At 39.0% G+C, this 144,179-nt stretch overlaps 7 protein-coding genes across 11 annotated transcripts; 4 read left to right on the forward strand and 3 right to left on the reverse strand.

The window, feature by feature from the left end:
* Nucleotides 1-236: 236 nt before the first annotated feature.
* On the reverse strand, nt 237-4,280 carry higd1a (HIG1 hypoxia inducible domain family, member 1A). 3 transcript variants are annotated; one of them, XM_072364364.1, is made up of 5 exons: nt 4,156-4,280; nt 3,595-3,672; nt 3,281-3,415; nt 2,306-2,426; nt 237-760 (listed from the first exon to the last, which is right to left on the reverse strand). In XM_072364364.1, exons 2-4 carry the CDS (start codon nt 3,665-3,667, stop codon nt 2,353-2,355), a joined length of 282 nt encoding a protein of 93 aa, XP_072220465.1. In that variant the 5' UTR covers nt 3,668-3,672; nt 4,156-4,280; the 3' UTR covers nt 237-760; nt 2,306-2,352. The 3 variants fall into 3 exon arrangements, with proteins under 3 accessions (XP_072220465.1, XP_072220464.1, XP_072220466.1); XM_072364363.1 differs by lacking the exon at nt 237-760 and having other exon boundaries at nt 2,113-2,426; XM_072364365.1 differs by lacking the exons at nt 237-760; nt 4,156-4,280 and adding an exon at nt 4,057-4,147 and having other exon boundaries at nt 2,113-2,426.
* A 4,832-nt stretch (nt 4,281-9,112) lies between these two features.
* On the forward strand, nt 9,113-11,239 carry LOC140268981 (7-alpha-hydroxycholest-4-en-3-one 12-alpha-hydroxylase-like). Its single transcript, XM_072363990.1, has one exon. It carries the CDS (start codon nt 9,156-9,158, stop codon nt 10,683-10,685), a length of 1,530 nt encoding a protein of 509 aa, XP_072220091.1. The 5' UTR covers nt 9,113-9,155; the 3' UTR covers nt 10,686-11,239.
* Nucleotides 11,240-16,805: 5,566 nt separating this feature from the next.
* gjc2 (gap junction protein gamma 2) lies at nt 16,806-30,057 on the forward strand. The gene is made up of 2 exons (XM_072364616.1): nt 16,806-16,905; nt 27,730-30,057. The coding sequence occupies exon 2, from the start codon at nt 27,759-27,761 to the stop codon at nt 29,016-29,018; it is 1,260 nt and encodes a 419-aa protein (XP_072220717.1). The 5' UTR covers nt 16,806-16,905; nt 27,730-27,758; the 3' UTR covers nt 29,019-30,057.
* A 3,613-nt stretch (nt 30,058-33,670) lies between these two features.
* Nucleotides 33,671-36,108, forward strand: iba57 (iron-sulfur cluster assembly factor IBA57). Its single transcript, XM_072364617.1, has 3 exons — nt 33,671-34,148; nt 35,031-35,380; nt 35,521-36,108. The coding sequence occupies exons 1-3, from the start codon at nt 33,805-33,807 to the stop codon at nt 35,910-35,912; spliced, it is 1,086 nt and encodes a 361-aa protein (XP_072220718.1). The 5' UTR covers nt 33,671-33,804; the 3' UTR covers nt 35,913-36,108.
* Nucleotides 36,109-36,156: 48 nt separating this feature from the next.
* jmjd4 (jumonji domain containing 4) lies at nt 36,157-38,783 on the reverse strand. Its single transcript, XM_072364612.1, has 6 exons — nt 38,148-38,783; nt 37,895-38,060; nt 37,507-37,632; nt 37,132-37,399; nt 36,795-36,941; nt 36,157-36,689 (listed from the first exon to the last, which is right to left on the reverse strand). Exons 1-6 carry the CDS (start codon nt 38,398-38,400, stop codon nt 36,354-36,356), a joined length of 1,296 nt encoding a protein of 431 aa, XP_072220713.1. The 5' UTR covers nt 38,401-38,783; the 3' UTR covers nt 36,157-36,353.
* A 49-nt stretch (nt 38,784-38,832) lies between these two features.
* snap47 (synaptosome associated protein 47) lies at nt 38,833-82,306 on the forward strand. 3 transcript variants are annotated; one of them, XM_072364615.1, is made up of 6 exons: nt 38,833-39,086; nt 39,204-39,725; nt 39,859-40,361; nt 40,620-40,750; nt 44,396-44,554; nt 82,294-82,306. In XM_072364615.1, the coding sequence occupies exons 2-5, from the start codon at nt 39,229-39,231 to the stop codon at nt 44,540-44,542; spliced, it is 1,278 nt and encodes a 425-aa protein (XP_072220716.1). In that variant the 5' UTR covers nt 38,833-39,086; nt 39,204-39,228; the 3' UTR covers nt 44,543-44,554; nt 82,294-82,306. The 3 variants fall into 3 exon arrangements, with proteins under 3 accessions (XP_072220716.1, XP_072220714.1, XP_072220715.1); XM_072364613.1 differs by lacking the exon at nt 82,294-82,306 and having other exon boundaries at nt 44,396-45,941; XM_072364614.1 differs by lacking the exon at nt 82,294-82,306 and having other exon boundaries at nt 38,833-39,082; nt 44,396-45,941.
* Nucleotides 82,307-120,535: 38,229 nt separating this feature from the next.
* wnt9a (wingless-type MMTV integration site family, member 9A) lies at nt 120,536-140,934 on the reverse strand. The gene is made up of 4 exons (XM_072363598.1): nt 140,783-140,934; nt 127,683-127,942; nt 127,317-127,579; nt 120,536-124,846 (listed from the first exon to the last, which is right to left on the reverse strand). Exons 1-4 carry the CDS (start codon nt 140,872-140,874, stop codon nt 124,346-124,348), a joined length of 1,116 nt encoding a protein of 371 aa, XP_072219699.1. The 5' UTR covers nt 140,875-140,934; the 3' UTR covers nt 120,536-124,345.
* Between the last annotated feature and the right edge of the window lie 3,245 nt (nt 140,935-144,179).

The following is a 144,179-nucleotide window of genomic DNA, read 5'->3' on the forward strand; positions in this document are numbered from 1 at the left end:
CATGTCAGTTTTGTTGTAATTACTTGTAAAAATATGTTTTACACTCCACAAAACGGAAAAAAATCCCCCCATTACTATATTCTGTAAATCAGTTTACATGTGACAGCAAAACAATGAGCAACAACTACCGTACACATGTTGGGCTGTCTGACATTGGTGGTTATTTTTAACCCATTGAAACCTGAGGCTCTGTTAAATAAAATAAAAAAAGAGAGAAACTGTGACTGTTTTCAAAAACCCTTTATTTCTCAAATTCTGAACACTTGAGATACCTGAAATACATACCATTTGAGAAGTTAAACCTTTGGCTTTAACTGCAAACTACTGTCTTTGCCTCCGTGTTCGTCAATATCTTGAAAATGCTGAACCAGACCCGGAGAATATTCTAAGCATTATGATCAGCGCACATCCATCTCGGTACAGAAGTGATAATGTGACTGCTGGTATTCTATTTAGAAGAAAATAAAGACTTACTTACAGGGTTAATGAAAGGTATACACAACAAAATAGCAGTTTTTTTTGTATGTGTTTGCTGTGTCTTGTAATATTGGTCAAAAGCAAGAGGGTCAACTCAATGGTAGTTTCCTGTATGTGGGGGTAGAAAATGGATGGATGTTATGGATTTAATGATAAGGAACCTGGTGTTAGCACTGTTGCCTCACAGCAAGAGGGTTCTGGGTTTGAACCCCATGTTTGCATGTTCTCCTGTGTATGCGTGGGTTCTCTCCAGGTACTCCTCCCACTGTCCGGCTTCCTCCCACTGTCCAAAAACATGCATATTAGGTTAATTGGCCCTAGGAGTGGAGCTCCAGTATGTGTCATGTTCACGCTCAAAGTCCATTAAATTGATTTTTATTGTGCTCCAATTTTTGGTTGTAAACCTAGATACACACCCAATGTGTTTTTTTTTTTTTAATCACAGAACATCCGTCCCGTACAAGGTGTAAATAGATGTTGCACAAGTCTTACCGAATATACCAGACACTTAATGTTGCCAAATGACCGCTCAAATTCACAGAACTTTAAAAAAATAAAAATAAATCACTCTCTGATCGAATATCAGGAGCATGTTGCTACCTTAAATGATGCGTTTCAGAAAAACGTCTTTGAAAAACCACAGCATTTTTATACATAAGTAACAGCTGAGCAGTTTTATGGGATGGGAGTGGAGAGGCAGCTTTAAATGATCTGAAATGGTTAAAATATCTCATTGTTTCATTGTTGTTTTAGCTGCCATAAGCACACGTAACAGCCTGGTATCTGTGATTGCAAAGGTAAACATTATGTTGCAAAAGGAAATGACCAGTGCACACACATTTAAGAGAATTCAAATTGTGTACACAAGAACATTTCAGGATGACTTCCCAAAAGAGACTTTAAGAAGTGGCATGACTCAGCTTTATGAACAAGTCATCTCATTAAGCATTTGACTGGGCAGGTTATATGACATTTGAGAGGTGTTTCTCAGTCTGTTTGGTTCCTGTCTCTTGAAAATCAGACCACCACCAACAAAATACTGACGACACAATGAAACCTCTTGAAAAATAAAGAGACTAGTCCAAAACATTTATTGTAACATTATAATTCAGGATTGAGATAAATAAAATATTTGTTTCACTTAATTTCATGTAATTTATTTTATCATATAATGGATATTGAATAAAATGACCCATTTGATTTCCTAAAAAAACTAAGGTTTTTTTCCTACTTTGATGTGATAGTTTTCTCTTTGCAGCGGGATACTATAATCTGCTCTGTTGAGTCACGCTTTTCTTTATAAATGATGTGAAAGTTCAGACACCATCCTCGAGGTTCCCCAAATACATTGGGATACCCTTCTTACCAAAAGAAAATTGTCTCAGGTGCAAAAGGGTTTCTGTTCACTGAATAAAATAATGCATCTTGTATTTGATAATAAAAAAATGACATGAAATAGAAGTGTCAGGCTGCCTGTCATTGGTGTCATTTTAAAGTCCATGCTGAGCCTTGTCATACAAAATGTCAAAAATATGATGCGCTACACGTTGTGCAATTTTCTTTTACATTTCACTCAGAAATCATCTGTAAAGCCCCCTTTCCAGACAACAGACATCCACCAGCTGGCTTCCCAAACAGTGTATCGAGAATTTAATTTAACAGATGGGCTCAATACACCTTCTGAATACAGATATGACAGCATACCTCGTGTACTTTATAGAAGAAGGAAGTGTCATCATTTAGCTATGACTACAGTGTATGGGCTCATCTGAAGAAATGTGTGTGCGTACAAAAAATACAACATGTGTAAAACAAACGTTCTACACACCTGAGGCAATATCAAGGGACACAAAATGTTAGTGCGAGAGACTTTGTTCACTTCTTTTGCAGTGCTTTTTGTTCTTCATTGGGCTTCACAATGTAGTCTTTGTACATTGAATACAGGACACCTACGAAAAAAAGACCACAGAAAAAGTCTGAGTTACAAAATGACCAACACAGCTTAAAAAAAATGAAAAACAACACTCTTGACAAACACAGAATTCATAATCAGAGGCGCTGCAGTTGGCCTTTTTTCACTACAGCACCGTGAGGATCATATTGAGGCCAATTTTCAGGCCGGAGGACTTCATGGGCTCAGCCCTGATTGGTAATCTCTAAACTACAGCTACTTTTTCCAAACAAGCCACTTTTCATGGATTCTTGGAGCACTAGTCTTCTTTAATATAGTGTCTACAAGGTGAAGTCTTCCATCAGGGCAAACATCCATCCTGTCCATTTTCTATACCCGCTTAATCCAACTCCTGGTCGCGGGGGAGCTGGAGCCTATCTCAGCTATCATTGGGTGAGAGGCGGGGTACACAATGCTAGGTCACAGGGCCGCACAGAGACAAAAGAGACAAACAACCATCCACGCTCACACTCACTCCCAAGGACAATTTAGAGTCACCAATTAACCGAACATGCATGTTTTCGGGCGGTTGGAGGAAGCCAGAGTACCTGGAGAGAACCCACGCATACACGGGGAAAACATGCAAAACTGCACACAGTCAGGGCGACGGTGCTAAGAGGGCTAACACATGGGAAACAGAATTGATTGCTGTTGTGGTTTTAAGCACGCTTAGATTTGACGTCCTGGCAGAAGTTTCCATTATCGCCTGATCTTGTGTCGTCTACCCCTCACTGGAAAAGTGGAGATACCGAACACTCATGCCACCTCACATCTACTCCATGCAGTGGTAAAGATGCTTTACCACTACTAGTACTAACTAGCACCAGAAACGTGATCATGTGTACTACATACCAACAGTCATGGCTCCAACGACAAAGCCCTGGGCGGCTACACGCATATGGATCAGATGCACTGACATTTTTGTGTCACCCCGATGTTTCATTCTCAGCAGTCTGTACCCGACAATGGCAAAGAATCCAGCCATGCCTATAGGGAGCGAGACAAAAAACATACTCTATCAACTTAAAAGACTAAAATGTGAGAAAAATTACAAGAAACAAAAGAAGGAAAACAAATAATTCAGTTATTAACCTAGTAACTTTTAAGTTTGCCACAGTTTACCTTGTTCGTGTTCCTATGAACAATTAGGAAAGATTTGTACTCACCCAGAGGGACAAATGGATTCTCCTTGGCTTTTCGCATGAACTTTGACTCATTTTCTTCATTGTAAGACGACATCTCGACTAAAAAGGAACAGTAAGACATTCAGTGTTATTGTTATTGTTCGAACTCAGTGTTCCCCAGTTAATGTGGATACAAATCTATATGAAAAAAGAAAAAAAAATCATTCGCAAAGTCAATTGCTGGAAATCTTTCAGTTCTGCCCTATAAAAATGTTCATGAACAGTCTTTAGAGTCATCCATCCTATACTGGTCTATAACACATTATTTAGCCAAAGGTGACATATGAAGGGCAGAGAGTCGACACATCTTTTTAGGCCTACCGTTTTATAACCACACATACAGCCCAACATAACACAAAGGAAGCAATATTCAATCGTAACATTCCACTTATAATACGGTCTGTTGAAACGGGTTCAAATTCCTGTTCGAGGCCAAAAGCTCACTGAGAATAAAAGAAAGTACAACAGTCGAGAGCGTGGATTAGCAGCTGTTGCTTGATAAAGCCTCGGTTTCAGCATGTGTGAGGTTGAAGAGGTTCTTACCGTTGTGAGAACCGTGTTTCTGTTTGTATCCCTCGCGAAGCAAACCGTTGTTTGATGTTTTCAGAGTCTTCCAAAACACAGTTCGCACGAATGAAGGAAGTAAGAAGCCGGCTAGCACGATGATATAATATATCAACTCACTGCGCAGGTCTGATATCAGTCGTGTGTGTTGCGTTCAAAATAACCGGGAAAAATGACGTTTGCAGTCTCGTTCGTGCTAAATCTTTGACATTGCAAGCTGCTTTTTGGGCTAAATTATTTCAGTAACACTAAGAATCCATTGTGAAAAGACAAACCTCCAAGTGAGTGATCATAAGCGGTAGGTTTAGCTCGATAAGGGGGGGAGGATGGGGCACAAAAGTGGGGTTTTTTTGGGGACAACTGCATGATTGATTTATATGGATGCATATCAAAATATGAAGCCCTAACCAAGTTGTGTCAACTAACTGATCATGTTTTTACAATGTCAGTTTTGCTGGTAAACAGTTCTAAAAGAAAAGGCAGTTCTAAGAGCACAAATAAAGATTGTGAAGTCTGACGATACATTTGTTCAACTGTTTTTGTCCCCCTCAGATTGAGATTGTAATAATTCCTAGGCGTTGTGAACGCAACATTGGTTACATACGTAGATGGCCTGTGACGGTGAAACTGATTAGATATATTATTCCCAGCGTCTTTACTGGTTAAAGGGGAAAAGTCCAGTTCTTCTCGCGACCTAGTCCACTCTGTCTCTAACTATATGTTAGTCTTCGCTGTCGTGCGATCCTTTCGTAGGCTATATCCTCCTGTTGCAAAGTGGTAGGCGGCCTACAGTTCGTCTCTCTCGTGTTTAAACGAAGGTGGGGAAAACAACGAAGTGAATATCTTGCCTTACTCGTTAGTCTCTGGGATGACGTAAGATTGTACCAACATCGCACGGGCGGACGTTGCTTCTGCCACGCAACAATATTGATAGTAGTATTACGACTATTAATAATCGTAATGATAATATTCATATTATAGTATAATCTTCGTAGTTGTAATAGGGAAGTAATTCTATTCCATAAACATGAAAAGAATAATCATCAATTATTGTCCCATTAAAAATAAAGCAAGCTATCATTAGAAAGACAGTTGCAGCAACAGTCTGTTCGTCAGTTTTTAATGGATCATGCAAATAAAAGAACAGATTTAAGAATTTTAAGCAGTTTATGTATGAATATTAACTTAAATATCTTGCATTTCTCGCAACTATGCCACCTACAAATTGACTGCATGGCATGGGTGGTGGTGCTGGGCCTGGGCCCTGGTGTCTGGGAGCTGCCTGTGCCCTGCCTGTGCCTGGGGGGTCTGGGTTGCCCTGGGCACGCCACAGTATGGGTGGGTTGGTGCAGGTCCTGGTGCTGGGCTGGTTGCTCTGGGACCTCCGATGTGTCCGCAGGTTGTTTTTTAATTTGTTTTAGGTTGTTGGCGCGTGCGGTGGGGTGGGTCAGTGCTTTTCCCCTGTTGGGGGCAGCATGGGTGGGCCTGGGTGATGGTGGGTCTCAGGTCCGGAGCTTTTCTCCCCCGGTCTATATCCCATACCCCTCTCCCTTCTGGCTCTGTACACTTATACACTCATAACTAAGTACTGTTATCATGTAGGACCTGTGTCATGTGTATTGCATGTTCATGCACACACACACATTCATCTGCCCAGCAGCACGCTCGCTAAGCAGTTGATGTATTATCCTGTGGTTTGAGGTCATCTATATTCACAGTTGTGTTGTATGCGATTGCCGCTACTTGTGCTTGTTTTTGTTTGTTTGTGTGTTTGTTTTTTCTCTGCTTGTCTGCTTTCAGGTGCTCCTGGTGGCGCCAAGGCTGGATTCCACACAGAGGCCGTGCATTGTCTTCTGTTTTGTTTTTACAGATGTAGCAGCTGGTTGTCTGGTTTTTCTTTCTATTTTTTGTCCTGTTTCTTCTTCTTTGCTCTTCCTCTTTCCCTGTCCCCCGGTCCGGTTCGGCACTATTACATGTTAAATATTGTAACAAAAATAAATAGATAAGCAGTTGATGGGCATCAAGGGGAGCTTTACATTCATAAAGCTTCCCTTGGCAAAGCAAATCTGTTTGACATGAAAGGTATTCAGATTACAATTCTGCTGCCATAATGCTGGACAGGACAAGGGAAAAAAACAAACAAAAAAAAACACAAATAGACTGCAAAACAACTTGAGATGCCAGCTCTCACCCAGAGTTTGCTTGAAGCCCCTTGCAACCATTGACATTATAGAGGTGGAAGGCATGGAAGGTGTTATTTGTATCACTTTTTGCACATAACTGAACCTACATCACCAATGTGACATAGCCAAATGGAAACACCTTAACAAGTTTCAGTCTCATTCAAAGATTTTTTTTTTTTACTGCATTTATGGAATTACACTCCTAAACTTAAGCAGCAGAATAACTCTTTTGTTTTCTTGATGCAGTGACTGCAGCTTGTCATGTTTTCTTCTATGACAGCTTCTGCGCTGTCTTCATCCTTCTTAACAACAGACATCAAAACCAGCCTTGAAGCCTTAATGAGCCTGTGGCATTTCCTTTATGCAATTATGGGCTCAGCATCCACTGATCATGCACCAGACCCTGATGAACACTGTAGATTAAAGCAGTGATAGAAAAAGAAAAAAATGAGGGTGTGAAATCAAGTGCTGCTTACTTCTCAGACAACAAAAGAACACGATCAAACTCCCCCATTTTTCTTTCAATTTCAATTTTGTTGTGTAGTGTAACAGCGTAGTGTCCCATGTTTTGAAGTTGGTTTTTTAAACTTTTCACACAGTCTGTTTGATTTGTCTCGCAATTGTTGAGGTGATATTGAAAATGATCAGTTGGAATAAGATTTCAAACTAAACTATTGCAGGTTTTCCAACTTTTGTAAGGGATTTCGTAAGAAAAAGGCACAGTACAACCTTATTCTAAGGGAACTGGTGATCAGTTCTGAACATTACTGTCATGATGGGTGATGAGAACAAAGTGCTCCACTTAGAGGTGAGTTTGTGAATAAACAGTAAGGTGAAACTGAGCAGCTGAAGAAAGCCGAATTAAAATTTTGCACAATTGACACAAAGTCAGTTAATTAGAGCCATCATTGCTAAAGAATATTTTATTCTAATATCAATAGTTTGTGTATTCAATGGAAGACTATCTGTCCTCATCCATTATGTTATGCTAAACAAAAAGATCTCAGTGGTAAACAACATTCATGCAACATTCATTCATGTTAGCTAAACACAAAAAGTCCATCCATTATCCATTTGGGGACTTTTGGTCAGATTTTGCTTTGGGGCCACACTTTGCATCATGAATACTGAATGATAACTAAATATCTCCAACCTCATATTTACAAGTGTGAAAACACAAAAGATTTTTCATGTGAAGAATTGATGCAAAGTCAGTGAATCTAAAGGCCATGATTTGAGATCACATTTGGTAATTTGAGGGTGTCCCTATAATGATTGACAAACTCTGAATATTTAGCTGTTCTTCTCTTTTGAGTGGGAATTATTTGCATATACAATGTAGCATAAAATGGCACCCCTGTATTAAAAAAGTTAATTTGGATATTTACCTTAAACAAAAGTCCAGTTCTGTTGCTTGTCTAAATGGCATTCTCTTGGGTACACTTGTTTCATTCAACTGAAAGCTCAGCCTACAAACTTGACCTTTGCTAAACACGTTGGAGTCAGTTGCCACAGCTGACAATTAGTATCCAGTAGGTGGCACTAATTGTCCACTGATGAAGCAGCACTTAACGGAAAGACTGAATGTTTATTGTGTTGATTTGCTAACAAAATTACTCTTGACAAAAACTTGTGAGACATTTTTTTAAAATTGCTTGTTTAGCATTAAAACATATATTAAGGACAATCTATGTCTGTGCATATTCCAACTCTCATCCAGGTTTGAAACAATTTGGCCTGTTGGGGTTTGTACAACCTTGTAAACAGACAATAAGAAGCTCAGAAAAACACGCCTCCTCCTTTGAAGTAACAGATAGTCCTGTTAATATTGATCTAAAAGTATATATCTATAAGTCATCGTGAAACCCTAGTATAGACTTTGCCTTGATTCTTCAACTTTTATGCAAACTAAATAATAATCCACATTTTGAAAATTCAAACAATGTAGTGGAAAGCAGTAAAAAAGAGAAAATGCAGTTGTTTCACTGATGCATTTAAGTTCATGGTCATCAAGATAACATTAAATGCATATCTCTTTGTGAAAGCCCTATCAGTAAGGACAGCCAACGTTAGCAAGCTCAGTTTCACAATTGTGCATAAATATTTAATCTCTGTAAGAGGACTGCAGTGGTTATAGGTCAAGGTCAAGCTTTACCAAAGAAGGCTTTTTTTCCCTTCTACTCTTTTCTAGTAGCCATAACACACGTTTATTGCTTATCAGTATGAACACGGGATAATGTCATTGTTTTAATCTATTTTGTCAATAAAAATGACACTTTATGATGTCAAACTCTAAAAGAAGTAAGACAGATGTAAGAATAACGTAGTTCCACATTAAAAGAACACAGTCTATCATTATAAAGGCTCAGGAGGACTTTTCTGACAGTAATTAACCTGAACTGATCGTTCAGTTTTACATACAGTTTGCTATCCAGATTTAATAAGTGAATTTGATTTCCCCAAATGATGATGTCTGTAAACTTACCTCCCTGATGATTAATGGTGTTTCTCAACTGTTTACATGATCAGTTGCTTATCCTTCCATACAACTATGAAAAGGCCTGTGTGTTTTTGCTGTTTGTTTAAAAAATCAGCATTTTCTTACTATTACGTTTTAAAATTCCAAATAAAGGGGCCTGAATAAAGTTGACATTTTGCTGTTTCAGTGGAAGCAGTGAGCATGCAGTTCCGGGAAAACTGAGATCTACTCAGTGGAGGGTGGAGCTAAAGTCTCTTTATCCTGCAGAATGTGGACTTAAACTCCAAATTACTCTGAGGCTGCGTAAGGAATCAGTTATGGGGCTGCTGCTGCCGATCCTTCTTGGGTTTTTTGTTGCTCTGTTTGGAGGGCTGTATATTCTTGGGGTTTTTCGACAGCGGCGACCAGGTGAACCCCCCTTGGATAAAGGTCTCATTCCTTGGTTGGGTAATGTCCTAGAATTTCGAAGAAACACATTGAAGTTCTTAGAGAGGATGAAGCAAAAACATGGTGATGTTTTCACGGTACAGATAGCAGGATTTTATATCACATTCCTTCAGGATCCTCTGTCTTTTGGGTCATTTGTTAAAGAGAGTCGAGAAAAACTGGACTTCAACAACTTTGCTGCACAGCTGGTCCAGAGAGTGTTTGGTTACAAAGCTGTTGAAGGAGACCACCAAATTCTCCATAATTCTAGTAACAAGCACTTGAAGGGAGAAGGCCTGGAAGTAATGACACAAGCCATGATGAGTAATTTGCAGAACCTGATGTTGCACAGTATTGGCTCAGATCAAAGGACCTGGAAGGAAGATGGACTGTTCATGTACAGCTACAATATTGTTTTCAGAGCTGGCTATTTAGCCTTATTCGGTAATGTGCCACACAAGTCAGAGGGAAGTGAGGAGAAAGCCAAAGAGAAGGACAGATCTGAATCAGCTGCTTTATTTGATGAATTTCATAAATATGACCAACTCTTTCCAAACCTGGCATATGGAGTCCTCTTTCCAAAGGAAAAGAGAGAAGCTGACAGGTTACAGGATTTCTTTTGGGATGCTCTGTCAATGCAGAACATGAAGGCCAAGGACAACATCAGTCGCTGGGTATGGGACATGCAACAGGCCAAGGAGGAGATGGGTATGAACGAGACAATGATCAACAAGTACATGTTTGTGCTTCTTTGGGCCTCTCAGGGTAACACGGGGCCTTCTTCATTTTGGCTGCTCCTCTTCCTCTTGAAACACCCCGAGGCCATGTCAGCTGTGAGGGAAGAGGTAGATAAAGTTCTGAGAGAGTCTGGGCAGGAGGTCCAACGCGGGGGCCCCTTAATCGATCTGACCCGTGAAATGCTGATGAAAACACCGGTCCTGGACAGCACCGTGGAGGAGACCCTCCGACTTACCGCTGCACCCCTCCTCACCAGGGCAGTGCTTCAGGATATGACCCTCAAGATGGCTGATGGTCGTGAATACTTCATTCGCAAAGGGGACAGAATGGCAATTTTCCCTTACAATGCTGTTCATCTTGACCCAGAGATCCACCCTGATCCTCATTCATTTAAATATGACCGTTTTCTGAACCCAGACGGCAGCAAAAAAACTGATTTTTACAAAGGAGGGAAGAAGGTGAAGTACTATAACATGCCCTGGGGTGCAGGAGTCTCCATGTGCCCTGGACGATTCTTTGCCACCAATGAGCTGAAACAGTATGTTTTCCTCATGTTGGTCTATTTTGACTTTGAGCTGATGAATCCTGACGAGAAGATACCGGAAATTGACTGCAAGCGATGGGGCTTTGGATCGATGCAGCCAACCAGGGATGTTCAGTTTCGATACAGACTCAGATATTAAACCGCTCAAACCACAACATCCTGATTTTTGTAATCTCTGTGAGGTTTTTATTTGATTTATGGCACAATGGAATGTTTTTATTGTTATGCTAGTGACTGAGCACACACCAGTATTTTCTAGATCGCAAAACATTATCAAAATGATAATTATTTTTCTCTGATATATCACATACAATCTCTTCTGCTTGCAAATTCCAGACCAGAGGATAGTATCGATGTCAATGATAATTTTGATAGGATTTCCATGAGAAAATGCAGTTTGACAGTGATGACTGTAAATATTGTGACTTCTTTTGGAAAGTTGTTTTTCTTTTTGTTTCCAACTGATTTCCAACACGCAGTTGTTCATGTTCACTTGTTCTATGCTACATTGTGAAATGTGTCAACAAGTTTTGCAACATTAATTGATAAAGATTTGCACGATAGTTAGGCATAGAACTTCATAGAAAAGCCAACAACAGAGTTCAAACTCAAATGTGTCTTTTGCAATCAGATTTGATCAATTGCTGAGTTGTTGTTTCTTTTCTTTGAAATAAACTTTTGCTGGTTTTGGAATGGTTTCGAATTTGTTGAAAAAGGAGAGAAAATGGACTGGATTTATTATTCTATGAAAACATTTTCTGATACTTTGCTGTGGTAAAATTGTATGACATTTTCAAATACTTGTCCCATTTGCTAAGTTAACACAACCCCTCTCTTCATCTACTCAGTTTGCCCAGTTGTGTTTGCTTCTCTGTTTTCTGGAAATTGGTAGAAGCGGAGAACAAGTTAGAGTGCAGAGGTTCACTTTGAAACTGGGGCATAGGTTATTTAAGTGGTGTCTAGGTTTTTAGTTGATTTAGTCCCAATAATTAATTTTGTTTGTTTTTTCCTTTCCTTTTGTGTGTTTCTTACTTTTTACCATTGTGTGAATGTCAAGTAATAAAAAGTTCAATCTCTGGAATTTCAACTTCTCCATGTACTATCTTTAAAGTACATTTACAACATTAACTTAGTTGCAAAAAAACCTTTATTATGCACCAATTTGTCAATTTAATTAGAAACAATGTTCTTCTACTTTTTCAACATCACTACTGTAGCTGTGCGATATCTATAACTCAGATGGGAATCTTTTTGTAGCTTCTTTGTCATGCATTTAGCTTTTGTTCTATAACTGAAGACACATGCGCTTAGATAGTTTTAGCAGACTGAGTTCATTGGGAGGTCAAGGTTAGATTTGACTCAGCCCTATATCAACAAATAGCTTCTAGCTTTTTTGTAAGTGTCTTTGCATTAGTGGATATATGTTAAGTTTTTCCAACTTGCAATCAAATTTTTATTTGGCAAAAATCACAATCAATCTCTCTCACACGCACACATACACATTCAAACATGGCAGGTTCAATAGAAGACGTGGACACATAGTGCACTGTCCTTGACCGATAATCAGCCCATGACACATTTGCAAGGTAACAGTTTAATAACCCATGTCTGGTCGGGGAGTGAAAGGTTTCTCCGCTCTGATGAATTAGATTATGTATATACATATATTTATAGCAACAAGGTTGCTGGATTCAATCAAAAAAAGTTTTGTGTGTTAAACTGAGGAGCAAAGGTCACTTTGATTGTGAACCTTATCTCCAAACGATTCTGTTGCAGCACGAAGAATCAGTCATTTGGCTGCAACTGGTTATCCTTCTTGGTCTCTGTTGTGATGGCTGTATCATTGTACGGGTTTCAGTGAGCAAGGAAACTCCTTTGGATTCATTCCTTGGCTTTGCCTTGTCTTAAAATCTCACAGGGGCCTGCATGTCATTTTCATATATCATACTACACGTTCCATTCCTCAGTTCTTTAGGCTACATAACACTACATAGAAAATTGAAAAATTTAATTCAGTATTCACTAGTGCAGTGCAATTATAGAACTTTTTTTCCCACTTAATATATCTCCTTGTCCTTTTACAGTGTTGATCCAGTCAAACAAGGCTGAATGTGTCTAATTTTGTTTGAAAAGTAATTTCCTGGCCCAGATACTGATACTAAAGCATTTAGTCATTCAGAGAGCTGCCCCTTTTATTGTAAAGTCCAAACTCCTTTCAAAGTCAACATTAGAGAAAGTGGAGTCTTGAACTATGCTGACTAAACAAGCTGATTTAAAGTGGATTTAAACATTAACAGTGATCAGCTGCTTTTGGAAGACACATTAAAGGAAAGGAAATAAAAAATCCATGCGCACATCTGCTTGCAAGATGTTGTACTTATGCTTCATTTCTATTATCTGCAACTGTTTAAAAACAACCCATTGTTCAAAGGCACTACAGGATCTAAACAGGGCTGTTTACGCAACATGGACAGATTGAATTCCACTGATAAAATGCTTTTCCAAAGAGGAACATGTGGGACCTCTGTAGAAAGAAGCTGTGGAAGATTTATGAAAACAATGATATACAATTACACACAAGGGCCTTGTAGGCAGAGAAATCCAAAAAATAAATACAGCTGGAATATACTGAAGGACTGGGTTTTTCCATCAATAGATTGTCTTTTTTCTCCCTGATGGCACAGGTATATTCCTTGATGATATTGTCAGCAGCTCTAATTGTTTAAGAGGGTTTCAAGAAGCGTGAGGCATGATTTTTAGACATGGATTAGTCACCAATATAATAATCTATTAAGGACACATGTGGCTCAGCTGTAAAAAAGCAATTTTCTGGCAAGGAACCTCCCTTGAAGATATGGGGAAACGTTTCGTCACCTGAGAGTGTTTTATTATCTATTTCCTGGGATCTCTGCTCCAACTGCTGGCCCAAGAACCTGGTCTAAAAGAAGTGAATGACAATGAGTAAATTTAAAGATTTCATTTTTAAAATCTGTTCCTGATACTTATTCTTAATTGTTACCTGTATAACTAGTTTACCTTGTTGTGCTGGCATTCAATTTCTTTTCATTTTGTCTGCACACTGTGAGAAGCCTTCACTCATCTTACCTTCACTCAATTTACGAATATAGTTTTCACACTTAAATTAAGTGTTTTGAACTTATCCTAATGATCTTAAAGCATTATACTATTAGATGAATGAGATTCTTTGGACTAGCACTGCTCGCAACAGAAAAAATGACAAATGTTTACTCTTTCTGTGGCGAACCTCATTTAAGTTCTGCTGGGTTTAACCATTCAGTAGTTTACATAGATATCTTTTGTGTATCTGTGTCTCAGGAAATAAAGACAAATGCAATGTGAAAGCAGTTTCCTTTTTAAATGTATTAATGGCTGTGTTGTTTTTTTTATCAACTTACTTATACATTACTTTGAAATCCCAATTTGTATGATCAGAGCTCTCAGTCTGTTTACTTTGACCGTGATGATTAAGGAGCTGAATGTCACAAAATCACCTCCACCCCCATTATGTCACGGTCTACCTCATTTCTCCAAAGTCAACTCACCTGTTTTCTTAAGAAGGAGAGTTGTTCGTAAATAGCATCAAGTCATTGTACTTTGGTGTAAAATAAAAACATTGCTGCAGGCTTTGGACAAAAAAGGAACAGTAAATCATATGGATTTTATTTATTCATTCATTCAAATATATAAATATCCCTTTCACTTTCACTTTAAGTCATATGTGGATTTTCAGTATTTCATTTTCGGTTTTCAAACAAATTTCCAAATAAAATTCCAACAAGAACAGTCATACCTCTAACCTTGAAATTTCCACACATTTGTGAAAACATGAGAGTGAGCAGATGCTCGAATGGTGGAATGACTGCTCCAGATGGTGACATGGAGGCTTGGGATTGATTTAATATCGATCATTGGCGCAGTCTGTTGGTTTCCTTAGCTAGGATATTGTTTTTGAATTGGCTCTACATGAATTAATTGGATTATTTTTAAATTAATTCATTGGATTTCATAGGATTATGATTACAATGAATTGAACTATATTATTTAAGTGCCTTGAGATGACATTTGTTGTAATTTGGCACTATATAAATAAAACTGAATTGAATTGACTTGAATTAATATATCCCATTTCTACCAACCTAACATGTGTAATGGACAATTTTAGTTAGCTTTGTCTCTTAGAATGTTTAATTCACTTGTGAGACTTGGTCTTCTATTCTCAGGCACAAGATGTTCCAGTAATTCATTTATTTTATTCATTGTGCATTCTGTTTTGCACACTCCAGAAACCAGAAAGCAGAGGACGTTATGTTCTCTTGGTCCAGTTGGTCCTGTCCAGAGTCCAGAATAAACATGTAAAAGCTGCAATTAGCTGTTATGCTGCAAACAAGTGGAACAAACTGCCAGACATTGTCTCCATTTCACCAAATGTAGACATTTTTAAATCCAGGTTAAAAACATTTATATGTGTCTATACATGAAATCTGCACGTTATCTTTTAATTTATCTAGACTGTTGCTAATCATTCTATTTAATTTCAATTATTTTATTTGTTTCTTTTTATATTCTTTTATATATTCTTAATGCTTCTTCCACTCCATTTAAACATTTTATGCATGAAATATAAACTTGACATGACTTTTTATGTTACGTTTATGCTAAATGCATAAGATACAGGGACACGCCTGTTCTTGTACCACTTAGTAGGTCATTCCGCCATCGTGGAACGAGACATGAAAAGAGTCTGGATTGTCTTGAACGTGATGTAGACGACAATCTTTTGATGACCGTAGTGACCGAATTGTGACATAAGTCTTTGCAAGAGCATTCAAGAAGATGAGAGTCGTTCCATTTAGTACTTTGTGGGCTAACATCAGTGTCTTGAATTTGATGCGGGTGGCTTAGGGTAGCCATGTGGAGCTCAATGAACAGAGGGTCTTTGGGTCAAAGAGGTTGTTTTGTGAAAGTTATTATGTGACTTGCTTAAAGACTGCCCTTTCAATGGTCTTAGGCAGAAACAGGAGGAGAGAGACCGGCCGGTAGTTTTCCACTTGAGTCGGAGGATTTCTTGAGCAGCGGTGTAACAGGAGCTTGCTTGAATGTGGTAGGAAAAGTTAGCTTGCACAGTGTGATATACAGACACATTTCCTTTTCCTTCTCCTGTGTTTGGATACAATAAGACATGCACTGAAATTGTCTGAAAAGTCAGAGCTACACTCTGACACAGATGCTCTGTGTTGAAGTCCTGCTCTTACTTGTTCAAGAACTATTCAATAAACCTGCCTGAGTGCTTTCCACCTTAACAGTGCTTAGATACTCATTTTTTCCACCACACATGTAAGGAAGTGTGTGTTCATAGCTTTGTCATGTACATTAATGTGTATGGACTTGTACAGAATCCGGAAAAATAATGCATCATTCAAATAAGGCATTTGAGTTTGAAGTTGTTTTAGTGTATTTCTGCCAGGCTGACTTCAAAGCACAGACCTCTAATCACAATTTTTCTTGAAAAGCAAAAATTTCACACTAGTCCAAGGATTTCCAGGAATGGAATAACCAGCTACAGATATTGTGGGAAATTCGTTACTGAATATAAGATTTAATAAATGAAATTAATAGAATTTAAGCTGGTTTGACTGGTGATTATGCCCTCCTTTGCTTAATGTGGGCTATTTGTTTGCTACTTGAAATAAAGTAAATATTTTATTCTATTTTTTGCTGGTTTTGTGTTTTTTGTCAAGACCTCATGAGTTATTGTCTTACATAATCATTGTTCAGACAAATGTACACTAAAGATGCTAAATTAAAAAACTGTAAAGGGCAATAATATTTTATAATCATCAAAAGTTTGTCAAGCTGGAGCAAAGCAGGTAACTATGTTGAGGGAAACAGAGCATCAATAACAACCTTTGTTATAAGACATTCTTCAACACAAGCATCAATGGAACACACCAAAGTGTGTAGCAAGCAGAAATGCACTGAATAGTAGACAAATCTCTGGAAAAAGCTATGATTGAAATAATGATAGCTGGTGATGCTATACGATGCTGCTAATTTCTGGGTGAATGAAAGTGGTTGTAGTGAGAGTCACCCTGAATTAGAAAGATAAACAGTCGGTGATCATAGCTGGACAAGCTGTGGAACAATGGGGCCTTTGGCAGGGTGGTGGTTTCCTGAGTGTGCTGCCTGTACTTGGTGGTGAGGGGTTTGAGGAAAAACGATCCATTGTCTCTGTCATCCTGCAACTGAGCTGGAGCAGTGAAACAATGCCTCTGGATGCCTGCCCGGGATGCTCTACCATAAAGCTCAGAGAAAGTTCCCTGGTTTAGCCACATGGACAGGTAGGTGCAGCTTTTCATTGTCCCATTTTTCCCTGTGCTGAAGTGAATATTATGTTGGAAGCTCTGATTACATACATTTTCAGCATAAAATCTGAACATTTGAGTTTAGTTACATATAAAAAGTAGTTCTTCCTGTGTTCATCCTAAAGAAAGAGTTAAAGTAGAACCTCAAAGGGTGTAGATCACAGTGAGTTGTTAGACAGAAAAGCATTTTATAGAAGACTGAAGTTGACATATTGTTTTGGTCTTACTGACATGTAAATATTGCAATGTAGTAGATTTCTGTTGAAATTCTGAACCGTAACACAGTGGAGTGATAAATTACAATATCATCACGATAAATTGTACAGCATTAACTACACTACACCCTTATACTTAGAATCACTCAAATACATCAATTACAGTACTTCTATCTTAAGTTTTGTGCAGCCTTGAAGTCTGGTAAAAAGTTCTTTGTATTTGTTTGAGGAAAAGTTACCTTCAAATGCTCAGTATCAAGATTGTTATCACACACAGTCACAGACAGGTAATTTGCACTCTGAGTGAGACTATGTCTAAAAGACAAACATTTCCAAAATGTTTGCAACAGCTTTTGATGAGTTGTGTTAATTGAGTTCATGATTCCCAACTGGTGGCATAAAAAAAAAACTTGAAAATCTTTTTAAAAAGTCGCTAAGGTGTTATGTAGTCTGTGGAAGTGCAAAAGTCTTTACCAGGTATCCACACATGCGAAAGTCTGGATGTACAACATAGCTGGTGAAGCTTGAAGGCCTTATATCCAATGACTACTCAAAGTTTGGGGATTCTTCTGTCATCAGTAGTGGAGGTCTCCATTGGCCTACCTGTCCCTTTGCGATTAGACAGCTCACCAGTGCGTTCTTTCTTCCTAATGATATTCCAGAGTCAGACAGTTGATTTTGGTAATCCTAAGATTTAACCTATGTTTTCCAATGGTTTTATTCTTGTTTTACAGCCTCATAATATCTTCCTAGACTTTCATTGGCACAGCTTCTCTTTTCATGTTGAACAACAGCAACTACAGACAAGAAATTGTAGGAACAAGTCTAAGTAAGTTCTCTCTGCACTAATGAGGCAACGGAATGTGCCTCAGTGATCACAAACACATGGGACGCCAAATGTCCCAAACATCACGGTGCCCTGACACCAGAGGGGGCTATGTATAAAAATGTGTTGTCATTTCTACATGGTGGAAATGAAATGTATGAAAATTACTTTAAATTAAAATCTGGAATGTGCACTTTAATCACATCTGAATCGTTTGATTAAGAATATATTACTTTGTCCCAAAGATTATGGAGGGCACTGCACTTGTTTGAATCTAGCCAGTTATTTTTCAAGAGGAAGATTTGACATAAATTTAGTGGAAGGAATTTCTTCCCATGACTATTTTAAGCAATGTTGAAGTTTTTTTTATCAACTTTGGCTCCTCGGTGTTTCAGTTTGCCGATGCCTGACCTCTACTGATGTAGAGAGGGACAGCTGGAAAGAAGATATATGTATCTTAAATTTTTTTATGATGTTGTGTTTTTAAATGTTTTAATTTTGTTGAGTCTGGCAACAAAATTACTGTAAGTGCATTAATTGAAACAAATGCAAGTGCCTTTCATTCGAACTTTGTCTTTCCGAAATACAAATATTTTAGCCATTAAGACTTCATTTGTCTTTGGCTCTGAGTCTGACGCAGCCTCCAGTGCTGGGCTAGCTTAACTGTGTGACCTAAGCTGATAGGCAGGAACTCACAAAGCCGGGATAAGATCATTCTCATGTGAAATAGGTGTTACGAAATGTTCCCTTACGAAAAATGTATGCCTTCCTTCATGCTTAGTTGTGTATGGCTAACATGTTGCATGTCGTTTGTGGTTTTGTGTCGCTTTTGAAGAGTAACCTACAGTAGAAGTCGCTTGTTTCAAAGACAATCACATCAGTCTTGAAACTAAATTCGTGGCAGAGCAATCAGAGCAGAAGGCTTGGGAAATACAATGTTAAAACGATGTGCTTTTTCAGGAGTGATGACTCCTGCAGGCCTCCTCAGCCATGCTCCATCTGCCCACCTTTACAGGCATGGCCATTTAAGACAATGCATCAAACAAAGACTATTGCCCTGCTACTGTATGGCAAATAGAGATTAAGGTGCAACACTTTGATTTAGTTAATCCACAAAATATCAACAGATTACACCACCTGATTCTCACTGATCAATAATTCTAATGAACTTGAAAGTTAATATTTTGCTTAGCAAGTGACATTTTCTTATCACCTAATTTCGGAGCCAAACCTTAAGTAATGTATGTATCAACTAGTCTACTATACATTATAGGCATGTACACACTTTTGACCTGAGCTTTTTGTACAAGTGTACTCAAAGACAGGGAATATATCGCTGTTAGAGGCGGTCCTGCAGAGTTGCTGTCAGCATTATCAGTGTCTTGAGTTCACTGAACTGGAATAGGGCAACAGCACAACGGCATCTATGAGGAAGGAGGAGCAGCAATAATGCATCTCTGATAGTTGAAATGGCCTTGACAACGTCTCCTTTGGCCTCGCCTGAACTCACTCAAGACAAGATCCTTCCAAAGATTAAAGCCCAACAGCTCCACAACCAAGTGGTACCATTTTGTGTGCTGTTTTTAGCTGCCCTGAAGTTAAAAAAAAACAAACATCAGCAGCTTAATAAAATAAATAAATAAATCCCCCCCAAAAAATATAAAAATTGATATCAACTGAATGCAATTTTATTTATGTAAGATGAAATGTAATTATTGGATGTTTAGTTTGCTTATTTATGTAAATGCTTAATCCTGCTTTTAAATTATTATTTATATGATATACTGTAGCAGGAAAGTTCACTCCAATGTACATTCCAAATGTAACCCTGGGATTATGGAGTTAAGTCTTCAATATTGTTTATCAAATGACATTTACTTTAAATCACTTTATTGGAGTCTATTATAGTAATTCGGCTTCAGTGTTGTTTTGTTCAGTCTTAAAAATCTGGCAAAGGGTCATTTTAAGTATTTCTATTCAATGTTACCTACACAGCTGACAATAACAGGTTTATTATCATTTATTCTGTCTACATCAATGCCAAGTCTAGACAGGTCATTCACCTGTTTGTGAGACCGCCTCTGTAAGTCGAACATTTCCCAAATTCTGTGAAAGTTCTAAATGAGTTTGTGTTAGTTTGGTACGTTACCGCCATCTAGTGGCTGAAACTTGTAATCAGAAAGATAAAGTGCATGAAAAGATAAATAATTCATATGTTCAGAGGTAAACAATAATCTCATTGGAACATAATCAGTTGTAATTAATTAATTCGTTCATTCACAAAATACCAAGTACATACATCATCATACTATCACTTAACAATAAATGCAATGACCTTGAAGGTTAATATTTTGCTCAGCAGATTGCCTTTTCTTATTGCCTCAGCCATTTAAAGCCAAACTTTCAATCTCATGAGTCAACAAGTCCACTACACAATACGGCCATATGCACAGTTTTGATCTAAGCTTTTTGTGTTCGTCAAAGATAGGGAGCCTTGCTGTTATCAGAGGAGGTCCTGCAGGGTTGCTATCAGCGTTATCTGTGTCTTGAGTTCATTAAGTTAGAGAAGGGCAACAGCACTAAGGCATCTATTAGGAAGGAGGAGCAGCAATAATACATCTCCGATAGTCCAAATGACCCTCTCTAAGTCCGCTGGTCCTTTGGCCTTGCCTCAACTCGGTCAATGATGTGGACTGTTAAGACAAGCTCATGTCAAAGATTAAAGCCCTGTAGCCACACAAGCAAAGCGTTGCTATTTTGTTTTTATGGATGGGTGTGTGGGAGCTGGCTTTAGCTGCCCCGATGTAAAACTTAAGCACCCTTTATTTGTACAATACATGTTTGTTATTAAACAGTTAAGAATTACCTCACACTCCAAACTTTTACATAAAATAATCCAACTGTCTCACAAATGAAAACTGGTAAAATTGCTTAGTAAGATATGGATAGGCCTCAGGTTAGGTCTAAGTGAGAATGATCAAATTTAGCAGATTACTCACACCATCAAGTTTTAATCACATTTATCCCCATCAAAATGTATTTCTAATACTGTATTTCTGCAAGTTGCTTTCCCCAGATGAAGGATACACAGAGCCCTGGCTGAGGAAAGTTGTTGGCATCCACCTCAAGGCTTTTCATCTCAGTCGCTTCAGTGGAGTCCAGCCTTAGTAAAACTGGCATGGGACGCACTCAGCCCTGGGGTAGGAGAGGAGAGGCTTAGAAACTGGGAGAAAAATGAACAAATGCGATAGGACTGCCACCACTCTCAGGCTGCCTGTGGGATAGCCCCTCGCGGCTTGTTGAGGGTAGTTTAATGATAGTGGAGGGAGAGGATAACAGAGGAGTCCAAGCATTAAGTTGCATGATTTTTCTCTGGTGTCTTGTGTCACTCTTCTCCGAGGGGGAGGGTGGCACATCCAAGTCACATGGTGGACCTTGATATGTTACATAAACAGACCTCCACAGCCCCCAGTCTGCTCACATCAACTTTGTTCAGTGAAGACATGTGGACAAAACTCTAGTCATGACATTGGTGGTGGCCAAGGAGAGTTGTTGAGATGTTTACTCTGCTGTGTTGCATCTCTTCACCTCAAAGCTATCAGAGACCTCTCCAGGGCATATCTGTCTGGACACAAAATAATGCATCTATTCACAATATTACAACATAAATTCACAGGCTATACATTTAGGAAATGGTTTCGTATTAACTTGCACCAAATAAATTTAGTATTGTTTAAAGATTTTTTTTTGTGAATACATGAAATTAGTCAGTGTGTTCATTATTAACTGCCATGTTTTGCAATTAAAATGTTATTTGTATCCATTGAAAAAAAGTCAATTCAATGATTAATATAACCTTTATGAATATTCAACAGTCTTTTGACTGTCATACAATGCCAGTCCTTGTAACAACAGCAATGTCAAATTATGTCTTACAGGGGAATACTGTAATATTTTCCTGGCTGTGGGCTGTCCAATCAATATTTATCAACGCAAACAACAGTTTCCCAAAGCTAAAATAGCCTGAGTAGTCCGAGGACAAAGGGACAGTGAATTTATAGTTGCTGGGTTGAATCTAAAGTTTTTGCACATAAGCTTTTGTTTGAAATGTTTTTGTTGAAATCAAAATATGTTAATACGCATGTTTCAGGAATTAAAAAAATAATGAATAACTTCACAATTTCCCCATTGCTTCAGTTTATCATTATTAATGCCACTCTATTATAATTTCACTAATAGATAGTTTTATTATTTCATTTATGCATAGTTAAAATTAAATGCAGAGAATTGTGTTTTTTAGGAGGTACTCAAAGAGAAGATCTTGTGAGCTCAAAGCTTCTGAAAGGTTCCTCTGAAAATGTGACATCAGGACATTGTAAACTAATGTTACTTAAAGACTATCGACATATGAACTGCTGTTATCTAGAAAACACGCAGCTGCATACATTACATTATTAGGATAAGGCTAGTTTGATTTGATTATTGAAAATATAGAACAACACGGGAGTTTTGAAAAGATTATACAATACAGAGTATATCTGGATTTACATGCAGCCATGTATCAATGAGCCTACAAGGCTTGAAAGAGACCAAGAGGGCAAAGAAAGATATGACTATCCCTTTGTGGTTTGAAGAGAACCAGTAAAGAACAGAGCTGGTGTGCTGATCTCTTACCATCATTGGGTAATGATTGCTAGAAATATATATATAGATTGTAAAGATTGCCATTACATTTAATAAACCCAAGAGTGGCCTAATGTATAGTATAAAAGGCAACCTAAACCCAAACAGTTAGCTGATTGTCTAATCATATCTTATTGTGCATAGTGAGATAGGGAGGGAAAATCATAAACTTCATAAACTCATCTTAACTTAGAGAGGTAAACTGATAGCACAGAGTTTCTGTTTCTGTCTAGCTGGATTCTCACAGTTCTGACACCATCCCTCCCTCTGTGTCGTACACCAGTGTGCTGACAGGCTGCTGACGAACGATGTGGGCTCTCAATATCCCGATTATCTGTCTCACAAGGCTTTGGCTTCGGTATCCCATCTTGAACTTCATCAGATACCTGATTACATTATATTCCAGTTTGAAATAAGCACCATACATTAATACAATTTTTAGTTATAGATACAGGAGTGAAATCCTGTCTCTTCACCTGCACAAAATGCACTCACACAGGAAATCTGGGTGTGTTTGGTCAGAAAAACTGTCAACTCTCTGACACTCTGGGTGAATTATTTTTTATTCACTACAAGAACCCAATTCTACGCTATGCTACAAAGAGCACTGAAGGACTCCAATTTTCTCATTTAGCTCATTAAACTGACTTCACCAATAATTTTCCTGGAAATATTACAAATATATTAATAACACAACTTTCAGTTTGTACTTTTTTTTTTGCACTTGCAGCTTTTGATTTCTTGTTTTAATTGGGTGTGATGTGATATTCAAAATATTTGGGGCTAAAAGTTGGGGTCAGGTCAAGATCTCATCAAATTGCATGGCATCAAATGACATATTTTGTGAAAAAAACGCAACCTGTCATTCAGTCTTATGTGTTGCAGTTCAAATCAACAGACAACAAGTTCATCCGTGTCTCTTGGATGATTCTTGAGCGAGTAGAATGCATAGCACCAAACAAACACGTGTTTGTTGGCCCCTAAGGATATCACATGTCCTAACTCCAAATGCTCCAGTCACTCCAGCAGCATCCCCTGTCGTCGTTTTCTCATTACTGGACTGGGGGGGGCTCGCTTTGCTACATCTCTTGAGCGCGATGGAGAGGCCAGCCTTGAAGGCGAGGCCTCTGGACGATGGGCTCTGCAAACCCATATTGTTAGCTCTCAAAGATCTTTTCTGATCCAAAACACTTCAACAAGATTCTAATACAAAGACTTCTTACATGCTGGTAACGTGTCAGTCTTTTGCTGCTGTCTTTTATTTGTACTTTAATGGGTACATTAAGATACCAGAAATAAACAACTTTTCATTTGAAGAGCAAAATCTGTGATGTAATTGGTGGTACACTCTGATTTTGTTGAGTTATTCTTTGCTTTATAACTTTATACAAATAATTTTTAAAGAATTATTGAGGGCCCTGTGAGGACAACGTTAAAATATGGTCACTGTGACAATGACCAGGCACATTTCATTAACGCAAACCAGGCGCTAACCCATTTATCTGCCCCATATCAAAATGATTACAATTTAGATCCCTTCCAAAACCTGACGCCAGGCTCTGGCACCCGGAATAAAGAGATGGAGGAATTCCTTTCCCTTTTTAATCTAGCATGAATCACCTCCTTATCTGTAATTTGTTGTTATTACAGACCAAAAGGGACATAATGAAATGCATGTGTGTGTGTGTGTATGTGGTTGATGGAGAGACCGAGGTCCACATGCTCTTGCCATCATGACAAAATTCCATCACATTCTTAAAGTAACAATGACCGCTGCTGCGCTCCTGCAATCCAAAGCGAAAGAGCTAAGTGTAAACATGAAGTCGGAAAGGACGTTCAGAGTGCGACCTGTCTGCTTCTCTGCTATCTGGCCATCTGCCTGGATAGAAGTTCTAAATATTTTGACATTTGACATGACTGAGCATACCTGCTGGTTACATTTTAGCTGCTCTGCACTGGGGCAAGGTGGCTTATGTCTTAGTGACACTGCCGTCCTTAAAGTCCCCATCTTGGTCTCCCTCATGTGTTTCTTCATAACTGTCACCCACTGTAAACTGTTATGTAATTGACCGATAATTTAGGGGTTGTTAAGAAGCATTTGTTGAGGTTGATGTGTGGCTGAGTGTGTGTTTTGTGACCGAAGAGGAGAGCTGAGAAAGAAAACAAGCATTTTCACAAATGGGAATAAAGTTTGGGGGCATGAATAGATTAGGCGTAGACACACAGATGGAAACAGGGGAAAAGAAAGGACGATGAAGTAAGAAAAAAAGAGAGAGAGGGAGGCTCATCATCTGTGTTACAAATGTTGCACATGAATGTTGGGGGGAGTAGACTGTATTGCGATTTCCACTCTCTCTCAGCTGGGTGTTCACTTCAAGCCGCAGTACGATATCCTCAAGTGTGAACCCTTGGATGAGGGTCACTTGCCAGAGGAGGATTTTTTTTTACTGCCTCTCTGTTTTTATACTTCCTTCTTGGGCAAAAGGCTGGTGTAATAGAAACCAGACACAAGCCAGTATGTTAGGCATTCACAGCGGAGACCTGACTTCCTCACAGAGTGGGAAAACAGGATTTTAAAAGTGACTGTAGTCTAATAAGTTTAGTCACTGCTCTTATTCTTGTCAGCCTGGAAGTAATTAATAGGACGAAGAATGCCAGAACATTAGGATGAAGAAGATATTTATGGATCAGGCTATGTAGGAGATATCTAGAGAGAGTAAAGGGACATTTGAAAATGGGAAATGCGTGTTCAACTTTTCCAGGTGAGTTCTTTGATATTTTCACTAAAATGAAAGTTGGATTGAAACTGTGCAGCTGCTCGGTCACATCACTGTCTATGTTTGCTTTGCTGTGTTCAAATAGGGAGTTTTTTTTATAAGGCATTTTGCTTTACTTTGCCCAGTTGAAATAAAATTTAAAATCTTTGAATTATTTTTATATATTTTATATTATTTTTATAGGATCTAAATGAGTGAGTGTTGTTCAGTTTGCATCCCGTAACACCAAGGAAGTTATATCTTCCACCTGAGTTTTTATGAAATCCCTAAACCGAAGAGAAAAATGTGTCCTAATAATACAGTAGGTATAATCACAAATTTATATTTTAATTTCTCTAATTTATAGTCTGAATATCCATTTGTAGTATACCCTTATTAAAGTAATTTATTTTTGTACAATTTAAGAATGATATGTGTGTAATACTAATATTTGTTTGTATTTTTTTATTATTATCATGGAAAAAGCTTTGCTCTGAAAGTTTGAATTCTAAAAATATGGCAGCCCATTTTTTTCCTAAACAAAAAAGATAGCTCATAAAAACATTTTTCGCCCTTGGTTGCCTTGTATTGTATCTGTACAAATTTTGTATGAATGTCAAATGTGTGAATGTCAAAAATGTATGAATGTCATCTCTGATCGAATTTCTTTAAATTTCATCCAAACATGACATTAACATGTCCATAATAGAACATTTGCGTGTACTTTCTCTGCTACATTTTCTATGAAAGAAGTCATTTTGACCTTCAGCAAAATCCTTTAGTTTCTGCGCTTCACAAATTTTTATCTTTTTTTTTTTTTCCTTCAAGGATGACTATAGACAGGGCAACACACACGTAACATAGCAGGTTGTAAAACGGCACCAGCTATGTAGGGATTTTTATTGTACGAACAAAAGAGCAGGATTTGCACTATGATACACAACATATTTAATCAAACATAAATCCTTTGTGAAACAGCCCTAGTGTCATGCCATCCTGGGGCAGACATAAACTGTTCACCATTGGTGACATCTGCCTCCAAGTGTATGTACCCCTCTCCGGCATCAGCATGGCTGAATCTGGAGGGGAGACCTCATGGCGAAGCAACAAGCCTCTGCTGTTCACTCAAACGGCAGGGGAGATGGCAGATCACACATCAGGGAGTACAGTATCACAGTCATGAGATCAACGAGAAGTCTACAGCTTTGTACAATGAATGAAGTGCTACACTGTCTAGTCATAGCAGCTTCAGTTGTGTCACAGAGTATGCAGTGATGCTGGATGCATTGAGAATATGACCCTGTGATATCTTGTGTCATCAGTTTCTCTTGCGTATCACTGCTGGCATGTAGTGTTGAAGCACATAGAACAGTATGCCTCTAAAGAGGTGCTCTGACTCGATCACACACTCGAGTCAGAGCACGGGTTTTTCATACATCCACATCTCTTCCACTTTTATTTTGATATTTATTTTTTTTCATTTTGTAGCCTCTTAGGTCTGAAGTATAATGACCACGATTGCTGGGTGGTTTTGTGCGTGGCGTTCCTTATCTTCTAATCTTCCCTTTGCTATTTTGTGTCGTTTTTATCAATTCCTTTGTGCAATCACATGAAAATAGAGATCTTTTGTGCATGACGCAGTGCAGCTGTGGTTAAATCTAGTGTACTGTATATTTGAGATACTGGATTTGGACACTTTGGACAAAATTAGGCAGCAAGAAATAGGAGAAATACCTTATTTTAAAGTTATCTGAGTATTAAGGATTTCACAGATTGCAAACATTTCCAAAGAATTGCAGAATAACAGTGACTGTAGTCGATATCACTTACTTTATTTTGAAAAAAGCCTTCCACACTTGGTAGTGATAGGTCTGTACTGTATTAGACCTGAAAAAGTAAAAATACATATTTGTTGATGGCCATAAAATAAACTAGCATGTATCTTACGTAGATAATCAAATGTGCTTCTCAAATGTGAAGATTTGTGACTTTGATCTTCTCTGATGGCAAATTGAAAATGTTTAGGTTTGTGGTGATATATGAAAATATCCTAGATAAGGAGAAGTTGTGATGGAAATATTTATCTGATTTTTGCTGTTGATGATATAATTTTCAAAAGTGATAATGAGAATTGTATTTAGTTGCAACCCTATAGTGGATTATTTATATACAATATTTCACTACTACTAAGTACGGAGTACTTCTACAAGAAACTGGAAGAAGACCATTAATATTCACCATATTTTCTGTTCTACAGTATGCATTTATTTGTGTTGCTCTTTAAATGGATTCTAATTAGTTATTGTCTTGTTTTTTACAGATTCTAGTTGAAAAGCTTGTTGAAGCAACATGAGCTGGAGCTTCCTCACTCGCCTCCTAGAAGAGATCCACAATCACTCCACATTTGTGGGAAAAGTATGGCTGACTGTCCTCATCATTTTTCGCATTGTGCTCACAGCAGTCGGGGGTGAGTCCATTTACTCAGACGAGCAGTCCAAGTTCACCTGCAACACCAAGCAGCCAGGCTGTGACAACGTGTGCTATGATGCCTTTGCTCCCCTCTCGCATGTTCGCTTCTGGGTCTTCCAGATCATCATGATCTCCACTCCCTCCATCATGTACTTGGGTTATGCTATCCACAAGATAGCTCGAACCTCAGAAGTGGAGCGCAGAAAGCACCTGAGACTCCGTAAGAAGCCACCTCCTCACTCTAGATGGAGGGAGAGCCACCATCTCGAGGATGTCTTGGAGGAGGAGGGAGATGATGATGCTGAGCCAATGATCTATGAGGATACGCTGGAAGTGCAGGAGACCAAGCTAGAGCCAGGAAGCAGTACTAACAAAGACCCACCAAAACATGATGGCCGCAAAAGAATAATGCAAGAAGGCCTAATGAGAATCTATGTTCTACAACTCATGTCACGAGCCATTTTTGAAATTGCTTTCCTTGCTGGACAGTATCTCCTTTACGGTTTTCGAGTTAGTCCCTCATATGTGTGCAACAGAGTACCATGTCCACACAGAGTGGACTGTTTCATCTCCAGGCCCACAGAGAAAACAATCTTTCTCTTAATTATGTATGTGGTGAGCTGTCTTTGTCTAGTGCTAAATGTGTGTGAGATGCTTCACTTAGGGATCGGTACTTTTCGGGACACTCTTCGCATGAAGAGGAACCGTGGCCGACGTTCGATGTCCTATGGCTATCCCTTCTCTCGCAACATCCCATCCTCCCCACCAGGGTATAACCTTGTGATGAAAACAGACAAGCCTAGCAGAATCCCCAACAGTCTCATCACCCATGAGCAGAACATGGCCAATGTTGCCCAGGAGCAGCAGTGCACTAGCCCGGACGAGAACATCCCGTCTGATCTTGCAAGTCTGCACCGGCACCTACGGGTGGCACAGGAGCAGCTTGATATGGCCTTTCAAACCTATCAAACCAAAAACAACCAACAAATCTCCAGAACCAGCAGTCCTGTATCTGGGGGTACTATGGCAGAGCAAAATCGGGTCAATACAGTCCAGGAGAAACAAGGAGCCAGGCCAAAGTCAGCCACAGAAAAGGCTTCTACCATTGTGAAGAATGGAAAGACTTCTGTCTGGATCTAGACATTAATCTAATATAGGAAATTAACAGTAAAAACTCTAAAGTCTCCAGAACCACGGTGTGTCGCCGCTGGAGATTGTGTGAGTGAGAGATTCAACTTTGGACAATGACAACTGAGATTTCAATCACACTAACTGAAGAAAATGCTTCAATGAAGGCTTTGTTTTTGGAAATAAATGATAAAACCCATTAAGTAATTGTCAAATCTATTATCATGAGCATTTTCTGTTACTGTAGTCAGTCATGTTGCACTTCCCATAGATGTTGGATACAGCCAACATATACTTGATTAGTTTAGCATCTGTAATTCCAGCTAAACTGTAAACTGACTGCTTCAAACTAATTATCCTTATTTGCCATCAACAACAAGTGAACTGGATGCATCTGGAGAGGTTGAGCTTTAAAAATGTGTGATTGTATTCTCAATCCAAATTTGAAATTGCAGAGCAAAACAGTGCACTTGCACAATGACCTACTTATGAAGAGAGATGATTGTTGATAGAAAGATGCATGTTTAATATTTGGAAAGGTATGTTTGGATGTAGTGTGGATGAGTGTCCCTTGAAGCAAATTAAATGTGAAATATTTTGATAGAGATAATGAAACAGGGCTCTGTCACTGAAGGCTTTTTTGGGAACCATCTGCTCTGTGTGATGATTGCGTGCAAAGCCTTTGCTTATGCTTTTGTTTTCAAAGGCTTTCAGTGACAGAAAGCAGTAAATAGGAACTTTGATTATTTTCTTGACTAAATACTGATTTTTCTGCAACCTGAAGCAGATTATGCATGCTTTACATCTGGGAACATACAGTATACAATTAGCATACCGTAGGAATCATATCCTTAGCTATTCAGTAACCTCCTATCTCATGTTTAGGCTTGTTAGAATAAATGAAGATTTTCCTTTTTCTGTCACTTAAGCAGCTGGTCTCTGAGTAATAGCTAATCCTGCCTTCGCTGTTTTCAAATGTCAAAGTGCCTAAAACTTTTGAAGACTGTTCTGGTATTTCATTCAAAAGAAAATAAATTAATTTGAAATCTCAGATTTACTGCTTTTTAGTAACTCTGTTTATCTGACTCATTGTGCTTATAATTGTTTGTCTTTGAAAGCTTGGAAGAATACAAGAAAACTGCACTGTTACAATCCTGTTGTGGCAAAAAAATGAAATACTCTAGACATGTTATCAAACTGTAAGTGTCTAATCTATTCAAATGGATTATGGTTTATAAAGCTGTTAATCTTCATCCATTATCAAGTTATCTTAAAAACATGCATACTCTAAGGGAAACTTCGAAATGTGGATAGGAACCGTCATTAAAAAAGAAAAATGCTAGATATGAAGCAAAGTGCTTGAGGGATGTTAGTATTATCTCAAGTATATGACAATACCATTCAGGGAAACAGCGCTTCAAATATAATAGCTGACATTATTAGGAAAATAAGAAAAACTGACTAGTTGGGGGGCTGCATAGGGCTGTGGTTATTAGCACTGTCGCCTCACAGCAAGAGGGTTCCAGGTTCAATTCCCAGCTAAGGCCTTTCTGTGTAGCGTTTGCAGGTTCTCCCCGTGTATGCATGGGTTCTCTCCTCCTTCTCCAGCTTACTCTCATTGCCCAAAAACATGGATGTTTGGTTGATTGGTGACTCTAAATTGTCCCTAGGAGTGAGTGAGAGGGTGCATGATTGTTTATCTGTGTGTAGCCCTGTGATGGTCTGGCGACCTGTCCTGGGTGTGGCCTGCCTTTCACCCATTGACAGCTGGGATAGGCTCCCCCCAAGACCCTGAATTGGATTAAGCGGGTACAGAAAATTAATGGATGGATGACTTGTTGAGACAAAAACTTATTGTAGTACCAGTTAGAATGTATGCACACAATTATCTTGATAGAGTTAAGCAACTTCAAGCCCTTATTGGTATGCCTTTCTCTCTCTCTCACACACACACACATAGACACACACACAGATAAGCCTTTGGGGTCAACCATTATGTTTTTTGGAAACTTGCTGTCAGTGCTGAGACTGCAAGTCCATTCTTAAATTTTGTTATGTTTTTCTGTGCCAGTGCATAACCGGTGCACTTTCACCCACGATTATATCACTTTGTTTTTGTTCAGTGACATTGACTATAATGGAGTATGATGTAGGTAGTATCCAGGTCTGTTAATAGGAAAGACCTGATATACTTTGAGTGACATATAAATTTGTACAAAAGTTGGGCAGTTTTCTAAAATGCGTCCATGAAAGGCTTAATAACACAGAAAAAAAATACACAATATAATAGCAAGTCACCATTCTGGAAGACTTAAGACTTTCCAAGCAAGGATAGGTCTTGGCCAATTACTTTTAGCCACACACCATCAAATTATCATGAAGTATAAATAATATTCCTCAGTGTAAGTTTGCAAAGAACTTTGGTCTTTTAACACTTAAAGTCCAAAATTTTATGAATAGATTGAGGGAGTCTGTCGAATTCTCAGAACATGAAGGCCAAGGACATAAACCTATTGGATGGTTGCCTCCTGTGAGTCCTCCTTCAAGCCCTCAGTAAGACATGAGTTCTGTGATTATATGAATTCAAATTTCAACTTCCTTGTGGGAAATTGAACATTGGGTCATTTGTGCAAAAGATCCATGGAAAACATCCATCCTGTTATCAGCTAAAAAGGCTGGAAAGCTGTGATGGTATGGGGGTGCGTCAGTGTGCATGGCATGGATGACATGTGCACGTACACAGGTACCACTGATGCAGAAGACTATATCGATATTTTGGAGAGTCATATAAAACCATCAAGCTTTCTCATCAGAAATGGTGTCCATGAAGGGTGGCTGTTAAGAAGCCAGGTAAACAGGGGGAAAAGGCTCAGGTAATTGGACTGCAGATCAGTGGCAGCAGGTCTTATGGAGTGATGAATCCTCGTCAGAGCCTGGATCTCAACATCACTGAAGCAGTGTGGGATCATCTTGACAGAGAACAAAACAAAAAGTTAGCCAACATCCAAAGAAGAGCTTTGGAATGTATTTCAAGAAGCTTGGAGAACTGTTCCTGAAGACTACTTAATGAAATTACAAGAAATATTGTCTGAAGAGGTTAAAGCTGTGTTGAAGAATAAAGATGGTCATACCAAATATTGATCATAAAATTATTTTTTATAAAACAACTTGTTTCGACTTGGGGTCCTCAAGATGACTGATGATGACCGGGAGCCAAAATGTATTAGTAAACAGTAAAGTTTAGACTATAGATTTTTTTCCCACTTCAAGCATTGTGGAATTTTGTGAAGTTGTTAAAGGAACTTGTGGACTGAAATAAACCTTGACAGAGGAGAAAATGCAGTTCACTCATAAATGTGTTGAATGTAAACAGCTGAAATATTCGACTGAAGTTAGTATTTCTCAAAATTGTACGACCTATGCTTAAGACATGAATGTACTGTACTTTTTATGTGTACACGTACAAAGAAAGCATAGTATCTTATGTGAATGAAACTGGGGCATAGCTTTTAAGCTCTTCTCAGAGTGATGTGGATTATTTTAATAAGTCTCTGGATCTTCTCGTTTACTTAAAGGGGAACTCCGATATTTTTAAACCTAGACTTTATTTCTGGCATGAAATACGTTTATCTACTCACCGAGAACAGTTTGGCGAAAGTCGACGTCCTTCGGAAGATATTTACATAACTCGCAATCCATATAATGGAGTGAACGGGCTAAGACGATGCAGCCTCTAAATAAGGCATTATCTGTCTTTATTTCACCAATACTTTAAGACGAATGAATGAAAAACATGTACTATAGCTCTGTTAGCTCATAGGTGCTGTTATGTGGCTACTTGCGGCTATAGGAGAGCTAACAGAGGGATTTCTACACAGGCACCCAACTGGGACCACTTCATCCACATGCCCCCGGAGCACAGTTTATTTACTCTGTGCTCTGTGACAGTTGGCTAACTTCACACGGAGTTTGCTACTGCTAGTTTTGTGCAACATGGCAGGATATTTATCAAATTTTGACAATGTGAACAACGACTTTGAGTAAGACGGACATTCTTACCGGAGCGAATGAGCTGTGCTGCAAGCATATGTGTTGATGAAGTCATCCCAGTAGAGGTGTGTGTAGAATTCCCTCCGTTAGCTCTCCTATAGCTGCAAGTAGCCACATAACAGTAGGTATGTGCAAACAGAGCAATAGTACGCGTTCGTTCATTCATTCGTCTTAAAGTATTGGTGAAATAAAGACAGATAATGCCTTATTTAGAGGCTGCATCGTCTAAGCCCCATTCACTCCATTATATGGATCACGAGTTATCTAAATATCTTCCGAAGGACGCCGACTTTCGCCAAACTTTTCTTGGTGAGTAAATGAACGTATTTCATGCCAGAAATAAGGTCTAGTTTAAAAAATACTGGAGTTCCCCTTTAAAACACATCTGGGTAGGCCATAACAACAAATACATTTTTACGTAAAATTCAGCATTTACTCTTCCAATTGCATCAACAAAGTTTTACCATGTAAATAATCTAACTTTTAGAAAAAGGGTTAACTTGTTTTCAAACTTAAAATGACGTCACAACTTTATAGCGTCCAGAATACGGAAATGTTTACATTCGTGTTAGCAAAACAGGGCTCACGTGATCCTCTATTATCGAGCAATGCATTGTGGGGCATCAAAATGGAGCCTTGTCTGTACGGATAAGTTATTATGTCCTCGGTTATGTAGCCTTCTGCGGCTGTTGTTAACAGAGTAGTCCATCATTTCTCAACGTAATACACTTTTTTGTGGTTGTACAGCATGAGGGTTTTATGCTTCGTCCGGGGAGCGTTCACTGGTCTTAGTTGTTTCACCAGGAAAAACACCAGTTTAAATGTTCAGTTTATCTCCCGTGCTCCAGCTCCAACGGCGATCCGAGTCAAGAGGTACAGCCAAGACACGAGTAAAAATGTCCCGAGACAGTTCGTGTGCTACCATCTCCCACAGAGGACCCTGCTTAAGATTCAAGGACAAGACACAAACCCGTTTCTTCAGGGCCTTATCACCAATGACATGGAGCTGCTGGAGGAGCCCGGACACGCAGCCATGTACGCACACATGCTTAATGTTCAAGGAAGAACTCTGTATGACATCTTGTTGTACAGGTAAAAATACAATTTATTTTACTATTCATCCGCTCTGCAGAAAAGACGAAAGCATTATCGACATGGCAACTGAATGTTTTGTATACAGACACTGAAATAGGGCTTGTTCACAGCTCGTTCTCTTCTTCTTCGTTGTTCTTTTTGAACTCTTCATTTGGGGTTGGAGCCTGTCTTTACTGACAGTTTGGTAAGAGACGGAGTGCACTCCAGACAAGTTGTCACTCCAGCACAGAGGGACATACAACCGCGCAGGCTGCCTACATTTCCAGAATAGAGTCAATAGGCTTTGGTAGGAAACTGGAGCATACACAGTCAGAACAGGCAAACGCCACACACTCTACAACTCGTCATTGTCACTTTGCGTCTCTTAAATGCTACTCTTGCTTTTTCTGCCTCTAGTCACCGTTTTATTAGTTTGTGGTCCTCACTTGTGTCTCTATTCATGTTGTCTATTTGTGTCTTATTTTCAGTGAGTTAGATCTTTCCTGTCATTGTCTCTCTGGATTATTTTGAGTCTCTGGAAATTGCTGGAAATATTTACCAGACCATAGGGTTTTGCGTTATTCTCTCTCTCTCCCCCTCTCCTTGTAGTCGACTTGAGTCTCTGTGGTGTGGTTCTTTGGGATTCTGTTAGATTTCATTTAAGGAATATCAGAAATTTTGAAAAGGAAAAATTGATTATGCCGATCTTTAATGCACATACACACTAGAAGTTGAATGTTGACTCAAACTCCCTGTACTGGAATTAGCACATGGAGCCTCCTGATCACATCTGTTTCCCATCATAGCTCTACCCAGGAAAAATAAGTAAAACACATTGTGCCTGTTTTATGGTTGATTCGTTTTTTTATAAGGAACTCAACTTGCTGTATTTCCTTTCAGTCTGAAAGAAGCAGAAGGGGGACAGGGTCTTTTCCTGGAGTGTGACACCACGATTAAGGACTTGATCTTAAGACACTTGAAGGTATATAAGATCCGCAGAAAGGTCAGCATCAGCCTTTGTCCAGAGCTCTATGTATGGTCGGTGCTTCCTCGGGAAAACAACTCGGATCAAGAGGCCAGTAAACCCGAGCTTTCTGTCCCTGAAAAAGCTCTGGTATGGGAGGCTGACCCTCGAACTCTACAAATGGGGTGGAGATTGGTGTTGCACAGTCAAGTTGACCCCTTGGATATTATTGCATCTTGTCAAAAAGGAGACACGGAGGACTATCACAGACATCGTTATGCAATAGGTATGACCAATTAATAATAGGATACAGTTTTTACCAGATAAAAGCTTAATGGGTTGGGAGATGTGGGTTTTGTCTGAGCCGGTGCACTTAAGATTTTGTAACAAGTTTTGTTTGTTCTTTCTGTTGTCATTGTTGTCTAGGACTTCCTGAAGGAGTTAAGGACCTTCCTCCTGGGGTGGCACTACCACTAGAGTCAAACCTCGTCTATATGCAGGGTATCAGCTTCAGCAAGGGCTGTTATATCGGCCAGGAGCTCACAGCCAGGACTCATCACACTGGGGTGGTTCGCAAACGCCTCATGCCAGTTAGACTGTCATCTCCAGTCCAAGACCTCGAGGAAGGAGCCGCGCTGCAAACGCAGTCGGGCAAGCCAGCTGGGAAGCACCGAGCAGGGGTTGCGGAGCTGGGTCTGAGCCTAATCCGCATGGCTCACGCCAAAGAGGCGCTAACACTCAAATCTTCTGACGACACTGTAGTCAGACTTGAGGCCTCTGTGCCAGACTGGTGGCCTAAAGATGTGAAAATAGACTGAGGAGGAGGATGTTTTGCAGCTCCCTGAAAAATGACATGCATCACATCTGACAGATTTTTCATTGACAGGACCCTGGAGAATGGAATGTTACATTGTCATTGCTTTACAGCAGTTTTGTCTGCGGTAAAACAACACAAAGTATTATTTATCACAGTGCTAAGCTATTTCAGAGTTGTATAATAAAAGATAAATCAACCCTGATGTGGCATTTGTGGTTATTCAAGAAATATGGAAAATAACTTAATATGTACAGTATTTTTTTTTTTTTAATTTATGCATTTGTTCATCCTTTCAGTGCAAAACCAAACATTTGAGACTTGTGGAAATTAAAATCAACCCAAAGTTGAAGCAATACCTTTTTCATAACCACACTATACAAATTGGCACTTTCCATTCAAACTACTCCCAGGTAATAATGTTGTTGAGACAGTGAGCATTTGACTATTCTTGATAAAGGAGATGCTGCCCCCTTGTGGACTGTATGGTGTCTCGGATTTGCTGTAATATGGTTTCTGGCTGGAAAGTCAATGTCGAATGATCAAGCCGCTTAAAGTCTTCATTGCACAAGAGGCACTCAATAATGTGAGCCACTCTTTGTAGGTCAAAGGCAGCATGGTAAGGTCCAAGTGTGGTCAAGGTCTCCGAGAGATTTTGTGGGTAATCTGAAGGATCGCCAGAGGAACAAGCATTCAGGAAAGCCATCCGGTTTTCAGCAACAATTTTCAAGAACGAGGCAAATTCCCTGTAATCAATACCAGAGCAGGCCTTCATGATGACCTGAAAGGAAACACACCCAACAATCATCACTCCATTAAGATACAGCCATAGCAGTTGCATATTAGTGGACAACATGCTAACTGAACAGTCTTCTGTGCGCAGTACCTGGCAGTGCTGATGCCATGAATCCATTGTGTTTCTCCACTCGTCTATCTCTTTTTGAACTGATGACAGCTCATTCTGAAGGAACTGCCACATGATGTCAATGTTACAGCCATTCAGCCAGTTATGATTAATAGAAATGGTGTCCTCCTGGAAAAGGACAATAAAATGCACCTGAAGATCACAATCCGATCAATAAAATCAATTTCCTACACCTGTATTGTCGGCCAATGAAATGAAAATCCTCGTCATTTTGGTATAACCTATCATTGTTTATTATATAATTTGGTAGACAGTTGTGCTGCAGCACAACTGTATAGATAATCTTGCCAGCTCTCACCAGATTATAAACTTGATGGTGCCATCCACTTGGCACAAAAATGATTTCTCCTGCCTCTTGAATGATCTCAAGAGGCTGACAGGCTTCTTCGAAGTGCGGGAAAAGGCCGCCGTCTTGAAGTTCCGCTGATGTGACATCGTAAGGGAGGTTACCGTGAGTGTCTCGTAAAAAGTCCTCCTGACCGGGAGGATACAGGAGCCATTTCTTCCTGCCACAGATGTTTGCAGACCAACTGTAGGAGCGGAACACATCTGCGTGGAATGGTGTCCTGGTGACGAAGAGCACAGTGTTATGTAGACAGAAAGAAAGAAAGAAAGAAAGAGAGCATCGTCATATGATGTGAGTTTTACCAATGTAAAGTTTCATTTTTCATACCACGAGCCTTTAGGTCCCATGTAGACAAAGCGGTAATCGTCCAACTCAAGTGTATCCCAGTATTCATTAAGCCAGTCAGAAGTGAAGAAGATGGGTGTGGTGTAAACATTATGCTCAGGAAAGTCCCTGTTGAACATTTTAAAATTCACAGATTATTCGGACATGTAATGTGTTATTCAATGGCCACGACACTGTTGAGGTTCATAATTGGAGACAACAATTAGTGCATCTAGAATTTCCTTGGCAATGAGACTAGAATCTCACATCACGTTCTTTTTTTTCTCGTTCTTTTTTTTAATCTAAATTATCTGTATTGCATGCAATCTGCACAATCCCTGAGAGAAACACCCTTTCTATACTTTGCACAAAACCAAAAGATGTTTAATACCTTGACATGTGCCAGTCTTTAAGATAGAGGCATCCTTTAGGTGACGAGTGTCCATTCTGGATGTATTCCCTCCAGTAATGTATAAATTCCTTAAATGGCATTACTTGTTTAGGGTTGGCATTGTATTCCTTCGCATTGCAATTTGCAACAGGGACAGGAGTCTCATCTGTAATGTGAAAAAAATAAAAACACACATACCTTAGCTTACATGACACTTGTAACAGGAGCTGTTATAAGTGAAAGTCTTATTTACCAAACTCTTGTAGCAGTTTCTGGAAATTAGGTTTCCCCTCCTCAGTCACCCACTGTTTTCTACACTTCCAGTCCTGTGTGAACCTTCTGGAAAACATGCACGGGTGATTAGGTAGCAGGTATTTCTTGAAAAATTTAGAATAGCTCAGCTCCTTGTCGATATAGTCCACAAAATGCGAAGACCAAAACTGCTCATACGACTGCCTTGGTATTTTGACCAGGCTGCTGCAGTTGCGGTACGCTTCTCTGTCCATGACGGTAAACAACAGCTCGAGTAGCTAGTTAGCAACCTTAGCTGTCAGGGGTTGGAGAGCAGGGACCGGAGAGGAAAACGGGCCGCAAGATAGATTTTTCATGAACATACATCCGCTCTCGTTTTCTGTAAAATAAAACGAAGCCTATTCGGGGTGGAAAATCATCATAATTTCATTTCAAAAATATTTTTTTCTCACATTACGACAGGTTGCCACATGACTCCTGCCTCCTCAGCGTTGCACGTATGATACCTCCGCGATTTCTGTATGTCTTTCGACATTCATTGACGCTTACATTTAAAAAAAATTAAAAAATTAGATTTCGCTTAATCTGAGTTATTTCAAAAGCACCCTAACGCAAATGGTGATCGTATACCCCCAAAGCTATGTGCATTGTGCTTGCAGAATTTTCCAGTCGGACAGTAAATACAGCCGTACTGGACTTGTACGTCACTTCCGTAATAAACACCAGTTTCTCAGAAGACTGCGAGGTAATGTAATGCTCAGTCCAACGATTAGACAATTAATGGTGTCTGGAATATATGTGATTTCATCAAAAGAAAGTAGGATATTACACTAGGGTTACTACAGTGTAATGACGCACTTGAAATGCGGATGAAGGACTGAAGGTGCTGGTGTGAACGCCTCATTTGAGTTTATATGCTGCTTGGATCACACTGAAGTAAGTAAGTTTGCTGCCTGAACACAAATCAGTTAGTAAAACAGAATCATGATGCAGCTGTATATTGGAGCCACAGCTGTGTTTACATCTGTACACTGAAGCTTATTTGCCTTTCTCCTAGGTGAATCTCTGCATCTCCTCTAAAAATGAGCCGGGACAGTCCTATCCACAGCTGGCCAGGCTCTTACTACGTCAACAGTGAGAAGCGGTGGGAGAATGGAACCCTGACCCTCACCAGAACCACAATGCGCTTTATCTCCAACCAAAACAAGGAGAGCCTCGTCAGCTTCCGTCTGTCCCGGATCATGGAGATTAAGATGGAGTCGTCTAGTTTCATCTTCAGCACCCTCACAGTGCTTGAAGAGGGCAATGTGAAGCACTGGTTTGGCTCCCTGAAGCCCAACCGGGTTGTGGTTTTTAATGTGTTGGAGCATTTCTGGAGAGAGCGCCTTCTTTCTCCCAGCTCAGAGGCTGGGCGGGCCGAGTGTCAGCCCTCTAAAGGTAGAGAGCTGATCAGCCTGGTGGCAGGTGCCCAGAAAAGACTGGAGGACACTGGAAGAGTCCTCAGCCACCAGGGTGAGCAGTTTGACGACATGATGCAGGGACTGGAGAAGATTGACTCTGATTTGGGCGTGGCTGATAAGTAATTATCTTAAAACCATCTATACATTGAGAATTTGCTCATGTCTTGATGGTATTGCATGCATCTTTTGTTAACTTGGCATGAAATATCAGCTACATCATCTCCTTCTGTCCCTGACTATTCTTTCTTGCAGACTTCTGTCAGAACTTGAATCTCCCCCCTGGTGGCCTTTTGGTAAGCTCCCCTGGAAGACTCAGCAGGAGGCCAAGGCTGAGGATGCTGCCAGAGCTGCAGCTGCCGCCTCCGCAGCCAGGGGGACCAGTAAAAATAAGGTGATCACAAGCATCCCAGCAGTAGTGTCCAAAGGTGGAGACTCTGATTTGAAGCCTGGATGCTTGCTAGTGCTGGTATCCTCACTGGAGGTGCGAGACACAAGCTGCCAACTCCTTCACCGATTTGAACGGAATGAAATTGATGAAATCAGGGTGCACAGTCCTTATGAGATTACAGTCAGACAGCGATTCATTGGGAAACCAGATATATGTTACAGGTTGCTGTCTGCCAAGATGGCCGAGGTGATGTCGGTGTTAGAGATGCAGTACAAAAAGAAGGTTGAGTTCACAAGTGAATACGCAGCTTTCAAGGCAACTCCACTTTCATCTCCATGCGACAAAGAAGACACCAACTGGAATGAAGGTGAGGAACATGCTTGGTATGAATTTGACCACTGAGAGGCAGTATAGATCCATGTTTTTAGCTCTAAATGTTTGGAAGTGCAGCCACATGTAAAAACATTCATCATGGCTATTGGTTTTTCTCTCTGACTGAAATGTATTTTGATGAGTCACTTCACCCTTATTGCCTCAGTCGCTGTGCCGTACTTTGTGTTGCTGTCTGGTTTCCTTATAAACAACAAATGCACTCTGCACTTTTTCACCTTCTCCACCCAAATAGAGTCAGGTTTTCTGCAGAGGTGCCAAGAGACTGAGCTCCCAGCGGAGGTCCCGGCAGGAGAGCTGTCCCAGTTGCAGGTGCAAGTCCTCCAGCCATCTGTCAGTCAGGCTGAGGCCCAGGAACTCAAGCAGGTAAGAAAGCTGGATTTCCATTGCTGCCATGAGAGTATAACTAAACTATTGAGGCATTGAAATGGCTCACATGTATATATACAAGGCAGGTAACAGAAGTAAAAAGGCTACACGTGCAGGCCACAGACGGCCTCAAAGGATGTTAGTCGTTATCGTAAATAAGCTAATGGTTTCAGCAACGTGTATTTGGATATTTCCATTCCAAACCACAATTTGCCGTAATGATTTTTATTTTTCACCCTGTATGTTTAAAATGTTATTTGGTGAGACCACAAACCAAAGTCCATCCTAGTTTTAAGAGAGGAAAAGAAGCATGGTCAGTTATTTGGTCAGGCCGTGCAGTGCCTTTCCACTCAGAAGCTCGCAACGTTGGGAGCTGTTACAGACATGGTCTGTGGTGGCAAGACCTACACAGTGACGCAAATTCAGACCCATAAGTCTGATGATTTTTTTTCTGTTTGTGACTCACTGTTCCTGGTTGCTTAGACTAAGATATTTCATGTAAAACTTGCAGCATGCTACTTTTCCTTTACATACAGAACTGAGACTAATGAATGACTGTTACTACATGAGCTAAAGTCTGATGATAGTTCATGTGATACACGGAGACAAAAAGAAGAGGTACGCAAATAAATGTGGCACAGGTGTGGGTTAAATTTGACTGGGACGGGTGGGGGACTGAGTGGAAAATCTCAGCAAGTCCAGAGCAAATGTTGCAGAGATTTGAGTTGTAACATGTTACCACTCCGGACCAACTTTAGAACATTTTAAAACTTAAGTGCGTGTGCGCACACTTGATTTATTCCCACATCAGATCATTATAAATCATGTATTAGTTAACCAGTGCATATCAAGCATACTTAATTTGTACACCCATGACTTGCAAAACCAAAAACACAAGGAAAACATAGAAAAAAAATATATATAAATAAAAGTTCCAGGATAAAGAGGGGTAACAGTTAAATGTTGAAACCCACTTGTAACTTTTACTAATTCCGCGCAGTTTTTCTGTGACACATATTTGTTGCTGCACATTCACACTTTAGCTACTTGGAAGTCCTTCCTTATACTTTACAATGTTTTGTAAACACTTCACAGACGATACCTCTGTTGAATCATTGTCACCACTCTCTGTAATACATATTGTTGATAATTCCACATAATAACAGTAATCACAGTGTTATCGCTTTTTGTTGGGGTAATTATTTTTCTAAATAAATCTTCCAAAGCTTTACCAGCACTGGGACAATCACAAAGCTTGGCTTGTCTAGGCCTTAATGCAGTGCTGCTTCAAACACCCTGCTCTAAACACCATTCAAGATCAGAATCTACTGTGAGACAACTTGTACAAAGGGCCATTCAGCTTCATAGGCCTGTTGTAAATATTTCTTTTTGTCTCAGCTCTTTAATGTCAGCCCAGTTTCACATCACATTGTATAATGGCTACATTGGTCCAACATTGTAGTGTTACAATAAAGACCGTAAAATATGAGATTGCTATATTTTTTGGGCTACTTTTAGGGTGGGACTTAACGTCCCGGCAGTGTGACAGGATTTACGCACACTGGGGCTTTACACCGTGTTATTAATGTCACGAACGTTTGTATGCAAACTCAAATCTCATATACCTAAAACACCTCCATAAACAAGCAGTTTTTGCAATGCAAAACCTAACCAAACAGCGGGTTGATTTACAAGTCTCAAAAATACCAGAAAACATCGGTCACAAGTGACTAAAAAGGAAATAGAGCTGAAATTGCAAAACAAAACTTTGATTGCAATCAGAAACAGTTTTGCGCTGGATTTTTTCCCAAGAGTTTCCTCACCTCGAAGGAAAACGTCATGAGCATAACGAAAGATACGAAGGAGAATTGAAGAAATGTCAAGGACTAACATAAAGACAGCTGCGATGCAAAAACAATCTGCCTGCAATAACACTAAGCTGTGAGAGAGTGAATGTGAGTCTGCGCTGGCGTAACTGCAATGTAAGCCTGAATGGTGGTGCTGCAAGGAATTGTGGGACAGTATTGCCTCCTTCCCTTTATAAAATATGCTTTAGTCTTACATAGGAAAGGAAGCACTGAATCATCAGCAGCTTTTAACTTGGCTGCCTCTCAAATATGTCTCGATCATTTCATTTATTTAAGGCCTTCTTAAGCGATGAAGACAATTTAACTGCATCTTAAGTCAAGAAACAAATGCACCAGGTGGGATGCAAACTTCCGTCTGCTGAGTGAAAGCTTGGGGTTCTTATTCCAAAACCCCAAGCTTCCTGGTTGTGACTTAATCTGTCTGGAAGTAACATGGCATTCAAGTGATGTGAATGCAGGTTATTAGAAAACAGGCCAAAGAAGAAGAAAAAGAAATGTATCAACATTTGAGGAAATATGCTGGAAAATTAGTACATTTGGACATTGTAGACCAAAATCATTGATTTTTGCTTGAAGTTTGAACATTTTACTTTTAGTAAAAGTACTGACTTGTTCACTCATAATATTGATTGATTGATTATGTATTTTATTTATTTTATGTCTGTGTTTCCTGCATGTATAATAAGTGGCAGTTCTGAAATGAACCCCACTAATGCATACATTTGGAATTTTAGCTCATACATTTTTCTGTTAGCTCCAGCCTAAATGTTTAATTTTAGGATTTTCTACATGACTGAAGTTCTGTATAAGCAAAAACTAAAAATATTCATTTCCTGTGTTTGTTGTTTTTTTTTTTTTTTACTTTCTTCTGACACACTGAAGCTCTTGTTAATGTTAACTGCTCGGTGTGATTCAGTCGTGTCATCCCGTTTCAAATAGTGAGGTCACAGACCTGAGTGAGTGAATGCAGTTGTTCCTTGTTGTGTATCGACATACTCTCTGTTTTTCAAACTGCTGCCTGTGGCTGTTTTAGTGTAAAGTTTGAAATGTCCACAGAAACCAGCCTGTGAAAACTGACATGATGTCAAGCTAGTGTGTGAGCTTGGTTTGTATGAGCATGTGTAGCGTAAAACGGGTTTAGAAACCAGGGTGGTATGGTTTGAAGTGAGTGTTTATTAGGCTTTGCTTGGCACATTGCAGTATATTTAAGCTGTCCCATTAACCATAACATACACAGTTGTTACACCATGGACATGCAGCCTAGTATTCCTTTAACCCGCTGAAAGCAAAAAACAAACAATATTGTTTCTTAATGGTCCCAGGAGTCAAGTCAAGACTTCTTTCTTAGTGTATTCTCATGTTTCTTTCCTGCCTACTATGAAATATTATCACATCTGCTACATCAATTACTTTTATTGCATCGCAGTTGGTGTTGAATTGTAATGTTTTCTTCTGATCTACAAACATTAAGTAGCGGGGTGTTGTCCTTGTGGGTAAAATAAAGAAGGAGAGCTCTGAATTAGACCTTTTCTATTCCTCTAACACACTCACTTTTTAACTCAATGACCCCTGTCTTTAAACCTCTGCACATATGGTCAACATGTTCCACCCTGAGACTGCTGATGCAGTTTTAATATTCAATCGTCTCTTATTTGTGTCTTGTTCCTTAGTTACCCATGTTCACAGTGGGTTGACATGTGCTGTAATTAATTATTCAAACAAATGATTGCCTGTCTCTTAATCACGGTATATATATATATATGTGTGCGTGCAGATGCTGATGCAGCTGAAGAACCTTGCACTGGAGGCAGAGACAGAGCTAGAACGGCAGGATGAAGCTCTGGACGTCTTGACGAGCTCAACGGACCGAGCCACCATGCACATAGAGAAGCACACGTGCCGCATGAAAAGGCTGCTGTAGTCCTCACAGTTGAGAAGATGCATGTTCCTCGTGAGAAATGCACTCCATGCGTTATCATGGTCCACATCGGACCGGTGCAGTTTGAGAAACACAGAAAAACATCAGTAAGAACTTGCATACAGCTCACAGGACTTCATTATATTCGGTGATATATTTGTGTGGGTTAAAGTGCCAGATTATCTAAAGAATTATCTAAACTTTGACTGTCATTGTCAACTTAGCATTAGGCTTATTTGGCAGTGGCAACACACTTTGAAAACACATTGTAGGAGTTTGAATAAGGCAGAAATACATGTGATTATCTCTTATTTCAGGTTGTGGAAAACATGTTCTCTCTAAAAACTGACCAATCGGTATAGCCATGATGCTTACTATCACAGAGGATAAAAAAAAATGTCCCCCTCTCTGCTCTAAGTGCCAGGCAGTGGTGCTCGTGGCTTGGTGCAGCCAGTTTAACCCCACTGTTGCTGTGGGAAGCCAGTGGGAGAAAGCACCCATGGGTCAGTGCCCTCCACTCGTAGTGGAGTAGAATGTATCCTCAGTGCATGTCAGTAGGCAAAAGTAGGCTGAAGATTTTTATCAGTGTCAGAGAGACACACATAGTTTACATCTTCTACAACTACAGTTAAGAACAAAACAGTAGGCAGAAGAATTGAATACCCAGTGCATTTATTCACTCTCCACAAGCTGCATGTTGTTTCCATAGGTTTTACTAAACGGCAGATGTAGGAGTGAACGATCACATTGATATCTGTGTCTCTAATGATGTACTGCTGTTATTCCCTTTCGTGTTTCTCAGGTCATATGGGTCATTTATCCTCTCTGGTACAGTTTTCCTCTGGCTTACTACTGCATGTCTCAATGTTATTGTACTGCATCAAGTTAGACTGTCCTGTCATAATCAATATATAACGAAAGACTGTAAATGTGCAACTAAGTTCTGGGGCTTGTCATATAGAATAAAAATCACTCCTCTGTGTTCTAAACACTATAGAATACGTACTTCATCCACTGTATATGACTTGTGAAAGGTATGGCCACTGTACTATTCTAGATCTGTATCAATTGTAAATAACTGACAATTATTCTAATTCTGTGATTTAATTATAGTTCGTTATCATTGTGACAAGCCAATAGATGAGTGGTTCTAAAATTGAACTGTGTGGGCGTTTGTGTATTAATTGCTTTCTCTGTCTTTATCAATGACTGTTAAAAATTGTGGCCTTGGTGGTATACATCTATTTGTTTATTTATATAATTTTCCTGAATAAGAGTGTGCCTGAGGCATCTTTTGAACCACTGCATGAGGTATATCTGTACAAACGTCTTAAATGATCTCTGGTCGTTTTTGCCAAGGTCTGCTATTGTATATTGGACATAAGTAAATGATCATCTTTAGGGGGAAAAACAGGAAATCTCCTTTATTCTTGCACTGTAAAGTCTGAATGAGTTGCTATTCATCATCTAGGACATTGTCGGCATTTAAAATCTGTTATAGCACAATATGTACAATTAAATCCGTATTAAAATAAAAAAAAAAATTGAATCAGAGGGACAAACTAATAAACATTACTTATGGCTTTAAATAGGCAACTGTTTGTTAACATGTTTGTAATGTTAATCTTCAATGGGTATAATATTACCAGCTCTGACTGGGAGATTGGTAGTGGTTTCATTTCATGAGATTCATAGTGGTATTGACTACATTGCACTGGGATTATATGTATCTCTGGATAGATTTAGTCATTGCAGAAGCACTGTGAATGATACAGTCACAAAATATTACAGGAGTATTGTTAAGACAACAATGAAGGAGAAGTTTGAAAACAGCAATGGTTCGAGCCAGTTAGTAAAAGTCACTTAAACAGTGGCACCAACAGGCTTTTTCGCTCAGATTTTTGCCAGTGTGCCAAACATCCTTCCAGCGACATCAACACCAGGAACTACTACTAGGGCCGTTTTAAAGTTCTTCAGCAGATGATTGGTGTCCTATCTGAACCCAGGCTAAACCATCACAAAACTGAACACGTATGTAGTAGACATCAAATTCACAAAGAGTTCCAAAATGACTATGGTTACAGATAGAAGGACCCAAGTGGCCCAAGGCTTCTACCCACGTCACACCTGTGTCCCATCTTATTTTTCATTCATAATGTATTTGCAATTCCTTTTATAGAGCATAGGGACCTGTTATAATAACATATGATATTTTCCACACTGGGTTTGGGCCAAGAGCTAACGTAGATGGGCTCACTTATGATGTTGTTACCAGCTGCAAGAGCATAACTGGTATTGTTTTCAACTTGTGAGTTTGACTAAATGCTGTCCCAGTGACATCTCTAACAGGACAATAAAGGAAAGACTGTGGATGGATTTTGTCAACATGATGGCTTAGCAATCATGAAAATTAAAGTCATGAAATGTTTTGTGGACCTGACATCAAAACATAGGCCCAGTTTGTGTATAGGTGGTGTCTTAGAACTCTTTGGCACCACTGCTGGTATTATAGTGTTGCCTACCAATGATAAGTAATCTGTGGCTGCAGAGTTAATGTTTTCTGCTGTACTTTGCTTTGTTTTTGAGTTCTGTTCGGATTATTGTCACCCAAAGATGAAGATGCAAAGGGACTGATTTACAGCAGAGTTTCTGGAAAACCTGTAGAGCAGTATTTCTCCACAAGAAATATATTTACAAAAAGAGGAGTATTTTCAGCTATTGCACAGGTTGCAGTTTCTGTTTTTATTCACTGTTTGACATGAGTGGCCTTTACATATTTTCACTATCAAGCTGATGGTTTTACCTGCGATCATCAAAATAGTAGCCAGACATAGAGACCTTTAAAGCCAAAAAAAACAAGAGCTTCTTTTAGCCATATTATCAAGGAGAAAACTAAGTAATTCAAATGAGCTTCTTGAACTTTATTTCTCAATAAAAAGCCTGCAGGCAATTCCTTTCACAGCTGGCTCCCATGTGACAAATTACAACGGAGAAAATCAAAACACTTGCAAACTAGAAACGGATGTTAATTAGTGTTCCAGGCACTGTGCAAGCTGTCGTGGGGAAGTGGCTCACTTTATACCCTCTAGTATTATAACATCCTGTTGGCACCCAACTGTTGGCATCAGCTGACCACCACTGTCAGACTGCTGTCACCAGAAGGGGGACTACTCCTTACTAAAAGTAGACCTGATTTGATTTGGCAAGCAGCTGAATACTTGATTAGAAATCAAGAAGAAGCCTTGCATGAGGGAATTCGGAGGAAGGCTGACAGCCTCAATCAACCGCCTGGTCTCAGTTAGTGTAAACTTATCACTTCTGCTAAACAAGGCATACCATGAAAGATGTGGTACTGAAAGCAATGTGAACAACGCAAAGCGAATGCCCTCATGTGACAGTATGCATCCTTTTTCTTGCACATATGAAGATGTTTTCAGAGTGGGCCGTTTAGTTAGTTGATTTCACTGATAAACAGTCAAATTTTATGGAAGTCCCAAACTCCAGAAGCACACCACATGGTTATGTGAATTCCAACCCTTAAAAAAGGTTGGGGAAAGAGAGCACACACTGGCGTGGTTTTGAAGCAGCCTCGCAATACGAGGAAGTGGTAGCGGTCTTGTCTGACCACAGATACATGAGATCCGGCTTTGCCTTCCTAACGGATGGTATGGAGACACAAGGGATTTTGCTGGCCTTGACTTCTAAGTCTGTTTACTTGATAGTTATGTGGTGAGCACTCTCATTCAAGGAGCGTGTCTCCACTGATGGCCAATCAATCAACTCTTGCAGGAAAAGACGCAGCCCAAGTCTGTGGGCTAAGAGGGGACAGGGGTTACACTGCACTCCAAAATATAGAGTCATGTGACTGCAGCAGAAATAGACTGAATTCATCATTTTCAAGAATAAGTTTTTCACTCCATTTTCCATTGAACAAATTGCTTGTGCTTTTATCTAAATGATGCATTATAGCATTACGCATTTAAGTGAACGAGTGAGTGTTCTTTTTTTAAATATTTGTTGATGAGGACAGACCTAGAATGCAGAATGCATCGATGACTTATTAGAGAAATCTCCCCTCTACTGCATTATCTGACATAGTCTGGTCGTAGTCATAGTTTGGGTTAGTCATAGTCAGCATGATTCTTGACTCACATCCTGGATGGACTCTTACTACTGCAGGTGTTGCTAGGTTTCACTTAGCTGAGGGAGTTTCTGGTTTCAGGAATCAAGGCATTTTGGATAATGTCAGAGCTGGGAGAAACCTTCCAGGAAGGAAGGTGCCTGTGTCCAATAAGTTCGTAGTCTCAAACAGAAAGTTAAATGACACCAAACATCAACATCCTCCACTTGCCTCTGGTTATTGGTGTAGTAATTTATTTTCTTCTTTGGTAAAGATCAGTATTATAGCATTGAGATAAACTTAGATTTCTATTAGATATCTGTTAGTGAATATATAATTTTTTAAATATATTGTTTGGATTTCCATCTACAATATCTTTGGTTTAGTCAAACCATAAATATTCTTTGCAGGGTTGTTATGGTACTTTCCCAGATGCTGAGCTGCATGCTTATACTGTATCACATGCTGTTGCACATTGTTATGTTTTCCTTGGTCTTTGGTTTTCTGGCTTTTGTTCCCCAAACTTTTCCCATTTCTGTGCGACAGAGTGAACATCTAGGCAGCCAAGCTAAACTTGACTGTAGTTTTATACAGCAGTATCAGTCTCAAATCAACTCCAGGTGAAATCCCACATTACAGCCAACCTGAACTCTGCTGAGGAGCTTTCCTTTCTCATATGTGAATTTAGCATTACTTGCTATTTTGCATATAGTTGAAGTGAAATGTGTAAGCATTAGAAATAGTTACTCATAAAAGCTAACATGAATAAAGCTAATGGGACGTGGGCTCAGCCACACGAGATATCACAGTACAGTAGGAGGCTAATATACAAATACTTAAAGAGTATTCAGCTGTTGATGTTTGAGATATGTTGTCTCTTTAAACTGTTGTGTTGTAAAACAGTTTTGCTAAAACAGTTTTGCAACAAATTGTATTGTAAGGTCAGATCTGTTATAATATTGGAATTTTATATATATATATTTCTATAAATGCATACTCATATAATTCAGTAGAGGGCAGCACTAAGTTGTTATTAGTAAGATTTCCACCTCTTAACTAAAAAAATATATTGCATTCTGACATTTTATGATGACAGAAATATTATATTTATATTGGGTGCCTGTTTTTGTTTGTGGGAGACAAACATATCATCAGCTGTGATACTGTACTTTCAACTGCCTGGGATGGACACACGGTCATGTTTGCTTTTACTTGTTTAATTCATTTTCAGAAACCTCTTCTGAAAATGCTTCCTGCTTTTCTGCGGGTTAAAGGCTAACGAGAACAAAACAGTCCAAAACGGCAGTTTTTGCAAGTGTAAGGGCTACTTTTTGTGATGACTGGCTTGTGTATTCGTCAAAAGCCCATCCACACACCTTCCCAAACAGGTTGTCAGGCCACGAGCCAGCTCACACCACAATAGTACTTTTACGAGCCGGCCCCCCAGAAACCTACAGCAAGTCTGTTTTTAGTGGCTTTTACTGCAAATGGAAACACTTAGCTCTCACAATAAATTACCAACCTGACTGATCCCACACTGCCCAGACCCCCTGCTATTTGCACTACGGATTTATATTTTACATTAGACTTTCTTTAGATCTCCTATGCTGTAGTAACTTTGGGTCACATGGAATGATAAGAAAAAAACAAATCACGCCAAGGTTGTTGTACCAGCGTGCAGCCTGCAAGTTTGGTTAAAGCTAAGGATGTGTCCCCCCGTCACCTCACTGGGGGCTGACACAGGGGTCATTTCAGGATGAAAATAGACTTTCTTGGTTACTCATTTTCTCTATTAAGTAAATAACCATTAGTGTGGCAGGCCAGTGATCTAAAGGGCAACACTAGCGTTCAGTCTAAACTATTGTTTATGCTGTAACAAGATGATTAAAAGAGACAACTAGGAATAGCAGGCCCTGCTGTTTAATACAGCATCCATAACAAAAATAATAATAATGGTACGCCAGTGAACACAGTCCAGTGGGGTCAAAGTCATACTCTGCCAAAACACACTTAAAAGCACTTGACTTAAATCTCTGTATGAAACACCATAGTGTGTTAGGAAATATGAGCCTCTTGCTATGAGTACCTGTGAAATAATCCTAATTATCATTCCAGCAAACGTATGTGTTTGACCACCTAGTGATGTAATTGCAGCTGACCAAACATGTTGTTGTTGAAATATTGCCCCACTGTTATAGGTACGTTGTGACAGAGTTGTGTGTTCACCGAGGGCCGCCACAACCATAACAAACACAGCTGAATCTGGGGTTTACATTTCAGCAGGATGACGGCGCACGCAACGTCTGGGTGGAACTTGGGAAAAGGAGCCCGGGCTGGCAGCCTGGCCTGGCTCTCTGCCAGAATGGTAAGAACAGCCTTGTCAGAGGGACCTGCAAGGTTATTGTTCCAGACGCACCAGTTTGTGAATGCAAAAAGCTTCAACACATGCTATGCAGGATGTTTGACAAAGTGGAAAGAGCAATGCCAGGACAATAGACTGGGTCTGTAATGAGGGTGTGGACCCTCAAGCTCAGACTGAAATCATTTTCTTTTAAGAAGTTCCAAAACAAAGCCGCCAGCCTAATACTATGGGCTGTGACTTTTTAAGGCAATGCAACCGCAAACGGAAAGAATAATTGTAATCATCTTTGGGTAGGGAGTGGGTTTATTGTAGAAAAAGGTTGGACTTTTGTTGTGATCTTGGTTCAGAAACTTGTCTTCTACAGGGCAACAAATACACACATTTTCACACAGTTTCTATTTGTCTGCATGCACTCTATTTGTCTGAGTGTTTTAACTTCTTTGTCTGTTGAAACATTTGACTTCATAGATTATTTTCCTTAACTCATCAGAATTTTGCAAAAGACAAGTTAACCACAAAACAACAACAAAAAATCATGTTATACATACCACATGGCATGCCCTTTCTTTCTCAGACACTTTAACGCTTTCTCTTTTTGCGGGTTTATTTCCATAACTGTAAGGAATTTTTGGACAACACCTATTTTGTGGAAACTCCTTCCGCAATCCCAAACGGTTTGTCCAAGCAACCTCAGGAGAGCAGCCGGCAACTATGTAATTGGAGAAGATTGAGTACACACAGCGAGACCATAGCCTGGTGAGCTATTGAGAAGCTGAAACAAAGATTACCAGATGTTTACTCAGTCCTGCCATATGTGAAGTGGATACTGAGCTTATCCACAGAATGTGTGAGTGGCAGACAGAAGTGGTATGAACCCTTGACCGAGTGTCCATTACAGGTACAGAAAAGCTGTAATGCCGACTGACCATGAAGTCAGTGCAAAACAATGACGTGTTACGCTGTTTGGTTTTCCTCTAAATGGAAATCTAGTGTTCCTCAGGATATCACTTAGGAATCCCCTTCGACTGATGGAAACCATGGAACCGTCAAAACAGCCCTGTAATTCAGCTGCCTGGTTTCAATTAAAGCATTGAATATCAAAGACAATCACTCCCATTTTTAAATGCGATTTTTATGTGTTCCCAGTTTATTTTGATGGAAAATTTGTGGGTGGAGCACTTGCTAATTGGTATGGAAAACTTGCACCTGTGGTAGACCAATGTTTTCAAAGTCAGAAACATTGAATATTTGCGTTCTTTTCTTCTGAGAAAGAGTCCAACTTTATCCAAAAAACAATTCCAGTCTGGATGTGACGTGTAAGATTGTCTGGAACAATACAGTTGCACAGTGATTGTGAGTTTTTTCCAAGCTTTGGCTTGCTGCAGTATAATTTGTCATCCATCATAACCATTGAACTAACCTTTTAACCATTCATTTACCATGACATTCTGGCAGAGAAATCACACCCAGACCAGGGACTTTGAAATCTTTCTCGATGTGAAGGATAACATTTGTGGTATGACACAGGAATAATAGCTCACGATATATACTTAGAGTAAATCATTCCCTTTCAAGACTGAGCACTTACAGATATTATGGCATTGTAACTGCACCATGTCAACATTCTGACACTTTTAAAAGGGCTTTTATGTATTATATCACAGTAATATGAATTTTTTTGTGATAGACAAGGCATTTCAAATATATTAGAAGGGTCCATTGACTGCATAGGGCTAAATTTGGTTTAGAAGATAAAGTTTTACACATGCTTAAGCCTCAAGACATTCTTTAGACATTCGTATGTAGCCTAGATTTCACCAGAATCAGCGATTCAAACAGTAATTTACACATGAAAATTGAACTAAAGAATTTTTTTCTCTAAAGAACTTCTTACACACTGTGTCTCAACAAGATGAATGGACTCTTACTACTGCATATGTTTGGAGGGATGGGAGGGACTTTCCATCTCTCCTGTATATGTAGCTGTATTTCCCAGAACTTACAAAATGATTGCCACTTCAACTCTTTGGCATGTTTCAGAACAATCTTCTTTGCAGCATGTAGAATACAACATTTCATCTAAAACATTAAATATGTTGAAATGATATCTTCATCTACACCACATTTCATCCACCAGAGAAATAGGGGTTATCATCTCTATTTCAACACAATATAGTTATAACTAAATGTTTTGACAACTGAAAGGCGGGTGGAAAAAGTTCTTAGACGTCCAGACTGCGGATCACATGTTTGTGTGTGGGATAAATTAAGTAATAAGGGCCAAACTGCTTGGGCTAAAAGTGAGCAGAATTTATCTGGGGTTGAAGGCAACTACTAGACACAATGTTTAAATTCTATGCTCTCTAGGAATGCATTAAAGTATGTTTGATTTGCACTGCTTGATTAATGGCATGCACAGCTCTAATTGCCAATATATCCTATGTAAAAGCAGTTCTGGTGCTCCTGATAGCCAATATTTCAACTACGTAGCTCCATGGGTTTTTACCGTGCTTTCATAGCTATTATCACTGACATGCTCTGTTTCGGTACCATTCTGTATATTAGGGTTAGGGCTGTTAGGGCACTTCAAGTTGGAAGCAGATGTTTAATTTCTGTCCTGAAACATGTGTGAAATATAACAAGGCTTACCAGCCCTCTGCTAAACGCATGAGGACTGCTGTATCACTCAGCTGATTTGCTGTAGGCTGCTGGCTCAGTTTTCATCCATGTGATGATTGGCTATATAGTGTTACTAATGGCTGTTTTGCTTCTGTCCAGCAGGTCTTCTTAGTGGCCACTGTTCCAACTATCATCACATAAAAGAGAAATTTGAAGATGCAAAATGCCAACATATTCTTATGCCATTGCATATAAATAGCATACCATTTCTGGTACATTTGCCATGTCATTTGTATGCATTTTAAGCTTTTTGAGGGTATTATACTTTTAAAATGACCTGCCAAATGGCTACAGAGGTCAGATGTTGGAAATGAAAAAGTACAACTAGTTTCAAGTGTCTGCACTCTATCTAAGTAGTCATTTTTCTAACTCTTTGACTCACTATATTTACCCCCACAAATATTTGTTTTCTCTTCTTTTCATCTCCAAAAGCTACTTTATTCGCTATTTTAAACTGAATGTATACAATAATGATAATGGAGAGATCAAATTGCTATCACTGAATATACACAAATATGTATAAAGAAAAAAATATAGATAATAATGTCTTATTATCATAATCATTTCAGTCTTTTTTTAAAATTCAAAGCATTGTGCACCTTTCTAACATCAACAAAGATTTGAATTTACACAGTTGCAACATTTAGAAATGATGATCCCTTTGGTGTACATGACAAATGTAACAAAGCAGAGCTATGTAAACTAGCTAAACAGATAAAAAGGTGATTGATCAAATGCAATGCCACTGACAGGAAGAAGAGGTAACACCTATGAAAATTACTAAAAAAATGCAGAGTGAACACATTCAGATAAGTTACTTTTCATCGATGAGCAGTTTAAAATGAGCTGTTTAGAAGATCATTTCGCTTTGACTTGAGAAGGGTCTTGTGAAGGAATGCTTTTTAAGTTACTAAACTTTCTGTAATTCAGCACCTTTTCACTTTTACTTTAGTGATTAAGTTTCTTTCTTTCAGAATTATTTTTCCTTTTTTATACATAGTTATAAACATTACTTATTGATTTAAAAATTCTTGCTTCTGGCAATCGTTAGGGTAACAGTAAAGGACAGGGAGTCTTCCCCACAGTACAATAACTTTGATGCATAGTAATGACACATAACAAGACTTGGTGTGTTATTAATACACTATTTTACGATACTAAGCTGCTTATGTTTGCAAGGAGTTACAAAGTTGTAGCCTGGACATCAAATGTCAGTTATGCACATATGCCTTGACAGTTATTGAATGGGACGGCCCTCCTCCATGAAACGTGTCCATGTGGTATATATGCATATAGGCACATATGGACCATATTTTTTTTTCTGATTACTAACCTTAACCAAGCGATGCTACAGCCTAAAGCCAAACAAGACAGGACCAAGTTTGATCCTAACATTGTGTGCATACATGTAATCATAGCAACCTGTAAAACAGCATCCAGGCAGGTGATGGTAGCTTTGTATTTTATCTTAAACCATCATAGTTTTCTAATTGTTTTGTCTAAACCCAACCAGCAAGTAAGAAAAGAGTTTTGTTTAGGGTTGGGGACAATATGTTATTGATGTCACATTTCACAAAGACCCATTGCTGAAAGAGCAGCATTAACTGGTCTATTAAACCAGCCCCAGTCTGCCATAGCATGAACTGCACATGACTTTCTATCTTATGTTGTTAGGGCCATCGTTCTTTGTGCATTGCATGCTTGTTAGGGCTGTATCTATCACATTCCTTTCATTCTGGTAAATGAGAGGTGGAATCATATATATATCTATCTATATATATAACAAAACTAGTCACTCTCCACCCTCCTCTGTGGTTTTCAGGACTTGCAGGAGATCTATATGTAACACAGTCTTCTGTCATTAGTGGTGAGCTTTGATCTCTAAATTAGAGGGTAGGTCATTAAATATTGCTTGTATTTGAAAACAGGAAGACATGTAATGAGAGTTTCCCTTTTCATAAAAAAGCTGGTTGACATGTACAGTGAGAAGAAAATGTACACTCTCCCTGGAATTACCAGATTCTTAGCAAACATTTATCTTCAATTAAGTTTAAAAAATAAGTGTGCTTAAGATAATAATACACAAGCAATTATAATCTACACAAGCATTCCTTTGAAACTCCTGGATTTATTCACCTGTCAAATCTCTAATGAAAGCAATAACTTTTCAGACCTTTTTAATCCTTAACAGCTTCAAGATCACCTTGACAGTGCACTGACCTGTAATACAGATAAAGACTTTGGCTCAACAGATATTTCTTCTATAGAAAGAAGCTAGATAATTTTTGTTCAGATGGACATCAGTTTCACACTCGATGTAATTGGCCATAAAAAGGAAAAAAGGAGCAATGGTTCTCAGTGTGGACACCATGGAAGATGTGACTCCAGAGAAGGTCTTGAAAGAGGAAGAAGAGGATGAGCAAGTAGTAGCACAAGAGAAATCTCAGGCTGAATTTCATTATCATTATTTAGCTAATCAGAAACAGCAGATGGTGATAAACATGGAGTTTGTATCAAAACATGTATGTTAAATTTGATATTTTCATTTTTCCCATATACAGTTACAAAAGTGTTACTGGTAATGCTTATGTACCTATATGGCTGTACACAAACAATGAAAGAAAAAGAAAATGGTGCTTCCAACATATTTGCTGTATTATCTGGGGGTGCCTCAGTGCAGCAACTTCCTATTTAATTAGATGGTGTTACAGTTATGCTTTCTGACTGGCAGTATGGATCCATTATCTGTGGCTGCAGCTTGGGTGACATACATTGACCACAACCTACTATAGCCTGTGGTGACTCCTGCTAAAGCCTGAGGCTCAGACTAATGCTAAACTAGGATTTCCAAACACATTGTCAGAGTTTACCAGCAAGAAAGTACCTGGTTAAAGTCTGGGTCGGGGCCTTTCTGTGTTTCTTTCTGTTTCTTCTCCATTTAAATCATTCTTAGGAAGGATTAAGGAAAAACTGTGGTTTGCTGTAAAATGCAGCCTTTCAAAAGCCTTGTTATTCTTCTAAAAAGTGTTGAGTCACAAGGTAATAAAGATATTAGGGCCTTCTAACTGAGATACATTAAATTTACACATAGAAATGTGAAATGACCACAGTTTTCTCTGGTAACTAGGTTGCTCAAGCACATGAAACACTTAAGTTATCTGTGGTTTGTATTGATTCACATCTTAGAAGTACATTGTGCCACTAAGAGCAACAGAAGATGATGTTGCCTACTTTAACTATCTATAAATCTTGGTTTGTTGAGATCATTATACAGCATCTTTATGTGGGGTAAAGTCTGGGCTCTGACTTCACCACTCGGAATTCATTTGAACTCAGTTTGTGGTACATTTACTTTGATGTTTAGGGTCATGATCCTGCTGTATGTTCTACTCATGTTCTACTTAGCCTTATTATCCTGATAAATATTGTACTTCAGTAAAGTGTGTTGTCGAGATGAAATAGGGAAAAAGGGCTTTTAATATTAGCTCAGTCTGTGTTACAGAAAATATACAGTGCTTACAGTGTTTAATACCCTATACTTTCATTCACTTATTTGCCCAAACCCATTGTAGTAGAGATCCATAACTTAATTTATAGTGGTCTAACATTTCATCATGTTATTATAAAGTTATAGTTTATTAGTTTGGTGCTCGCACTTTGTTTTCCACAGAGATATAATGGACTTGTGGGAGAGGACCAGAAATAAATTTTGTGTTATTAGCTCTGTTGCAGAGTTATGAGACATTACAGTCTACAGAACACTGAAATGTATTGCTGAATGACAGCATGAGAACATCATGCTGAGGTGATCCTGAAATCACCTGAGTGTAGATGTTGCAGCTGTGCGTGGGGAGAGAACTGGAGCTGACCATCCACTGAAAAAAATGACTTGCTTTGTTGTAGACTTGCACGATATTCAAACTGATTTAGATCGCTATAATATTTCTCTTCATGGCTATGGACCCCTATTAACCTCCCTGGATGATTGTTTTAGTTTCATATGCCCACTGCGCAGTATTATTATTTTTTTTTCCAGGTGTCATATAAAGACATTTAATCTAAAAAGTCATGTGCTGTCATTTTGTTATGGTTTTTATATGTGCACACCTGTTCTCGATACATTCTCCTTCAGGTCTTTGGGGAGGTAATAACCACCATCGATTATGTGAAATCATGAGATACATCCTGCATTTTTACAGTCCACTGAAAAGGTACCGAGAACCAGAGAAGCAGTAAATGGGCGTTCAACTATTACACCATGTCTGGTTTTATTATTACCTTCATATGTCAGTTCACACATTACTCCCTTAGAACAAGTGAATACTCGGTATATTTTGTCTTGCCCATTTAAAGTTACTGCTATCCATCAGCTTTTACTCCTCCTCTGGTACATTTTCATGCTTGGATCCAACCCAGCTTCTCTTTTCTTCTTAATGATTGAGGAATTCCTTACGTTTTTTGTGCAAAGAGCAGCCCTTCTTCAAATGAGTGTTTTGAATGATCAAGTATCTTCTCACCCTTTGACCTGAAGCTACATCTGGGAATATTTCTTTGCAGTGACAAAGCCGTAATCTAAGATTTGTAACTGATGACTGGAGATTGTGACCTCTTGTGATTTGAACTTATTCGCTGCTGCTTACACAAGGCCGCCATGCTAGAATGAGGTGTGGGTGTGTGTATGTGTGTGTGTGTGAGTGTGGGGGGGGGGACATAAATCAAAACGTACAAAGTCTGTCTGGGGACTTTCAATAGGCACAGACCATTTTATAAGTATAGTAGAGTATTGAATTAACTTTTTTTTGAGCACAAGTGATTTTGTCTTTACAATACACTGACCATACCTATGGAAAATGTATGTTCAGGAACAAGCCTTCTCCACCTCGTCTAAACCTAATTTTGACTCTTTTGCTCCTGTTATGTTCTTTGTCGAGTCCTGAGCTTTTTCCCTTGTTGACATGATGGTGTAATTCACATCTTACCATGCGTTTGAAAAATCGGAAACACATCTTGGAAGCTGAGCTAAACTGATGTCACCACTGACACAGCAGGCTTCCTAGTCATGTCTGGTCATAAATATTACTTCCACTGTGCATGCTTACTGACTTGGTGTGCATCAACTTTGACATATCTAGATTCATCCTCCCATCATAAAAAAAAAACAATCACCAATATTTTCCTTGTAATGAGATTCTCTGCAGGGACCTGAGGTTACGAAACACACGTACAGACGAGTCATGACATGACTCACCCCACCAAACAGCTTCGGCAAATTTGTGCCTGATGTCAATGACACCATGTCTTGGATACTAAAACTATACACATCCCTGAGAAAATAGCAGTCGGTAATTACACATTTCCTCTGAGATATGGAAATGATTAAAATGTGCTTTAAGATGCGCTGGCAGAGATGTGTTAAAGTGATTCTTAAAGCAAAAAAAAAGAAAATTACACTCATCACAATGCAAATTTACATCTATCTGCCAATTACTGCAAATGGCGTGTGAAAAACAATCCCTCAACTCCCTGTATGATTGGCTAGTTGATGAAAAAATGGCAGTTGATGGCAGCACATATTTTCCAGGGTAGGCCTGCCGGAGGATGTCCTGGAACAATTTAGCCAAAGAGCCTGGCTGAGACTCTGCAGAGCTGCATGGATAATTGGTCAAGCAGCAGAGGAATGACCTTAAGTTTGAATTCAGGCAGTTAAGAGACCTTGGAGACAGCCTTGATCCCCAGGCTGCCCCTCACATGATTCTACACAAGTTATGTTGCCACTGGAGATGTTCACATAGACATTCTAGCACCAGAGCAACACCAGACTGTTTGTCACACCAGTGCTTCAATAATACCTCTGTGAGTTCACTGTTTTTGATTGAATGGCAAAGGAAGAATGAATTTTCATTTCTCAATCTACAAATCATGTACTAACCTCGCTGGCTTCATTGTTTAGCATTTGAGCAAGGATAGGGGAGATAAATCCATCAAAAAGGAGGATAATCCAGTCCTCCCGTTGAATAAAGTTCACAGGTTTAAGGCTTTTAGAAATATACTCCAGCCAGTTTCATATAAAGAACACTGGCTCCCACTCAGTAAAGACCATGATGAAAGAGACACTCTTACCCCCAGCACCCTTTGTCCAATTCGCTTCGGCCAATATACAGCACGAGTGGTGGCTTTAAGAAGGGAGCTCCCCATTGATCAGTAGTGGAACAGAATCCAGATCCAGTCAGCTGGGGCTGTTAGCTGGGGAAGCCGTGTTCTTTGCAGTGAGGTAATACTTCAGACATCTGCAGCAGGTTCTAATTATGCCAGAACAACTCAGTGTCTGGCTGCGTTTGGAGAGAGGATAAGCCAACAACAGCCATTCTACTTTTCTCTGCATGCAAGACATAAAGGCCAAGAGAATGCTCTCATTCCACCGAGCTTCATCCCTAACTGAGTGAAATCCTCAATAGCAAATTTCACCTTTTGCCAAAAAAGAGGAGTAAGTAGTCATGAGTAAATTCCATTAATTTCATTGCATTATGCATAGAATCAGGATTTTCTAAAAATGATTTTCTAAAAATCTTTAATCTTTGAGTTGTGATGTTTTATGTCCTCTCCGTCCTTCTTTACAGTGGAGAAAAAAACAATTTGTTTTTGTGTGAACATTTATTTTGATAAGGCCAAAAAATAAGACCTTTTAACCTTTGGCTGTGCCACAACACCAGGTGGTGCTACTGTATCTTCCTGCTCTGTTGCTGTCAAGCTGCAAACTTTCAAAACAGCCAGAGCACTAATAAGGTAAAGGCCACGTGTTTAAGGCCGTGACTATCTTTCATTTAGCAACCAATTTAACATTGTCCCATAATGATGTCCTGTTAATAAGAAGGTACTGTTATAGGTTATAGCTGCATGCTTTTATTCTTTAAGATATTGCTTATTTTTCACCCTCTACAAAAGTTACTCTTGTAAAGTCTTGGCTTTTCTCGCAATTAAATTAACATTTCCTCCCCTGTGACAAAATGACAGACTTATCAACAACATCCCAGCCTTGAAATAAGAGAGTAAGGAGAGCAAAACTGCACATTGCAGTGAAACCCTTTATTTCAGTAAACTGTAAACTCAAAGTTGACAGTGATTAACACAAAAACATTGGTTGCCATAGCAGCCGATCAGCACAGTTTGTAGCAGAGATGCCCATGTAAGCAGACATACCTGACAATTATGTTTAATATGTTGCAACTGTTTTTTTTGAGGAACTATAATTCACTTTTATTGCAGTGTTTCAAAGCAGTCAGCCACAACTTTAAATCCACATTCCTAATATTGTATTGGTCCCCGCCAAGCTAGCAAAACAGTTCTGACCCGGTAGGGTGTTCCGTGGTATTTGTAACTGTTTCCCAAAAAGGGGATGCTCTGGGCCTTGATCAGACTTTGTGTAGTGCATTCAAGAGTACTTGACTGAACTGAGCTTGTCCCAAAGGTTCAGAGTACTTTATTGTGGCATTAATTATTGTAACATTATTGACCATTAAAAATTACTGATTGTTAGTGTTAATCAGTTCATTTGTCAGTTGTTTTAATGTTGTGGCTGGTCATAATTAGTCAACTTAACAATCAAATTAACAAACTGTGCAAGCCTGTTTTTAAAAAAAAAAAAATCTGGCCTACATGCATGCGCACAAGCACATGACCAAAATTAGCAAAACAACACCTTCTAATACATTACCTTGCCACAGCTCAACAGTAGCTGCAAATGCAACCTTGAGTTTGGATTCTACACATGGCAGGGCAGCTGACTGGCTTCAAATCTCATCATTAACGGTGCTTCAGGGGACGAGAGAAAACCCTTTGCAGTCCCACTACAGAAATAGAGTGGTGACAGTTTAATGGTCTCCAAGCTCAGGGCACCACACCCTTGCTGCTCCACAGTATATGAAAGACCCTACTGCCATCCCAGCATGTGACGTCAGGTGCTTGAACCTGCTCTGTAAAACTTGTGACGATTGTTAATCAACATGGGTCTAAATTCCCTGTAGGTGATGATATTGCTTTGCGTGACTACAGATTGAAATTTTTCAGCCCTCCATCACCGGTCAGGCTCTTGATGCTAACATTTAATTTAAATTTATTTATGCTAATTATTAACAACTGGATTTTTCCTCTCTTTTTTTTTCTTAAAGTGATTTGCAATTTCATATGTCCAAATGATGAAAATCTGGAAGGACACATGCATTTCTGTCATGCCTTGGGAATTATTTTGCTTTTGAGATGAAAAGCTCATTCCATTGTAATGAACTCTCAACACCTGCCTCTGTCTTCCACATTAAATATTCATTAATGTTCTCCTTCAACACATTTCCCAATAATATGGCCACTTTCCCTGTACATTTAGTGAGCCATCCATATGGAGAATAACGTCTCGAGACTTTCTGTCTCTCTAAGCCCCATATTCCACAACATGGGGACATAATTGAGACAACTGCTGAAAGTTTGCTGGATCCACTGCAGCCTCCCTGGACTGACAGACAGAATTTTGTGTGAGACACTCCAGATGGGATCTCACACTTTGAGCTGTCCTAACGACCGGCAGTATCTCCAGGACTGTAAGTGAAAACCTCTGATGTGACTGAGAAGGAAGACCATCATTAATAAACATAATGAGGCAGATGGGGGCTCTAATGGGTGGCTGGAATACACACTGAGAAGTCAATCAGGGGTAAAGGCATCGGGTGTCTTTGTTGGGAGACACTCGGACATAGAAACCGGATGCTTGAGTGTTTTTGACCTTGAGTGTCATGAATAAACACATCAGCCAACTGTGCAAGAGATGAGCCAATGAATAGACATTTCATCACCCTCAAGGCCACGTAAAGACTTTTCCAACTCTGATATGACAAGCAAGGAAAACAAATTATAAAGAGCACTCCATTACTTTTACACTGCATTCCTGTAACACTGTTGGACAGACAAAATTGAAGCAGCAGAACCAGAGGCATTGACTTTGTTATTCCTAACATTTCTCTCCTTGTCAACACCTGCATTTTTCACGGCGGAATTTGGCTTGGTTCATTCGTCTGTACAGGTCTGTTTATCATGAGATCATGATTACAGAAGAGGTCATCCTGTATTGTTTCAAGCTATATACTCCTTGCCTCCTCTGTATTCATAGTTCAGTTTTACCTGCAGAGGTTCACTTAGATGCTGCTTTACCATCAATTTTAGAATGATATCAGGAGTGTGTATCAAAAGAAAACTTAAAACAAACAGTAACAGTATGTTTTTTTCTTTTCTTTTGTTTATTTTTATTTCTATGTCACTACAAATACATTTTTGCTCCTCTATAGACTTCAGGATGAGCTGAAATGGCTTTTCTGTTAATGCTCTGTTCCATCCTCAATCTTTTTCATAATTTCTCATAATAGGTCATCAATTGCTAATCCTTCCAAATAGTCTTTTGGAAGTGCAGACCCTTTTCCACGGATGACTACAAAGCATCTCGCAAGCTTGGTTGGCAAGCTTCAAGCAACATCACTGACCGAAGGTGCTTTGAGTGACATCACATTGTCTACAGAATTCCATGCAGTTCCCTTGCCCTATCTACACATTTTTTCAAATGTGCAACAGTCCTTCCCAACTTGAGTTTAGACTTGGCCATTTAAAACCAGTAAAAAATGTGTGAGAGTGACTCCAACCAATCTAGAGTGTGCATATGAATTACATCTTCTCTTTTAGAGCTGTAAGAAGACAGAAAGTAGAGGGCATTAGGTAGAATCAGGGTCTTTTAGACATCTGTGCTAAATGGCCCATCAACTCCAGTGCTTCTTTTAGAGGTATCGTGTTGAGATTTTGACCTGTGGTAGAGCTATGGAGAAACATTTCTCCATGTGCATGGTGCACTTGGATCAGGTGATGGCATCTGCTGTTGCATTCATATGTCGCAATCGTCAACCCATTTACAGCTATGTAGCTATTGCTGACCAGTAAATGTTCATGTTGGTGCCCAGCGTGCCCATTATAACCAAACACTTCACACTATTACTCTACTGATATGCTTAAGCCAATTCACTTTGCTGCTGCAGCCCTCTACTATCAGAACTTCTGCTTTGAATACTAGATTATTTTACGTTGCTCCAATGAAGATTGGAAGGAAATCTCGCTGTGGTCTAAGAAAGTAAAGAAATTATAACAAAACTGTCATTCAACTGCTTGTTCAGGCTTACAGCATTGAATTTCAAGCCATGTCTATGTTTCAGGCCTTCTGCATAGAGTGTATTCACATTTTTAGCCCTGAGGCCAGGAGATAGAGCCCCCTGAGAAGGGAAACAGTGTGTTGATACGCCCAGGGGTAGTGGAAAAAAAGCGCCTGTGTGAACTGTCAACACCAGATAGACACAGAAGCAGCTAATCTTCTCCCAGGCCAGCACTCACAAGCATGTGCCACTGGCAGTCTTGCTGACCAACTTCCTCTGTATGCACACAGAATAAGGTGGACAGGGTCTGGGTGTGCCTGCAGGTGGAAATCCTGAGTGTAGATAGACATGCATGAGGAGGTGATTGCAAATAGAATGCAATAGAATTTAGAATAGAATTTGGAGAAACATGCATCCTGGTGAGGGACCCCATTTGGATCAAACACTTTGAATGCCGACTTATGCGAGTTCTCCATCGATCTGAGATATGACAAGTGAGCAGCACTGTATTATCTCATTCTGTACACTGGGAGATGTGTTGACATGCAACTTGAGCTTTAATTAAATATACAATTTTCCAGACAATGGAAACAAGATCATTTAATCAGCCACTCCTAGCTGAATGAGAAGAGCAAATAAAAGATTGTTTGCTCAGTGACTAAGATTTGGAGATGGAGCAAAGGTGGATCACTATGAAGGAGACCAAACCCCATGATATCATATCCCTTACTGTAAATCTACTCCATGAACCTTAATTCACGATTAATTTGCACTAAACAGAGTATGCCTTGTCATTGAGTAATCAATAACAAATAATGGTTGATTTGGATGAAGAGAGAAGTTGTCATGGAACTGAACAATATAATATCTTTTTGATCTATGATGTTGGGCGATCACCTGTCAGTAACTTACAGAGAAGTCTTGATTTCACCTGCTGCTATTCCAGTGGAAAGATAAGTGCTTTTGTCTTTTATCTAAACAGGTGCTGCCCAAACATCAGACCAGATCCTTTTTGGCTGACACAGTGACCCTATGGTTCAACTGCCCGCAAGGCAGTCCAGAAGCTGGTCTGCAGACAGATCAAAGTGGAAATCATGCCCCACCAACAGAGATAAATACACACTTCCTCTCGTCCCTTTCACACTGGTTTTTCCCACAGTCTTGCAAATCCTTTAGCTGTAGCAAGGCCAGCTCAGAGGAAATGACAGACCACATCAAGAAGCACGCTGCTGTTTTGACTTCAGGGCTCACACCAGTCTTCAGGACATAGGGAGATATATGCTTTACCATTCATCTGTGGGTTGCAAAAGATTTATGTGTCTTGAAAATGTTGACAGCTGCAGAGCAGCATATTCAAACAAACACAAATTTTGAGCTGATTATGACTTATATTCTTCTTATTCACCAGATGCAGTAAAGGAATGCCATTATACCTGTCAACATTTTGTGTGCTTCTTTATTTTCCATGAGCTACAATCTGGTCATCCGTTGCTGTAATGGCATGTCATTTGTCATTCTGTTTGGGCTTTACGCAACATTTACCGACTCTATGAACAAAAGTTCACAAATTGAACCTCCTCAGTGAAGGAAAAGTAAGGTTGTAGGTAAATATCACATTTTCTCAAACCACTGAGACCTGTAAAAAGAACTGAGGGAATTCACCTGATATTGCCAGAAAAAGATTACAAAACAATTAGTATTAAAATAATAAATTAACATAATTGCAGCTGAAGCAGGGTAATTAATGCTCCTTGTCTAAACCATCATCATAAACCATCTAAACCATCATGATGATGACAGAAAAATACATTCTCATCTCTAACTCATCACATACTGCTAATTGGTCAAGAGTCCTTTGTGTCACACACAGTGTACCTCTGTACAGAACTGAAGAGCTGCACTTTATTTTCACTTTTGATCTTTAGTTTATCAGTGTTTGCATTATTTCGACTTTCGACTTCATTATGCAATTAAACTACATGGTTATGGTAAGGTAAAAAAAAAAAACCCCAGTTTGGTTAGGTGTTAAAAAGCAAGGAAACTTTCTTACTAACTCTTACTTTCTTACTTGCGATTTTGTATTAATAAAAGACGCAACATGCTGTAAATTATTTTTTGTTAACTTAATTCTATATTGATTAAAAAAATCAACAAAGAGCAAACACTGCTTGGGATATACAATTTGTTTCTATCATTGACACAGTCTAATCAACTAAACCTCCACCTCTCGTTCAGTTTCTTGGATTGCGTCCAATTTCAGTATTTTTGTCCACTTTTTATCCATTTTTGTCATTTCTTCTTTTCTTGGAGCTCTATTCTTGAATTATTTTTTGTTCATGCTGCCAATAGTTTTAACATTTTTAAAAACACAGATTTTATCTGACATTTCCAGCAGTTCTATGAATCACATGCTCTCCACAATACAAGTATCAATATTCAAGAGCAAGCTTTATAGGTCCAAAAGAGCAAAAATGTTGTCGATTGTAAATCATCTCTGCTGGTGCTGTTATTGTCTTGGAACTCGTCATCATGGTAACTAAGAAATTGGAAGAATAATGTTTACGTCAACATGTGATTAATCCCTAGACCTAACTCACTTACCCCAAAACTTTTTGTTTTCCTTATGCTTACCAAGGAGTTCAAATGCACAAGTCTTAACAAACAATGATAGAAAATTAATATTTTAACCCAACTGCAAAAATGTGGCAACAACAATCCCTTGTGATGCACAAACTCCAGTTTACTGGATGTCATTTGTCCCTCCACGAGCCCTCCAACCTCTGAATGGGAACTTTTTCATGCATTATACATCCTCAAACAGTAACATACTATCTTAGATTAAAAAAAGCACAACCAGAAATAATGCAGTGGGATTAAGGCTAAAGGGGTATGCGGTGCATAAGAATAAGAAAAACTCCAGCCCAAGTGTCAGTATGTGACAAGTTAGGAGTTGTATCGTTTCTCTCCTGTAATTCTTCACAAGAATGTGAATAAGCACGTTTAACTGAATGTTGAGCTTTACTTTAAGCTGCCACTTTTTTTTTCATTTTTTATCTATAATTAGATTAAATCGTACAACAATAATTTCAAATTCATATGACCTCTGGATGCCCTGACACTTTTAAAAAGATTTATGAGCTGACTCCTACAGTAGTTGACTTTTGGTCATCCCACTCAACAGTATATCACTGACAAATACCCTCCTAAGAGCTTAGTTTTACTGCCTAACAGGCTGCTGGCTGTTGCCTGGCACTGCAATGCACCACACCAGAGTGTACTTTAATAGCATGTAAATCCTCTACATCTGATCTCATCTGAGCCTGACAGATTTCGGTGGAAATGTGAATCTTGGCAAACTGATGCTAAGCAAAACCCTGTGAGAGATGAATAATGAACAATTTTCCAGTGTTTTTAGTCATCTCATTATCTGTCCCATCTTTGGTTTCGTAAACTGTTTGTGACAAAATATCACACTTTAGACATGGTGTTGTCCTTGGCTTTAAGCAGCAGTAGCTCATAAAAAAGTTGGTTTAGGGTTTGGCCTTGATACTTACCTGTTTCCTCAATCTATGTTTCTCAACAAAAGGCCCTCTCATGTTGAACAGCTCATGGAGTAAATCAACTTCACCTCTGGCCAATGTTTCTCTAACAGGATCCTTCTGAGACATGTACTTGTCATGGCAAACTAATGATGGCTGTGAGGAAAATCCTCTCCTCAAGCAATGAATTATGTTAAGGCATTCCCCCGACAGCGGCTGTTTATATTCTCAAATGGGGATACGCAAGGCCACCCAAAACAAAATTGTGTAATGTTATATTATTCCACTGCTTTACTACAAACAAGAGAAAACGGCAGATTCTTGTAACAGGGCTGTACTGCTTTTCCAGTTCTCTCCTCTGTTTTATGCTTCTACTCAGGAAATCCACCCATGCTCATAAGTTTTCCCACCTGTTTGGAAATATCTTTGAATGGTTTCTGGTCCCTGTGAAGGATCATAAGCAAGGCCCTTAATGAGCAAATAAAGTTTGGCAAAGCATTGCACCTAAAATCGGAGAGAGTGAATCATTCTTCAGATTCATCTTCTGCAACACCTAATATTGTTTGTGATTCATGTAGACATGTCAAAAAGGAACTAGTGGGAGAATGGGAAAACTTAGCCTGATGTCCCGTAGCTGAATCCAGCTTCATTAAACCTAACTGAACGTTTCACATTCGAACATCCGCTGCTGATGGCAAGAAAAAAAAAAAGCTTTTTCTTTTTTTTTTCCGGAAAAGTCTAGTTTTGTAGTCTGGGATAGAATATTTTCTGACACATAATTAAGTTCACACATAATTCAAACAACACAGCATCATAACTTTGGACCAAAAGTTAAACTAAAGTCATTTGAGACAAGTGAATCGAGTCTAAACCTTTATGTATGAAAGTCTCGAGTCAAGTCTCAAGTCAGTGATTGCAAGGATAAATCAAGTTACAGGCATAGACTGTTGAAAGATAAAAGTACCCTCTGGTTCTGAAATATGAAGCCAATGCTAAGGTGCTACAAAGGGAAATGACACTAAGGATCACCAGGTGCTAGATCAAAATATTCATGGAAAACATTCCTGTTCAACAACTATCCTCTCATGAAATACTGTTTCAATAAATTTGATTCTTTCACAAGTTATTATAGATAAATTAACTTAATATAATCAATGTACTAGTGATTCCTTTGAAAATAGTTTCACACATAAGTAGATAAAAGACCTCAAAGAGAGATAGGGATTACTGGTCTGATTTAAATGCCTCGAAATGACTGACAGGCAGTAGACTGGCAGGAGAATCATGCATATTGTAACGTTTCATAACTGATTTTGCTTGTTATTTACTGAGTGAGCAATTCATTTCCACAGATTTGTTTTTTCAACTTGATAAATGATAATTGGACTTAATTTACAAAGTGTTTTTCTTGTGCGTTTGACAACTAAAAGCATTTTTACACTACTTTGAACATTTACCCATTCCCACACACAGCCTTTTTTTTAGTTTGTACTTGAGGACTGGATAAGTCAGGTCCCTGGTCTCCCGTTTCAGATTTTAGGGCACCATTTATGGCCTGCAGTCCACTGGACTAAAATATTAATTGACAATCAAGGAATTCTGATCCTTTTTTCTTTCTTTTTGTTTAGTAAATGTAAAGTAAATCTGATGCTTTTTAATTAATGACCCATGGTTTCCAGTTTTGTACACATTTCCATGCAATTTTACTGTTATGTCGAATTGGTGCAATTCAAATGCATTTTTTTTCCTTTTTTCCCTCATTTTATATTTAATTCACATCCAATTACAATCCAAATTACAATTAATGTGAATAACAGAATTCCAGATTCCTAACCAGAATCCCTGCTGAGGCCTTTCTGTGTGGAGTTTGCATGTTCTCCCCGTGTATGCATTGATTCTGTCCGGGTACTTCGGCTTCCTCCCACACCCAAAAACATGCATGTTAGATTAATCGTGTCTCTCGATGGTCCCCAGGAGTGAGTGTGAATGAGGATGATTTTTTGTCTCTATGTGATGGACCTGTGAAGGACTGGCGACCTGTCCAGGGCGTACCCTGCCTCTCCCCAAACGACAGCTGGGATAGGCTCAAGCACCCCCCTGACCTTCAGTTGGATAAAGCGGGTATAGAAAATGGATGGATGAATTCCCACTGGAATTGTTGTGGCAAACCATTCTGAAATTGTGAGAGAAAAACAGACTTTTTTATTTTATGACTGTAGCTTCATTTGACAAAATTACCATTCAAGTAACTTAAAGACAATCTCTGTGCAGTGATTTTGGCTATATATATATATATATATATATATATATATATATATATGTGTGTGTACAATGATCTCCCAGAGGGAAATTTAGAAGCGACAGAATCCCTCGAACATTTTCTCACACAGTCAAACACCTAATGCACTGCAAGGACAACACTGCATACTGTATGAGCAAGCAGCTCTCCGGCCTGCTGTCTTTGGCAGAGCAGAGGAGAGGAAGAGACAGGTGTTCCTGCAGCCAGAGAGATACCTCACTCTTGGGATGTCTGTCACTACATTTGTCACTTGTTGTGAAAGCACATGGACACTGTGACACAAGTGGACTTGGGAGCCCTTATTAAGATGAATCCGTGTGTGTTGATAAGATTCTGTTAACATCAGGGCTGCACTGAGTCCGAACTTTTTTGGTAACAGATTTGTGTACAAGTTCTTTGGCGTCACCAAATGCCGAAACATTTCTAAATTCCTGCACAGTAAAAGAGAAGAGTTTTAAAAACCACTGTCGGTTGTACTTCTGCCAACCAGGTTCAGGCCATGGGAGCGCAGAGATTGCCTCCACTGAGCGATGTGGAGGAATGCCAGAGGTATGTCTGGCCAATGAAAAACAGGTGGCTGAACAGAGGTAAATTAGTTGTAAGGACAGTGTAAATTGTCGTTGGCAATAACTGAAGGCCTTTTAAGAGATGGCTGTGGAGATATAGTATTCAAGACAGGATGATAGCTCCACAGGTACAGAGCATCAGACAATGGATTATGTGGCTTTGATGCTGAGTGTTTTTCATCACTCCCCTACAGCCCAGTAACCTGATGGATGTCATGTTGTGTCACTATTAATTATAAGGGTATCAAGAACCTCCACCACAGTTACTTCTGCTATGACAGTCAATGTCAACTGAATGACAGAGAGAGAGAGAGAGAGAGAGAGACAGAGAGAGAGAAAAGGGCCAGGGCTTTTTGGTAATCTGTTTGTTTATTTTCTTTTAGTTCATTTGTGGCTCTTTTAAAGCTTTTGGCACAGTTTAATTCCGCCTGGCACCCCCCTTTTCTCTACCGCACACCTTCCCTCTTGCCATCCGTAATTACCACACTGTGCGAGTCCTAGCCTGTCCAAAAGCCACTGCAGGTTTGATGTTTTTGGCTTGGCTCCTCTCTGACATGCCTGGGAAGGGCAAGGAAAGGAAATGGGTGGACCAGCCGCTCTCTGTTCCCCCAAAGCAGGCCTGGGAGAAGCCAGTCCAGTGTTTTTCGACTCGGCTGAGCTTGTAAGGGAGCACAGCCCATCTGGTTCTAATAAATTCTCCATGTGGCTTCACAACTGGAATTGTTTGACCTGTATTGGGGACGTGATCACTGATACAGTCATTTTGCAAAACAACAGAGGGAGATTGAGAGTGGTCATCAGACTTGTGGTCCTCAATTAGACTTGTAATTTGAAGAGAATAAAGCTACACACTAAACAGATCTCACGAATACCCTACAGGTCCAGGTGATGGATGAGTGGTACAATGATGACCATATCGTTACTATGCATTCCTGCCAACAGTGGGCAATGTTTTACAATTTCTTAGATTGTAACTCTTTTTAACTAATCAAGCACAGACCAAGAGGTCATGGTCAAATCAACACAATCTTTTATAATGAGTGTTAAGTGCTCAATCAGCCAATTTGTAATGCTATGGCTATCATGTATGGACAAGGTCAAGGACATCTTATTGGCATGACACCTAGAGCAAGTACAAATACTCAAAACACTTATATGCCCCCCCTCAAAAAAAAAAAAAAACTCTTCAAGTGCTCATATAAAAATGAGAGAAACTATTTTCAATCTAACTACAAACATAGCTAAGCTTTTTAACTGGTATCACATTTCTTTTATTGCACCAAAACACTGAATGTATTTTGCAGTATGAATGAATGGTAGTATGGGCACACCAAGACAGCACACTACACCACGTGGAGCTTGCCAGATCATTAGGTCATGCAGTACTATGTTGGTAATGTCTGCCTCAAGATCCGAGGCATATATTTATGACCTGTTGGCTGCAAGAGACCTGCTGACTCGAGCGTATGAGGTCAAAGCCATCAAAGTGACCTCACCATCAGAGACAGCAGAACATCTGTCCTCTTCTTTCACACCTTCTGTGGCTGGGTTTCTTCAGACCTCCCTGCCTCTCCCTGTGCTCACTTCCCTTAATTAGAAACAGTTTGATTCAGCACTGTGAACACACTAGATAAAATAACAGGAGTCAAGCCAATTAAGACTTAACAGGGAACAATTTACAGCAGTATATTTTACAGATCGGTGTTACATGTTTAAAGTAATCTACATGTAGCAACACCATCACATGCACTGAGTTTATTTTTCACATGATGTGAAAATAACAGACCAGCTTTTTTTGCCAAAGACTGTGTGTGAAGAATTCAATGGTGGCATCAGCTTCCTGTATAAGCATATAAACTGTGCTAACAGTAGCAGTCTCCGTCCACATATTTGGCTGCTCCAAAGTGAAATGGTATCATGAAAAGGACATCTAGGATTCTTATGTCAATCAGTTACTTCTTAATAATATTACCAACAATAATGATACAATATCCCACAGGTATTATCCTGTAATTAAAATTTGTAATAATAGGATTTGGGTGAGGGGTTAGAGAGGGAGACCACACATGGTGTAAGCTTGTATTGTACATGCTTAATCAGATTAAAACTTTAAATGTGATTATGAAAAAGAGTGACACAGACTTCACAGGAATGCTGACATAAACCGGGTTTGTTCGTACTCTCCCTTCTGATGGGGCAGAACTTTTCGTCTTAGTAAAACTCTCCTCTCAGTCACTCAGACATATTTTGGGGGATTTACAGTCGAGCAGGCTGACAGAAACTCAGCAAGCTGCTGGTGTAGATTTGCACATCTGGTACCCGATCACTGATTGAAAGTTGTGATATGTAGAAGTTGTGCATTTTTAAAACAAAGTAATAGTATTTACTATATATCAGTGTCACAACTTTCACTCAGTGATGTAGTAGGGGCACAATTTGGCCTAAGGTATGTTTGTTTTAACCTGTACTCTAGGAGAGATGACTGAATAGATCTTAAAGGAAGTCCTGGGCCCCATATGGCCAGGGGGCCCCAGACCATGGTTTTTGTTTAATATGAAAAAAGGTTTTATTGATGGAAAGTCAATAAAAAATGTACATGACAAAAACAGATACAAAAAAAAAAGTGAGACAAGAGAACCAAAAGGAGACATTAAATGGTACCAAAAAAACAAAACGACTAGGACCACAAAAGATGCCAAATTATCTTTAATAAATGTATCAACAAGGACATTTTCAGGAGAATATTCAGACTTTTTTCTTCCATTGCTATCAACAAAAGGGAAATGTGGTCTCAGGACTGAAAATACAAGGATAATGGCTTTGGGCAGCAGCTGGCCAGAGCGCACAGGAGTCAGGACACGGTGTTAAAACTACACTGTTGAAATTTCTGTGTTTTGTTTATCACATGTTAAAAATGGTGGATGAGGCTCGCTAACGACAGTTTTGTATTGATATCAATACCACATGTATTCAACATATGGAATGACAAATTAATGGAAAGGAACATACAGATGGATGAAACCAAGACCAGTCCTTGTTTTTAAATCAGCAGAAGTGTTTAAACAAGCAGGAGAGTCAAGGTCTGGAGTTGATTGCACAGCAGCAGTAACTGAAAGTATTAATAACACTAAGCACTTTGGCTTAAAATGGAACTGTCTCTTATTGTTGATTTCTAACAGTTAAAAGCCTGAAAATTGCTAAAGGAAATGATAAAACAGACCTGAAGAGCCTTGCTGCTGATCACCCAAGTCCACAGTGAGGAGAAAATTATAAGGAGAGATTGTGATGTGCAGTTTCCACAGTAAGTTGATTCAAGAATTGGAGAGACCACATGGAAGTTGTTGGTCCGATGAAGGCAGATTATATTTAGGAACACAGCACAACAAAGGAGCAAAGACATGATGAGGTTATTTCTTTAGATCCAACGTAATCCTAAAAAGAGGAGGGAAATCCAGTCCAAGTTTCCTGATTTGCTGTCTACGGGCCAGGCTGATGATGTGTGATGTCAGATGTTTACACTGTAACACCTAGTGAAGCAGTGCCATGAACAAATGCTTAGAAATCAGGATCCAATTGGCTCTTACACACCAGAAATGCAGATTAAAACACCTGTAAAAAAGCTAAAAAAAGACGTGCTGTCCTTTATCATGAAAGGTTTGTGCTCATCAGAATCAAGTGGCATTATTTCAGCTAGCGTTGGTGGTTGCTGGTAATTGCAGTGGCTGTTGAAAAGCCAGAGGAGGCCGCTTAGCTGTCCTTGATAATGCCATGATGTTCATGTCAAAACATGATTGTTTGACTTTTATACCGAGTCTTGTTAAGATGTGTTTGTTTGAGGACGCTATCACATACAATAAATGTCCTGTCATAATTTGTATCTTTGCAGGCCGATGGGAGCTGCTGATAATGGGAAAAATAGCTTTTGTCATGAATTTGACTTTTTGTTTTGTTTTGTATTAGGAAGCCAGTCACTTTGTCTAGAATTTTCAGTCTGAATATAATACATTCTTATCCACAAAAAATAATTGCCAGAAGTTAGCAGATATAGTTCAATGTAGCAGAAAAATGTCAAGTCAAAGGTACCTTTCAAATACTATAATAGTATTTCAAATACTAATAAATGAAGGTCTGAATATAACAATCTTACAAATAAACATTAAATAAAATGTAGATGATCACATGTATAAGATTCATACTTGATATAAATTATTAAAGAATAATATTATTATGATCATATGCAAATATGAGTCCCATGTTTTATTATTACTCGGAATACTAATTTACTTATTCATGTTTGTACAAAGTAGAGATAAAGACATTGCATTTGGCATCTTCCTGCCAGTAAGACACACTGACATCAGTAAACTGTGAGTTTTCTTTATACCAACAGTTTAATGCTCTCATTCTGTCACAGCAACGGCATAATAAAAAAATAAGAATAAAAAAAAGTGAAAGAAACACTCTAAAAAAGACCTCAGAAAGAGAAAATTAGAGAATTTAGCATGGATACAACATATCAAACCCATTACATAGACCCTATGAAAATCTATCTATAGGGATCTAATTTCCCCAGGAATATAAGAGAAAAAAACATTTCAACTGGAGGACGAACAGGATTATTATTTTGCAGGACAAATATTTGTATGTGGAGTTTCTATCCTTCCCACATGTAATTAGTTTGCAGATACAGTACAAACTGCATGATAATGATCACGGTTCTGAGACAAGATGTTTACGATAACATTTTGGGTGTGATGTTTAGGTGTCCCTACTTTTCGCTCAGTATCATATATTGACGCGTACAGTTTCTGTTGCCAAAGAAATTAGTTATCATATCATTTGTCTTGGTAAATCTTTGTAAGCTGTGGCATAAAACAGAGGAGCCCAGATTGTCATAATTTATATATAAACATGATTCCGTGGTCACAGTTATTCTGTCTGCTGTATTCTGAATGTCATGTATGATGAGATTTTTTTACCCCTTCTCTGGCACAGGTTCAAGTCTGTCATGAAATTTTTTCAAATCTTCAACATTATGTATTTAGTCAGAACTGATTTGGTCTTCTGTGTTTATTCAATCAGGACTCCAACAAGTTTTATAAGTAAACCAAAAAAAAAAAATTCACAGTGAGAACAACCTGTTCCTAGCCTGATCTTAGCAGCTTTGACTGACCTGACCGGATTTATCTTGTACAGTATGTGAAAGTTCCCTTTAATAAGATTTCATATAAATATCAAATAGCAAGTGTTGACAGTTTAATGAAACATAAACATTGCTGCATTAAGGAGAATAGCCTCCTCCAGTTTTCCAACAGATGTAGCTACCAGCAAACACTGATGCTTTCAGCTTAAGGCCGTCAGTTAATGTAAAAACAGTTTGACCTGTAACACCGGCTCCATGATTGCTATTCAAAGGCTGGTCAGATCTTCCAGGATTGATGCCAGAATGCAACAGTAATACAAACCACAGTTTGCTGTGTAGTTCAAGTACACTAATGACTGCTTTATAGGTGAGTTCAGGAGACACAACCAGGTTTGCACTTGGGTAGTTTGAGACGTTAGTTTTTTACCTTATCTCTTACTGTTTGATGTTTAGGACAGATTGCATTTTAAGATCCAACAACTGATGTGACACATTGACAAAAACATACAGATACCTTTACATACAGGGGCACATTGTGAAACAAGACAACTACAATGAAAAAACTCAAATTAACAAAAAGACAACAGATAGATATAACACAGCAACAGCAGCACAAAATAAATAGACAGAAAACTAACCCAAGCTACAAAAATCTACCAAGTAGAAACAAAAATAAAAAAACACGTCAAGAATAGAAAGTATTAAAGCATTTCAGAGTAGCCAGTCATACTAGGTTGTTATCAATACTACACACATTTTAAGAGAAGAAGAAACAGGCCGTCCTTACAACTTCATCAGCTGGTATTGTAGTCACAACTGTGGTCAACAGTAATGCATTGGCAAATGTCCTCAAATCTACAAAAAAAAAAAAAAATGGAGCATTTTTCCCAACATCAAAATAACTCATTGTGACAGCTTTGAACATCGCTGTGATAAATTCAAAACAGCCCCCACCGGGTTAACCCCACATTTTACATGCATTTTTCTGTGAAGTGAGTGATAATGACCTCCCCTTAACTTTCAATAGACACACATCAGCGCTACCTAACAGGCAATGAACAAAGCCTTTCTCCCATTTTATCTGTTCCCTGTCTGTGAACCAAATTCTTTCTTCTAGTCCTTCTTAGTTAATTTTGTCCAGTGAACCGTTTCAATATGTAGCATGTCTCAGGATAAAATTCATGCCTCTTTCCCTTATTTTCTGTACTGGAATTCCATTTTGATAAATTGTCTGAGCACATTGATAACAACAGAAACATCTGAGGGTCACATGGGTTGCAACAGATTATTTTGCCTTTTAGACAAAGAAATTAGATTCATTTTTAGGTTTTAAGGATAGTCCAATATATATAGGGAAAGAGAAGAAGCCTCTTTAGAACATCAACAGCATTTTTTTTTTATTTTTTTTTTTAGTATTTATTTTTTGTCATCCAGGAATGAAACTTTTATCTTTGGAAGGCAACATGAAAAGTGTAACACCTGGAACGTATCAGCAAATTGAAGGGAGGAAAGGGAAAGCCATATGTCCACCTTCAATCTTCAAAGCAGCTTGAATGTGTATCTAAGTGCATTTGAAGACTGAAACAATCTGAAAAGGAAATTTATCACTGAGTTGAAATTTCTGGGCTCTTAAGGATTTAGTTTCATAAACATTGCATGCTAGATGTTTTTTCTGCTCAGGCTGATGCCATTTGAGCTCAGGCATCTGCAACTGTCAGGATAACAGGTTTGCCAAGGCCATTCATGTGTGTCGGTAATAATTTTTTGTGATGCAACATTCATCATTTCTTTCTTAAAATGGGACAAAAACGGCCTGGATTTCCATTAACATGTGCAGCTTTTAAAACACTACCCATCTGGTGTATCTTCCTAAAAGTACATCTAAATCATCAAAGAAATTGTTTGACATTTTGGAAAATACTTTTATTCAGATTTATTGTAGATGTTTATGTACATCTTAAAATAAAGCAGAGGGAAAATTGGTCAAGCTTGATTAACATCTGTTGTAAAAGTCTTAAAACCAAAAATACTCCAAAATCATCAAAAACAACAAGAGCATAACAGATATGGAGAAGGAAAATGGGCAGGAATGGAATAGAAACGTCGGTCATCATAGAGTAAGCTGGGGGAAATGATCTGGAATGTTTTATTACAACACTAAAGAGACAATCTGACAATGTGCAAGGATATAATTTGAAAAAAAAGATTGATTTTTCCACTAATTTCTCTGTGAGAAGAAGATATTTAACTAATCAAGACATGGGTTGTTGAAACATCCAACAAGCTGTTGACATAATATCATCGCTTATTTAATCATTGAAAATCTAGCGCTGTACGACAAAAGCAAGAAAAATGGTAAAGGCAGTGACTTCAAAGATGCCACGTGGAAAAATAGAAGAGGGGCTAGGCACCAAAAGTAGCTGTTGCATGTGACGCTGCATGTGGTTGTCCACAGCTTAATACAGACAAGCACTGCTTTCCTTTTAACCTGATGGCATCTGAAGGTTGGCATTCGGTCTGAATTAGCAGCCTGGTGCTTTTCTGCAGCAGTTTACAACAGCAGTCTTACTTCGTTAGAATAATCAACTTTTACTACTTTCAATGCAACAGTCTCTTTAGCAAATATACATGTATAGTTGTAGAGGTTCTTAAGGATTAAATGATGAGATGAGAGAAAATCAAAGTGAAAATTCCCTGAAAAAAAACCAACTTTAGTTATACCAAAGGGAAATCACAAAGAATAAACAAATGGAGGCCTATCCGAATGTTCTCATCTATAAACCATAGATACAAGCAATTTTTGGTGCAACAAATATTTATTCCTTTACTGATTTTCCACAGTGCCTTCACAAATGGCTGAGGGAATTTCTGCTGAATGTGCACTACAGCATTTTGGAAGAGCTGTACCTACAGCTTGTGTGAACCTAAACCGTCATACATTAAGAGGCCATCATTTCAGCTATTCTTTATAACACAGACTATTCAATAATCACTCACTGCAGATATGTAATATTTCTGTGACTTTCAGCTCTTCTTAAACTATGTAGTCTTTTAACATTTTTTAAAGAAATAACTGTCCAATGCGTATAGCATCTTTCTGTGTAAACCTCTGAATTCACGTCACTGAAACTTTAAGGTAGAAACCTGACATTTTCAGATAATTCCTTCCATCAACACAGTCTTACATAATCACAACACACTAGACATGCAAATATAAATTGTTTTACCAACATATATTACAAGTAAAGTAAACTCTGACTCTATTGTATTACACATCACTTGACATTCAGAGAGAACTTTAGATGTATGGAGGACAGATTTATTAACTACTGGTTTGCTTCCCCCCCGTTTCCTGTGTTTATATTAGGGCTGCAAATTAATGTTGAAATGTTGCCTAAGTTGCTAAACATAATGTACAACACCGCATCTCCTCTATAATCCATAATTAAGTCTCTTCAGACAGAGGCTTCTTCAGGGCCACTGTATTAAGGACTAGTACAGGTGGCTATTCCAATCTACAACAATGGTTTTAATGACTCTATGATAAGCATTTGTCCTTTTCTATTATCTATTTGTCATCTATTTGGCAACAATATGATTTCCATTTAGGGGTTATAAAAGTATAAAATTGAATGGAATCAAAGCCAGGAAGCAATCTTGTAATCTAACTCTAAAGAAAGCAAACCTCATTTCACAAAATGTCATATTTGGGATAAAGGTTGGATTATAGTGTCTCAATCTTGATTTCCCATCAGTAAAACAGGCTTGAACATAAAACTTTGCTGACTGCTAAGTTTCCGTCTCTTTGTCCACCAGCTGAGACGTGATGTTGATAGGATTTTTAATGGTCTTCCTGTGTCTTATAGTCTGTCGCCATGAATCATGCCCATCGCAGTAGGCTCTCCGGACAGTGAGGTGTCATTTCATAATAAATAACATGTGCACTGTTGGAGGGGGCGGATGATAAGTGTACAGAGAGAATCATCGTTTACTCTGCTGGGGAAAACAAATACATATGGTGGTTAGATAAACTTCAAACAGGGAACAGACATGAGAGCAGAGAGCTGTTTTGCATGTCTCTCCGGACTACAGAGGAAAGAGAGTTTTGGCTGTGTTTAGAACGAAGTCCCTCCCGATAAGATAAATGTAAGATGTCTAAACAGAGATAAAGATATTTGTTGTGTTTTGCAGCTTTGAATGCTGCAGTTGGACCTGCATCTTTGAAAACCGCTGTAGCAGTTCAAATATTTATCATGCTAGATTTACCGTCATTTAGAGGCTTTAATTATAATATCTCTCATATAAAACAGAGGTGAGATTTACTGCAATGTAATGTAGATTGATGACAAATTTTTTGCTATTGATTTTTCTGTTGTCTGATTTTATTTAAATGTCATAAATGTTCTTTGATATCTTGTATTTTTTTTGGGAGACAAAAAATAAGAAATTGGAGGAAATTAAAAGAGAAAGACATGGAGGATGACATGAAACAGTGGTCACTGTGTGACCAAGTGTAAAATAAAGGTCATGGGTTTGTGTGTAAACCTTTAGGCTACCAGGGCACCCACAAGTTATCTTTTTTTTTTTTGTCATGTACAAAAATATATTTTAGAATTGTTGTGTAAATGTGTTTTGGAAATAAACAGAATTGAAACTATATTTCTTTGTTGATATAGTTTTTTAATGAATGGTTTCTAAATATGTTTTTTCAAGCAGTATTAGATTAAATTAGATAAGAATGCACTGTAATTACATTTAACAACAGTATTTAACAAGCGTTGCTTAAGTCTTGGGCATTTTAGATCAGTGAAGTTTCCTAACTCAGCTAGAATCAGTGTTTGGACTCAATATGAACCATATCAAAATATGAATAGTTCAGGTAAGATGAGCAGACCAACAGAAAACTGTTTAATTACTGAGTTGAATCACTGAAAAATGTTTATGACTATCAGAAGATTCCAGTGCTTTTCATACACCCTTGAGCTGCATGGACTCCACGAGTTTAAGAAAAACCTTAGAACTAATGTTAGCTAAAAAAATTATTCAAAAGAACCTCTTATGAGATCAGTTATGTTCGGCTTTCTTGTAGCTCAAGTTTCCCTTTCACCTTTGTTGAGGTCAGATAACTGCAAAGGAACAGCCAGCAAATAGTGCCTGCAATGCTTTGAGGAGTGTTTTGATTCATTATCCTGATGTTAGATGAACCTTCCTTAATAAAGATTCAAAATAAAGGGTGCAGCATGAAAAATGTAGAGCTGCTTCTCTTTGTTAGAGCTGAGTCAATACAGGTTTCCAATAACCTGATGTGCCAGACGGTGTCTTTCACGTAACCTTTTGGGAAGTCCTTCACATAAACTTTTAAAAAACTACACTTAGTAACATGAAATAGCTATTCTGCTTTCACAACATAAGATGAAGTAATGGAAACAAGTAGATGACATCCATTAACATTGGATGCCAGGATTTACAGAACTTGGGCTGCCTCTTAAAATGCATAAAAATACTGAAATAAAGAAGAATTTGATTAACTTTCTGAAGCGCAGTGCTGAAATGTGACACTATTGCAGATGTGGCAACATACAGGGTCAGATAATCAAATTGATGCTCAATGGATGGAAGTCAGCAATTTCTTACCACAGTTTGTATCAGACTGCATGTTCATGCACTTGCTGGAGTTACATACGGTGGATTAATTCTCTGAAAAACTGCACTGCAGAGGGTGTCGTGAACCAACTCAGAGAATCAACTTTCAGGAGTGGGCGCTCTGTGGATCAGTGTTGAACAGAGCCATAGTGATAGAGAGTTAAGGATCATCACCAACACCCCATGGGACACTGTGTAAAATGTTATATAAAAACAGCATGCAATGATTAGCAAATCTCATGAACAAATATTTAATTCACAACCAAATATAGAAAACATACGAAATGCTGGAGGGGAAACATTTAACTATTTGTTGAAATATATTTGCTTATTTTAAATTTGATGGCGGCAACTGAAAGGTCTGGACTGCAAGCAGGTCAGTCTAGCACCCAGACTCATCTACTACAAAGCTCCACTGTTGTAAAGATGCTATATGCAGTTGAGCAATGTCTTACTGAAATATGCAAAGCTTTCACTGGGTGGGAGAATGTGTTGCTGTAAAAACATCTATATACTTTCAGCTTTGATGGTGCCTTTCCAGATGTGATAGTTACCAGTTCGATAGGCATAATTAACCCCCGTACCATCACAAAGGCTGGACTTTGAACTGCATGACTATAACAAGGCAAATGGTTCTTCTCCTCTTTACTTCAAAGAATTTCCAAAAAATAGTTTCAGCTTTTGATTAGTCTGACCACAGAACAGTTTTATTTTCTGCCTTTTATTCTTTTCAAGTGAGCTTTGGTCCAGAGAAGATCCTTGATTATGGGTACATATGGCTTCTTCTGTGCATGATAGAGCTTTAACCTGAATTTGTGGATGGCACGGCAAACTGTGCTCACAGACAAAGATTTCTGAAATATTCCTGAGCCCATGCAGTTGTTCTCATGGCAGAATCGTGCCTGTTTTTAATGCCGAGCTGCCTGAGGGCCAGAAGATCACAGACATCCAATATTGATTTTCGGTCGCATTCTTTGCACGCACAGATGTCTCCAGATTCTCTGAACCTTTTGATGATATTGTGTACTATGTAGATGAGAAAATTCACATTCTTTTAATGCTGAAGAAGTTTAGACACTAAGTGCTTTGAGAGATTTTTAACACATCGTTGTTGCAGATTGCTAAAGATCTGCCCATCTTTAATTCTGAGAGATTCTGCCACTCTAAATGCTCCTTTTATATCCAACAACGTCATTCACCTGTCGTCAAGTAACCTTATTAATTGCAACATGTTCCTCCTGGTGTTTCGTTACAGAACTTACTTTTTCAACCACCTCAATGACAACTTTTTTTAGATGTGTTGCCATCAAATACGAGAAATTCATGAAACAGAAACATGTCTCAATGTAAACATCTGGTTTGTTTTCTGTGTTCTATTAGATTGAATATTGTTTTATACAAATCATTGCATTCTATCTTTACAGACATTTTATAACAGTTTCACACTTTTTTTGGAATTGTGGTTATACAAACGTTTACAGGAGACAACAAGAATTTAACACATAAACTGCTGCGTCAGCGACGTTGAGTCCCTTCCTGCCCCACTGGTGAGCTCACAATATAGCTCAGCTGAATGCCCAGGAGGACATACCTGCAATGAGAATCTAAGCCACACATTTAAATGATGTTGGTAACTTGTTGGTCCACAGCTGGAGGCTGACAGAAACATTTGTACTGCAGTGTGCGTTTGTGATTTCAGTTCTAAGCAGTAAGCAAAGGAACGTCACCCTGTCCACATCACCAGTGAATGCTCTCCCAATGTCTAAGAGCAGAGAAATCTGCCATTTTTCTTTTGATTTTACAATAAAACTTCATATGCTTGGTGATCCTTCATGTTTTGGGTGCCTGTAATGTGACAAACTCTGCTTAACGGACTTTCAACTCTAGCATGTTGTGGACTGGCTTAGAGGAAGACATTACAAGTATTCCATAGTGTAATGTGCTGAGTAGAAACTGAGTGGAAAAACTGACCTCCTTGGTCAGACAGTGTGCGAAGAAGTAAACAAAATTAATTGGTAAAACAAACACACAAACAAGTTGATGGACTTCCAGACCTCACAAACTTCTCATTCATCTATTTGTGTTTCTAATTTAAGTCATCTTTTACCTCCTGCTTCACCACCTGTGTAGCTGCTTCAAAGTCTCCTGTGGCCCTCCAACCTCATGGGGCCTGCAGCCTACATGTGTGGCACCAGTCAAGCTTTAACCAACAGATACCATCATGCAGTCCTGAGAGAGGCTCAGATGTTAAGTGGCTGTTTCCCCCATAAAACATTTGGCCCACAGAGAATATTAGAGTCTCCCGGTGTTTTCTCCATGGGGCTACATGTTTGCTTGGTACCTGCACAGTCCAAATAAACGAGAAATATATCTTCTAGGTGAAGCTCAGGATTTTCAGTAACCCCAAAGATGAAAATATGGAGGAAAACAGCACTTCACAGAATATGGGATACCCGCAGGGCTCCCATGGTAACATGATAAATATCATGTCTGCCATGAGACAGAATAAAGCAAATAAAATGAGTCAGTGATTCTCATTTTTCAGCCCTCTATCCATCCTGCATCAGCAACATATACACTAAAGAAAACAAGTGGGCCGAAAAGCACTGGGTGGGTTTGTGCTTCAGTTTCAACTTTGGCTTTGCTCTTGTAAAAATTTGGTGGGGGAAAATGTGAGCTGAGGCGGGTCACGCCTAGTCTGCGTCAGGTGAGTCATTTTATGTGGCAGTTCAGGTTGCAGTTGGTCCAAACCCTGTCTTTTTGTGACCAACACAGGTCAAGCATTGGTGGGAGAGAGAAGGGAAAAATCCCAGTCTGTGAAAGGTGTTTTTTTACGTATTTGTTTTAATTTCTTTCTTTTTTTTTTTTAAGTTTACCTAAATCCCTCTAAATGGGAGGTGAGTCCCTGCTGGCACTGCCAGATGACTGCATCTGTCACTCTGAGGCTTTTAAGTTTTTTTCACCGTTTGACATAGACAAGCAGCTGAAACATTATTTTGAGTGAAAATGTGGCCGATGAAATCATGTTGTGTTGCTACTCTTGAAATAGTCTGACACGATAAACATTTGATGCTCGCCTTTATTACAATTTTCAAGCAAGTATCTCTCGCAACAAATGCTTGCTTGTGTATGTATTTTGTAAATGCGCTAATAGTAGGGTTTATATTAGGATATGATTATGTCTAAGCAAGTCTCACATTATAATATAAAAGCCATAAAAAAACTTTAACTCTGTCTTTTGATTAGTGTCCAAAAAAACATGACTTTTGCTGCTTTTACAAAAAAAACCTCAACAAAATAATTCAGTTTCACCTCATTGGGTTAAATAGTCATATAGTCATTTAACAGGCAAAGAAAAAGAGGTCAATGTACACAACTGTCAAGTTGAAGAGTCCCATCACGACTTGAAGGAGCTAGAAAGTTTTTTTCAGAAAGTTTTTAAAAAAAATGTAATTTCTGAATTTAGTTTGCTGTTTTTTGTGCCCTTTTGATCACTGTTTTGTCTGTCCACGCAGAATGGCCCCAGCTGGGATACCAACCAGGAACCCTTTTGCTTTGAGGCAACGGTGCTGACCAACACACCACTGTGGAGTCTTTACTAGGTTTAGGCATAAAAAAGTACATAGTAAGGTTAGATCTTAAAAAGTATTTGGCTTAGGTTCTATATCTAAAATAAAATGGTTAAGACGGGTGGTTTGTGTAATATAATGTTTTTCATTAAATAAGACAATATTACAACATATTACGTAAAAGTATTTTATATATGAATACAACATTTTTTGGTTATTTCACATTAATCATGGTGTGGTGGTTAGCACCGTCTGTATGGAGTTTGCATGTTCTCCCCGTGTATAAGTGGGTTCTCTCCGGGTACTCCGACTTCCTCCCACCGTCCAAAATCATGCATGTTAGGGTAATTGGTGTCTCTAAATTGTTCGTACGAGTGAGTGACCCCCGCAACCTTAAAATTGGATTAAGCAGGTATAGGAAATGGATGAATGGTTCATATCAGTGTGCTGACATGTTCCCATGATGACACTCATAGATTGTATATAAAAGATGGACAAAAAAATTCCTACATAATCCCTAACACACAAAGAATACGTGTCATTCCAAAAACACAAGGAATACCAGGGAATACACCAATGCAACATTTCAAACCATTACCATTCCTATTAATAAAGCTGTGCTGCTAGTCAAATGAGAGGGAAAAATCCTTGATTACGATAAATTGTATATATAATATCTTTGTCAGCAGGTGTGCTCTGCCCAGTTAGCTTCCAGCTGTGTCCAAACCTCAGTTTCTCACAGTTATTAAAGTTAGGAATATTAAATGCTGCACAGTAAGTAGTGGATCCAATTAGGAGGGGATTTTCACGCAGATTAAGTCTAGTTACTTGAAACCAAGTAACAACCCTCTCAAGAACACGGAAGGATACTATTAAAGAGGGGTTGATATCCATCCATGTGTTTTTATTTTAGGAGAACTGTGTTAAACTCTTCGTTTCAGAATCCAGCGGTTGACCTGTGCTGTGCCTTCCCCGTCTCACCCTCTCCAATCTCGTTTAAGCCTTTAATCAAATGCACATCTGGATTGCATTGAGCACTGCAGAGAGAGGCCTGATTGCCGTTAAACAGACCACGCGATGATGTCACTTTTCATTAATAATGATGCTGCCCACAGCAGGCGCATTTATCTTCCTGTCTAAAGATGCACAGACCACGAGATGAGGACATGATAGTGACTGCAGACAACTTTAGTGGACAGCTGAGAAAACACGCAGATGCTTCAGGATGACTTCTCACTCTGATTCCTGTTAGCAATATATCACTAATTCCAAATGAGGACAGTACCAGCATTTCTATTAACATAAGATTTGATCAGAAAAAATAGAATTATTGTACACATGTATCTGACAAGTCTATCATTGTCTGTGAAGTTGTGAAAAAAATAACAGAACTACACCCTGACTGGTCCAGATGTTTTCATTACTCAGTACTCAGTTCACATTTCTGGAATCACACCTTGTCCTCATCTGACCAGTTCAGTCGTGTAAGTCCATGATGCTGTCGCTGACATCTTTGATAGTGTTGTGATTTATTTAATGATTATGTTTGACAGCAAATTTTTACAAATTCAATCACAGCAACTTGGAAATGAAGTGAAAATCAGATCCTTTTACTTATGGAGACAAATCTTTTGTTGTACATAGTTGTCCGCTGCTTTGATGTTACTAGAAGCAGTCAATCAAGAGCTGTTTATGTCTATATTTCCATTTCAGAACTGGAAAAATTGCTCATGCCTGACTTAAGCCAAAGTGGATAAAAGTTCATGTCTTTGTGTCTTCAAACTGAATGACCTAACAAAAGTTAATTCTTGACACACAATTGCTGAGTGAACTCTTCAAGCCTTTTCTTTGCACTCAAGTTTATTTGAATTTTGACAGCAATGGGTGAGCTCAGTTTACAGCCACTGTGTCCATAAATTAAATATTTTACTGTTAGGTCTACACCCTTTTCCGAAGTTGTGTTACGTCTGGACTATAAGCATCATTATAGCGTCAATACATATTGAAGGCAAAATAAAAGGGAGGAAAGTAGAAGCAGGCCTTTCTCTTGACTAGAAGGTTATGCTTTGGTAGAGGAGTGCATCTTGAGAGCCTCTCGGCTTCCTTTTTCTGTTAAGATACCATGACATTCTTAGACTTGTTCTCATTCAGTTTTATGGAGTCAATTCGAATGATTTGTATGCATTAATGTTTGGTAAATAAAATGCAAGAAATAGATACATTTTACTCCTGTAATTCATATGTCTGTATCATTTACAAGAAAATGAACACACGAGCTTCCACACAAGATATTTCTATGCCTGCAGGAAATTATTGTTGTGGTGTATTTATCTTATATATCAAGTGGTTTTTAAACATTAGAATGAAGTGCTTGCTTACAGCATATTGCAAATATAAGTTTTTAACCTTTTAATGATCTATTCGTGAAGACAACCGCACAGGCGTTTCGCACCCATTTATCCCCAATTCACCCCTCTAGACTTTCTGAGGAAAAATCTGTTGCGAGACCTTGCAATTCCTGTTTACATGTGCTTTCCCGTGAGTTCAAGTGAGGTGTTACAATACTCCCAGATTGCTCCTCCAGGCATAATAACTTCAAGAATAATCTGTAGTGTGTGCCATATTTTTCAAGAAGATAGACACTCATCTGTGAAACTTTGCCTATGTGTGGACTTTAAAACTCCCAAAGCCTAAGATCAGCATTTTAGAGAAAGAAAAAGGCTTTTGAATTCGTTTGGATAATTTTTTTTTGTTTTTACAGTGTTAAAGAAGGATTCAAAACTAAGTATAGAAAGAAATATCTCTAACTAGAGCATAGATGAGCACATTTAAGTACAACCGTGCTGGACTGATTTTTAGTTTGGATAACTGTGGGGTATAATTGGAAACAACAGGGGACCTCATGTTGAGTGCTTTTAATTCAGCATAAGCTGATGGTTGCGAACAATGAAAAATGTTAATCTCTATTAAATTGAATATCTCAGATGCTTCTGGCTTTTATACAGCTAAATAAAGTAACCGTGTGATTAGCTTTTCTATTGGTATCAACAGAATCTTTTATACATTTTTTTTGTAGATGATCAAACACACATTTAGGCTTTTAAAATGTCTGGAAGCACATCATCATTGCAAGAATTCACATCACTGAAAGAGGAGCAGAGGTCTCTATATTTGGACATCTCAGAATTTAAAGCATTCTTCTGCCATCTGCTTTTGATAGTCATTAAACTCTGTTCTCACTCTAAATTACGGCTGTCTGTTTTGGATGTCTGTTGTGAGACTTTAAAGTTATGTAAATTTAAACAAAAAAGGATTGTTTTATTCGAAAAATGTGAGTCTGCAGCTGGGATGTTCCTTTGTAATCCTGACATGAAACATTGGAGGAGACACAAAGCCATGTTTTTTTAATTTCCATTTTCATCATAAAGACTCTGTTTCATGTAATTTATGCAAAAGAAAAAAAATAATTGTTGGAATGACTGATGTCTCTCTTAACCCGTTTTTTTTTTTTAACGAACAAAGAAGCTTCAACATATTCAACATGGACTATGTCCAAACTGACTTGGGTGCAAACAAAAATACTCTGCTTCAAAGTCTGAGTGAACATTAATGAGGGAACTGCTTTTGAAAGTGTTTCACTGATTATGTTTCTTATCCAAATGAGGAGTGGGACCTTTCAAAAGAGGAAGCCATTTATCTGCGCAGGGACAGCAGAGCTGGCCTGGAGAGCCTCACTGTACTGCTCTTATCACGCAAAACTTGAGGAGATTCAGTGCGTAATGGCTCTCATTTGATCTTGATGGGGTGCTGGACTGCCTACTGTCAACTACAGACCCTATCAGTTTTATTTATCCAGGGTATTTCACCATTTCCCCAGTGTGATAAATTGGACAATTATTATTTTGCAATATGCATGCCTAACTGTAAAAGCCGCAGGCAGATTTAAGCTTGAGTAGTCACTTGGCTTGCTGTGGAGAATCTGTCAATAATTGTGTGAAAGGTTTTCACCCCATGGATATTTCCATGAAATACTCTCCAGATTCAGAATAATAACCCACATGTCTGCTTTGTCCCCGAGCAACAGCATGCTGTGATCATACCCAGGCTTTCTGTCAGTGTAGAAATCATTACAGCAATTGCGCTTCTAAAAAAAGATGAAAGACCGCATCTGGACTGGCAAGGTGGCCTTTAGCAGGTCTGTTGCACCATTGCGTGCTATCTGCTCCATCTTCTGAAACCTCAAGGTGAAGGGGATGAACAAAAACACATGTGACTTGCTAGCAATTTCACACTGCGGATCCAGGTCAGGGCAGTCTTCTTCTTCCTTTGTTTCAGGATAATTCTTTGAACCTTGGGGCCCAAAGGCTGCTAACTCCATTATAAACACTACATGAATCTTTCAACCTATTCTGGTATGGGGCCAGACTATCTCAAGATAAGAGATTTATAATGTTTGAAGATGTTACTTTAACCATCGGTGCAGTAAAGAGACCGTTCCACATACACCCATAACTAAAACATTTGCTTTTAGTATTAATATACTTGAAGAGTAGATTAAAGTTACTTTAAGGAGAATTTCTCTCATTTTGCAGGAAGCTTTTGGTGTCCATTCATGTCAGGAACTTAAATAATAAAACATTGATCAAGGAGTTACAGAAACCAACCTGCAATAAAACCCGATTGTCTAGAAAAAATCATTTGAAATGAAAGAAGTTATTATATTGACTGAAATAAACGAAAAGCAACTCATTGTCTAAGATGCTGTTATTTGGTTTTGAGACACTGCAGAATTAATGAAGACAGTTGCTTTGCAAAAAATTTAAATCATGGCCCTGCATGTTAGAAGTCTGACGTGAGGATGATAATTATACAGCCCACACCCGCAGCTACAAGACTCCCACAAGATGTTGCTTAAGCTGGGGCGTGATATTAGCTGTCTGGCTGTCATTACCCAGACAGTTGAGGTAGTTTTTTCTCTTTTTTTGATTAAAAAGATGAGTGACAAAGTTCCTGAATAACTTAATGACCCAGGCACAAGAATAAAAGGCTTTCATTTTTAAGTTGTGGGAGACCACAGATATGTGGGATCAGATACGAGCCTGGGCAATATATAAGAGCACCAGACAAGCCACAAGTGGAAAGAAACTGAAACCAAAATCATTTCAGTTCTGTTCTGTTCTCATTTGACAATTTCTATGGATTAGGGCGACAAAACTTGTTAGCTTTAAGCACCAAAAACAATAACTATTTTGCGTTGAGAAAATGTGCTGCACAGAACTGGTGGGGTGACAACACACTCCAGACAAAGTTGATGGAAAACTCCACTTTTAACAGAAAACTTGGCAAACCAAAAAGGATAGTCAAAAGGCGAGAACAAAACAAAACAGAGGATGGCCAAGCAAGTTGGTCGGCAGTCAAAGACTTCCCAAGGGGTTGGACTGGCTTGTATGATGGCTCTTGTGCTGGATCTGGAGAGATGTATGCAGGCTCTTGTGCTAATGAGGCACCAGTGGTCACTAGTGCAGACATGGGAACTGAAGAGAAGCCATTATACCACTGAGTAGGCATGGACTTGAAGTAGAAGCCAAGTTAACCCATTAGAGGCGTGATTAAGGTTTGGCAACCTACTGGAAGGCTGGAAAAGAAGCATTGTTGACTCCCTCAGAAAAGAAAGGATAGGAATCAGATAACCCAGAAGCAGGTACAAGAAGGTCAGTAATTGGGTTCTGGACAATGGGGCCTCAACTTAAATGGGGCTTGGGGTGCTGAGATGCAAACTAAGAGAACTACAACAACAAAGTCATAAGCAGCCATGGGTAGAGCTGTTAAATGGCTTGACTGTGTTGGCAGTGATCCTTAGAAATGAACCTTCTCTCTATGTGAGAATTTTCTGAATATTTTGGGCCGTTTATTTGAATTTACAATAAATAAGTAAGTTAAAATGCATCAGTTTAATACTGTTAGGTGGGAAGTTTAAATGTGGTACTGTTGATGTTGTAGATATGCAATATAGCTAGTATAATATTATATCTATTGTCTGCAGTAACACTTAGAGGACACTCAGAGAACTGATGTTGTGCAGAGACAATACAAGGTAAAATAGCTAGCTTGCTTTCAGTTACACAATGGTAGTTTGAAGCTAAAGCTTCTAGCATTTATTACATTACAGTGCCATGGACAGGGTTGTCTTTGTTACACAGTTCATTGTGTTCTACTTCTGAAAAGAGGAAACACAATAAACTGTTGAACAGTCAATTCCGCTCTTCACGGATAAAACAGTTCCTAATATTTTGCTATGTTTTAACATGTATAATGTATTTCCACGCAAATCACTGAATTTGTTTCCCCTTGACTTAAAAGATAATATTTAGGGTAAGCGCAAGGCACTGCACACAACTGGCAGAATGAGTCCAACAAAAATCCAGACAAAAATCTAATCCAAACAGGAATCTCGGCATTAAAAAGAAAGGTTAGAGAACAAGGATGAGACAGTAAAGACAAGGAGACTTCTTGATAAGTATTAGATATGTGCAAGCTGAAGTCTTGTAAAACTTTATTATGAAGTCACCATAATTCTGAAGCGATAAAAATGTTAATAAGTCAATCCTCTCTAAGGCTAACATTTGATTTCTTTATATCTATTTGCAGTCCAACTCGCATATACGGGAGTATCTATCTGTCACACATATATATGAATTTACATTCCTCTTCATCTCCTCTTTTAAAACCTACATCGTGCAAGGGACTAAAACAACCAGTATGCCAACCATTGAGGTCAGCGCAACACATTGAGATGTGGGATGTCTGCACTGTGGCTTTTTTGCAGGCATCTATCCGAGTCTCTCAGAATAATGTTTGCACAGATGTTTACATGTATCCTCTGAGAAGTGTGCATCCAGAATAAGATATGTAATTAAAAGCAAAATCAGTTCAATGTGGCTTTGCATGAGTTGAAAAGTTCAAATCATAGCCCTTATGTATGCAACTATTTGACAGTGAGCCCACAGGCACTTATTGAAAATGGGCTCGCAAGTTCATTAGTCATTTAACTTGAGTTATATTCATTTATGTTATAAAAATATCTCTAATTGCAATTACAAAAAAAGATGTTAAAGTTACACATTGATGTATCAACTAACACATCTAAATATCCTGTCTTCATTATGTGAGCATTGGGTTTGTGTACACTTTATTGATTTTGTGTACTAGAAAATGTCAGAAAACATAAACAGAAGCATGTTTCGAAGCTCAAGAACTGATTTTCTGTTTATTTATTTTAGTTGAAATATATTTATATCGGCTGGTTTATAATGTCATAGAAAAGTCGTTGGAAGTCCTCATGTCAGATAAATGCAACCTAGTACTGTTTGTAATTTTCCTTTGATAAATTACTTAAGCTCCAGCATAAACCCATAATGTGTTTAGGAAAAGGGTGATTTGAGACTTAGTTGCTCTCTCCCTCCATATCTCTATTGCTGGCCTCCAGCATCTCTGATATTACTTGCTTTCGTCCACTGTATGTAATTGTGTTATCTCTCAGGAGCCCTTCCCTTCCCAGCTGGTTGGCAGAAGCAAGCTTCTAACTGTTTGATGAAAGGCATCCAATTAAGAGGAAACATGTAGGTCCTGATGTAAATGTTGTCCTGTGACAACGCTGGTGGTCACAGAGGCCTGCTGTACAGCAGACTCTTGCAGTGTGGGAAGCTCACATAGGCCTTTGAGACATGGCAGTGGCTCAGTATTAACTCCTTTGGTCATTAATAGCGTTTTACAGAAAGTCTTTCGTATATTGTTTTAATAGGGGAGCGGAGCTGACGTAAGGAGGGAGCAGTGTTCTGATGGCCCTAAAGGGAGGGGAGACCAAAAGGTTTCCATTGTCTCAAATAAAGTTGGCAGTGAAAGTGGTTTACTTGGATTCTCCCTGCATGGTGTAATTTGTGAGTATTATATTGATAACCTGCATTCAGCCTCACTTCTGTGTTTGTCTGTTCTCTGCTGTAATAAGAAATGATGGCATACTTAACCGAAGCCAAAGGGAATAAGATTTCAGCCAGACAGTTAAGTGAATCACCAACTGTGTTGCATGTGAAGTGTACATTTGCATGACTTGTTGTTTATTGCCCACGTTCAACATCGTGACTGTCTTCCATATTTGTGCCAACTCTGAAACCACATTCTTAAATCTCCCAATTTTGTTGGTCGAGAAAGTGGCTGTACTTTTTTTTCCCACTGGCTTATGCACATAGACGATATGTCCAAAGATATGTACATTCTATGAATACACTGTGTGTGGCAGAAAGGGCTCAAAATCCACCAGCCATTGAGTTCTCCACTTCCCTTGGCCTTCATGATTTTATTATTGTATATTCAAAGTTTTCAAATGGGGATGGGTAATTGGGAATACATACATATATGTGTTTGTGAAAACAGGCCTGAAATTTGCTCAACAGGAATCTGTGCTGGTCTGTTTAGGAAGCTTTATGCATTTGCGTCAATTCTGTAAGATTCAGTTTTGTACATTTATTCTCAATGTTCCCCGAAGAAGACCAGTCTTTGCTAGATGTCAGTACAGGTCACAGATCCAAGACAGTCCTTGTCTGCTTGTCATCAGGTGTATCACGTCATAGCTAGTTTCATTTTAGATGTGTACATCATTTCAGTAAGACACACAGACACAAAAAACAATAGTTAGGTTAATTTGAATTCTAAGTCTGATAAAAAGTTCATATAAAAATTAATAGATTAGTTATGACGAAGTATGACAGTTGTGTGTCAGGTGGTTAGCAATTGCAAATCGATAAAGGCCACTGGAATGTTTGTGACATTTGAGCTCTCAAGTGGCACTGCATGAGAAGGCATCATGCCACCATACTACCTTGAAAAATCATTGTTATGTAGCAGTCCTGTGCTTCATTCAGAAATGTATTTACCAATTACCAAGGAGAAAGTCATTCTTCAACCAGTGCCTGTGATAGTATGAAGGTGCACCAGTTTCCATGTCCACAGAACTGAAGACATATGCTATCATCAAGGTGATATCTCGTCCTTGGAGGTCTGTTATTATTTTAGCAGGTCCAATCCCAGACCTCATTTTGCACGACTAAAAGCAGTGTGATTCATAAACACAGAATCTGTGTGCGTGACTGGCCTACCTTCTGTCCAGATCTGTATCTTGCTGGAAATGTATCATGCATTAGAAAAAGGAGACTCAGACAACAACTGACTGGAGCTGCTTGAATCTTGTATCCAACAGGAATGGATACAGATTCCTTTTGCAAAACCCCATCATAGTAAACACATTTTGCAAATGATTAAAACATGTAACTAAAAGAAAGAGTGATGTAACAAAATTGTCAATGTGTTGTTCGGAGGTGTTTCTAAAAAGTGCAAAAAAAAATCTGTTTACTGCCTTAGGCTAGGGCTATTCTGCTCACTCTGTTCAGTTTTGGTTCGTTAAATATACTCCAGAGGAAAAACGTTTGGCATAAAAGTGCTTCATAGAAGTGTTCTAATCCTTCTAAAACAAAAACGACAAGTATCTATGTGGAGTTTGACAGTTTGCCACCTTGCTAAGCATGTAAATGTGTAGCAGATCTACAGTAAAGTAACTCAGTCAGAAGTGTTATTTTGAGAGTCTGAAGATAGAATAAAGATAGAATAATCCTATTTACAGCTTGTCAAAGGTGCCCCTGCTCTTATGTTCTTTAAATTTTATTGCAATCCCAATCCAGTTTACAAGAGGGACCTCATGTCTGATGATTTCTACATATTTACTCAGAAGATTGTTCTGTTTTATTTGCTGAATGTTCACCCATCCAAAATGAAAAAGAAAAATGTTGATCCTTAAATACCAAAATTATATAGCTGTAAACTTTGCAGCCTCTCAACATTTAGCATCTTCAGATGTTGCCCAATTCCTGTTTTTCTACCACTGTCCTGCTCTGAAATCCAGCATGCTTTAATTTTTTATTTTTTTTTAGCTTTGGTGCACATATCTGTGGAGATGGTGTGAGAATTTGACATTTGAAACTTTAGGGGTCCTGTGATGACTTGCAACCTGTCCAGGGTGTACCCAACCTCTCTCCAAGTGGCAGCTGGGATAGACTCCAGGCCCCCCACAACCCTGGACAGTCTTGGGGAAAGGGAAAGCACTTTTAAAAATATCCTGCGATCAGCATTTCTCAAATGCAAACTTTAGCAAATCAGGCTAAAGGAGTGGAGCCAGTTGGCAAATCAAAACTTCACTAAAGCTGGTTGAAGCAATATGATCTTCTCAGAAGAAAAAGCCTTTGGTATTATTGCTCTTCCTTCTATGAGGAAATACTCTTCAATTCCACCTATGAAACTGATGCTAAATATTTCTATCCTAACCAACTTCGAATCACACTTCTCAATGGTATGTCCACTTAATGAAAAAAAATTGGACAAACTAAATCAGTTTAAAAAAAGGCAATTAATCAGCCAATAAACCCTATAGATTTGGCAAGTGGTTGGAGTTAGAGAGTAAGCCTTGAAAGCTGATTGGACAGAATAGTGTTCACTCACTTAGCATTCCATGAGAGAGATTGACGTTATTTTAATTAGTCTTTCAGAGCCATCTCTTTGCAGCAGTCTGCTATATTGCATCTAAAGGCATTAACTCAACTTCACATAGTGGATGGCTTCATCCATCATTTACTCACTGGCGCTCATGATCATACTAAATCTTGTGAAAATGTGTCCATATGTCCCAGTCTGACCTGCCACACCTCTATGCCATCATCAGATCATAAGCCTAGCCAGGACTGAATACTACCAGTACCTAGTGCTGCATCTATCTGAACGTATCCACAATAGCAGTGAGCGTGTGAAAAGCAGCATACGGGTCAGTAAAAAAACGCTCACCAGCACACACACAGTCACTCACACAGCGGCAGCAAATGCTCCAGAATATTTGCTGATGTGTTCATACGTTGTCTCACCTCTAATGTTCTGGAAATTTTACTTTTGGGCCTGGTAGACATTAGCATTTTCACATGCTACGTTGGGTGCGTGGGAACAGCTATAGACTGTACTTTTTCGTTTGCATACTCCCGCTGTGAGTATGGCAGGTTGCTGTGTTTGGAGCTGATTTATTTATTTTTTTGTGAATGGACAAACTTCACTGACAGTGTTTCTTGACTATACATCTGGCTAAATCAATAATGGCAGTCAGTGTTGTGCATCAAAAGTGCACTGATACATAATTTTGCTAAAAAATTGTAAACACAAGCAAAATTATCTGCAAGTTTCGCAAAAGATTGAAACCGTTCATCTTTTAATTATCAAGTTAAAACTTCTTGCGTTGCTCATTCCGAGTTGCTTGTCAGAACCAAATTTATCTGTCTATATCTTTCTTCAGTACTTGAAAGCTGAGATATGTGTAATTTCTGACTCGACACAGCACTTTCAGCACAGCAACGCCCTAATCAGGTTTTCCGCACACGAGTTTACCACAGTCTGGCAACTTTCTAATGTTTGGAGCCAAGGTTCTGCAGCTAGGGTACATCAGCAGACAATTGTTAACAGCATCAGTGGGTTTCAGACGACAGTGTCTCTAAAAGTGGGAGGAGGTGTTCAGACAGCAACGATTACAGTCCCATCTGAAGAGTGATCATCATTTGAGTGCCACTTTTATATACTTTCCCACAGCCTGTCCCCAGCCCACTGGGACTGTTGATGCTATCTACTGGCAAATGTGTTTACCTAAAATGTTAAAAGAAAGGCATACAGAAGAAAATAAAGTCATTTCAACCACATGAAACAAAAATCTGAGACTGCACCTTATCGACAGTCATTTGTCTTCTGTAAAATATCAGCTGATTGTTTGGGTTTTCCAGAGTCATAAGAGTCATCAGATCCCCCTCAAGTCCATATTATCTATAACTGATACAAGTGGAGCTAATCCAAACACTGGCCCACCCTGTGATTGAATTTAATTACAGATGGCCTTCCTGACAACTCATTTACTTCAGCAGCATTTGCGTCACATTGAACAAAATTCTCTTAAAAAGTAGGTAGTATTCATTTATTTGACTGGAGCTACTGTTCTTGGCCAAGAAGAACTAATTCCCTTTTGAGCGATTACAGTTTTGTTTGTCAGTTCAGACTGACCATGATTTTGAGGTATGGTTGGGCTCAGCTCAGATCAAGGGGTCATATCCTTCTGTATTTGTCAAGCTGATCTACTGCTGGCAGAATAATTGAAAGGCACGAGGATGTTGGACTGGCGGCACAAGCACTTTACAGAATGTTGTTTTCTTTGGGCACACAGAGAATCTCAAACTGCTTCTTTTTCTTTTTCCTGTATGGATTTCACATTTGCATGGAAAAAATCTTTCTTGTGTGTTTGGATTTCCATTGTGTGGACAATATAAAAGGCGCTGGGATGGGATGTGGGAAAAGGGAGTGAGCAGTTTGCTTAAGTGCATGTTTTGATGTCTGTTTGACAGCTTTGGTCAGTCGCTGATGTCAGTACACACACAAAGTTAACGGCCATTCTCTTTCCTACTCTTAAATTCACTAAGGAAAACCAGTGAAAGACTACTGCATATATCCCACAACATGAAAAAGTGGAAAACTTCCAGAACATACAATGTTCAATCATTATGTGAAAACTGGAGCGCTTCAAATAGCCAAAAAATGTAACATTTGTGGCTGCGATGATATAAAATTACTTGAAAGCTTCAAATTGATAAAGAATCTCTGTAATGTGGACTGTATATGTGCTTACCCTTTAATTTGAAAATAACTGGCTGATTTTTGAATGTCAGTGGTTCCTTAAACACTATTTTGAAAGGAAGTATCTCAGTCATATGATTTGTCCTGACAAATTGTGGTCACAGACCAATTGAGGAAACAATCATTGGGTAATTTTCACCAAAAGTATTTTTTTTCAACTGGAAAAAGATGCCTGCTTGAAATGTATCTGATTATGCACTCGATGCTAATTACTCGCAAAAAGCTCATATTTTCCCATGACTGTTCTTGAGCCCAGAGCAGCAGACACTGAATTAAATGTGGCATTAATTCAAAATGAAATCAGTAAACATGTTTTTTTTTCCATGCTCATCTGTCTCCTTCTGTCATGTTTTTGACTTGGCAAAAGGGCTTGGCCTATTTAAAAAAAGTTTGTTCTGCCTGAGATTCATGGAAAAAAAAGTGAGCCTTGCTGCCTCAGCTGAGCATGAGAAGTACCTGAGCACTTCATCAAGTCTGCTTCATGACCTTTTGTAAAGCCTTTGACCAGTGCCGGGTGTTGTTTCCAGATTAAACTTCCTAGAAAACTGGCAAACTCACTCTACCCATTCTTCTGTGGGTTCCCCTTTTTATTGCTTTTTCCGGCTTCTTTTCATTGTATAACGCTCAGTATGAGTATGAGGTGTTTAATAAGTGTGCACATTTCCTCTGTAACAGGAAATAATAAATCCCAGTTCATTATTTCAATAAACAAAATGTACTGCAATCCCTCAACAGCTAATGGCAGAAAAGTGTGTTTGGCACATGCATGTAACAATGAAATGGCAGGTGCTGCTATTCTGTAACTGATCTGCAATGACATAAAACAAGGTAACCATAATTTTACTTGACACTTTGCAAAAGGGCATGAGAGTTTTTTTCTGGGTTATAATAGGAAATGACCTTGTGTCAGTCTGGAGCCATTGATGAAATAATGGAGGACGGAGTAAAGAACCGTAACTATAAATAAATAAACACATAAATAATGTCGAACTACCTGCTCTGCAGGCCTAAAAAGTGAACTCTGACAGCATCAGAAGTATGAGGCCGTTGGAACAGCAGGCAGGAATACCTTTCACATCCCTGTGACTGATGTCACCTCCACAGGCTAAATAAAGCTATCCTGGCTCTGGTTACACATGCAAGTTATCTGAACGATTAACTTTCAACTGCTCACTAAAGTCATACAGACTCCAGGGAGCAGTTTTTGGTTAACAAATTATCGTACACGACCCTCAAGATTACACTTACAGAAAAAGTTCTTGTATTTCAAAATCTAGGTCTAATTTTTGCATCTTATGGGATCTAAATGAAAAACAGTGACAGTTGTTGGAATTGGTTAAATGTTCAATGAAAATGCTGAAAGTGGCAAATGCAAAACAACTGAAATGTAATCAAAGATGTTCATGTCATGCTAACGCTGTCTAAACATTGCACCTTTCACACCATTGCTCTGTTTTCGTTTTTTTCTTTTCTTTTTTGTTTTCTTCTTATTTTTCACTTTAGTGAACAATTTGCCCATGATGACAAATGCAAGTTAGGTTGCAAAAAAAACCCAAATAAACCTCCACAGCACCTTTTCCTGAAGTAAAATGCTATCAGCATTTTATTTGATCTGTCATCAGCACATATTTTACCATGGAAGGATTAGTGAAAGAAACACAGTGTTAAAATGTTCAATACATAGTGGATCTAAACATTTTACTCCTTGTAGATTATTTAAAAAAAAGAAAATGGAACCTGGGTTTAGATATACAAAAATGTGTTCCTTTAATACGCTGCTTGAGTAAATTTTCTTACTTTGAATGTTGCTAAATCATTCAATCCAAGTTTCCCCAATCTGATGTAAATCTGACATTCCACATATCAAAACTTAGTCTTCTCGGTTTTCTTTGTTTGTGTTCCTCTTAACTGGGAGATCAATGTGCAGAATCAGCAACAGAGGATTAGGTGTCATCCTCAGGGACTCATCAGCAAGATGGATGTTTGCCAGAACCAGGGCTTGAACCTGGCTTCTCCAGTTAAAGGACAGCTGTCCCCCAGCTCATTCTGTAAGCCTCTTAACCACAGTAACTTTGGCAGCAGCAGTGCCAGCATGGGATGGAAAGAGACTTTCTGACCCAAGTGCAAAAGACAATAGAAAATATGACATGGGAATGTATCAACTGTCTGGTTCTCCAACGCTGAACATCACAAGCCAGAACAGATTAAAGGCCCCCAGTTCAAAACTGTGAGCTTTTACTTCATTGAGGGAAACACCACTCATCCTAACTTTCCTTCCGGTGACCAGGGTGACCGCGGCCTGGGATGCCCATCCATCTTAAAAGTGGAAAATGACCTCTTGTCTGGACAATGACTGACAGCCTCTCACGATATTCAGAAGCAGTGGGAGCAAAGGAGTTTCCACGAGGATAGCCAGACCAGGAAAGCTCTGTTACAAGTCAGAAACAAACTGGGGAAAAGTGGTCATGTTAAATCACTGCTGATGTGCTCACTTCCTCAGAATGGCTTAGATGACGGAAAACTAAATTGATGAATACAATAAATCATTGAGTACATTTCTAATGACATTGGGATGCTTTGTCACTAGCTGAATTATTAAAGAATAAAAAATTTAAAAAATCAAGCCAGTAGGTTTAAGAGAGAAACCAACAACATCTGATATGCACAAAATTTTAACCTAACTTGACACTCTCAAATGTCAGAATCAAAGCTTAAGCTTTCATTGCTTCCTCCATGCTGCATCACAGTTTCCCATCAGTTATGGTGCTGGACTTGGATTTACACACAAAACAAGGCTGAATTTATGTGTGAAGAATCTGAAGTGAGAGTTTGAGAGGAAGATTCTTACACACACACCCACACGCACACACACACACACACACACACACACACACACACACACACACACACACACACACACACACCTGTACACTGCTGGCCAACAGCTGCGTGGGCAAGATTGTATGTTTGTCTTTGTTTTGGAAAGTCAGCACCTGCCCCTGGTTTGCACATCATTGAGGGGCATTTAGAAAATGTTCAGTGATCAAGCACACTGAAGATCACCTTTCAGAAAATGTAGCTCAGTAGAAAATTAAGTGTACTTCCTTGCATTCATTTTTTTGCATTGAGCCCCAAATTCTGGATTGTGTTTTGTGATATGGAAAATATTTCAATTCTTAAGAATCTCTCACCATTTATTTGCATTGGACTCCATTGGAACAACTCCAGTTCTGTCTGTAGTTTCTGACCAAATATAAATATAGCACCCCAAGCAATTCCAACAAGTCCTATAACCTTTGATCCAATGCTGCCTGACCCATTGGGGCTCTTTTTGTCTGATCAAGTATGGCATTCTTTCTCACTGCCTGGACCTGCTCTATAGAATAATGGGGAAGCTCCAATGGCTTATGCCACTGGTGGCACCTGTCTCCTCTTCAGCGCCAGTCCGGGGAGACTGCCCTGCTATGCTTGATCCCTGCACTAATTATTTTCAAAGCAGCTGGGATTTATATCACTCTCATGCAGGCGCCAGTGGCGCTACAGCTCCCCCAGGAAGTACATTTTTCTGGCGTTTCTCTCTTGGGTAGTTGGCAGAGATTGTCGTCAGCATGAATGTGAGTGGTGCTCAAGCACCAAAGAGGCAGGGAGATCTGGCAACATGCAGTAACATCCAGTAATCAACACAATCTACGACTTTCTATGCTTTGATAAACTAGTTTGAAACTAAAATACAGTTTGGTAGAATACAGAAACGTATCAAATGTAAATAAAAATTAGTAAATATGTGCACACAAAAAAAAACAAAAAACATTTAAAAAATTGTAAGTGAAAAAAATTTTTAAAAAGCTGGGCCGGTGAGACTAGATACTGAAAACACTGTATTTCGAAAAGAAAACACCAGTTCATTGGTCTTTGAGAGACTATTTGAGCAAACAGCTAAGGAACTTTAGAATAATTATCCTCTTGGTGTAAAATACAAAGAATTTAGTGAATAATTATTATCTAATATACATGATTTAGTCAAAAATATTCTGAGAATCCAGAGGAGGAACAAGCTATCAGGCAGCACTGCTTCGACAACAGACATCTGTGAAGGATAATGTGTTTGCTCAGGAAACTGTTCGTGATATGAGTAAATTGCACATCTCTGAAGGTACAGTTAATATTGCCATCCGGACAACATTCTTATCAGTAAAGGCCTTATTTCAGCAAGACATTGTTAAATCACTTTTCTGCTCATATTGAAATGCCCAACATAAACAGCTGGTTTATGATGAAGTTAGAATTTTGACACTAGAAGACCAGAACTGTGCAGCAGAAATATTTTATCAAGCAAAAATTAGACAGCATTTTGCATTTAAAAGTACAGCAGCTGGTGTCCTCGTGTTTATACACTGGTAAAGATGCAGCTGTCCTTGATGTTAAGACATTTAAAAGCAGACAAGCTACAGTAAATGGATTTGCAGGATGCCTTTTCATTTTCATCCTTGCAAGTCAATATAAAATAAAAGCAGAATTTATTTTCTTGGCAAAAGCCCAGATTTCTCAAAAGTTGTTGCCACATCCAGGATGTAAAGTCTCCCCAGTTTTAAATAGGTGAAATGTTATGGTTCAGCAGACCATAAAACACACAAGAACTTGAACTGTGAACTTTATCATACAGTGGCCTGTTCTCTCCTCTCTTTGTTTTGTGCAGAAGTCATTCTGGATCATTAGTTTTATTGGCTCCAAGGGGCTCTGTGCCTTCTTTGAAGTTTTCGATACTCTGCACTTAACATTCCATATCTTTCCACTTTCAACCCTGATGTCACTGACAAACAAGTTATATGTGGAACTTGGGACAAGTTGTAGCCCAGGTACCAAATGCTTATCTAAATGCAGATTAAAGTAAGAAAAGGTATTCAGACATCGGTTAAAAATGTTTGCTTTCCTGATGGTCTAATTCAGACATACCTTAACAGTGACAGAGAGAGGGATGGCCATGGTGCACAATACATCAAATAAGGTATAATAAATAAGGTAATTCCTCAATGAGTCTTAGTTTTTTTTACATCATGTTACATTGTCATTACATTTCATAGTGGTGTGCCAAATGTACTGGAGTTGTGTAAAACAGCAGTGGGGTATGGGCACAACTGAAAATATCAGATTTCTAAGGCTTATCTAGCCGTCTGTGTTCTTGAAATGAAAATGCAATAAATCTGATTGGTGTTCTTTTTTGTGAGAGTGTAATAATACTTATTTTACTTGACCTGAGGACACCATCTCCACATCACTGTAACTCTGTAAGTTCCTAATAACAGAATTAGGCCAAAAAAAAGAAAAAAAATGATCATATCAGCCACATACATTACATTAAATTGGGTTAAACAAAATGGAGTGGATGGGAACAAGTGAAAATGTTGCTTTATAGCCAGATAAGCTGCAGTTACAGTTCAAGTGCTTTTAAGCAGTTTTCTCTCTTATGTTGAGCTCAGCTGCTGTGAAAGAAATGACTTGAAGCAATGGCTGATCATTATTGCATAGACCACAGAATGGGAAAGCTTAAACACCACTGTTTCTCATTTAATAGCCAGAGTTGTCAAATTCTCCTGAACAGCTTATCACATGCCAAATTAAACTACCGCTGCTGTGCATATTTGTCCGTTAATGTGAGACTGCAGCAATTAACGCCTGTGTTAAAAGTTGATGGGTATGAGTTACTTGGTCCGACCTGGCCAGATTCCCTTCTGACAGTGTCATGGAAAAGCATCAGTAGGATAATTCTCACATGACACGAACACATTCAATTGCCACAAGATTGATGGAAAGCAGCGCATGTTTGTAAGCGACTTTGGACTGTAATTCCTATAGCAAAGGTTGATTGACTTTTAAGGGCCAGTGTTGCTCAGAGACAGTGTTGCACTGTAAACTTTCCTTTTACATTAACTACTCACCTCCAAGTCATAGCCTTAGGGCTTATATCCACATGGTTCTTTCGTCAGTTATTCCAAACAAGTAAAGAGCTTAAACCTAAATGTGGCTTCACCAAACTTCTTTTTTCCAAATGTTCTGTATGTTTTGTGTGGCCCCTCTTGAACATTTCTGAAGTTTTCTGAACTTCACTGTCACTTCTTTTCAAACAACCAATCATATCAAAGACACTGTCAACTTGTTGACCAAAAAATGTTATGAAAGCACCTTTATCATATCTGTCCATTCACAGTTGTGATAGGTCAGACAGGAGTTATCACAAGTTGTTTGACAATGGGGGATGAGGTTAGGTTGAGACGCTCTGATAAGTTTAGCTATGTTAGTTCCTGGGTATACAGCTCGGGCAACTTTGATTCTAGACAATAAATTAATGAGCCAGCAGGAGTGGATATTTCTCACTTTCCTCTAGGTTAGTCTGGAAACCTCCCTGTTTCTGTGTGGTGTTGCTCCGTCAGTTGTGAATTTGTGTAGCATGACAGCTTGAGACAAGTGTGAAGTGCATGTATCTAAAGTTCAGTGTATGAGAGATTAATTTCTCCCCTGTGTTTTCTTAGGAGCGTGCAGGGTTTTGAACGGCTGTGCCTAAACTAAGTAAAATTGTTGCCTAAACCTAACCAGTTCATATTTTCATACTTTTAGTTTATCAGTGCATAAAAATGGAAACGTGAGACACTTTGATGTGTTTTGATAGTTTCCAAGAACACAATGAAAACATTTTACTCTGGAAACAGGGAAGGAAGAGCTTGTTTTCTTTGTGCAAAATGTCATGTGGTGTTAGTGGTAGCCGAACACGTTCTGCTGTCTTGGTCATTTCACAAATTTCTCTGACACTGGCCTGAAACAGTCACAAAAATCAAAACTCACTGCTCCTTTTATTAATGTCTTTTTTATCCTCCTCATTTTAGCCATTGTCATGTTTACTCTTTACAGTCCGACAAGTCTATCAAGATATGTTTGTGTCTAACTGACCAGCTGGCAGGGGTGTTGTTGCTCCTTATTTCTTACAGGTAAAAAAGCCTAAAAGTTATCCACTCCGGATCCCAAAGGGATCCTAGAAAAACAAACCACCATGCTTGACCTTTGCAGAGACTCTTGTAGCAACAGGCTCCTCTTACAACTCATATCAGTTTGCACTGAAGTACAAACAAAGGCTCAGTAATAGTAACCAAATAGACAAGCTGAGCAGAAGTCTGACATGAGGGGAACATGAACGTGTAGCTGATCTACGCTATATATTAAGTAGAACCAAATCAGATATTTAACAGTTTAGGAGGGTTTTCATATTCAGTAATTGTGGTTTATTAACAGCACCAACTCGAGTTTTTTTCACTGAAATGAAAGGTCATTTTATGAGTGAAGTTCAATCATTATATATCCTCACTTTTGACATTAGGAAAAAAAACAATTGTCCAGCTTATATTCAAAGTGACACTGCAGGGGGTGGTACTGCCAGGAGAGTAGTCCATTACAACTGATTTTATAAATATTTAGGCTTAGCCATATTAAGCTGATTTTGGTACTTTACTCTGCTGGTCTGCCGTGAACACTTGAGTTTAAATCAGCTTAATTTGTCCTGTGCCACTCTGTGGTGGAGTTTTACATTCTCTGAAGATAATATGAATGCCTGATTTTGCAGTTATGTCATTGTGCATTAATTTAATTTGATAAGTCATTCTTGGATGCAATTTGAGTTTTTTTCTTTTTTCAACTTTGTCACTGATGATATTTCGTTTGAATTTGATCAGGTGTGTTTTGAGTCTCTGAATACAAAGAAAGGTTTCCGTCATCCGCTGGGAATGTCTGAGCAGATCTGTGATAATTGATTCGGGAAGGAAAGACCCTTGAAATCCTGGCACTTGTGAGTAGATGGTTGAGTATCCAGTACCAGGTTATTGTGGTGAGACAGCAGAGATGTTGTGGTCAAGGGCTAGGCTAAACTCTCAGGGTGAAGCGTAGTGATCTCTGTGGTTGACTGAAAGAACAATTACTGGAAGATTAAAAAGGCCTTTGGGAGAAAACATGATCAGCATTATAAAGAGCTGAAACAGAGATGTTTGTTTTTCCATGGAATGTTTCACTCCAGTTTGAATGGTAGACATTTTTGTGGCGTTCAGTCAAAAAAAGCGGATGCAGACTATAAGACTGTGGTTCACTTCCGACCCCTCTCAAGGTGCCGCTTTGGCCATGCCGCACAAAGGAACCAGGATCTATCATAAAATTAACCCAAAAGGGTGTGTGCACATTTCATACCAAGAGGTTGACATCAACTATTGTAGATGTTGAAATACTTTACAAGATAAGTGAAAACTTTTGCCTGCTGTGGCATTGCAGGAAAAATTCGGATGAATAATTACCAGGATCATTATAATTCAGACCTGTGGGACAATGAATGTTTACACAAAACATGGTCATTCATTAAATACAAATTCAGATATCCTAGCTCGCATAAAAATTATGGACCGAAATGACCCAAAGCTAAATGAAACAGCAAAAAGCTTTACTTGGAAATTATTTATTGCATGTTTATACTTCTCCAAAAAAGGTTGCCAAAATATTTACAGTGATACCTATCAAAGTCCCTCCTTTTCTGTGCATCAGTGCAGTGATTCGATCTGCAGAAAGCCTATTACCCTCACTAGCCTCTCCTTCACTATCTTGAGCAAAATTCTTAACGCAGCCAATGACAAGCTGGTCACACAAGTATTATGTTTTATGTTTTCCCCATTGCTGTCTAATGTTTCACATTGAGGTTGGGACCATCAAGCAAACTGCAGCTCACAAAAGAATGGGCCCATTGATTCTCAGAGGAATAATTTTAGTGGAGGGAGTATTTAGCACAGGCCCAGCAAGAGAGAGCTATTAGCTGCTTCTCCAGCTCTGTGATCCATGACTGGAGAGGCTCAGTGTGAGGAGAGAAAGAGGACCCATGCCTGGCACTGCATCCACACTCGTTTCACCCTGCAGCCAGTGTGCTGAAGTCATGTTTCATATTTTCATCTAAACCATAAAAACATGGCTTATGATTTTATTTTAAGGTTTGAACCAACAACCCCTTAAAGTTTACAGCAATATCATTTTACAGCAATGTTATCCCTTGATACGATGCTGCATTTAAAAAAAAGAAAAAAGAAAAGGTCTGTTGCTTCAGGATTGCAACCTTTCACAGTTATGATATAAAAATGTTGGTGTTTAGGATAGAAGTGTTTCTATGTATAAAACGAACCCTCCGAGATTGGGCCTGAATTCCTCATTCTCTGGAGAAACCAAAGTGGTCCATCATTACCTCCTCCACACTCCCCCTTTCCCCATTTCAGCACCACACTGAGCTAAGATATCAGCTAACACATTATCCTCTTAGCCCTGGAGACTGATAGCCAGTGAGGGCCCTGAGCCAGGAGCAGCCACACAGGTCAGGGAATAAAACTGGCATCACAGTTACTGCAACAGTAAATTTAACACAGATCAGATTTTGCTCACTTGTTGATCTATTGAATATTTGTGTTGTATGCAGTCTGCACACATTACTTGTTCCATTTCAAGAAATTTGGGTTCGAAATATGTTTTCAGTCATGCATAAATACCTCCTAAAATGAGAATGTAAATTTTTAACTTTTGGATTGAATTATTTTTATATTTTCAAACAATAGTAAATATGGGAATCAATTACAGACAGGATGATAAATCTAAAGCAGATATATGCTGCAGAAATAGCCCCACCCTGCGCATTGTAAGGTTACACTAACATTACCAATATGAGAGTAACATCAAACCATTATCCCAATATCATTGACTATCAGGTGACATTATCCTGTCGATGTTGCCCACCATGACTGGCTTTTTCAAGAACATTTGATTATATTTCTTGGCTCAGGCCACTCTGAGTCAACATAGGAAACCAAACCCACCAGCTTTTTATGATTAAGTGGACAAAGTGAGGAGGGTTTTATTCCAGACAGCTTGCCAAGTCATTTTATATCACTTCAACAACCCAGAAACTGAACTTATGAAATTACATTAATAGCGGTCAATGTAATAGAAACAAAGCTCAATGATAGTTAAAGAGAGGCTTTACAAGCAAATATTGCATTCCTCAGGCACTGTGTTTGTTCCCCAGTGCTCAAAGGCATCTTATGTAATGGCTCAAGTCCTAAAACTGACAAGTCACGCAACTAAAAACACTATAAGCAGGTCCACATGGCCGTTGCCCAAGATGCACCTGCACTGTCAGTTACTCAACAAGTGCACTTCTCTCTGCTGGTCTAGACAGCCAACACCTGCTGCACATTAATCTGTAATGGTCTCAGCTGCCGGATATTCCCAGTTAACAAGACAGCAACTGATTGCTGCACCTTTTCCTCTGGCCCTCCAAGATCACGCTCCTCAAGTTGCTCTGTAGGAGCAGGCATGTTCAGCTTAACCAATGATACTTGTCATGGACTGTGTGGGGTTTGGAGCTCTAAAGGGAAAGCCAGGAAGGTGGCAGATCCGCTTCAAATGAATTTGCCTTTTTGGCAGCGACATTGTCAGCTTGGATGAAATTGAACACCTCCACACTGTTTCACTGCAAGGTTACAGTGTTTCTGGATGTGGTCCATGCAGGCCTGGTCCTCGCCTGCCACCTTCTTCACAGTGATGTCATTATGCCCTGTAGTCACAAATCAGGGCTAGCCACAAATGAAAGAGCAATCATAGTTTGAACCACCTGCTCACATTTTAATGACCTCCAATTTTAAACGCTACTATGCTCTGCATGTATTTGGTTTTTGCTGCTGTACTGCATATGAGCAGAAAAAAAGCAAACTGGAACTTAACAGTCCTTAAACAACCCTGAAAAGGAGCTTTAATGGAGAAAAAGCCTTTGGAAAGATAGTTGATGTAACATGCTTTTTCAATAAACACTCTCTGACCTTTGTTTCAAAGGTGAGGAAGTTCTTCAGGGCTACAAAGTAACAAATTTACTTTTTAGAACAACAAACCAGGAACAGTAAACTGCTTATATAGAGGAAAGTTCAGCAAGATCTTAGTGGACAGCTGTGTACTCTTACAGAAATCAACACATTACTTAAACCGGTAAGTGACTCATATGTACAGGTTTCTCAAATGCCATAGGTCATTTTACAAAAAAACACACCTGTTTTATAATCATTTGTAATTTTTGGCTGGACCAACAAGTGGTGCAGCCATAGTTTGCAGCATCAGCGAAATGTTTTATAAGTTGTTAAATGTGACCAAATCTTTTTAATACTATTCAATGAACTTCTCTGGATTCCTATGATAATGTCATCTAAGTATCTATCGACAATGAACAACTGCCACATTTTGAGATTTTTAAAGTACTTTCTGCATTCTGTTTGTTCCATTATTGCACATCTGATGGGGTGACACAGTTCTGTACATGGAGTTTAGTGGCGGTGGGAGGTCTACACATTTTTGTTTAATCATCATAACTTGCTGAGAATTCAGTTGTTGTATATGACACATAATCACGATTCATATAACTTGGTTTAATATAAATCATCTGGTTTCATACCAAAACGCTCATTCTTCTGGTAAATGTACCCACTTTGTTTACGACCACCCCTGTTTCTGACAGAAGTTTCCTATCTTACGCTCCGAGATGTACATTAAATCAATAAAGAATTTACAAGAAGATGCAAATCTCTGGAGATTCCCAAAACCAAAGGCTAGGTCGTGAACTTTGGAGAACAAAACAAGAATGAAATAATAAAACCAGAGGAAAGAAAACGGCTCATGACACCACATATGTCAAAAATAATAGTAGTTATGCTGTTGCTTGGGTGTTGGCTGCTAATGGAACTGACACATTACTGATTTCATATCAGACCAAAGCAACAGGATCAGTTAAGAGGTATACAGGCACTCTGTGCCAGAATAATCAAATCGCTGGACAGTATTTCATTGGTTAAAACAACATCACAGATTCTTGTAATAAAAGATGGAATATTTTCATTGTCAATCACCTGATCTCTATCTGATGTAGCTGCTCTCTATCAGACCAAAGACGACTCGCAACGAGCAAGAGCTGAAAGGAACTGCAGTGAAGACACGCAAGAGCTTCACTACAGAGGATACAGAGTACCTTCTGCTGTCTATGAGTAAAAATTAATAAATAAATGCATTTAAAAAACACATCAATTAATTATTGAGCTTTTCTTTTTCAATTTCATTACATATTGAATATAATGATTTTCTTTGACTTCATGCGCATAAGCTAACTTGATTTCGAACAACATGAACATAGTGTGTTGTATTAATATCACCATTCGTACACTATTATTGTAAATCCTCTTGAATTTAAAGTTATACTACTTAATTGTAACTGAATTTCTGAAATATCTTGAGATAAAGACTCTTTTAAAAATGTATGGTCTAAACTATACACCAAATGCTAAATTTTCAAAACCCTGAAATTTACGCATTGATGAGAAGCTATGGCACTGATTTAATTGGAGGAATATGGTCATTATTTTATCCAGGGGACATATACACCATAGGGTGATATCAATCTCTTTGGAGCCCCAGAAAGGGTATTTCAAGGTTCAGCTAAGATGCCATCCATGTCCATTGCACCATGCTTATAAAACTCCTCTCCTGTTCAAAATTTCCTGGAAAACTCCTAAGAAGGTGTAATCATACAGATAGGTTTATGATAGCCATGCACTGTGAGTATTAGTGCAAAAGCAATTGTAAGTAAACTGCAAAATGCAGGAAACGTTCTACCACATGGCCTATGGGGCATTTCTACCAACAGCACCCGGAACATAAATGATCCAGGGCCTGATATGTTCCCACTGATGTATAAGGAATCGGGGAAATCAGTGTTATATGTGAAAGTACAGAAAGCAGCATGACGTGTTGAGGTTGATCCGCTGCTGATGTGTGTTGAGAAGGACATCATTTTTGCACCAGAAAGAAATATGTGAACTTGGCTTATGTTACCTAGTTTTATGGGATCTTGAATGTTTTTATTTGTGTTGTAGAACATAACTGCTGTGAAACTGCTTCTGCATCTGTTGGAGAGGATGCAATGCCGCACTTGTTCAAAGCAGACTGCAAAACAGGAAGTCCCCATCAGCTGTATATACTCAATATCAGTGCATGTAACACATTTCTGTGAGATTTTTTGTTTTTATTTGTGTTGGAGCATAACTGCTCCATGACAAAAAAATTCAGAGATTACTGTTTTATTACCCTCATTTTGTTGCTTTGGACGACTTCATCAGCTCATTTCACTTTAAATCTGTTGATGTTACCCATTTCTAGAGGGTTTGTGTTTTTTTGTGTGTGTACTTTACATACATTAATGCTGTGAAGCAATCATTTTATTGCTCCGATTTAACTGCCTTCTTGTCAAATTCTGAGCTCTGTCTCCTCAGTCAGTCTGGACCTCCCTAAGTGAATGTCTGAGATTAAATGTTGTTTTTACAAACTGTAACATCTAACTTAAAGTTAGCAGATTTTATGAGCTTCTGCAGATATGAAATCTGAGATAACTGAGACAGAATAATGGAAATGAAACTGGGAATAATTGACCAATCATAAATGTTTAGAGCAGCAAAGCCCCACCCCGAAGGTTCAGGTTAATGTCAAAAGTACAAACTGAGTCCTTTTTGGGCCCTTAGTTTCTACTCTACAACTATTTTTACCTCCTAGTTTCTGAGGTCGCAACAGCGAGGGCTTTAGACCCCCTAAAGTTCCTGGAAAAGATTCCTGGTAAAGGTTCCTGTAGTGGAAATGCAGTTACATACTGCGTTACTTTTAGACTGCAAATGTCAAACTCATCTCAAAGAGCACAGAAGATAGCAAATTAGTAGTGTTAGCATTATCAACTGTGGCAACAGATAAGCACTGAAATAAAAAATAAACATTTATTAATAAACATTACAACAAAATGAATAAGTTTAGTAAATGCACGTTATGAATTAAATAACCTAAGCATTTTCATAAACTTTTTGAAAGTATTGTTTCTAATACACAAGGGACAAAGCTGCTATAGACCTGTTCTGTTTAACAAAATTGTTTGAGAAAAGGGTAAAAGGGTCTAAAACTTGATACTAATCAAATGGTCTTTGAAGGGAGATATACATACCACTAATTATTTGCCATGTGGGTTAAATGGCTCTGACTTTATCCTGAGAAAAATGAGAAAAGCCCGCCGGTATAAACTGGGACTGCTCACACCAAAATGCAAAAGTCTATTTATTTTAATACATAATTATAAAAAAAAAATTGTATTCTTGTGAAAAAACAATGTATAATTAAAAATGTCACAAATATGGTTGGATAGGGTTGTTTTAGGTTTCTGATATATTCATATTTTTGCTGGTTAAGCATTGTGGATTGGTTTTCATAATGACTTGATGGCAATATTAAAGTCAGCCTTTGCTTTTAAGCATGTCCATAAGATGTTATGTGTTTTAAAGCATATCAAGAGCATCATCAGCTGTGGATTTCTTCCTCTAATCTGCAGAGCACCACTGAAAGTCTAAGGAAAGCAAAATAGAGTCAAAGTAGGATTCAGTGCCAACCAAACCTGAAAATTTTAGGGCTGGGGCTGAACAGCTATTTTGCATGTGTTTTGAGAACCAGATGAAATAAATAACTAACATGCTGAGGAGAAGCTACAGAATACACCAGAAGCAAGACTGACCAATAAGCCATAGCTCTTTGAAAGCAACGGGAGAAGATGAGAAGCTTGCTCATTGTTAAACAGAATCTAAATCCGAAATCCATTAAGACTGGGAGGCCTGGTCTAGATCAGCCTGGAAACCGAGCTCATATGATTCGCTGAGTGCTGCATCTCTTTGCTTGGCCTTGCTTCCGCTGTCTGAACCAGATGACCTGTAGAAGCACAAGCTAGCAGCTCTGAGTAAACCCAACACCTAGAGGAAGCCACATCTATATTGTTGAAAGCATTAAAAGTCAATAGATTATCATTACTATAATTCCACACAGATATGACATTGTATAATTAATTTTTTTATTTTTTTGCATTCCTTGAGAATCACACTCTGGATCCCAGAGCCATAAATATATGGCGAAATTACACCAATATTAGAACTGGTCATTGCTTAGCACAGGCAGGGAAGGTCAGGGTCAGCTGTTGGTGGGCAGAGAATGAGGAAGATAAGTGTTTTCAGCCTAATAAAATCTTTGAAATACACAGTCCTTCTTATGACATAGACTTACTAACACTTAGTTCTTGTGTCCTCAGTGGAGTGGTCATGATTTAAGGTTTTAACTCAGACAAGACACACTGGGAAGATTTTATTGCCAGACTTTGCATACTAAGTCCCTTTCAACTATCAATCTGTGACAGATTAATTATTTGCAGGCCTATCCACCAAACGTCGTTCAGACAACACCCAATACTATCTGTAATAAATGCTGACATTAGATGTAAACCAGAAGGTTCAGTATGATCCAATAAACTTGGATATTTGGTCAGATTTTTACTGCTGATGGCTGAGTTTCTTGTGTCATTCAAGTGTTTTTTTTTTTGAAGAGCAGGCCGATCTGAAGTCACTGAGATCTGAGACTGCAAGGTGCACTCATCTACCCCGGCTGGCTGCAGCCAAGGAATGGAGCTCACACTGACAGCTGCAGCACCGTGTTGAATAAAGTGAATGTAGGGAAACACAGAAAGCGGGAGACAGTTGCTCAACCTGTCGACAGCTTCCCCATAATTCAATAAGTCAAGGTGGAGGACCATTCCTGCGAGGCCACAGAAGATCTGTAAATAGCTGTCTCGCTTTTTTTTTTCTTTTCCATGGTAATCTTGCTTGTCTCTCTCAACAAGCCTGCTAACATAATTGAAAACACAGACGTGAAAAAACACAAGTATCACTGACACTAGGAATGTGTCTTTGTCCTGAATGGTTACGCTTTCACTGTCCTGTTTTAACACGTTCCAAGAATTTCTGAATCTGTCTACAGGTCAGCATATTTCAACGTGCAACCCTTGTTCATTATATTCAAAAAATAAATTATTCATCACAGTTTTCATGCGTGATGACAATATTTGTAATTTACATTGCCAAGGAAACACTGTTCTCTCAGTGTGCTTCAAAGAGAAATATTTATCTAAAGATTTTAAGCAAGATTGTGCAGTTTTGCAATTTGTCTTTTTAAGTGAGCCACCCTGAAAATATCATGTATTACAAATGTGGGCCTACTCATTTCATTGCCAAAAGTTCCTTTCTCATGTCGAACAATCTCAAAAATATCAGAGAAGTATTTTTTTTCTTTAAAAAAATCCCAAAATTGTAATGGTCGTGGAGTTTTCAAAAAACCTACCACAGACTGTTGCTGCAGTTTTCTTTTCCAAGTCCCCTTGTTCTTGAGAAGAAAAAAAAGCAGTATTTCAACTTTCCCACCATCTCCTTTCAATATATTTGCCCCACTCCAATTGTGACTTAAGTCTCTGTTGGACCTATGCCAGCATGTTAACTCCAGCTAAATCAATGGATTAACAAACACACAGCCACACACACCATCAACACCACCAACACTAATCTTAAGGAGCTGACCTCAGCCAACAAATGATCAAATTCACTCAAAATAGAGACCCTCCCCCATGGACAATAAGGTCTTTCCTTTCTTCTGTTCTTATGAGAGGCTTCTATTGAAGCAGCCAGCCACACTTGTTGAGACCACAGTGACAGATCCTCAAGTATCTTTCTGTTAAACGAAACCCCACCACCCTCTGGGATTCAATCTAGTTGGCAAATGCTGTTCACAAAAACAGAGAGGGTGGGAATCCAGCTAAAGCAAACTGTCTTGCATTTTTAGACAGGATTACTATCTCCTTAGCTTATATTCATTCCCATACCAAATTTGTCACAGGTGTCACAACGGCAGAAGTGGTGAGTGAATAAATGAGTTGCCTTTTTGTATGCTTTGCAGCTTTACCCTGGTTGTGTTGCACTTTCTTAATTTACAGGCAATAACAATGGTTTCACTGAGTTAGTAGGCAGCTCTGGTTATGAGCTCAGCGTTACTGTTGAACCAGTGCCATAGCGTCTGGTACAGTGAAGTGGGCGATTTGCAGCTGTGCAAGTCTCTCGGGTGAAGGGCCATTCACACACAGTCACTGTGTTGTCGCACTGTTTGTCATTCTACTTGTCAGTCATTCGGACTTCCACCAAGCCAGCAAGAACATGTTTTAGTAAGAGGATGCAAGAGGAAAAGGACTGCCTCTTCCTGTGTGAACATCAGTGTTTCCCATATTCTAAAGTTTTTCCAAGCTTTCCAGAGTAGCTATGTTCCAAGACCCACCAATAACAGCAGTGCCTTCAGTCGGTGCTGTACATCTTACTCACAAAAACATTCATATATGTCTTCTTTCAGAGAGTAAAAATGGCCAGTACATGTTGATATGAAAGAATAATCATAACCAGCAAAAGGGGAACAAAATCCATAATTTGGTTTCTGAGTAGCAACCACTTCCCCACCATTTATTACAGCTAAGTAAAGCATTCAATACCACCAGCTTCTGATGACACGAAGCAGCCTAATTGCACATTTTCTATGTCACTATGTTTAAAAAGTTTGAATGGAATGAAGACTCAAAAAATGACTGTAAAAATTAAAACGAAACATTGGTCTCACAAGGGAATCACCAGAGACTGGAACAGTGATATCGAAGATGAAGGAAGTGAGAAAACAATGGTTTCACCCCTGAGTCAGACTTGGGTCTCTCTGATGAATGTCAGGCACATTAGGCTACGCTTTTGCAGAGGATAACGCACATGCTTCAAGAAACATAAAATAGCTGATTGAGAAACGTTCTTCTTACGAGAATCTGTGGTTTCTAGGACCATAAAATGACATTTTCAACTGGGTTGAATCAGGACACCTCATCTTTAGTAACATGAGTTGAACAGGACAAACCTTTCCATCATTACTGTATTCGCCTGGTAATCCTCAATACGTTTATCTTGTGCTCCAATGGTGCTATAAATGGGCAAGATATGAAGCCAAAAACCTAGTGGCATCTACAACAGGGTCACAGTATACCATGCCTCACAACTATAAATCTGGCTTTAGGATTGAAACTGTTGACAGTCAAATTTTGTTTTCAGAAATGAATCTTTCTTCATTGTATGCCTGTTCCACTTTTCTTTTGATGATTCAAAGAAGCAAGAGGGTTATTTGCCCTTTTGTGTCCTCAACAAACCTGGATTTTTATGTTGGGTGCTTCTGGCCTCACAGCATCGCCCATCCTTTTTTCCTCTCTTCTCATCTCATTCTAAATTCTCCTGGTCACAGGCGCCTGGTCTAGCCACGGTGCCGTGTATCCTAATCACATAAGCACACAAGCTAATCCTTGTGACAGCTGGGGAATCTTTACTGCACAATTGAAGTATGAGTTGGACAGCAGCTTCATGGCCCATCTCTGTAAACCCCCATGCTTTCATCAGCCTGCCACTGTGACCCCTCCCGACAACACAGACACACACAGTCACCACAGCTACAAGTGATTTCCCCCACGTCACCTCACACGCAGACACAAATGAGTGGTCGTAGGTCAGCACAGCTGCTGATAGAAACTTCCAGGTCCTCCTCCATTCACTGTTGTGCAACTTTCCCTTATGTGCTTATGTAAGATCAACATTTTGGGGAAAAAGCAAAAGCCTCAATTTGTTCCTGTTGTCAATATTTCATACATCTCTGATGCACAAAACAGGTGGTGACCTGGTTGAAGGAAATTTCTCAATTGTAAATGGCTTTTCTATTCTGACATTTAATGCTGTGTACAATATCCATCGAGCAATCTCAAAAGTACTTACTGTCTAAGTAAATTGATGGACTGAGGAGTATATGTCCATTGTATACGTCCTACTGGTGATACATCAAAACACTCTCTTGTCTAGGATATCTGCCGTGATGAACTGTTTTCCTGAAAACTGTTTCTGCTAGAAGAGTTAGAGCATCCATCTCCTTTGAGATTCAGATGAATAATGGGGTAATAGGAGGAATTTCCTCAAGAATAAAATGTTTCTAACCCTGCACCTCTCCTGGCAGGCGATCCAATCCTCTTGGTGCTATTGCAAGCGTAGAAGCCTTGCCAAAAAAGCCCAGGCGTCTACACAGATCTATGTTTATCCCATCCCTCTAGAAACCCTGCTATGGGGTCTCAGGGGTTTTCCCTGCTCCTCAACTGTTTGTCAATGAAAGAAACACATGCTCTATTATTATTTATATAATAATTTGTTTGTTTATTATAATATTTTTTCCAGAAGGAGACTTTCAGCTCAGTTCCAGTCAGAGTTTGTACAATTTATGAGCTGTATTGAATTCTTTATTTCTACTTGTACAGGAGTGGTGCATGTTATAACAGAAGGAGAGATTTTTTGAAAAATGAGCTTTGTCATATGAGGCTGACGTTTTTATGATTGTGAGCAAGTGTTGAAAACCTCCCGAGCCAGTTATCATCATTATCCATCGCATTCTACAGAGAGGCCTCAGTCATGCTCAATGAGCTTTCTCCCTGGTCATAGGGAAAATGTGCAGGGACCTCCAGTATGGTGCTTCTCTCTCAGTGAAAAAACACGGACAGTTTGTACAGTGCACGGTATTGCACGACACATTAGAAAACCTCAGCACTCGTTTTGCTGTTTAATCATTTGACCAGTCTTTACTGAAATTATTCTGAAGTTATTTAACCTCAGGCATGTATGAACAAGGTCTTAGTGATGCTGTGGCTCTGTGAACCTTTTCACAGGCCTTTCACGTTACTGACAGTCTGCACACTGATTCAAACAACCGTGTCTGAATAGTGGATTGACACCACCACAAATATACAATACACTGATTATTTTTCTTTAAAGCAGTGCTTTATTTAATTTGCTGCTGTTTTGAGAGATGCTGAGATCACATGTTTTTTCCATGCCTGGGGGAATACCCTGAGCTTTGACACATACTTAACAACAATCAAACAGTTATAAACAGGGTAAGCTACTGGGCAGGGTGCAGGAAGGAGGCAAGGGAGGCACATACTCTTCTTACCCCTATCACACTTTCCAGAGAGGAACTTGCTTTTTCCCCCAACACTGAAAAAAATCATAAGCCTCCGAACTACACAGATCTATGGCATGAGCTAAGGTGTTTTCCTAATGCTTAGCACATATGTTGGTCTTTGAGGAGCTAATGCTTAGATTGCCTTAAATCTTACATCTCCATAATCCTCGATTTCAGGTAAGACTATAAATTGTTGAGAAAAGTAAAATGTTAAGATAAAATGTACTCTTTCGATAGAAGTATGAATTTACAAACAGCAAAGTTTAGCACCGTTAGCCTCAGTATACAGAGGAATTTAGCTGCTGATTACTGCTGCGTTTAGTGTCGGTGTGTTAAAACATTTGAACAAACATGTTCATGAACAGTTCCTTATTCTGTAACAATATGTTTTGTCGTCCATTAGAAGCATGTGATCATATCGATCTGTATTTTCTCACAGTAGTTTGTGAAATAATCGCAAAACTAATTTGTGTTCTCGTGACAACTTTTTTCCATTTGCGATTTACAAATGCCTAAAAAAACTACCAAAATAAGTGCTTTCATCCTAATAGAGCAACAACGTCCATATTATTGGAGTCTGACAGTTGGGCTGGATCGTTTTAATACTGCTTTGTTGTTGGTGATGATTCTGCCTGGTTGACTCTTGGGACGGTGGAGTCTAGATTTAATGTTTTATTTATTATTTCCTAACCAATGAAGTTATCTTATTGCAACTTTGATAGTCACTACTGATGGACACTCCTTTGGTACAACCTTGCTGATGTGAATTCTGGACAACTTTTCCAATGCAACAACACAATTAGCACTTCCCAGCAAATTCTCCACTAGGCAGCACACATACATCCTGTGCAGTGGGGTGATGCTTGAATAACAAAGCCTCTCTTGCAAAGTCTTACTTGCAGCAGTTCAAAAACAATCTCTGTCTTCTTGACAGCTACAAACCTGTGCATGTCTGAGCAGACCAGGAAGATGAGCGTTGGATTGGAAGGTAGACAGAAGGAGGTGTGTTCGGGGTGGGGGTGGGGGGGGGGGGGGGGGTGGGGGGGGGGGGCGTTTGGGACTTGCTTGATTTTCGCCTTCTTTTTTTTCGACTTTGCTTGAGTTGCACCCACTTCCTTCATGGTAACAGCTGTCAAAACGTTGTCAGATTACAGCACACCACAGAGTTACAGCTCATATTAAAAGCTGGTACGGGGCAGGATATTAGTAGGAGTCCAGCAAGTGATCTGCATTAAAGCCTCTTAGTTTCTCCCAGCACAGCAGTCGGGACCCTGGGGAAGAATAGCTCACACCTAGTGGGTGCTGGTCCGACACTGCTAATTTAGGTACATGTGTCAGGGATATCATAAGCTTTTCCACTGATGTTTTAGGTATTAGAACAGATATGCTCATAATTGTGTTTTGTTTTTCTAACTGAATATGAAGCCCCCGTTCACAGCCTAGGATCACAAAGCCCCTTTTCTCTTGGATTAATTGAGCTTTTAGGCTTTTATTATAAGGGCTCAAGATATTTGCAAGATTGTTGAAAGAGAAAACTCTGAAATCTTCTAACCCTCATCCGCTGAGGGGATACTGCTTGTTCAAATAATGTCAGATCAGCAGGGTAATTTTCTAGCTCATATGCGTGTCTGAATGCCGTAAACCCAAAACAGAAATGTTATATCTTTGCTCTAATGAGTTTCATGGTAACTTTGTTTGACACTGATGTAAAAACATTGCTGCTATGGTGACGTTTAGTGTAACACGACAGCAACTTTAATAATTGGTACAGTGAATTAATATAAGATGTCAAAGCAAAGTGAGGGGAATCCTGCTTGAAGCTGTGAAGACCCAACACTGTCTATATCAGATTCCTGTAAACATCCAACCTCAACAGTGACGTGTAATCATGTAGAGGGAAAGTCTTTTTTGCCTCTCTCACTGCTCTTCTGCAAAAAGGTGGACCTCAGACATTTTTCCCAGCAGGGATTTGAAATGGAGACCTGGTCACTCCCAGTTGCTCTCACACTCTGCTTGTTGTTGCAGCATGGTGAAAAACCCCTAAATGACAACGTGATTATTTTTTTTCCCCTTAGAATAGAATTGTTTGAGGTTTTGATCTATGATATGCACGAGTTATAGAGGCGTTTCTTGTTTTGTGTTCAAGCATGTTCATTTTAAGCAAGACAAATGTGACACTGACACCTTCTCCTACGTAGCCGGCAGGTATGTTAGACAGTTTGCCATGCATCAGTAACAAGTTATGTTGGTGTTTCGTTTTCGGATACTTAAGCATGTAAACAGGAGCTCATAGCAATCATGTTGGATAAGCTACTCTTATCCAACAGTTAACAGTTGTGGTTCACATTTTCTACCCGACAGGCCTGAATTGACTTTACTGCATTGATGGCCCCTCTCTTTTGTATGTTACTTTTGCAGAGATAAAACTCTGTTTCGATCATTGTTGGACTGTCTAGTGTGTTGAATGCATTCGTAAAAGCGTTTTGTTTTTTTTCTCATGTGGAAATTTGTATTATCCAAATTTGCTGCCACAGTAACTAATCTTGTTTATGTCATTCTTATCACTAAATTGTTTTTGTATCGGTAATTTTATCTTTAAAATCGAGGCAGCCCTTACAGTTTTTCTGCAGTTTTAAATAAGATCGATGCAGTCGTGTCATGATCAGTATACAACTAAGTCTAGGTCATATCTCACGTTCTCCAAAGCTTAATGACTCAAACGGTTGTGTTTGTTCACAGAAAGTGGAAATGTGATAAATTTGAAATGTTAACGTGAACAAACAACATAAAACATGCTAAATGATGAGCTTCTGACGTGCTGATGTGCTCGGCTTGTTGCAGAACCATGCAGCTGGGCTCTTCAACATCACACTTTTTTTATTATCTAATATACAACCAACTACAGCAAACATTTAGAATTTTTAATGTTTCATAGATAGTTTTAAATGAATCATAATCATACTAATTTAAATGAGTCATATTGACTAATCAATAAATTCATCTCAGGAGGAGAATATTCCTCAGGATTCCACCATCATCACAGCTTGCTGAGTGGATCTTGAGTGCATCGTCATCTGATTGAATTAAATGCTACCAGTGACAGAAAATAATGAAACTTTGCAGAAAGTCATTTAAAAATTCATTTATTATTTCAGATTTTTTTCCGCCTTTGTTATACAAAGATGTTAAATAACTTAAATACATTCTTACCAGTCATTTGTGATCTGTTTATACCTACAAGCTATACACATGAGGTAGAGGAAAATAATTTAGAGTTCCAATAAGACATGAATAAGTGAACATGGACAAAACTCTGTTGGTGTAGTATTATCACAAATGGCAATACATAGTAGGCATTATTTTTCTTTTTTTTTCTTCTTTTTTTTTTCTTACAAGCACAGTACAAATCCTTACAAATGGTCCATGTATGTGTTGAGTGCCCAAAGGTTAGTATTAATCAGTCAACATTGATGCAATTTACTCCCCGGTACGGTGTATATGGTGATTGCCAACATTACGCACTCAAGAAGGTTTTAACAAAATAGTTGAATATACAAACAGATCAGATCCTATAAAAATATTTTTGAATGTGATTTTTCTTTGAGTACTTTAAGAAATTGATATAAAACAGCTACAGAAGTTGATTATAAATTTGTTTGGATTTGTTAGTGCTCAGGTGACAGACAATGTTGGGATATGAAATGAAACATGTTTAGAATGTACACCGCCTCTTGAAGCCTCCACCCCGAAAGAAACAAACACCCAAAAGGAAAACAGAGTAAAAAATACAGGATATAAAATCAATTTAGACGTTTTGACCTTATTTACACTAAACACATGCTCATAATATATTTAAAAATAATTTATCTTTCATCATTTTCAACAAAATAAAATTTTGTACATGATCCACTGATAACTGAACACTGCAGTTTTGTTTTTGACAATACAAACAACTCTGACACCTAGAAAGTCGTCTCGCTGCTGCATCATGCTTGTCTTTCTCAGGATAAATTTATTGGACTATGTACAACCTACAAACACAGAGAAAAATGCATTTTGTGTGTATTTGGTATTTCCGTCATGACTTTTGCAAATCCATTCAATCGTGGAGAACCTCTCTGTGTTTGGTCTGAGGAGTGTGTGGAGCAAAAACACACCAGAAGCTGTGGGGAGCAGGCATTTATGCTACGAGTCTCAGCATAGCTATTATGGTTTTCATGAAGCGTGCAAAGTTCTATGTATGTGTTTTGACCAGTCTTTATTTGGCGTGCCATCTCATATCAAAATGCTTGGAATTCATCTCCTCGGGACAAATAAGACAAGCGGGAATTTCTTCCCAAAGCATGATTTTGCTGTCAGAGCTGTTGGTTTTGATTTAGATTCCTGTGATAGTTTATTTCTGAATATCACTTTTGCTGTTTTGAAGAGTTTTAAGTGCAGGACTGATGATTATAATATGCATTCGCCTTGTTTCAATAACTGTGTGCTGCTTCCAGAAAATACTTCACCCTTTACATTTACTATCACTTTGTTTCAGATGCTTGTGAGAGTTAAGCATGTGCCTCACTTTTGTCTTTATACCACAGGAGAAGAAACCTTTGCTATTTACATCAAAAGAAAAAGAAAATTCTGCACTGGACTGTATCCATAAATACAGATCTTTAAATACTTTTAAAGGGCTTTTGGGCTTCAGTGCGTGAATGGTGCTATAATACAAAGCTGGGTCCCTCACTCAGTAGTTAATTCACACCAATCTAAAATATGGCATATAAGGTCCTCTATCTTATAAAATACAATGTTCCCAGAAACTAGGTGCAGAGAATGCAATGAAAATGTTATTGTCTGCATTGTTTTTATGTACAGAGGCATTTCTCATAAAACTGTAACAACATATTATGGAAATGATTTGTTAATTTTGGGAAATGCGCTCATTTGCTTTCTTCCTGTGTTAGATGAGATCAGTATCTTGCTCATATCTTTCTAGTTCGGCTGCCAGTTAGCTCAGCTTAGCATAAACGGTGGGAAATGGTTATCCTGGGAGCTTCAAATAATAAAATCCACAGCTCAACTCAACATGTTCTGCCCTGTTTGTTTACAAAAGTGTCAAAGAGAAAAGTTTTTTGTTTTTTTTGAGGATTACCAAAATATAGCATGCTGAATGATGAGCTTTAAACATGCTGATTGGCTAACTTGAAGAGTCATGCACCCGTTTCATCTTCCGGCTGCTGTACATTTGCCAGAGAGAATCAAGAGAGATGCTTATCTTCTCACCCAACTCTGAAGAAAGCAAGTGAGTGAATTTCCAACAATATCAAAGTTGCTTTATAATGTCACTATCACTGCGATTTGCATGGTGGGGTCAATATATTGCACCGTGTTAACTGTGTCACATGGCACCAGGCAATATCATAAAATTAAACAAATAGACTCATGTATAAAAAACAGCTTCGCTGACTTCAGAAAGGAGACAGCAGCGAAACTTATATGTTTACGTGTGGACATCAGTTTGTGGAACACAAAAAATCGTCCAATAAAATATGTTCATATTAGCTACAAGGCTTAAACTTTGATCTTCACTTGAGCAAATCTGAACACAGGTCAAGCGAGATTTCAGTCTCAGTGGCCCCATACTTCTGCTGCGCACACTGCACGTCTATATGGCTCAATCAAATTGTGGCAGATGAAGAGGAAAGAGATATGCAATGATAGGAAGTTTCATTCCTCCAGTTCTCCATGGTTTTCTTTACAACTTCAGATTGTGAAAAGAAAAATTAATAAGAAGACTTAAGCTCCACAGAGCTTCATACATTTTTATGAGTCACACATGAACCGTCTCCTGATCAAATGATCACCTGTTGCAATGATGTTGGCTTCAATAAGGCCACTGACCTCTCCAGCTCGGATATTCTTTGCATTAACACAATTTCTTTCCATTTCATCCAAATAGATATAGTGGTTTAAGTTATTCCCTGAACACTGGTTCGCTCAAGGCTAACAATAGCCTAAACTGAATGGTTTATTATTTTCTGTTAATGTATGTACTAACAGCTTCATATTATATTAATGCCAAAATAAAAAAAAAATAAAAATCAACAATATTTTTTTTCCCTCCTGGTGAAGGAGTAGTCCCAAAGGATCTATAAATTATCCAAAGCAAGATGTTGAACAAGCGCGCTGCTTTCCAAAGTCAAAAAAGTCAACATGAATCATGAAGATAAACGAGCAATAGCACACAAACAACAAAACATTTGTGTGGTTAGTGGTTTGTTTTACATAGTTAGATAAGTGGCTTGTATAATATCATTACAACATAACTGAATTTATTTACATACATATGCAAACACACAACGTGTGAGAGTGTAAATATGTGCGTGTAGAGTAATTCTTACACCCTGTCTTTTTTGTTTGATTTTGTTTTTTTGAAAGCAGTCTGTAAATGATTTTCATTGCTGTAAAAACTCTGTTTCTCCCTTACTATCTATCACATGCTCACAAACACACACACTTACACACGCCATTCCTCTTTGGGCAAAACCCAAGAAATAAATCTGTTACTGTCCTTTTGTTGGATCCTCATTATCGGCATCGTGGTCTGCTTTTTTTTCCTTTTTCTTTTTTTTTTTTTTTTTTGTAAAATGGTGGCAATGGATTTTTGTAAAAAGGAAAATAAAATATTTTCTCCTCAAGGCAACGCTGTGATAAAAAGCTTGAGATGTTGACCCAGTTGTCTGTGAAAGTTTTTATTCTGCAGGACCTCCGAAACCCAACCCACAGAATCCCTCAAAGTGCTTATTGCTTCTCGGCTCGCTCCTCATTTTGTTTGCAGAACACTGTTCTGTGGCTGGATGCAAAACCTCGTATGAGAACAAAACAACAACTCGTCTTCAACACAACCATATCTCACTTGCTCCACTGATTGAGGGGGATTTACGGGTTTTACCCTTTGCAGGTATAGACCTCTTCTCTTTGTGTGCACTGCTTGCATTCCACATAGCAGCACCAGCGCACCTGGCACTGGCAGGGCCCGGTCACCTCCCTGCTTTGTGTGTTATGGCCTCGCCCGCAACAGATAGCATCACAGTTCTTGTCCTTGTAGCACTTGCGGGCTGCAGTGCCCCATGAGTATTTGCTGGGTTTACAGAAACTGGGTGAGTCCTCGATGTGAAGCAGGTCCATAGTACGAGGAATTTGATCGCTGAAACCAGACAGGGGCTGCTGCTGCTGCGGCTGCTGCTGCTGGCTCCGGCCTGTAGAGATCTCTCCCTCCCCAGTGGCCTCGTTGGTAGAGCTGCCGACCTTGACAGAGGTCTCATAGCGCTGCTTCAGCTGCTTGCCAATCTCGTGGAAGGGCAGGAGCTGCCTCCAGCAGGTCTGGACGGTGCAGGAGCCTGACACGCCATGGCATTTGCAAGTGGTCTCCACTCCAGCTTTGATTACCTGGGGCAAAGACAAAGGAAAATTGTTAACCGCTGTGAAACACTAAAAGCATGAAAGCTATGCAAGTTAACAAGCCTTTGTTTAGTAAGCACAATTTGAAAGGGCCAAATTATGCTCCCAGTTAGATGAATAGGGTGGAGTAAATTGGCTTAGGAGAGAAATAGACATAAGGGAAAATTATAACATTCACTGCCTTTTTTCATATAATTAAAAGAGCAAATTAGAGGCTTTGCTAATGCTAGTGAACTAAAGAAGAGCAATATAATGCTGTCTTAGGCCTCTAATAAAAGGCAAAGTGAATAATAGTTGGTGGGAGTATTGGTTTTGCCATAACTATGGTTACATTTTAATTTAACAAATTTATAGCTATCATGATAAGTGAGGGGAGGTTATGACTATTAAGGTTCTACAAAGACAATCTATTTCCATGGGAAAGAGGAACTTTTAATATTCTGACACTGGAATGCTGTATTTATCCTTTGACTTTTAATCTATTTTCTACACCCAGAGTTAATCAACCCAATCTTCTTGTGTCATTATATATAGTGAGGTGACCCAAACCAGAGAGTCTTCTTTTACAAAATTGCGTATTGTTGCAAGCACAACTTAGTCATTCTCAGCTTTAAAAAAAACCCCACCATGTTACTTTAATCATATCCTGATATTTTAAGCTGTCTGCCAAAGTTCATTGCTGCTTCAACCCCAATGTTAAAAGCAGAATGTGCACAAAAATCAGATACTCGAACACAATGTCTTAGATGGGGTTTGGAGAGAAGCTGCATTTCTCTTCTCAGACTGTGAAAGAGATCGGTGGACAGGAAGTGCATATTCATCACACGAGCAGGTCAAGAAAATTTGATCGGTCAGCTTTTAAAACGTCAGGGAGATGCAGAGGTTAGCACATTCCAATTTCGTTCTCTGTGTGGGAATTTATCCTGAGCAAATGTGATTCGACTCACTACATGTGTGAAACACTCGCAGAGAAAAAGAACAAAACAGTGTTATAGATCTCTATCACAAATAAAATCCTCTGAGACACTGAGTTTTGGACAATCTAGCTGAATAGGAAGACCTTTTGGGAGAATTTTGTATCTGCAAATATTTGGGAAGTGTGCCTCTGCTATAACTCATTTTGAAACAAAAATGAAAATGGCTACAATGAGAGAAACGCAGAGTAAAAGCAACATATTTCAGACCTTTAGTTTGCTTTGGCTTGACAGATTACGACCATTCCCTATTTTTATTTGACCATTAAAATCACTTCCAAGATGAAAAGCCCATATCTGCTCACCACAAACAATTGCTGAATTGTGCCAGAGCACAAATGAGAGTTGCTGCCTGTCTAATCTGACCAAATATCAACTAATGAGCACTTTCAGAATTCACCAAATTTACAGTAGGAATTACTTTAATCAGTTCAGATTTATTTTGTTCCCAGGTTTCAAACTCCATACTATTTTTTCAGTAATTTCACTCTCCCAAGGTTCCCTTCCTGTTGAACTCAATCAGTTTAACTCTGCTGTGGCCATATTAAATCTATATATCTATATATTTGAACTTAGACTTTCTTTTTCTTTGACAGCAGTTGTTTAGCACTACTGTAATGTTTGAACTCCTGTATTACAAAAGTCAAAACCAAGACACAGCCATAAAGTATATCCAGAAAAAAAAGTGCACCGTGAGTTGTTTTTTTAATGTTGTGGTTAATGTGCACAACATCTTTGTTTAAAGTACTGTCTGTAACTAAAAATAAACCCTGGTAATTTCTTTTAATTACTTTTTTTCTTTTTTTCGAGTATGTTCCGATTAGATTAGTGTGTTTTGTAACTCAGACTTTGCTGTGTTCACTGGTGGAACTTATTACTTTAATAAAAGGAAAATAAAGTTTATTGACAGTTATTGCAAATATGCTTCAATGAAATGATTGTATGCTAAACTAAGCTTTAGCACACATTTAACCACTTCTAATGTGATTCCCTTGTACATTTATAATATCAATTAAATGCTTCTGAATAATTATTTATGTCTTAAAAAATACTAAACATTTTTGACAGATGTCAAAGTGTAAGGTAAAATTGGTGATTCCAAAAATGTTACATCAAAGTCTTAAAATTGAGGTTTTGAATGCTGAGATATTTTTACTTTTGTCTTAGAGTTCCGGAAAAATCTATTCCCATGGTGCAGTTTTACATTTCTTTTAGACATTTCCTGACGAATACACATGGATGCAATGCATTACAATTCAAAGGTGGGCAGGCCTGGAACTGTAGCAACAATTAATCACAAGATACATGATTAGTCAGGCAATTCAAGTGGCTGACGCCTCTGTTGAAGCTTATAAGGTCGAACTATTCTTAACTTTCCACCACAACCTCCGCAAGCAAAGCAAGGCAACAGAGACAGAATTCAATTTGAAAATGCAAGATGCCTAACACGTGCAAATCTTGCACAATGTGTTCTGCACACTTACTTTCATGCCCACATTTGTGTTGTGCATGTCCACACGTGCGCGTAGGTCCTTGTTGGAGCGTTTGCCAAGGAAGTCCTTGACAAACTTGTTAGCATATTTAAGATTGTCTCCACAGCCTCCCCACTGCCAAGCCTTGCGGTTCTCCAGGTCTGGGGCCTCGTCACATGTGCAGCGCTCCATGCGTCCTGCGCTGCAAGCCTTGGCCATCGCGTGTGTTAGGCCCGCAGAGGAGATGGCATACAAGAAGGCTGTCTCTTTAAATCCTGAAAAAGCACAATGGAGACAAACAAGAAGAAAATATGGAATGCATGTCAGATTTGTCTGAGTTCAAAAGGAAAGAAGCAGGAATAACTTATGCACCCATACCTCTTTTTAATATGTTGGCTCGGTGGCGCCCCTCCAGGGTGCAATTCCACCTCTCAAATCGGAATTGATGCTGGCATTCTAGGGCACTCATGATGATGGCCTCCCTCAGGGTATCCGCCACGCCCGGGTCTCGTCTGCACATCCTGCGCTGCTTCTTTTCCAGTTTGAGCCGGTCACACAGCTTGTAGTGAGCCCTGCCCATAGTCTCCTCTGGTAGAGAGTTCAGTGGCAGGATAGACAATGGTTCATTACCTGTCAACCTAGAAGGGAACAACAGAGATCTGTCAGTTGAAACTGCCCACAAGGTGAGTGAATACATCCAAAAAAAGCACAGGATGTTGACCTTTCTGGGTAAACAATAAGAGTTGCAAATATATACTGCACAAACAGCACAGGAAGCACAGTTGGGGGGTATAATGCTCAAAAGCTTGGTTAATGTTTATATGAATTCAGATGAATGGTGGTTAATGTTCAGAGGAATTCAACATTTGCTGGAGATTGAGATCAACCACCACCACAGGCATATATGAGTAGAGAGCTAATTCAGTGCAAGGTGGAAGTTCCATCTTCACCTGACGGCATTTTGTCCCAATTTTAAGCTATCAAGTCACTCTTAATCTTATTAAGTGTTCAAAACTGTAGTTTGAGATTATAATTTATAAGTAACAAAGCATTCAGCTAATATAGGAACATAGTTTAAACAATGACAAGCTGTGTCTATGACATGCCACATGTATGTAAAACAGTAGCCAGCAGATGCTTGGTTTAATATTTAGAGCATATCCCGAGGGGTGGCATGTCACTTCTAGCAGTGCTGTATAGATTCAAACATGATAACACAGAAGGATTTACACTCCCGTTTTAGAAAGAAGAAGAAAAGTCCAGTATTTAGAATGTTAAAGCTGCAATCCATTTGATATATAACAAGCAAGATTTGAGCTCTAAACATGGTATGGATAACATGTGGTAGAGTTGCACTTCTTTCGTCAGTTTATTTAAGGGAGGCGTATATAAAACACACAAAGCAAGGACTGCCACATAGCTGGCAAAACCAAAGACCAGCGTTCTGAGGTTGTGATGGGGAAAGCAGAGCATTACTTTCATAAACACACACAGGGGACATGACTGTCAGCCTGTGACCATTTTGGTCACACCAACTGGTAGGATTGGCACCATAGTTGTTCATTATGTGTAATTTCTGGACTCCTTTACACCCTAATGTGAAAGTGAAGAATAAATGGATTTACAGATCTAACAAAAGCACAAGTGTTTAGGCCTGTGTGCATCTGCAGCCAGACTTCAGATTTTTAAAGGACACTTATGTCTTAGAAGAGAGACACCCCACTCATCGATGACATTGATGAAATGCAGGATTCTACCTCTGGCTTTCAATGTGGGCTGATGTGGTCATTTCCAATTCTTGTAAAAGGTGAACTAAAACAAGTCTTAATGACACCCAAGAAAGAAGGCACTTGAAAGAAACTAAAGAATTATTTATATAAGAAATTGTGCGTTTGAAATGAGAATTAGTACAATTAGTGTCTCTTTTAATGTTAAAAAATGTTTTGGCTTAAGGGAGTTTGTTGCCTTCAATTTGATGGTAATCTGGAAACTGATGTCAAATGAAAATTATCTTAGAAAACGTCAGTCATAATTAAACTGAATCTAAATCCATCGAAATGCCCCCCAAAAAACGGCTGTTATTGTAAATTTAGACAAAACGAATTACAATCATGAATTTTTCTGCTTCCCACCCTGCTTGTAAAAAGTCTACACATGGCCAAATAAATTAGAAGTCATCCAGCTATACGACTGCGAGGAGAAACCACAGCAAATGGGAATCCTGCCATATAGTTCATTACAGCCAAACAGCGTAAAGTAACAATAAAAAAGCTTGTCTATATTTTTGTAAAGGTGCAGAGTATTTGCTGGTTGTCAACACACCAGGTTAGTTAACATACTAGAAGTCTTCATCTGTGATCCACATTCCTTACACGTCAGCCTTCATAGCTGTTTTTCTGAAAGGACTCTGTCACCACTCACATTCACTACAGCCTCTAACAGAGGGTCATAGGAGTTCTTCAGCAAGACATTTGTTTTATTATGTCCAATAACTGACTGAAATGTTTCCCCTTGAGTCCTCAGTGTCATATCAGTGGACTTAATAGCTCACAGATGCTCCAGTATATAATATTTTCTCCCTAATGCATTCACAGCCTGCTTGAGAATCTGAGCAGTCAATTCAAAGAGGGGTAATCAGGATCTACTTTCAGATTGGGTGAAATGGTTTCCCTTTTACAAAGTGTGTTTGCCTTTTTTAACTAATCTGACAGCGATGAAATTCAAATGGAAACTTGGCAAGCGGTGTCTTGACAGGGGTTGATCTACCAGAACACTTGGAGAATGGAAAAAAAAGGTATAGTTTGTGTGGTACAGCACAAGCTAATGTGCCTCTCTCTGAACAAATGGCACTTTCCTCCTAATTGTTTCATGCTTTGTTAAAATACACTCTGATAGTAATGCCAAGGAAACGTGCTAACAATTCCAAAACAAACTGCTCCAGCTGACCCAGTATGTTACATGTGACTGACAATCGTTCCAAAACATTTCTACAACAAGCAAGCAGTCAAGAATTGAATGATGGCGCCACGTGGAGTACCTGTCTTAGACCATTTGAAATGTTGGTAGGGTAGAAAAATGAATCAAACATGTTTTAAAATTTTATACATAGCCAGGAAGCAGTTTGTTAATCAATGACTAGCTCTGAAAAGTTTTCCATCTGACAACTGGTGGTCTTAATTTACTAATACCACCTACATGACGCACACATTCCTCAGGAGGACATGCATAGTAACACGTATCAGCATCAAATCTTCCAAAAGCCCACATGCCTGCTGAAACAAAGAGCCTCGGAGTGACAGGCCTCAACTGTCTGCATGACGTCTGCTCATCTGAGACAAAAGGATGGTCTGAGTGGAGCTGGGGGAAGGCCAAAGATGATATGACACTGATCTCAGCAGTAACGCATCTGAGGCTTTTTTCCCACAAAGGCATATTTCTGGCCAAGACGGCCTGAGGGCAAAATGTGGAGGAGAGACAAATACTTATTCACATCTCCGGAGAAGAAGCTACTGGCCGAGGCTCATTCTTTTGCAATATTTCCGCTCTGTGACAGACCTGAACACAGTCAAATAGTATTACAGATGTACAGACGCTTCAGTTTTCTCTCCATTAAGAAAACAAAAAGAAAGAGAAAACCCTAGTACTTATAAATTGATTCATACCTAAATATTAGCAAGGGTGAAGCCAACGGCTTCATTCTAATCTGATTGAAACGTGCTTGAAATTAAAGATAATGTTTTCAATGGATGCAGGACTTTGACTCCTGCTGTCACACAAGAAAGCGTCACACATTCCAATATGAAGAAAAAAAAAAATCAATCTGCAGTTTTGCTGAAGAACGAACTCATTCAACTCACTTAGAGGACAAAATTGGAGAACTGCTCCGAAGCTGAATCACAAAAATCATTAAAAATCTGTGCTTTAAATCTTTGGGGTAAACAGGAATCACTAGTGATTTTTCTTAAAGCAATGACCACTTTTATAAGAAAAGCAGAAAAATGCAGCCAGATGTTGTAGTCTGACAAATAAATGAAGCTCAAAGTCCATGAAATACCAGACCTCTTTCACTTCACTTACTAAAGGGCTCACAGAAAGAATATGTACAAAGATCTATATGGACTAATTATTCAGTTAATTAGAAGACTTAAAAGAACAAGAAAAAAAAAGTAAAGCACTGTTTGAGGAGTGTAATGGGTCTTTCAGACAACAAAGTTTGCACATGGGACTGCAAACTGTGTACAAGAAGAGATGGAAAAGTCATCCATTTAAGGAAAAAATAATCTACTAGAGGGACTTGGTCACTTTGTTTTACACTCCACCTTACATATGGTCTAACCATAACAGGGTACATTACGATTAAATCACCCGACATGCCTACTTGGACAGAGACCCATCCCCAGGAAGTGGTTCTTTTCCCCGAGGTCTCAATGCAAATGCATTGTTGGATGCAATTCAACACAATGAGGTTTTTCCTTCATTGTGCCTTCAGTGGCCCGGTGGATGGCTTGTGTCCACTGGTCACAAAAGTATTTGTTGCACCACCCAGCAGTCTAAGTTCAAACATCGAAGCACAGTCTTGCTCTGAACAACCCACTGGAAACAATGGCTTGTAGCATGACTTGTGTCTAAAATGACCTAAATCAAGTTTATTCAGTAGCAGATTATATTGGCAAAACATCTCACGTGCAGACGAGACTGTCTTCTTCCAAAAAACAACCCTATGGGTAATCTGTTCATGCAGGCAGTAACAACCTAGGAGTACGTTAAAAGAATGTGTAACCTGTAGAGGTTGAGAGTGTAAAAATGGAGGCATAGCACAAAAGATGTATTTAGTTATAATCATTATGTTTCTTAACCCTAACATAGTGATTTTCATTTCTATGACTAACCAAGTGAACTTATTACCTAAACCCAACCGGGGAGTGACAAACCGCTTGCACGTAGCAAGACCTAATCTTTTTATAACTGAGCCCACATTTCACTGCAGCGCGTTACGCAGGAAGAGAATTTACTTGTTAAGGTGGGTGGTACAACATTTCACAGTTCTTTTCCAAAGGCAAAAACAGGCAATCTGGGTTTGTATCAGAAAGCATCACAATATGCAAAATGCTCAAATAAATCCTAAGGCACCGCTGTATTTCCTTGGGTCTCAAGAAATGCACCTGCCAAGTAGATCAGATTAAAGGAGATGAAAATTGAAGAAAACACAAAAGGTGGAATCCTGCAGAAGCTGCTTAGATCGAAAAGGATTATTTTAATAAGTGATCTATTTACTTTTAGAGGAAAACTAGTCATACGTTAAAAAAGGTGCATTGGGAGAGAGGTACCAAACACTGAATATGTTGATTAATAATAAAATCTATGGTGAAGTGCCTGTACCTCCTGCTCCTTTGAATTAAAGCATATGTTTTCATATCATGCACTATTTTCTGTAGGTGTTTTTGTTTGAGGAGATGTTTGAGGTGTTGGCACAGCAACACCAATTACACATGGAATATAACACCAACATATAAAACTCATTATTATCCTATGCAATGCTGGATTCTTGCTGATGTTTGCTCAGCTTTGCTTTTTCCATTCACACACACTTGCCTCTACACACTTCACGCAGACACTGCTGACCCACGCTAACGCTGCACCTCCTCCACTGTCTTTCACTTAGTAACACTGGAGTTTGTTTAGTCCCTTCTCTTTACCTGTCAGCACCTCCCATTGCCCGTGACATTTACTTTATATACATTTTCCAAATGCAACGGGTTGACTGAAAATGCCTCATTTCACACAGTGGAGCCTCAGAGTCGATCCCTTGAGGAAATCATTGACTAGCTCAAAACTTCGCCATCATCACTCCCTCTCTGGCTTCACACCACAGTTCTGGAAGTGACCCTCAGCTGGTACTTCTGCAAGCTCTTCATTAGTCTGGTATGTAAATAGTTGAGGAAGTGTAATAATACCTAAACTCTTACGTAGTGGAAAACATCGCTCTTACTTTAACTTTATGCAAATATGAACTACAAAAACACTTATCTTTTTAACTGCTGCTGTTATTCATATACTCGCAAAACCATATATAAACAAAGGCAGCTGAGTTGGTGTGTGTGCATTAATCTCAAGAGACTAAAGAAATCCAAGATGAGACTTGAAAAACAGTAGATCTAACACAGACACTTAAGTTGGTTATCAAGCAAACACGCCAAATTTTCTTAGTTTATTCAAATCTGATGAGCTGTTGATAAATGAGTGGCACTACAGAACTAATGTGCAATCACCACTGCAGATAACAAAACCTTCACAATGACAGAGTCTGCTCTTTTTTTCCTTTTCTTTTGGATTTGTGTTTTGGCAGCTTTCAGCCAGTGTCTGCTCATGCATCTCTTAAGCTGCATAGATTTGTATATGCGGTCACCGTACATATATCTGTGTGCGTGCATCCATTTGCACATGCATATGGGCTCTAACAACCTTAAGTCAACACCTTCGAGAGTCTGTCGTGGCTGAACGCGCCCAGGCAGAAAAAGCACAAAAGCCACAATTTCTCCATTAGCCTGAACTTGCAGGTTGTGTGGTCTGGTGTCTCGGAGATCACAACTACCCCCCTCTCCTTCTCCTCCGCCCTTTTTTCCAACCTCCCCGAACTTCCCCTATTCCCACCGGTCAATTACTCTAAACGGATGTCAATCATTTGGGCCAGCTGTTGGCTTAAAACGAATCCTCCTCTAGACAAAACCAAAGCTGTCTATGAACTTAACCTACAAAAGACAATGACAGACGTGTGTCCTAGAAGAGTTCAACTGTCAGGAAGACAAACTACAGTGCTCGCAGGAGATTAATCTGCGTGCATTAAAAAAGGGGATATTAATCATTAAATTAACCATAGTTTCTGGAGGAAATTGGACTCGTCAGTGCTAAACTACTTTCCTCTCTTTCACTTTTTCTTCATGCCTTCACAGCATTTAAAATGCCGGTTTTTTTTCAAGGGTGGGGGTTACATGCTTTTCTCAGAAATGTTGGATGAACTTCAGACCACCCTGCCCAAGTCCCATCTGGTGTATCACAGCCTGGGCCATGCCAGAGGTAGTAGGAATGTGAGTGTGCGTGGTGTTTTCCCTCTGGCCCACTACAGCTATGGGTAACAATGTGTACCACAGCTTAGAGACTTTAATAATTGAAGAGATCATGAATCAGTGTCAAATGACTCTGATTCAACGAGTCTCCAGGCTATTGTCCTGAACACAAGGGAAGATGTTGTGCCCTGAACACAGACTGTTTTTTTATATTGTGATGCAGCTTATTCACTGAACGATTATTGAAGTTATGAAAAAGATTGAGGGAGGGGGGATATGTATGCAGCTAAGATTAGATTGGCCCATGGTTGAAATTATTGGGTGCTTGCCCCTAACAAGCTGTGACTGACACAATATAGCAACATGAGAAAAAAACAACTTTGAAAATTAAGTGGTACTGGTCTGGGACTGAGTAAGTCATTATGAGTTGAGTAATGAGCCTCTCTGCGCACTGAAAATGTCATGTAACAACTAAAAGCACTGCAATTCAGTGTTTTCGGAGGGGGAGGGGGTTCACTATCTTGTATGACTTAACAGGATATGACCAAAAGTTATGTCATCTGCCAGTCCCGTCTGGTCATTTACAGCCCACACAGAGCATGTCGGACTACTCCTACAAACTGAATGATTGGGCTGAGTTCCTGTATAAGTACTCTCTTGATATTTTCATGTGAATGACAGGATGCATGAGAAAAAATGTTATTATCAGTCAATTCATTCGCATTGTTTTTTTCAAAAGAAAACACTGTTCTCGAAAAATTGTCTTAATTACAAAGAAAAAGAGGTGAAATTCACTGCTCAGCCTTATTTGTAATCCACAGTGGTACTACAGGACCCGGGTTTGAGAAGTGTGTGGCATGGTAAGAGGTTTAACTGCTATGTGAGAACTCACGGCTTCTAAGGTCAGCAGCTCAGTTATAGTCACTGTGTGACTGGCACAGATTGGGCGCGCAGCACTGTCCGCATGACTCTCCTGATCTAGCCCACACCATGGCACAGAGCAGCCCTGTACCAGCGCACCGACACACCAGACATGTTCAGGCACTGTACTCGGCTCTTACCAATTCCACATGCTGACACGAGAGCCAGATTGGACAAAACTGTTATTTGGACAAAACAGCTTCACTGTAAACTCTAAGCAATCCAACAAAGCAGATATTTACAAGGTTCGAAATGTCCGGTTTGCATGTTTCTGCGGCAATTCTGTAAAATAACTTTTCTCAATAAACTTCACATGAAAGCCAAACCACAAAACAGAAGACGAAACGCAAAGCTATTTTGTTTTGAGTCACTCGTGTCTTGGTAACTGCAGTTCAACAGTTATTTACTGCCACGACCGGAGGATTTTTTTCAGGATTCATTTTAATCTCCTGTACAGTACTGAGTAAGTAAGTTCAAATAAAAGGTGCTCTTAATTCTCCCCACCTGACATTTGTCTTTGTGCACACACACACAGCTCATATTGCCTGGAGTGAAAGCAATTGACTCGAAAACAGCGTGATGATTAAAGCAGTAGTAACCAGTTGAATGTCATGCAAACGAACATACACTCCTCTGGGGTTAATCAGGGGACGTCTACTGTTTCTTGGCTCATTCCGTCAGTTTATGCCTGATTTTGTCCATTCTCAAACTAATGCTCAGGCTGTATGGATAAATCGGCCTTTGGGGGCTAACATCAGTATATGTAATAACACCCATTTTACAAACATATTCATATTTGAAGTGGAGCCTTGTGTTCACATTAGGTCAGGCCTCCAAAGGACTGTGCTGAAGATGATCATCCAGACCAGTCTGATCTGCATTTTAAAGAAAATGCAGCTTTCTTTCAACATTTTGGAACTTTGCTAAGAGCTGCATTACTATGTAATCTTAACTGCAGGTGAAAAAAAGAATAATCATGAAAAGAAAATATTAAATCTCTTTTAGCTGCACCTGTAAAATACATAAATATTCTTTAGAACACCAAAGCAAAGTGAAGGTTTTAATTAATCTGCCAGTCTTGATACATGTGATGTGCCATGTCTCATTTATCCCCAGACTGGCAGGATTTACATGTAAAAAAATATAAATAAAAAATCTCAAGGATGGAAAACACAGGACATAGCGGTCGCACTAACTAGCCTCATCTCATCAATGTCTGACCACTGAAATTATCCTGAGCCTATATTAGTTTTCCTGTTATGCAAATTGCCCTTGACTCCAGCTCCATCTGCAAAGATCATCATGTTTGCAGTGAGAGCAACATGAGTTCCCTTCTATGGGAGGTTCCTCTTCATCTCTTCTAACCAACAAAATACACAGCTGACTGCTGGAACTGAGCTGGAGCTGCCGTTTTCATAATCAAATAAGTCTTTTTGCTGTGGTCTTTTCGGCATCCTGATGACACTCGAACTGTAGGATTTTAAAAGCTTTGCCAAACCAAGTAATCTTCAAAAATATCCTGTACAACCGTGTTATTATACAGTATAGGCCCCATAACAACCCGCTGCAGGGACCACTGAAACCGTCATAACAAAGGTGTGTACCTTATTTTTCTGTAATTTGATGAGAAAAATGTGTACATCAGGCAGTGTAAAGACATAGAAATCTGTGTGGAAACCTGAGTTGTTTTTTTTGTTTATTTGTTTGTTTTTTCTCTCTTTCTTTAAAAGTCTTGGACATTTTGGAAAATCCAAAATGTTGACAACAACTAAGCATCACACAGCTTATTGTTTCTGCACAGAATTGGCCCCCTCACATTTAAAGTTTTCCTATTTCTTCTCCAATTTTCCAATATTTAAATAAAAAATGTCTGATTGAGAGCCATCCTTCCCTTTGATTCATCACCACCATGTGGCATCCATGGGCTTAGCAGACCTTACATGGATGGAGCCAAGAACTAAAATACAAATCATGGCTTAGCTCAAATCTGGATGGATAAGCCTTAAATATAACAAAAGCAAAACGCTGTCTTTTAAGAGGCCATGCAGTCAGTTATCTAAGACCCCAGGTTTGTGTGATCTCACCCATCTACACTGTCACAGCCTCGGTGCTGAGAGAATCCTATCTTCTTGGCTCATGCTAAAGTGATACCCTTAGAGGTGTGGCTGTAGCTACAGGATATCCTATGAAGTTGGGAAATCCCTCTATCAACGGTGCTCCCCGCCCTGCTGCACGTCAGGGCTAATCAGTCCTTAAGGTCTGGTAATGAGACGCCTGCCACCACTGTCTGCCAGGCAACGCCAGCCTGAGCCCACACTAACTCTGCTCCTTCTAATGAGTGGTAATCACCCAGGAGCTCCCCACAAACCACTGCAGGCTTGCCAGCACGCACATTGGGCAGGCATGTCAGAAGACAGGAGGGAACCAGAGGAAATGGTTACATGGAGCCGCTTAAAAAACAAATTGTAACATTTTTGTGCTGTGTTCTCCTTTAAAAACATGCAGCTGTTTGATGCACACCAGGAACCAACTCTGCAAAGTGATAAAAACCTTTTACAACTGCATAAAGAAAAAAACGAAGACGAAATCACCCTCAATAAATTTGCACACATCCCATTTGTTATCCTGTTGTTTTTGGCAAATTGCCTCACTTAATGGAGCACTGGGAACAATATTACCAACTGAAAGGGTAGCAACTTTGCCTCAGGAACAAACTGATGACAGATGTCACAATAATTAAACAGCTCCCACTATATTTGCTTCCTCCGCATGCTGTGGTGTCTCTGATTGTTGAATCCCAGTCGCATGACTGTGGGCAGCCTTCCTGTATATGTCGCACATAAACTAAATAAAAAACAAACTTGACTCAGTTTGAGGACTCACATTCAGCACAGTTTACAAGACCACAGAATGACATGCCTTTTACCAACACTCAAATTTAAACCAACATCTCAGAGAGCTGCATGAGCCCTGACGGGGGGTCAACTGAGCCGAAAGTTTACACAATATCTCATCAAGATGCAATAATCTTTGGCAAGGAAAGCCTGGTGAGTATCACCAATTTGAACTTTGATGATAACGGGGCAGCAGAAGTGGCACCTGCCAGAACAGCGTGAGGGAGTGAAAATGAGTGTTCACATTCTTGTGGCAAAGGATGAGAATTTAAGCGGGTGCTCGACTACGCCAGGAATCCCACCCCACCCTCGGCTGAGCAGACTATGGGCAGGAGAGGTTGTGTTTATGTTACACTTACGCTCCACCGCACTCTGGAAATTGGGTATGCAACATTGACCCTCTATTTTGAGTAAATCAGTACCCAGGAGGCCCTAGGATGCCTCTTGCTCATGGAATATTTATTTGAACAGGTTTGTGTTAGTGCGTCCACCCCCAGTCAAAGCTAGAGCGTCACTGGTATCAAGTTTCTGGGAAGTTGGCCACGGGGCAGTCACATTTTGTATCTGTGTCACCTGTGCAGACTCTTTCGGTATGTTTCATGTTCCTCAGCTGCAGGGCTAAATCATTCACTGACACTCATTCATATTCCCCTCTCACAGGGCCACAGAATAATAAATCTGGAGTATTGTAATACCACATGTCTCTCCGTACTACACAGGCCACAGATAGAGAACAGACTGACAGAGGGAATTGAAAACAAGTGCTAACTGAATAAGTAAATATGCATTACCATTAAGACCATTAAGGCTGAAGTGAGTGCCAATTTGGCATGTCAGCTTTAATACATACTGCCTGCCAAGGGCGACACTGCAACAGGAAGAGAGACAAAAACAGAGACCGAGGTTACATTTGTCCTTCCGATGCAATTTTAGAACTGAATTGAAACCAAAAACCAAGTCCGAGAAAGCTCTCGATACAAGCATTAGCGTTAAACATGTTGGTGCTTTTTCTGAGTGACTGAGATTTCCATTTCCATCATAAAGACCTTTTACAGGTTCACAACAAAGTGTTTGCTTCATTCATGTCCCAAGGATTGAGTGCCAATGCTTTGGTGCAACACAAAAAAGAATAACATCACAGAGAGATAGTGTGTATTACATGAGTTTAAGTGATTTAAAAAACCAATGACCCTTTTCGTAAGATTATTTAGAAGACGGCAAAGCCCACTTTAACAGGTCAACAGGTCTAACACACAGGGCGAACAGGCCCTTAGGGAAATATTTCTTGTGCTCTCTTGCAGATTCACAACAGTTCCCAGATCGCCTAACACCCCTGGATCCTGCACAACACCCATACCTACCATTAATTTGACTCTGTTGAAAGGCCTCAGGTGTCATCTCTTTGCAGTCCACAACCATTTGTCTCTATGTGTGTCTGCAGGGTTTGTAGCCTGTTGAGGAACGCCAACAACACCCATCAACAGACTTTTTTCTTCTTCTTCTTCTTTTTTTTTTTTAAGAATAGAACTTGAGATCACTGTCACATTCCTCAAAGTTTTCAGAGCGAAAATCTCTGGTTGCAGGTGAAACATGACTGCTGTCCCACCTGACATGCTGACCTCATTTGAATGACCTTGTCCAGGACTTTAAATATTCAGAAACCCAGAGTGCAGCCCAGGAGAGCCGACATACTGGAACATTAGTTGCCACTTGGAAGTGGAGGTCATATGGGCTACACCTAAAATCCAAGGCGTTCCCTGGGTATAACTTACTTTGAAATATACACCCTGGTGCCTTTTCTAAATTAAACATTATTGTGTGTATGACATGATTCATGTAACGCTCAATTTTTCAGATTAATTTCCTTACACATGTTCCAAGTGTTTTGTAAAATTTGATGGAGGCAGCAGAAAAAACCCCTGCCAGGGCTGTGCGATGTTTATGCTGGATGGGGGAATTTTCTGTGCAAGCTGAGCAGACGTTTCGGCCACCAGTTCAGTCAGTCAGATTGCTTTATTGTTACCAGCTGTTGAGTCTGAGGCATATACACTCACCTTTCGCTCCGTGCGGTTGTTTTCAGAGTCGACTGAGGATATGATTTTACAAGTGTTTCAGCAAAATAATCACTCGACTGCTACCTGCCATTCAATTCATGCCATGTGTGACATCAAAGTGGACGCTGGCTCTCAATTGTCAGAGAAAGAATGGGGAGAAGTATCTCCCGGTCACCATTACTCCTTGGCTACGTATAGCTACTTTTATATCTACTAATAGACGCTTCGTAAAGAGGCCGCGGATGATTTGCCGTCAATATACAGTTTTTTTTAACTGTCATTAGTTTCATTGAGATTAATGCGCAGGCAACCTGCTGCAGACACCAGCTGCAAGGCCTCCAAGTGACACCTCGCTGACCCGCAGATACTAATGCAGTCAAGAAAAATAAAGTTTATTTATGCTGTACACTTTCTGTATTGACTAAACGGCGAAGTATGTTGGGGGGAAAAAGTAATTACCTGCTTTGTGATTCAGGAACCAATCAAATCAATGAAAGCAGCATCATGGACATACAGCGCAGCGTGTCAGTCTTGTCAGTCCTTACCCGAAGTATGCTGTGGTGGGTCCGGGCAAGTTGAGAAGATACACTATAACTGTGAACGATAACCATCCCAGGAGTAGGTGTCCATCCAGCATTTTGCTGCGGCTCCAGGGCAGATCATTTCGTTTCTCCTGAGTAGCTGTGTAAAATCCCTTGTAGTACGTTCAACACTTCTTATACAGAGAGCTGCGCTGCGCTCCTCCCATCAGCGCAGAGAGGGGAGAGGAGAGGAGAGGAGAGAGAGCGGCATGGTAATACATACTGAACTTATTCACAATTCCTTCTCAGGTTTCACAGAGATTATTCATCTCACAGTGTCTTAATTTATGATTGGTGTGACAGCCTCTCCTCTGTGGGCGTTTTAAGCACCGTACAGTCAGTGTTTGTGTAGACTGAGGTCAGTTTGAGCTGAACTGGACTGTATGATAAAATACTTTCACCCAGTGACAGCTTGTTTCCAGAGGGGCAAACCCTGAAATGGTTTAAAGTACTAGAAGCAGTATAATGCAGCAATGCAAGTCTACAGTAAACAGCCATACAGAAATTTACGGCCCCACACTTTTTTTTTTTTTTACTAAATAATGTACTGTTGGAGCAGTGGTTTATTTATGTAGTTTTTAGATTGGGTCTACATTTAAGTATTGTGTGTACAGCCTTGATAGCCAGGCAAACAAAACAAAACAAAAACTACAATGTCAAAACTCATGACTGCTGAGGAAGATCATAATTAATCTGCTCTGTGATCATAAGAAAGCAGCTTTATCACAAATTTACCAAATTGCTTTATCAGCAATTGTTTCCTGTGAATCAAGAATTAAGCCTTTGGTACATATTTCACATCATTTGGAAATGGAAATATGAGACATAGGCAGAAATAGCAGGGAGTACCGTGGGGGACGAGACATTAAATTTCATGTCATGACAATGTAACCTATAGTAAATCTTCGTGTTCCCAACCAACATGATGACCATGTTTGGTTGAAATTTTGAATGTGATTCATTCCAGTGAATTTGAAAAGTAAAGAGTCAGAATGAGAATTTATTTTGAGTTCATCCATGCAGCGTACCTACTTACTGGAGGTCAGCTATTAACCAACACACGCCCAGAGACTGACACTCCTGTCGAGAAATGTGCGTGCGTTTATGTGTGTATGGACAAGTCGTTCAAACCCCCAACTCGTCACATTCTCACGCTCACGGAGTTTGCTGCATCTGTTTTGAAGTGCAGGGTACTCCCAACGTGTAACTTTTGGATGTAGCCTAACTTGTTGCCATGGCAGCATGGAAAGCATCTGTAGTTTTTTTTTGTTCTTAATGCGTATTTTAATGCCGAAGTAAAGTGTTTCTTAACTTCAACCAATTACTTTAGAATTGTTTTTAACAAATCAATACAGTACTAGATAAAAAATAAGTCAAAATAAATCATTAAAAGTTGCATGCCTCAACATGCAAGCAGTGTTGACGCTGAATTCAAACATGAGCTGCATCAATCTAATCACTCGAAACTTAAAATAAATTTCGTCCAGAATTAGTACAATTCCTGTTTGTTACAGTATTTCATCTTCTTGCTGAGAATCTTCTTGCTGAGAAGTGATAGTGCCAACCACCACACAACAGCCCCATTTGAAAAAATAAAATCATATTTACAAATTATTGAATCCATGGTTTGCAATTATTCCTGAATCTTTTCAAGTTGTATTTCACTCATTTTGTTTCCCTGGGAGGAAGGGATCTCAAACCTTAAGTTGGAAGCACACATTTTGCTTCACCTCTACCATGATTTTTATAAATTCCTTTCTTTGGTATTGGTGAACATCCCCAAGTGCAGGATGAGTCATTGTATTTCTTAGATGTTTTACATTCTGCCCATCTGTCGTTAATGCTGTGTTAATTTCACCCATCGACATTATATGTAATTATACGTGGGGCTTTCTCAGTATTAGATCTCTGCAAAAGTTTACGAATAAAAGCTAAATATTAATTTGATCTTGGCTTTGGAAAGTCACAGTGATCAGTTCTGGAAGACAACGCTGCACTGTGGTTCATCTCCAGTTCACAGTGAGACTGTTTACAGTGACAAATATAACTGTAGGCAATTTCACAAGAAAGCTTAATCATCTTGCAAAATATTATACTAAACACCATAAGTCAATTGGCAAGGTATCAATCATCCAAACAAGTAATCTGAACACTTTGGCATGCCTGCCCCTGAAAAACATTTACTTATCATCCACACCTAATTGCATAAGTATAAAAATCTTTACATATGTATAAAATATAAAAACATATGTATAAGGCTTGAATGATAAATATAAACCTTATACATATAAATATATATTTTTAGTCAGGAGCAACACTACGCAAGTCCTGTGTCAACAGCTTTCAATGGCTCAGCTGCCAGTTAACATCTTTTGTGTTCACACACACCTTCGTTTCTGACATGTAAACAAAGAGAGGTATCTGAACTTGGAAAAGATCCATGTTTTCTCAGCTACACCTGGGGAGCACTTCTGGCAGTTTTCAGGATGAAGTCGATCCATAATCAATCTCAGACGATGTCCAGCCCACTCTCTGCACATCACAAGCAGCTAGTGACAGGCCAAGTGAACTGAGTGAATTGAGCCAACTTTTTACTTACTGTGTGTAAACACGATGGCACCTCAGTGAGAGTAAAAATAAACAAACTTGATAATTATGGCTGCATGTTTCACATGGTATTGAATCTCTGATCATCACTCTTCTCAGCAGATCACCATTTATTGAGGTTTTGAGCTGTATTCAAGTGTAATTTGAGTGTGAGTGAACATGACAGATTGACGTAAAGCATTGTGGAAAAGTATATTTCGGCAAAGGTTTGATGAGCACGTAGTTAGCTTAGCTTAAAACAAAAACTATTTTGCTTACCTGTGGCACTGTCCAAAGAAAATATTTCCAAATTCACCTACAGAACCTCTTAAGGTCATAAGACTTTATGTTTTGCTCATTGATCTAAAGTAATTTGTCATGTGAGAGACTAATACTTGGCTTTGAGCTGGTACAAAAATAAATAGATCAATGAAAACTGAAGAAAATTAAAGAATTTTTTTTTTTTCAAACAGGTGATGTCAAGAGATGATTGAAATTTAGATTAGGTAAAACAGAAAAAGAGTTAAAAGAAAATTAAAAAAAAAACTGTCATCCATGTATGGCTGCATCTTTGATGCTCATCGATGGGCAGAGGATCTCCAGTGTGTCAATTAATGTGTGAGAAAATGATTTAATGGTTTCTCAAAGATTGGAAGGGACTTGCATATGTTTCACTGTACATTGCATTATGTCATTTATTGATTCAAGGAATCGGAAGGACTTTCAGTGTGTATAGGGCAAGATGTAAACACCCATAATTTCAAATTCCACAGAC

The sequence above is a fragment of the Leuresthes tenuis genome, unplaced genomic scaffold (assembly GCF_036924035.1).
Source record: "Leuresthes tenuis unplaced genomic scaffold, fLeuTen1.0.hap1 SCAF_14, whole genome shotgun sequence".
Taxonomy (NCBI): Eukaryota; Metazoa; Chordata; class Actinopteri; order Atheriniformes; family Atherinopsidae; genus Leuresthes; species Leuresthes tenuis.

Coding starts and splice junctions, on each gene's coding strand:
- higd1a (XM_072364364.1), bottom strand. CDS start 3,667: ATGTCGTCTTACAATGAAGAAAATGAGTCAAAGTTCATGCGAAAAGCC. Junction 3,416..3,594: donor GAATCCATTTGTCCCTCTGG/GTGAGTACAAAT, acceptor CGCTCCCTATAG/GCATGGCTGGATTCTTTGCC. Junction 2,427..3,280: donor CGTTGGAGCCATGACTGTTG/GTATGTAGTACA, acceptor TTTTTTTCGTAG/GTGTCCTGTATTCAATGTAC.
- LOC140268981 (XM_072363990.1), top strand. CDS start 9,156: ATGGGGCTGCTGCTGCCGATCCTTCTTGGGTTTTTTGTTGCTCTGTTT.
- gjc2 (XM_072364616.1), top strand. CDS start 27,759: ATGAGCTGGAGCTTCCTCACTCGCCTCCTAGAAGAGATCCACAATCAC.
- iba57 (XM_072364617.1), top strand. CDS start 33,805: ATGAGGGTTTTATGCTTCGTCCGGGGAGCGTTCACTGGTCTTAGTTGT. Junction 34,149..35,030: donor TATGACATCTTGTTGTACAG/GTAAAAATACAA, acceptor ATTTCCTTTCAG/TCTGAAAGAAGCAGAAGGGG. Junction 35,381..35,520: donor CAGACATCGTTATGCAATAG/GTATGACCAATT, acceptor ATTGTTGTCTAG/GACTTCCTGAAGGAGTTAAG.
- jmjd4 (XM_072364612.1), bottom strand. CDS start 38,400: ATGGACAGAGAAGCGTACCGCAACTGCAGCAGCCTGGTCAAAATACCA. Junction 37,633..37,894: donor AAAGACTGGCACATGTCAAG/GTATTAAACATC, acceptor AATGTTCAACAG/GGACTTTCCTGAGCATAATG. Junction 36,690..36,794: donor CATGGCATCAGCACTGCCAG/GTACTGCGCACA, acceptor GTTTCCTTTCAG/GTCATCATGAAGGCCTGCTC.
- snap47 (XM_072364615.1), top strand. CDS start 39,229: ATGAGCCGGGACAGTCCTATCCACAGCTGGCCAGGCTCTTACTACGTC. Junction 39,726..39,858: donor GATTTGGGCGTGGCTGATAA/GTAATTATCTTA, acceptor TCTTTCTTGCAG/ACTTCTGTCAGAACTTGAAT. Junction 40,751..44,395: donor AGGCCCAGGAACTCAAGCAG/GTAAGAAAGCTG, acceptor GTGTGCGTGCAG/ATGCTGATGCAGCTGAAGAA.
- wnt9a (XM_072363598.1), bottom strand. CDS start 140,874: ATGCTGGATGGACACCTACTCCTGGGATGGTTATCGTTCACAGTTATA. Junction 127,943..140,782: donor CCCACCACAGCATACTTCGG/GTAAGGACTGAC, acceptor GTTCCCTTCTAG/GTTGACAGGTAATGAACCAT. Junction 124,847..127,316: donor ACACAAATGTGGGCATGAAA/GTAAGTGTGCAG, acceptor TCTTTGCCCCAG/GTAATCAAAGCTGGAGTGGA.